The sequence below is a fragment of the Fundulus heteroclitus genome, chromosome 7 (assembly GCF_011125445.2).
Source record: "Fundulus heteroclitus isolate FHET01 chromosome 7, MU-UCD_Fhet_4.1, whole genome shotgun sequence".
NCBI classification, from domain to species: Eukaryota; Metazoa; Chordata; class Actinopteri; order Cyprinodontiformes; family Fundulidae; genus Fundulus; species Fundulus heteroclitus.
In genome coordinates this window covers 33,650,880-33,795,058 of record NC_046367.1, presented here as the reverse complement: position 1 = coordinate 33,795,058, position 144,179 = coordinate 33,650,880, and the positions used below count along the sequence as shown (strand labels likewise).

Genomic DNA, 144,179 nt, shown 5'->3' with positions numbered 1-144,179 from the left:
ACCGAATTCATTCAGATATTTGAAATATGTAATACATTTATATTGTATATGAGTTTTCACTTGAGTCAAGGGAACTTGAATAGACTAGAAATAGCCTTCATTGTTCCTTAGTTTCTGGTGCATGCATTGGGTCTTTCTGGGTGCTGCGGTTTCCTCCAACAACCTAAAACATGACTGATTATCTTCATATTAGCCTAAGCTGCGAGTGTGTGTAGTTTGTTCTGTGTGTCTCTAGCTTTTTCTGTGATGGGTGTACCCTGCTTCTCATCCACTGACCCCTGGAGATAGTAGCAGGCCCCCCGCACTCATAAATATACGTATGCACAATGGATGGATGCTCCTAAGGGGGGAAATTCAGGTGTATCAGCAGCAAAGTGACAGGCAAATGAAAACATGCAGATAAAATTATAATTGCTGAATTATTTTATGTATTTATTTAATAAGATATCATAATCTTTTGAGTTGCACGCATGCCTCCAAAACCTTTTTTGAACCAAAAACAGCCTTATTATTTATTTCAAAGGGCAGCTTTCACGTTTCTGACTGGTGTGGTATCTTGGATGGACTATTCTGTACCTGAAATATGTTTTGTGGACAAACTAGTCCAACAGTAGGAGCATCAGACTGTTTTTATTCAATATACTTTAGCAAGAGTCCCATGTTGAATGTAGTGTTAATACAGAAAATAATAATGACACTTTACAGCAAAAATTTTTCCAAGCATGCTCCCTCTTTTCTGAGCATGACAACTTTAGAAGACAAGGGGACAGTACAGTTCCGGGTTGTTTCTAATGTGATCTGCTTAAAATTGATAGTGAAAAAACTGTTACAATAAATGTTAAAAATGATAAGCTTTTGATTGTGTTTTAGGTATTTTTATTAACAAATCTGCATTTTATTTCTGTTACACTTTTTTTGTTTTCATCAGTTGTTTTGTGCCAGTTTTACTATTTAACCCAACATCAGATAAAAACAGTAAGGTGAAAATATTTTACCTGTCATCATCTTATAGCTTTCCAGTAATATGAAATTTTTTTCATAATTTAAAGGGGTAAGATTTGACCTATTGGTGCTCTGTAGCGCCAACCTGAAGGTAAATGCCTGAATAACAAGTGACCAGGATAAGCACACAACTACTTCAACAGACCTTTTACTGGCCCTAAACCTGTGCAGGTCATGAATAGATGAAAGGTCAGACGTGATGATCCTCTATGCAGCTGTAATTGTTTGCTGCAGTTTGGACCTGTCAAGTTTTGTGGACGAGCAGAACCGCACACAAGATGAGCACAAGACAGACAAACATGATTCTGCACATACAAATGGTTTTAAAAATACTCACCTGTACACTGTGACTTCTCCTGCATTGTCTACATTTAAATTGTTTACTTATAAATCACTGCTGCAGCTTATACTGTAATTTAATTTTTACTGCAATTTACAAGCTGTATGCAACGAAATTTCGTTCTGTACGCATTCTGTACATACAAAATGACAAATAAAGTTGTCTAAGTCTAAGTCATGATGTTGTGGTCGGCCTCTGATCCAGCGGTCTGCTAAAGGGACAAACTTTGAACCGCTTCATATCCAACACTCAGAGCTCTAGATTTGGACTAAACTATCTGACACTAAAAACTGATTTATTTAATTTATTTTTGTTCTGATTATACAAGTCCAAAAATCAGCAGTACCCATGCTTTACTATCTAAACCAGAACCAGTGTAAGTACCATGGATCCAGTTTAAAACCCTGATCTAAGTGTGTCAAATAAATAAATAAATAAATAAAATGTAAGTTTTTTCAAACGTGGGCTTTAGATAAGACAAAACTGAGCACTACATTTAACAACAATTCAAGTTATAATGTGACAAATCAAAAAAAATATATATTTTTTTTACTTATCAAAAAAACAATTCTTAAACCTAATTTCAAAAAATACAATTGGGAAACCTTTTCAATTTGGAAACAATTTCAAGTCATTTTATTGATAGAGAACTGGTTCACAGAAAAAATGTTACAAAACACACTTTACCAGAAAAAAAAAGATCCAATTTATGCTGGATTTAAATACTCATTTCAATCTCGTCATTTAGACAGATTCAAAACAACACATTCCAATTCCATCCTCGTTGTTATTAGTTTTCAAAGTCGTTTGACTTTTTTATAAATGTATCCAGATCTGGAAAATTATGAAGACAAGTTCTACACTTCCTAAACCTTGTCTGCAGAACCTTTCGCACTGTAGGTTCAGAATATATGTTTCAGACAGTGCTTCTAAGTTTGAATTCTCGATACGCCGCCGCACACAAATGTATCAACGTTCTTCTAATCTTTGTCAGGATCAGTCCGTAAATAACTGGGTTCAGAATTGGTGGGAATATGAGAAACTGCACGGCCATGAAGTTCCTTAAACTCTGCGGCACAGATGATGATCCGTACCTCGTGTACATGAGATCAAAAAGCAAAGCAGTTGTGACGTTAAACAGACACATGAGATGTGGCACGCACGTCTGCATAAACTTTCCTCTTCCTTCTTTGGAGTTCAGCGCTGACTTTATCAGCTGGACGTACGAGCAGGCGATGTAAAGAACGTGAACAAAATAAAAGGCAATGACGATGAGTCCAACTATGTCGTTTGCTTTTGTTGAACCACAAGACAGTTTAACAATGGACCAGTTCTCACAGTACAGTTTGTCTATGTGGGAACCGCATAACGTAAGAGCTGATGTTAGGCCTACGACCAGCAGCATACACCAAAGAGGAACCAGCCAGCACAAACAAACCAAAGCTAAAGTCCTTTGCACAGTCATGACAGAGTGGTAGGCCAGTGGTCTGCAAATAGCCACATATCTATCATAAGCCATTAGCACTAAAATAGAGTAGTCAATCATTGCATAAGAATAAATAATATAGATTTGTAAAAGGCATCCTGCATAGGGTATGACGTGACTGTTAGATAACAAATCATAAATGAATTTAGGGTAAAAGCCTCCAGTCCCATAAAGCGCATTTATACACAGGTTACACAGAATAATATACATGGGTTCATGCAGGCTCTGATGCAAAATAATTGTTAAAATGAGAGCAACATTTACTAGTAAAATCAGACAATAACATAGTAGAGTAAGAGAGAATATTGTGTCTCTGAAGCTGGCCGTTGTGTTGAAGCCTGACAGTGAAAAAAGGACAACAGCAGACGTAGTATTCATTTGGCTGCTAAATTGGGTGAAGACTACCTCATTGTCTGCACACCTGTTGAAGGAAGATAAGCGCTTAAAGCTGAATCGGTGAGGACCTCCCTCTTGCTCCACCTTGTTCTCAGGTGGGCTTGGCAATTTGAAATTTGAATAAAAAAAAACTGTCACAAGTTTGTGCTTTGATCATTTTCTGATGGAGAAAAAAAGAGTATTTAACCTTTTTTAAAAGCTTCTTTTCCCTATTGCGTTTGAGTGAGCGCTGTGATTTATTATTTTTTATTTGTTTACTATTTTATGTAGATTTTAGAACCTAACAACTAAAAGTGGTAAGATTTAAAAAAAAAAAAAACTTTCTCTTTCAGCAACATTGGTCCAATTTTAACACAAAAGTTAACATTGGCTTCTAAAAGAAATTTTCCCTAAAGCCAGGAATACACTGTACGGGTTTCCAAATCCAACAAAAAAACTACCCACCCAGGGTGGGTGGAGGGAGGCACTGGACGGTGGGCAATAGTCCAAAAAACAAAAGATACAAAAACACAAATGTACCCCAATGGAGCGAACAAAGGACAGCCTGGTTAGGCACTAGATGCACAGGAGGAAGGACCTCTGGTGGGCGACCTCAGCGGCGGAGCAGCACCAGATGAGGGCATTGTGGTGGGCGACCCAGACGAGGCAGAGTCAGAAGCAGGCGTCGCGGTGGGCGACCCCGACGAGGCAGAGTCAGACGCGGGCGTCGCAGTGGGTGACCCCGACAAGACTGAACTAGACATGGGCGTTGCGGTGGGCGACCACGACGTGGCAGAGCCAGACGTGGCAGAGCCAGACGTGGGCGTCGCGGAGGGCAACCCCGACGAGACTGAGCTAGACATGGCCGTTGCGGTGGGCGACCCCGACGAAGCGTCAGGGTCTGGCATGGCCAGCGGGGGAAGAGTACCCTGGAGGAGAGGCGGCTACCAACTAAGGGCGGCGTAGGGCCACAGGCTACGGAGGTCGCAGGACTACAGACTACAGCAGTCGCAAGACTACAGGCTACAGAGGTCGCAAGACTACAGGCTATAGAGGTCACAAGGCTACAGGCTACGGAGGTCACAAGGCTACAGGCTACGGAGATCACAAGGCTACAGGCTACGGAGATCACAAGGCTACAGGCTATGGCGATCACAAGGCTACAAGCTACAGAGTCCACAGGGCTACAAGCTACAGAGGCCACAGGGCTTCAAGCTACAGAGGCCACAGGGCTACAAGCTACAGAGGGCGCCGGGCTACAGGCTTCAGGAGGCCCCGCGCTACAGGCTTCAGGAGGCCCCGTGCTACAGGCTTCAGGAGGCCCCGCGCTACAGGCTTCAGGAGGCCCCGCGCTACAGGCTTCAGGAGGCCCCGGGCTACAGGCTTCAGGAGGCCCCGGGCTACAGGCTTCAGGAGGCCCCGGGCTACAGGCTTCAGGAGGCCCCGGGCTGCAGGCTTCAGGAGGCCCTGGGCTGCAGGCTTCAGGAGGCCCCGGGCTACAGGCTTCAGGAGACCCCGGGCTACAGGCTTCAGGAGGCCCCGGGCTGCAGGCTTCAGGAGGCCCCGGGCTACAGGCTTCAGGAGGCCCCGGGCTACAGGCTACAGGAAACACTGGGCTACAGGCTAAAGGAACCGCCTGGCTACAGGCTAAAGGAACCGCCTGGCTACAGGTTACAGGAGGCAGTGGACCCCCCAGGGTCCCAGCGTCTCTGACGGGCGGTGGACCCTCTTGGGTACCAGCGTGTCTGGCGGGCAGTGGACCCTCTTGGGTACCAGCGTGTCTGGCGGGCAGTGGACCCTCCTGGGTCCCCGCATCGATGGCAGGCGGTGGACCCTCCTGGGTCCGAGCGTCAACGGTGGACAGTGGACCCCCCTGGGTCCCCGCGTCAACGGAGGACCCGCCTGGGTCTCCGCGTCGATGATGGGCGATGGACCCCCCTGGGTCCCTGCGTCAACGGCGGGCGGCGGACCCTCCTGGGTCCCCGCGATGGACACCGGAATGGCGTGCTCATCCTCCGCGTCGGACGCCGGAATGGCGTGCTCTGCACCTATGTCGGACGCCGGGCTGGCGTGCTCTGTACTCACGTCGGGCGCCGGGCTGGCGTACTCTGAAACCACAGCAACAGGGACTCCCAAGACGGACAGCGGTGCCAAAACCCCTGATGTAGTTGGCGCAGCTGGAGCAGAGTCTTCTGTGGCCGGCTGGGTAGAAACTGGGTCCTGGGCTGCAGGCCGGGCAGGAACTGGGTCTTTTGCTGCGGGCTGAGCAGGGACAGAGTCTTTTGCTGCAGGCTGAGAAGGATCTGGGTCTTTGGCTGCGCGCTGAGCAGAATCTGGGTCTTTGGCTGCGAGCTGAGCAGGATCTGGGTCTTTGGCTGCGAGCTGAGCAGGATCTGGGTCTTTGGCTGCAAGCTGAGCAGGATCTGGGTCTTTGACTGCGAGCTGAGCAGGATCTGGGTCTTTGGCTGAGAGCTGAGCAAGAAACAGGTCCTCCCTATCCCCGTAAAAGAAATCCCATAACTGGGTCTCATGGATCCGGGGTGCTCTAGCTGGACTATCCTGAGTAGCGGCAGCAACTGTATCCGGCTGACTCACCAGGGGAAGAGAGGTGACGTCAGCTCCAGTTGGTGCGGCAGCCGTGGCAGTGTCTGGCTGGACATGGAGGGAGGTCCTTTGCCGGCGGCCTCGGCTTCTGTGCCGGGAGGGACCGGGCGGCGGGGTTGAGGTTTCCGCCGACGATGAGGCAACGGGAGCTGAGGCAGAGACTATGGCGGGCTTAGCAGCAGCAGCGGTCGGATCAGCAGATGCAGCAGGAGCAACTGACGTGGAGGAGACAGAGGCAGCAGCGCTGGGAGCAGCAGCTAAAGGCTTCACCCGAGGAGCCAGCTGAGTGTCGTGGAGGTGGTGACAGAGACGACGGGGAACGAAACGGCTTCTGCTCTGGCTCGCTGGGGCAGCCGCAACGCCGTCAAACTGACTCACCAGGGACGTGGAGGTGACGTCAGCTCCAAGTGGAGGGATCACAGTTGTGCCAACCAGCTTAGCCTCAGGTTGAGCAGTGGGTGTGTTCTGGCATCGACGAGCCTGGCGTCTCCGCCGAGAGGAGCCGGGCGGCGAGAGAGTGGCTGCTGCTAGTGATGAGGTAGTGGGGGCAGCATCGGCAGGAGCTACAGCAGCGGCAGGAACCGTAGCAGCGGCAGGAGCGAGATGAGCTGAGGCTGGATCCATGGCGGGAGCTGAGGCGGACTCGGCAGCAGCAGCGGTGGAAGCGGCAGGAGTGGAGGGTCGGGGAGGAGGCGTTCTGCCGAAGAGCTGAGCAAAAGCAGCCTTGTGTATCCACTCCAGCTCCTCCATCAGCCCCGTAGTTTCGAAGAGGGGAAGGAGCTCACCCTGACTCTTCCACAGCTTCCGAACCTGAGCCACCGCGCCCAGCTGCCTCGAAGGTAGACTGCGCGAGGCGAGGATCTCCAAACAATCCCGGGACTGGGCTATGAGCTGTTCCGCTGCGCTGTTTCCCGAGAGGGGAGCAAGATCTCTCCCACCAGCTCCTGCATGGAGGCTCTGTGTGGGTGTCGGGTTCATGGGGTTGGTTCGTTCTGTCATGATTTGTTTACTGAACCCGAACACAACCACAGCAGAGTTTAGTTTAACAGTTTATTGAAGTTTTGTGGATAGTGAAGGAAGGAACCAAGAGTCTGTGCTGAGCTGAAGCAGGAGGATGGTGAAGGCAGGAACTGGCAAGCGGGATGGAGCCAGGGCACGGAGGCAGCAGAACCAGAAGCACAGCAGAATGGAGAATACTTGCAGAACCGGTGTGGAAACAGAACCAGATCCACAGCAGGCAGGCGGAGATGACGGGCCTTCAAGCTGGACAAGACTAGATGAGGCGACCACCGGTGACCAGAGTTGGCAGAGGTAGCAGGAATAAGCAGAAGTAATCAGAACCAACAGAACCAACAGACAGAAGAGGACTGAATGCAGGGAGCTTAAATAGGGAGGCTGACAGGTGTGCTGAGTGCTGGCTGATTAGTGACTGACAGGTGTAGATGATTACTGAGGTGGAGAGGAGAACAAGGTGTGGAGGGTGAAAGGTGCCCTGAAATGTGCATGGTGCAGCAGACAAAGCTGTACCATGACATCTCCTCGCTTACTTACTCTCCTACAGCACCTTGTTAATTATTTCACTTCACTGGCCTGTGAGCTCCGTCCCGCTGTATGATCAAATTCACAGCCTGCACCTGTTCACCTGTCTTTATATACTGGGTTCCCACAGCCTCATGCTGCCAGATTATTGAAAGCCCTTGGTGAGTAGATGTCCAGCTAAGATCTCAAGTTTTTTATTGTTCTTGGATTTCCTTTTTTTTGTCCCTGGATTGCTGTATCTCGTCTTGCCCATCGGACTTCTTATTGTCTTCAGTTATATGGACCTCGACCAAGTGCCTGTCTCCTGGAAGCCTTATTCATAGATTTGCTTGCCCTGGCCCGTCTCTCTGTGTATGACCATGTCTAGAATACAGATTTACTTCATGTCTTTGCCCCTGAAACCTCTACTGAGTTAGAGACTGAGATTAGCACTCTTACCTGTGGTGATGTCTCTCCGGTCTCCCCTGTCAAAATCTGAATCAAGCCACAAAAACAGCTAATCAGGGACAATGTTGCCTCTCAGTCTGTGGATAAAATAAATTTGTTTCTTTAAGTCCCTTTTGAATATCTATCTTATTATAAAACATAAAAAGCAAACACATTTGTGTGGGCTGGGCATAGCTGGAGGCAGAAAGATTCCCCGGATCACTTCAACAACGGTAGCTAGCAAGTTTTGTTAGCTTGTTTTTTAAACAATGGCTGTAGAAAATCTGAATCTATCTGAAAATGTAAGGTTACTCACTTTCTGAGATTGTTATTTAAAAAGTTAACTATAAGAGAAGGAATCAGATTGGTTGACCCAAACAGATTCACTAAATGGATGAACAATCTGACAAGATTACCTCCAGTTGAGTGGCCTGACATCTACACCTACTTAAAGAGAAACCTTGTGTGTATAGTATAGTAAAGAGAAACTGAGGTCATATAAATCCTTAACTACGTACTGAATGGTTTTACACTGCACTTGCTCTAATTCGCCCGTCCGTCTCTGCTCGGTTTGGGTTCTCTCTATTCCACTCATGCTGGTTTTCAACAGACCTGGTAAGGCTCAAGGTTGGTGAGCAACTCCTGGGGGTGGCTTTAGCTCCACATCCAGCAGTCAGTGTTGTGCGCTCTGCCGCTAATCTGCACAGCAAAGACGAGTAACGGTAAGAGTAAAAATATAAGTAAATCATTATAAATAAAACCTAGTGAACGTTGGAGATAAAATTAAAAATTTCTAAAAATTTCTTCTAAAAATTAAAAATGTTTAGTTTAACTCAGACATTTCACTATATAGAAAAAAGTATACAAGTAGAGGTAATTTAAAATAACTGCTTACATAATGAAGCCATAAGACCAAAACCCCACAGAGCCAATGCAATCAAGCTGAAGCCCATTATCAAAGCAACCTGGGGTCCCATTACACCTCAGCAAAGCCACAGGCTGGTTGCCTCCATTCCAGGGTGCACTGAGGGAATATTTCATGCAAAAGGATCTCTGACCAATTATGGAGTACTGTCCTGAATATACAGCGCATGCTTTTCAGTTTGCCAACTTTTCTGTATCAAAAATAGACATGGACTTTGCCAAGTCTATCATATCAAATCAAATTTATTTATATAGCACATTTAAGAACAACAGGCTTTGGCCAACGTTCTGTACACAGAAATATCCTGTCTATGTAAAAGTCTATGTTACAATGACTTGCTGTGGCAACACTTGAATACGTGAGCATTCAAATAATTGAAATATGTAATACATTTATTTTATATATGAGTTTTCACTTGAGTCAAGTGAATTTGAATGGACTAGAAATAGCCTTCATTGTTCCTTAGCTCCTTTGTATGTTCTCCTGGTGCATGCATTGGGTCTTTCTGGGTGCTCCTGTTTCCTCCAACAACCTAAAACATGACTGATTATCTCCATATTAACCTAAGCTCCGAGTGTGTGTGTGCATGATAGTTTGTCCTGTGTGTCCCTGTGATGGGTGTACCCTACTTCTCATCCACTGACCCCTGGAGATAGTAGCAGGCCCCCCGCACTCATAAGTATACGTATGCACAATGGATGGATGGATGGATGGATGGATGGGTGCTCCTAAAGGGGAAATTCAGGTGTATCAGCAGCAAAGTGACAGGCAAATGGAAGCATGCAGATAAAATTATAATCACTGAATTATTTAATGTGTAAAGATATCATAATTTTTGAGTTGCATGCATGCCTCCAAAACCTTTTTTGAACCAAAAACGGCCTTGTTATTTATTTCAATGGGCAGCTTTCAGTTTTCTGACTGGTGTGGTATCTTGGATGGACTATTCAGTACCTGAAATATGTTTTGTGATCAAACTAGTCCAACAGTAAGAGCATCAGTCTGTTTTTATTCAATATACCTTAGCAAGAGTCTGATGTTGAATGTAGTGTTAATACAGAAAATAATAATGATACTTTACAGCAACATTTTTTCCAAGTATGCTCCCTCTTTTCTGAGCTTGACAACTTTAGAAGACAAGGGGACAGTACAGTTCCGGGTTGTTTCTAATGTTAACAATGTTAAATACTCCATGGCAAATTAGCTATCATGAGTGGCATGTGGGCTTGAAATGAAGGAATTAATTTGTTTATTAACCCAAGAATATAACACTGAAGAAAAAAAGCATGTGATCTGCTTGAAATTGGTAGTGAAAAAACTGTTACATTAAATGTTAAACATTATAAGCTTTCAATTGTGTTTTAGGTATTTTTATTAACAAATCTGCATTTTTTTCCTGTTACACTTTTTTTGTTTTCATCAGTTTTTTGTGCCAGTTTTACTATTTAATCCAACATCAGATAAAAACAGTAAGGTGAAAATATTTTACCTATCTGTCATTATCGTATAGCTGTCCAGTAATATGACATTTCTTTCATCATTTAAAGGGGTAGGATTTGACCTATACCCCCCCCCCCCCCCCCCCCCCCCCCCCCCCAAAAAAAAAAACAAAAAAACAACAACAACAACAAAAGAACCTCTGTAGACTGAAAGAGCTCTAGCACGAATTTTGGTTAAATCTTCTTTGATTTTTTCGATTTTCTATATGCATTTTTCAAACAAGATTAGAATAGGAAAAAATTTAAAATTAACAAAAATTGTGAGAAAAAAAAACTAAATATATACCTCATAATAAATATTTTCATCTCTGTAGACAATTGCTGCTGTTTCCAGAAAAAACAAATACATGATGTGCAAATGCACTGACAAACATCATTTCAAACACACTCAGTGAAGAAAGAACTACTCCAAACAGTGAAGGCACATATACATATTATGCATGTGGAAATTGCATCACCTCTGCATTTTTGGTTTCTCAAACATTTTCATACATATTTTCTCTCAAAGGGGAGGCTATTATCCTGCTCCTCCCATCTGCTTTTTGCACTTACATATTCTCAAGCAACTGTTGCGAACTTGAGTTAAATTCAGACCATAAAGGATCGGGTTAAGCATTGGGGGGATTATCAGGAACTGAATTGCCATGAAGTTCTTTAAACTCTGCGGCATTGATTCGGATCCGTACCGAGCGTACATGAGGTCGAAAAGAAGAGTAACCGAGACGTTGATCAGACAAATTAAATGAGGTAGGCATGTCTGCAAGAACTTCCTCCTGCGTTGTGGATACTTTAAAAAAAACTTCACCAACTGTATGTAGGAACACAAAACAAACAGAGCATTGCCAGTATACACAAGTATGAAAATAAATCCAACAATATTATTTAATGTTATTGAATAACATGAAAGCTTAAGGATGGACCAGTTATCACAGTATAGTTTGTCTATCTGGAAACCACATAAAGTCAGTTTGGAGGTCATAATCATCACAACAGCTTGACTGATCAATGGCACCAGTCTGGAGAAACACACCAGTAAAATTACTCTTTGTTTAGTCATGATGGAATGATACTCCAGAGGGTGGCAAATGGCCAAATATCGATCATACGACATCACAGCGAGAATGGAGAAGTCCGTTGCTGCATATGAGTAGATGAAAAAGACCTGCAGCAGGCAACCAGCGTAAGAAATGACTTGAGTGCCGGATAACAGATCAAAGAGAAATTTAGGGTGAAAAGCAGCCGTCCCATAAAGACTGTTAAAACACAGATTACACAGGAAGATGTACATGGGTTTATGAAGTTTTTCCTCTAATATGATAGTAGCAATAAGAGCCACATTCACAAGTATTATCACAGTGTAACACAGCAAGGTCAGAGCAAAAAGCATCAGGCGGTACTTTGCTGTAGTGTCCTTCAATCCCAACAAGGTGAATGAACCTATCATGGTTGCATTGATCATCATTCACCTGTTTCTCAACAAACCTTCAGAGCACTTCTTTCTGTCAATCCTTGATTCTGCTCTTTCCATGAATGTGCGATGCAGAGTCAAACTGATGAGATGTGGAGCCTGCAACAAATGACTCCCTGTCCGGAAAAAAGTCTGCGTGAGTCCCCTTTTAACCCTTGTTGAGTCCTTCAGTGTCACCAATCACAGTTCAGTTTATCTCCAGAGTCTAAGTACAGGAAACAAATGCAGGAAAATAGTGTAGCAGGTTTTAAACTATTTATGTACAAACACATTTGAAACTCAGTTTTTAAATACATTGTATAAAAAGACACAAAACTTACCTTAACTTGTGCTAAAAATGGTAAGAAAATAAAAATCTGCCTTATTATAACAAAAGCTTTATTATTCCGGGGCTACCGTTGTGAAACGATTAGGACACTACCGATATACCTATTGGGGTGATAGCGGTGCAGGAGCTGGGTAGTTTGTCCCCACTTAATTACCCACTCTGACTGTCTGTCATTGTGTCCTTGGGCAAGACACTTGTTGTGCCATCTAGCCATGGACAAAAATCAAATTGATTTGGGAACAACATGTAACATGAGGACAAATCAAAATGAGTTGTAAGCAAAGGAATTTCACACATCCACGCAGAGACAGCCTCTCTCAGCAGGGTGTCTGCTATGAAGCCAGACTTCACCTCACTCTCTTCACTTCTTGTCTGGGACTCTCAGGGAGAGCGTCCACGCTGGCTGGGGAGACCAGCCAGCCATGTGGGCCGCATGGGGCTTAAGGCTCACAAGCTGAGTAAAATCTGCTTTCTGTGAAACTCATTTGCCACCGCTTCAATGAAGCGACAAGAGGGGGAAATTTGTCCTCTGTGGAGCAGAGGGCCTGACTGGCACCGGAGTACTGCCAGCCAAATCAGAGTTAAGTCTGCAGTCTTAACTTCTGCGTCAGACACCGGAGTAATGAATCCGTCCATGGCAAAACCTGCTTTGTTTTGCTTCCTCATTTGTTGCAGGAAACGGACTCCAGACGGAGCCAAAACAGCCAGCTCAGAACGAAGTTACCCAAGCTGAGAGCAGAATCTGGGCTGAGTTTTGCATGCCGGGGACCTGACTACGACCCAGATCCGCGTACTCCGACCGCGTTTTGGCAAGCCGCAGAGCTGCATGCCCGCTGCTTTTCCTGGAGTACTGCTATCCCTTGGATGCCCAAAGTGAACCTAACTGGCACAGATAGGTTTGGCAGAGAAATAAACATGGAAAGTTAAATGGGTTAATTAGAAGTTTATTTAATGCGTTTTCACAATGTTTTTGAAACACGTGGAGCTTACAGGGTAGCTCCAGTTAGCATTCTTCAAAATATGTCATTGCCAATGTAAAACGAGTGTGTTTTATGGTTATAACAAAAGTTATCTCCACAAGGGTTTTATACATTGTTGGGAAATTGGTGTTTGTGTTATCCAGTCCACACATTACGCCTAAAATAAAGCAGAAGCTTTTTAAAGTTAGCGCTGTCCGCTAGCATAAATGCTACTAGCTACCCGATAACTTCCGCTCTTCCCGGATGCACAACTACAATTTCAAACACAAGGTTTGTTTTGCTTCACTCCACTATTGTTAATGGGATTAATGCTATGAGCACTATTGCCGCATTAATATGGAATATTACTGTCGATTTAAAGGTGTTTTGTATAACTTTAGTCGATTTTAGCGACCGATTGCTACAGTGACCCCTAGCCTCCCGGAGGTGTAATCGCATAATAAATCAAGCGTTCAAGAAGTTTACTGATGATTACCGAGAAAATCATTCTTTAAAATGTTATTTCATCAAATAATGTTTTGTTTAACTCAGGATTTGCATTGTGAATGGGTTAAAACAAATACCAAATGTTGTTCTGAATTAGTTAAGCTAATTTAGCCTCATTCCACATTGTTTAAGATGAACATTGGGTCTTTAACTCAGATCTGCAGTGAACCAGGATTCACTGAATTATTCTGATGATGCTGATGATGACGATCAACCACTTTATTTTGTCTTTTGTTTCTTTTGTGTGTAAAAAGTTTCTTAGCTTCTTTTTATCTTCATTTGGCTTGGTAATTTTAGTTAAGTTTCACTAGCCTCGTAGAGAGGATTTGTTGATTGAAATATATTGTTAATTCAGATAAACAGCACTATACAGTGATGTTCTCTAGATGTTAATTTTATTTATGTTAAGTTTGCTGTTAATAGAATGCCAGGCTCGAATCATCCCTTTTAACTATTGACCTGATATCAGCTCTAGAGGGGATATTCACCGGGCAATATCTAACAGACAGAGAGTTATTTATTAAACATTAAATAAATTTAAACAGTGTGTAATTGCACAACACATTTCACCCGAATTGCCTGTTGACGGTAGTCAGAGGGCCCGATGGTGCTGATGTATATCAGCCTCGCTTCCCCCGAAATGTTTGTGATGTATGTGATGAATGGTATTACTGGAACTGTAATTTCCCTCTGGGATTATTAAAGTATTTCTGATTCTGATTCTGATTCTGAAGCTGCCTGCCGCTTTGACTGCCGGTACATATTAGCTGCTTCCGGAGTCCCACAGGGCAATAAAGCCCGATAAGACTCCTTCTTCAGTTTGACAGCTTCCCTCACCGCTGGTGTCCACCAGCGTGTTCAAGGGTTGCTGCTGTGACATACGCTGACAACCTTGTGGCCACAGCTCCGACTAGCCGGCTCAACAATAGAGGCGTGGAACAAGGTCCACTCATGCTTAATGTGCCCCGCCTCGCTTAGGACATGTTCAAAGCTCTCCCGGCATTGGTAGTTAAAGCTCCGTCTCACGGGGGACTCTGCCAGACATTCCCAGCAAAACCTCACAATAAGTTTGGGCCTGCCAGGTCACACCGGCTTCCTCCCCCACCGTTGGAACCAATTTACCACCAGGTAGTGGTCGATGGAGTGGTCCACCCCTCTCTTCACCCAAGTGTCCAAGACATGCGGTCGCAGATCAGATGAAACGACAACAAAGTTGATCATTGAACTACGGCCTAGGGTGTCCTCGTGCCAAGAGCACATATGGACTTCTGGTGCATGCATGGATTATTTCCCTGGCTTCCTCCATCAGTCCAAATAATATGACCTGGGGATCTCCAAATTTCCCTTAGCTGTGTGTGTGCATGATAGTTTGTCCTGTGTGTCTCTATATGTCCCTGTGATGGACTGGTGACCGTTCCAGGGCGTACCCCGCCTCTTGCCCATTGTGGGCTGGAGATAGGCATCATCATGTGTTTTGCGATTAAACAAGTCCAACAGAAAGAGCACCAGACTGTTTTCAGCAAAAAAGCAGTCTTTATTCAACATATCTTAGCAAGAATCCCATTTTGAATGTAGCATTAATACAGAAAACAATGGAGAGACTTTAGAGCAACATCTTTCCCCTGGATGCTCACTCATTTCTGAGCATGATAACTTCAGTAGCAACATTGAGCAGAAATTACAATGGCATTCATGCAGAAGTCAAGGGTATAGTACAGGACTGGGCTGTTTCTGATGTTAAAAGTGTTAAATGCTCCACAGCAAATAAGTTGTCATGAGTGTCGTGTGGGCTTGAAATAAAGGAATTAATTTGTTTCTTAACTAAGAATATAAATATGAAGAAGAAAAACATACAAATGTGATCAGTTTGACGTCCATAGTGAAAAATAGTCACTATAAATGCTTAAGAGTTTTCTGCTGTGTTTTAGGCATTTATATTAACAAACCAGCCTTTTTTCCAGTTACACTTTTTTGTTTTCATTTGATATTTTTCATACCAGTTTTACTATTTAACACAACACCAAGTAAAAACACAAAAGTTTAAAAATTTTTACTCATCCCTCATGATTTTATAGCTATTCAGTAATATCCCAGTTTATTTCTGTTATTTAGAGGGGTAACATTTGACCCACATTTCCTGTTTAATATGTTGGAATATTGTGAACAAATACCAGAAAACCCTCTTTTGAAAAAAATCAAATTTGTGGTGTGAAAAAGCAGGGCTCTACAACACCATTTAACAACTTAATGAAAAAAGAGCTACTGCAAACACTTAAGGCATGAAGAAATTGCATCAGCTTTACAGTTTTGGTTTCTCAGACAAATATTTTCATACATATTTTCTCTCAAATGGAAAGCCAACCTTATCATGATCCCCCCATCTGCTTTTTGCACTTACATATTCTCAAGCAACTGTTGCGAACTTGAGTTAAATTCAGCCCATAAAGGATCGGGTTAAGCATTGGGGGGATTATCAGGAACTGAATTGCCATGAAGTTCTTTAAACTCTGCGGCATTGATTCGGATCCGTACCGAGCGTACATGACGTCGAAAAGAAGAGTGACTAAGACGTTGATCAGACAAATTAAATGAGGTACGCATGTCTGCAAGAACTTCCTCCTACGTTGTGGATACTTTAAAGAGAACTTCACCAACTGCACGTAGGAACACAAAACAAACAGAGCATGGCCAGTATACAGTAGTATGACAATATATCCAACAATATTATTTAACATTATTGAATAACATGAAAGCTTAAGGATGGACCAGTTATCGCAGTATAGTTTGTCTATCTGGAAACCACATAAAGTCAGTTTGGCTGTCATAATCATCGCAACAGCTTGACAGATCATTGGCACCAGTCTGGAGAAACACACCAGTAAAATAACTCTTTGTTTGGTCATGATGGAATGATACTCCAGAGGGTGGCAAATGGCCAAATATCGATCATACGACATCACAGCGAGAATGGAGAAGTCCGTAGTTGCATAGGAGTAGATGAAATAGACCTGCAGCAGGCAACTAGCGTAAGAAATGACTTGAGTGCCGGATAACAGATCAAAGAGAAATTTAGGGTGAAAAGCAGCCGTCCCATAAAGACTGTTAAAACACAGATTACACAGGAAGATGTACATGGGTTTATGAAGTTTTTCCTCTAATATGATAGTAGCAATAAGAGCCACATTCACAAGTATTATCACAGTGTAACACAGCAGGGTCAGAGCAAAAAGCATCAGGCGGTACTTTGCTGTAGTGTCCTTCAATCCCAACAAGGTGAATGAACCTATCATGGTTGCATTGATCATCATTCACCAGTCTCTCAACAAACCTTCAGAGCACTTTTCTCTGTCAATCCTTGATTCTGCTCTTTCCATGAATGTGTGATGCAGAGTCAAACTGATGAGATGTGGAGTCTGCAACAAATCACTCCCTGTCCGGAAAAAAGTCTGCGTGAGTCCCCTTTTAACCCTTGTTGAGTCCTTCAGTGTCACCAATCACAGTTCAGTTTATCTCCAGAGCCTAAGTACAGGAAATTAATGCAGAAAAATAGTGCAGCAGGTGGTAAACTATTTGTGTACAAACACATTTGAAACTCAGTTTTTAAATGCATTAAATAAAAAGACACAAAACGTACCTTAACTTGTGCTAAAAATGGTAAGAAAATAATAATCTGCCTTATTATAACTAAGGCTTTATTATTCCGGGGCTACCGTTGTGAAACGATTAGGACACTTCTGATATACCTATTGGGGTGATAGTGGCACAGGAGCTGGGTAGTTTGTCCCTACTCAATTACCCGCTCTGAACAGAACAGCCAGCTCAGAACGAAGTTACCCAAGCTGAGAGCAGAATCTGGGCTGAGTTTCGCATGCCGGGGACCTGACTATGACCCGGATCTGCGTACTCCGACCGTGTTTTGGCAAGCCGCAGAGCTGCATGCCCGCTGCTTTTCCTGGAGTACTGCTATCCCTTGGATGCCCAAAGTGAACCTAAGTGGCACAGAGGCACCGATAGGTTTGGCAGAGAAATAAACATGGAAAGTTAAATGGGTTAATTAGAAGTTTATTTAATGCGTTTTCACAATGTTTTTGAAACACGTGGAGCTTACAGGGTAGCTCCCGTTAGCATTCTTCAAAATATGTCATTGCCAATGTAATGCGAGTGTGTTTTATGGTTATAACAAACGTTATCTCCACAAGGGTTTTATACATTGTTGGGATATTGGTGTTTGTCTTATCCGGTCCACACATTACGCCTAAAATAAAGCAGAAGCTTTTTAAAGTTAGCGCTGTCCACTAGCATAAATGCTACTAGCTACCCGATAACTTCCGCTCTTCCCGGATGCACGACTACGATTTCAAACACAAGGTTTGTTTTGCTTCACTCCACTATCATTACTGCGATTAATGCTGTGAGCATTATTGCCGCATTAATATGGAATATTAATGTCGATTTAAAGGTGTTTTGCATAACTTTAGTCGATTTTAGCGACCGATTGCTACAGTGACCCCTAGCCTCCCGGAGGTATAATCGCATAATAAAATCGAGCGTTCCAGAAGTTTACTGATGATTACCGAGAAAATCATTGTTTAAAATGTTATTTCATCAAATAATGTTTTGTTTAACTCAGGATTTGCATTGTGAATGGGTTAAAACAAATACCAAATGTTATTCTGAATTAGTTAAGCTAATTTAGCCTAATTCCACATTGTTTAAGATGAACATTTGGTCTTTAACTCAGATCTGCAGTGAACCAGGATTCATTGAATTATTCTGATGATGACAATCAACCACTTTATTTTTCCCTTTGTTTCTTTTGTATGTAAAAAGTTCATTAGCTCCTTTTTATCTTCATTTGGCTTGGTAATTGTAGTTAAGTTTCACAAGCCTCGTAGAGAGGATTTGCTGATTGAAATATAGTGTTAGTTCAGATAAACAGCACTATACAGTGATGTTCTCTGGATGTTAATTTTATTTATGTTAATAAATTCTTGAACTTGAAGAGAAGTTGTCACTCTTATTCTATATGTGTGCGGAGCATGCTGTTAATAGAATGCCAGTGCTCGAATCATCCCTTTTAACTATTTACCTGATATCAGCTCTAAAGCTGATATTCACCGGACAATATCTAACAGACAGAGAGTTATTTATTAAACATTAATAAATTTAAACAGTGTGTAATTGCACAACACACTTCACCCGAATTACCTGCTAACGATGGTCAGAGGGCTCGATAGGGCTGATGTATATCAGCCTCGCTTCTGTCAGTCTGCCCCAGGGCAGCTGTGGCTACAATGTAGCTTATCACATCAGGGTGTGCGTGAATGGGTGAATGACTGAATGTAGTGTAAATTATTAGATTATTATAAATTATATTATGTTTTATATCAAGTTTTTTTACATAGTTGAGTGTTTAGCTTAGTCATTTTATTTAATGTTATCTGTTATCTAATGTATTTCTTAATGTTCAGCACTTTTTTCACCTCCGACTAGGTGTTAAAGTCCTCTTTAAATAATGATGACGATAATGATCATCATGAATAGGATAAAGTGTGAAATATGTCTTTTTTTCCCCCTCTCCCTCCCCAAATGTTGCTCCTACCTTTCCACATAGTTAAACGAAGCGCCCTATGGAAATCGCGTCAGACGGGGTCCTCGGCAGCAAGACCTCAGTCAATCGTTCCCCCAAAATGTTTGTGATGTATGTGATGAATGGTATTACTGGAACTGTAATTTCCCTCTGGGATTATTAAAGTATTTCTGATTCTGATTCTGGTTCTGAAGCTGCCTGCCGCTTTGACTGCCGGTACATATCAGCTGCTTCCGGAGTCCCACAGGGCAATAAAACCCGATAAGACTCCTTCTTCAGTTTGACAGCTTCCCTCACCGCTGGTGTCCACCAGCGTGTTCGGGGGTTGCTGCTGTGACATACGCTGACAACCTTGATGCCACAGCTCCGACTAATCGGCTTAACAATAGAGGCGCGGAACATGGTCCACTCAGACTCAATGTCCCCCGCCTCGCTTAGGACATGTTCAAAGCTCTCCCGGCATTGGGAGTTAAAGCTCCGTCTCACGGGGGACTCTGCCAGACGTTCCCAGCAAAACCTCACAATAAGTTTGGGCCTTCCAGGTCTGACCGGCTTCCTCCCCCACCGTGGGAGCCAATTTACCACCTGGTAGTGGTCGATGGAGAGCTCCGTCCCTCTCTTCACCTGCGTGTCCAAGACATGCGGTCGCAGATCAGATGAAACGACAACAAAGTCGATCATTGAACTACGGCCTAGAGTGTCCTGGTGCCAAGAGCACATATGGACTTTTGGTGCATGGATGGATTATTTCCGGGTACCCTGGCTTCCGCCATCAGTCCAAATAATATGACTGGGGATCTCCAAATTTCCCTTAGCTGTGTGTGTGCATGATAGTTTGTCCTGTGTGTCTCTATATGTCCCTGTGATGGACTGGTGACCGTTCCAGGGCGTACCCCACCTCTTGCCCATTGTTGGCTGCAGATAGGCATCATCATGTGTTTTGTGATTAAACAAGTCAACAAAGAGCATCAGACTGTTTTCAGCAAAAAAGGAGTCTTTATTCAACATCTTAGCAAGAGTCCCATTTTGAATGTAGCATTAATACAGAAAACAATGGAGAGACTTTAGAGTAACATCTTTTCCCTGGATGCTCACTCATTTCTGAGCATGATAACTTCAGCAGCAACATTGAGCAGAAATTACAATGGCATTCATGCAGAAGTCAAGGGTATAGTACAGGACTGGGCCGTTTCTGATGTTAAAAGTGTTAAATGCTCCACGGCAAATAAGTTGTCATGAGTGTCGCGTGGGCTTGAAATGAAGGAATTAATTTGTTTCTTAACTAAGAATATAAATCTGAAGAAGCAAAACATACAAATGTTTTCTGTTTGACATCCATAGTGAAAAATAGTCACTATAAATGCTTAAAAGAGTTTTCTGCTGTGTTTTAGGTATTTGTATTAACACACCAGCCTTTTTTCCAGTTACACTTTTTTGTTTTCATTTGATATTTTTCATACCAGTTTTATTATTTAACACAACGGCAAGTAAAAACACTAAAGTTTAAAATGTTTTACTCATCCCTCATGATTTTATAGCTATTCAGTAATATCCTAGTTTATTTCTGTTGTTATTTAGAGGGGTAACATTTCACCGACATTTCCTGTTTAATATGTTGGAATATTGACTTATTGTGTGAACAAATACCAGAAAACCCTCTTTTGAAAAAAAACCTCAAATTTGTGGCGTGAAAAAGCAGGGCTCTACAACACCATTTAACAACTTAATGAAAAAAGAGCTACTGCAAACACTTAAGGCATGAAGAAATTGCATCACCTTCGCACTTTTGGGATCTCAGACAAATATTTTCACACATTTTCTCTCAAAGGGGAGGCCATTATCCTGATCCCTCCATCTGCTTTTTGCACTTACATATTCTTAAGCAACTGTTGCGAACTTGAGTTAAATTCAGACCATAAAGAATCGGGTTAAGCATTGGGGGAATTATCAGGAACTGAATTGCCATGAAGTTCTTTAAACTCTGCGGCATTGATTCGGATCCGTACCGAGCATACATGACATCGAAAAGAAGAGTGACTAAGACGTTGATCAGACAAATTAAATGAGGTGCACATGTCTGCAAAAACTTCCTCCTACGTTGTGGATACTTTAAAGAAAACTTCACCAACTGTATGTAGGAACACAAAACAAACAGTCCATGGCCAGTATACAGTAGTATGACAATATATCCAACAATATTATTTAATATTATTGAATAACATGAAAGCTTAAGGATGGACCAATTATCACAGTACAGTTTTTCTATCTGGAAACCACATAAAGTCAGTTTGGCGGTCATAATCATCACAACAGCTTGACAGATCATTGGCACCAGTCTGGAGAAACACACCAGTAAAATAACTCTTTGCTTGGTCATGATGGAATGATACTCCAGAGGGCGGCAAATGGCCAAATATCGATCATACGACATCACAGCGAGAATGGAGAAGTCCGTAGTTGCATAGGAGTAGATGAAATAGACCTGCAGCAGGCAACCAGCGTAAGAAATGACTTGAGTGCCGGATAACAGATCAAAGAGAAATTTAGGGTGAAAAGCAGCCGTCCCATAAAGACTGTTAAAACACAGGTTACACAGGAAGATGTACATGGGTTTATGAAGTTTTTCCTCTAATATGATAGTAGCAATAAGAGCCACATTCACAAGTATTATCACAGTGTAACACAGCAGGGTCAGAGCAAAAAGCATCAGGCGGTACTTTGCTGTAGTGTCCTTCAATCCCAACAAGGTGAATGAACCTATCATGCTTGCATTGATCATCATTCACCAGTCTCTCAACAAACCTTCAGAGCACTTCTTTCTGTCAATCCTTGATTCTGCTCTTTCCATGAATGTGTGATGCAGAGTCAAACTGATGAGATGTGGAGCCTGCAACAAATGACTCCCTGTCCGGAAGAAAAGTCTGCGTGAGTCCCCTTTTAACCCTTGTTGAGTCCTTCAGTGTCACCAATCACAGTTCAGTTTATCTCCAGAGCCTAAGTACAGGAAATTAATGCAGGTGTTTAACTATTTATGTACAAACACATTTGAAACTCAGTTTTTAAATACATTGAATAAAAACACACAACAGTTTTTTCTTCGTGGCTAATTGACACCAAATTAGACTAAGCTTTTCATATTTTTGGTCAGCAATGAACACCAGAATGATTTTTCTTAATGCCATAATACAAAGACAGTTGCTCTCTTCATTACTTACTATAAGCTCCGAAGATTATTCATAGTAAAGTATAGTATTTGTTAAAATTGCCTTTAAACTGTTTGACTTGAATGAAACATATCCTTCCTCGATCGTCTCATAATAGTTTGCTGAACATTTGGTTTGTTCCTCCTGACAGAACGGTCTGGCTGTTGCCATGTGATTGTCAGTATGAGGGATTGCTGCAAAGTCAGCGATTTGCCATAACTGACTGGATTTCCTGAGACAGAAAACCTTTTTAACAGTTGTTATAATTAATTAAACTTGACTGTATTTGTAAATAAAGTTGAAACAGAAGATATATATTTGACTTTGAATCTTTCCATATGATCAGACTGAATTTATGTTTTCTATGTTTATATAGAAGTTGTATCTTTTTGTCTTGTCAAGTACCTTCAGACAACATTGTTTGTGAGTCTATGGTATATATATAAACTGAACTGAAGTGAATTGAATGGTAGTGGGTCGATTTAAAATGTAGATGATACATAGATCTTGTCGTCACTTTGTGACTAGGTTTGTAGAATACTTAAGAGCAGGGTGAAAGTAGACTGAACATCTTGCTGGTACTATCACTAATCCCAAATATGCAAATATTTGTGCAAATTTTTTGTTATTATTTTGTGTGTCCCAAAGGTGGAAATTGTATTAGCACTGCCCACAAATGGCAGGTTTAATCATTATGAAGAAGACACAATGAGAAGGAGGACGTACCTTCTCTGTTCATGTCAACATCTTTAAATTCAAAGAAGAGCAAAATATTAATTAGAACCTTTTTCCCTCTAATATATCTTAGAACCACCACCAGCACGACGGAGGACCTTGTGGATCACTCCAGTAAGCCATGGCAGCGTGACAAAGTCATCCTTTGTCAGACAGCCAGGACGCACCAATCCGTAGTTTTTTTAAGAGTAGAGAACTGCTTTTTTTTTATTATTAAAGAGCCCGAGTCATGTGGTGTGACTCAAGGCTTCATTCTTGGTCCCTTCCTATTCTCTCTTTACCCCGTCCCACTGGGGTAAGTTATAAGAAAGAAGTGTTTAGCCTTCTTTTTTTGGGAAGAAGACAGTCAGACTTTTATTACACTCAAAAAGAAAATAGTTGCTCTGCAAATAAACTTCTCGAATGCATTGCAGAATCATAGATATCTACAAACTTCTTACACCAGAAGCAATAAAGAGACTGAGTTGTTTGGGCCCACTGACATCTCTGACATCACCTGTGACCTTTAAGTCAGTATCTGACACATGCTGCTACAGACCGATAGAGAGTAAGATTTGAGAATAATCTTAACTTTGATGCTCAGTTAAAATCTTTAATCTGGTCCAGTTTTTTCAAACATAGAAAACTGATTAAAGATTTTATTCTATGCTCATTACAACTTGCTTAGATTACTGCACTGTACTTTACTCTGGGCTTCATAAAACTCTAGTGACTTGACTGCAGCTGGTCCAAAGCACTGCTGCTCCTCTTTTAACTGATACCAGAAATTGAGAGCACATTTCTCCAGTTTTATTAACAATTCATTGGTTACTGGTTCACATTCGGATTTATTTTAAAATTATTTTATTTGCTTTTAAATTTCTTCATGGCCTTGCTTTCTGTCAGACCTGCTTCATATGCAGGCTCCCTCTCATTTGTTCAGGTTAGTAGATCAGATTTTATTAGTCATTCGAAAAACAAAGAGAGTAGAAAGAGGTAACCTCACTTTTTCTTCCATTGCACCAAAACTCTGGAATGAAGTAGCTTTACATATCAGACACTTTCTGTTTTGAAAAATTCTCTTAAAATACATCTTTTCTTTTTGGCTTTTAACCCAGTTTGAAATGTTGGCTTTTGACGTTTTTAGTGTTTGTCTTTGTGTATCTGCATTTCATTGTACATTTTATCGTATTATCTGGCTTTAACTTTTTATTCTGTTTTGAATCACACGTTTTAGAGTTTATAAAGCACTCACTTCAACTGTGTTGTGTTTTAATGTGCTATGTGAATAATGCTGAGTTGAGAATTTTCTTTTTTTTTAAAAAGAAATGTGGTTGTTTTGCAAGCAGAACTTCTTCAAAAACAGAACAAAGTTTTTTTTCCCTGACTTTAATAAGAAAATATTGTAGTGCCTGATTATAAAAAGAGCAATCTGAATTATCAGATTCACATCCAGGGAATAAAAACAACCTTTATTATCATTAATCTACGGGTTTGTTCATCAATCAAAGCCTATAACATCATTTGTGACTGTGGCTGAATTTCATCAAGCCTCCCTGTGGCCCGCATTTTCCCCTCAGCTGTAGCTTCTGATTTTCCCTCTTTTAAGCTCCATGCACTTCTACCCTGTTACAGTTTAGAACCATTGTCGTCACCTTTCACAGCGACATGTTTCTCATCTCAGTGTTCGACCTGACCAGACATTATATCTCCTCTATTGCGCAGGGCGCCCTAGTGCGTAATTGCGCATGCTGAACGTTAAGTTTGAAGCTGTTCTCCGAGCACGTTTTGTGAACGGAGCGGACAGAATAATTACTTTCTGCTTCGCTTTCAGCCTATTAATAGTCTTAAAGACAGAAGCCTATAGGAAATTACGCTTTTATTTTTGTATTGCAATCCCAGATTCTATGAGTATTTGTGCAGCTTTTCAAGCTCTGTGTCTCACTGGTTCCCAGTGACAGTAGAAAAAACGCTATTTGGGAACGGATTGTCTGGTCACAGCATAATTTATTCTACCGTGTTGAGGCGGCGAGGTGGGCGGATTTTTTATTTATTTTCCATTGTGCGCTGCGCACCTGTTCACCTGTCTACATATACCTGCCTCTGCCAACTCATCCCGGCCAGAACGTCTCATCTCGTCTTGTTTTGTCTTTTGTGATGTGCCCTACCTCTACCAGTCCCTTTGTGCTCAGCCAGCTGGACTCTTCTATTGAAAATTGTCTGCGTGCTGCACAAGTCAGCCTGTTTCCTCGTGAGACTTCCAGTCCGAGGTGTTGCAGGTCCCAAACCAGACAGCGATGCAGCTGGTCAGTACGCTTTCTATTGTCCCTCGGTAAAAGGTGGAAAGGATGGGAGTAGCAGGGAGTGCAGATATAATGTATTACATTACATTGCACCAATATTAGCATTGGATATTGACATTGGCCCAAATGTTCACATCAGTGTATCCCTAGTTTCAAGAGTGTTGCACACTGCGTCCAAAGATGATCAAATTGGTTTCATGCTGAATAAAAATGCGAAAAGTTCAAACTCTACCAAGCTTTAATTTGTGAGGTTGTAGAAAGCTAGAGTTGCAGTATTTTGCTGATTTTGTATTACTTTAAAAAGATTATAAGAAACTTTGGCTCCCTAGACTCAAAGAATAATGGAAATTAAATGGGGATGACCTTTTTTATTTATTTTATTTTATTTTACTGCACGGTTATGTGACAAATTTTTAACAACAAAAAATTAGAATCTGAGTATGTTTAAGGGTTAGTAAGCATGGTGATCATTTCACCTAATTGTCTTTAAACTCTGTGAGTTTTTTTTCCCCTGAAAAAACAAAAAGCTATTTGTTTTTTATTTATTAGGGAAACTTTAAAACTGTAGCTGAATGCCACACACAGATCATCCTCTTAATAAATCATCTGTAAGACATTACAGATGAAGGACTTTAAATAAATTCCATACATGTAATGTATGAACAAATCTGCCTCGGAATAGCTTTCAAACAAAAAGTGTTTCATCATCCTGCCATCTAATTTCTTTTCTAATGTACAATTTATATCTTTGATCTTTGCAGGGGTTGTTTTTCCATCAGCTACCTCACAGAAGTGTAAGGGGAGTTTGGCACAGTTACATCTGCATGGAAAACAATCCCTGAGCATTACACTTAAATTAATTTCCAGGGGATATAGGCATACAGTGGACTAATGACCCAGAGGTTTAATCACTGTGTTTACATGCATGTCTGTGTTTTTATGACATTGCATCACGAGATGGAGCACCATTAGAAGATAATTTCCATAATTTTATAGTCTGGTATCATAAACATAAAAATCTCTTGTGTGCAGACTGACTGCATCAGGTTTTCCTACTGAAAATATGTTCAGTTTACAAGTTGGTCAAGTTAAAATGTTTATTTTAATTGTTTTCTTTTTTACTGAATTTCATTTAATCATCCCTCTTTTCTTTTTTTTAAAACGGCATATCCTAAGCAAATGTATTTTAAACAAGTCTTTGAGGTGGTGCATCAACTTCCAACTTGCAAAGAAAATTATTTAGACTAAATGCATATAAACATATTTTGCATATATGGAGTCTAGATCTTTTCAGAATGTATTGATAAGTCATTAGGTTCAGTTCTTTTGGGTTTTCTCCCAGACGCCGATAGCTCTCTCTCACAGCTGCTTACTATTAATAGCTTATCTGCTTGAGGGGAATTTTATGTGACTCATCCAAAAATTTTACAAATAGAAATATAAACCGTGTGAAATCCAGATGCACTCTTAGTCAACAGTTCACTGAAGAGACATTTGCTGCTGTTACAGCTGCAAGTCTTTTGGAGTATGTCTCTATTGTCTTTGAATATATACAGACTGATCTACACAAGTTTGATCTGAACCATTCATAATTAGGATCATTGTCTTGCTGAAAGGTGAACCTCCATCACAGGCTCACGTCATCTTTTTTTTAAGCTTCTAACTGGTTTTACTTTCACGATTTCCCTGTATTTAATCCATTCAGTCCAGTTTAACTAGCTTCTGGGCCCCTGCTGAAGAAAAGCACTCCCACAGCCTGATTCTTCCACCATCCTGTTTCATTGTGGAGATGGAGTGCTCAGAGCTATGTCCAGTTTTTATTTCCCCAACGTTTGTTTTTTGCATGTTGATCAAAAAGATACATTTTGGTCTCATCTGGCCAGCACACCTTCCATGTAGTGTTTGTTTTTTTTGTTTGTTTTTTTTTTTTGGGGGGGGGGGTATTATTTTGTCCACTAAATAGTTTATAGCAAACTTTAAATATGATTTCCAATGATTTTCTACCAACAGTGGCCTCCTTCCTACTGCTGATGCATGTAGGCCAAATCCGGACAGTAAATCTTGCCACCTGAGCCGTGACTCTCTGCAGCTCCTCCAGAGTTAGCATGGTGGATGTGCAGTTGAGCCATACTGTTTTAATTTTTATATCATGAACTAAAAAGTGCTCCAAGAGATTTTCAAAGCCTCAGCTACTGTTCTGTAACTTCACCTTGTTTTAACTTCTCCCCGCCATTATCCCGCACTGGTCTCCTGTGTTTGTTGGTCTTTATGCTGTGTTTTTTTTTTTCTTTTTTTTTCTAAAGTTCTCTAACAAAAGCCTTGACAGAAAAGCTGCATTTAGACAAATTAAATTACACCCATATGAACTTTATTTACTTATTAGGCAACTTCTTGAAGTAAACTGTCTAACTGTCCTTTATTCAAAAATATTGGGGTGGAGGGGACTGAATATAAATGCATTGAATTAGCTTTGTATTTGTAATAAATATTGAAAACTACTTCGTCTTCATGATTATTTGTTACTTTGTGTTGGTTCATCTCGTAGCAGCGAACACTGATAGTTGTGATTGTAAGGTGAAATGTGAAAATGTTTGGGGGGTTTAAATACTTTTGTTTCAGGCTGACCAGCTTATCATTACTTACAAATGAGAGTCTTTAGAAACTAACTAAACTGTTCATGATGTAAACCTTAGTTCTTTATTCTGTGTTTGAACAGAGCTGCTCTATAACTTAAATGCATCAGTTTTATTAGTAGTTTCTAGTTGGGTTTCAAAGACTATGACTAATGTTGAATAAAACTTTGTATGACTTGAGAAAATTACGCACTTTGCCTGTTGCAGAGTTTAATTTCTGATTGAGCCCATTATATTTCACCCTGCTGGGACTCGGGGAGGGGTTCAGAAGTTGCCAGGAGGTGCCTGATATAGATAAGGACTGAGACTTACCCCTAGGTTCACGGTTTAGTCTTTGGTGTTCACATTCTTTCTGTAAGAGTTACTGTAGGGCTCATCTGAGCCAAAGACGACCTGTGACATACTGTGGTGTGACATTTCTCACTACTATAAAGGAAGTGAGGAAGTGATTCCCTTTCTCTAGACAGAACAGATGCTAAGAGCTTTGTGACACTCAGGCTACGTTAACACAGCAGGGAAATACGACCCAAATCCGATCTTTTTGTCCACACAAAAAAATCCAATTTGTGTCACTTCCATATGTGGTATTAATCCGGACATGTATCAGATATTTTTCAAATCATCTAAACAGTTGGGTCACATTTTATCCACTGTTTACGTCACAGTCCTGGCTTTCATTACACATATACACACAGTAGCAGCTCTTACCGCTTCATAAAATACCTTTCTTATTACCTTTCTTCGTCTTGCTATGATGTGGTCTTAATATTGTTGGCTCCCATTGCTTAGCAGCTTTCTGATAATAACAAGGAGAGACCAGTATCTTTGTTTTGTTTTTAATTTTAATTTTCACAAAACTTTATTGAAAACTTCAAGAAACATTTAAATCCTCAATTACTTCCGTAAACAGTGCGCTGCTGTGTGACGTCTCCTTCTGTTATCTGTGCATGCAGGTCGCTTTGTGATCTTGAACCATTGAACCAGTCTGACGGCGGTGGCACTTAATAGTATGTACAACCACCTCAAAATATCTTATTTCAGCAAAAAAAAAAAAATTGGAATTGAGCATCAAGACGTGCAGTGTGAACGTTGCCTTATTTCTGTTCTCATTATTGCAACAATTAAAAAAGTGCTGGTTGAGCGAAAATCACTGATCTCCTGCTTTTTAACTAGGAGTATGATAGTTTCCCTACCATTAAAACCAGCTCTTTCTGTCCTTTAATTTTCTGTTTTTCTTTTTGCTTCTGCTGTTGTACTTCCCAGCCTCAGAAACTATGTTTCTAGGCCACAAGGAAGACGTGTGAGTGTTGATTTACACATTAGCTGCTGGTTTATTGTTTCCCCATCTGCTAAAAATTAGCTGTTTGTTCGGATGTGTGTCATATTCAACACAGCTGCACATCTACATTTCTAATGTTACATCAAGGTACGGTCTCTAACTTGTGTGACTTATACCAGCTATAAACCTAACATCCGAGGGATCATGGGGCATTTATCATTGGGCTACCTTCAGATGTGGATCTTAACTTCTACTTATTTGTTAATCAGACTGTCCCTTCCAATTCCAACTTGCAGGATCTTCGTTATTCTTCATTGGAAAACACTTGAAGGCAGAATCATGGTGATTGACATGGTGCGGTTTCCACGTGTTTTATGAAAGGACAGATGCGGCTAGTAGGGTAGAAGTCAGCCTATCTCTGTTACTTCAGACTCATTATGATTTAGTCACAGGCCTGCATATCGACTGACTTGTAGAGGGGCAGCCTGGCTTCATGGCTCGATGGAGTGATGACGTATTGCTAGTTCGGACCAGGCAGCAGCAGAATATGTTGCCTGCTCGTAATTATGTCTACAGAGAGGATCATTGGGACTGACCTTCACTCCCTCCAGAACTTGTACAGATGTAGAGTCAGAAAAATAGCAGCTAATATCTTTGCAGAGCCCACACATCCTGGTCACACACTGTCTAGATTTTTACCTTCAGGTCATTGCTACAGCATGCTATTTACTAAAAACCAGTCATCACAAAGACAGTGTCTTTCCCCAGGCTGGTAATCTGATGTCTGGCTTTCCCTCCTGGACCTGTAGCCCCCGTGACTCAATCTCAGATAAGCAGAAGACAATGGATGGTTGAATGGAAGGACAAAACTGAAGTTTTTATAATTGGTAACACGCTTCAGAAAGAGAGAGAAACCTAAAGTTATATTTAATTCTAGTTTGAGTTTTTAATCTCACATTAAAAACGTTATCATGTCAAGAGAGATGCCAGCAATCGACTATATTTATCTCTTAGTCCAGTACATCGACTTTAATACATGCTTTTAATGTATTAAAAGCATGTAGAATAAGTAAGTGCAATGCGCTGCTTTCTGCTCTGTCCTAAAATATGTTTCCCCTCTACAACTAGTGCAAAAATTCTGCTGCACAAATCCTGATGGAGAGCAGAAAGAAAGGTCATATTGATCCAATTTTGACATCTCTGTGTTGAGTAGCTGCACCTTTTACATTTGATTTTATGGGCATTTTAAAGTTAGTAAAAGTTTTAATACCACATATTTATTTGCTTTCATTCCTCAAAAAAGGTAATATGATAATTGAGAAAAAACATTAACCCACAGAGAAGCATCTTTATTATTATTATTATTATTATTATTATTATTATTATTATTATTATTATTATTATTATTATTATTATTATTATTAAATAATAATAATAATAATAATACCTATAATAATACCTACAATAATACCTACAGTATTATTGTGCTTTAAGTCAATGGATTTACATTGACATTAAATATTGCTATAGACCATACGCTACTCTTTTTATTGTTGTGATTAATAAATTCTAGTGCCAGGTGTTTGAATAAAAAGTAGATTTTGCTAAGCTAATATTACATTTTAATTAAAACAGCTGTATTTAGGTAGCCTATTTATTTGTTTTGTCTACATTTTTATTCCACTTTTTATTGTTGTAGTCTTAGTCATAAGACTAAGATTTTTCCTCTCTCTGTTACATATTGTCCCATTATTATCATTGTGATGTACTTTGCGTGGGCACTCGGAGTTCTGCCATGATGCCAATCAGGACGATCAATGTGGAATTATTCATGTCTGTTGCAGTGAGCTGAGCGTAAAGTAGACATAGTTGAAGAAGCACTGACTCCGGTGTCTTTGTCAGTATTAAATAATATAAACTACTGAACCACCTTCAGGTGTCAGACAGCCATATGTTCTAGAGAGACTGTGTCAAACAGATTCCTTTTTTTCCCCTCTTAGCCTTAGTTATTTCATTATTTATTTCTGTCTATTTCCTCTTTACTGTTCATTTCTTATTGTCTCATGTTTTATCCCATGTAAAGCACTTTGTGCTGCCCAGGTTATGCATGAAAAATGCTCTGTAGACAAATGAATGGATGAAGATTTAATTCTAATATGTGTTTTGAAAAGAAAACTGTTTTACTTTACATATAGTATGCAAATATGAAACTGTTATGCAAAAAGAAATGCCGAAGAATTCAACTTGTACTCAGCATGTATCAACTACTGCCCTCAGATGCCAAACTTTTAGTTTCTAAATGTATTTTTGCACAAATGCCTTTTTGCACCATCATTTCTGCACATACAAATGGTTTAAATATTCCCCTGTACACTGTGATAGCACACTGTTTCTTTCTCCTGCATTGTTTACATTTCAAGTGTTTACTTTTAATCACTGCTGCACTTTATACTGTAATTTACAAGCTGTATGCAACGAAATGTCGTTCTGTATACACTCTGTACATACAAAATGACAAATAAAGTTGTCTAAGTCTAAATCTAAGATATATGACGCTCCATCCCACTGTAGACTTGCCCTTACAAGTAGGTGTCTAGAGCCCCCTGCTGGACATTATGAAAATAGTTACAGGGAAGGGGGGGGGAAATCATTGTATTTTAATCAGGCCTTGTCCTGTGCCACCTAGAAAAATACCACGAGTATAAGTGGAGGTTTCAGTATTTATACAGAGAGCACAGAGGATTAGAGGGCAGGTATAAATTAGAATCAATTACTGTGAAGTGTGAGGGTTGTTTTAAGTCGTGGATTTAGGAATTCAGATATGTTTTTGTTTAGATTATCTCAGCCTTTTAAGAATCAATAAAAGAACAGATGAAGTGCAAATTAAAGAAATAGCAAAAAGCTTAGCCTCAACAGTGACAACATGTGGAGGCTCTATTATCCTATGTCAACTTTTATTGTCAATTACCTAAAACCATATTCGTCCTAGTTGCTTGAGTTTTTCTGTCCAAGTTGTAGTTTTCTTCCAGAGGAACCCCACTTAAGTATGGGGTTCCTCAAGGCTCCATTTTAGGCTCCATTTTAGGCTCCATTGTATCTTCTCTTTACTTGCTTCTACTGGGGTCCATTATTTAAAACATACAAAATGTTGTTTAATTTGAACGGAGCTGAAATCCAGACTTATTTGCTGTGGAGGATTAGCAAAACAGTTAACTGGATGTTAAAACATAGATGAAGATGAACTTCCTCTGCTTAAAGGAAAATAGAAAAGAGGATAGTGTGTTAGGGAAAACTGACCTGACAGGATGCAGCAGTACTGCTTGTCCTTTTCTTGGGAATCTTGGTGTGACTTCGACAATAAATTCAACTTGACAGGTCCAGTGTAGTTTTTCCCATGTGAGGCTAATTAGCAAAGCCAAGCCTTATCTTCATTATGCTCTTGAAAGGGTCATCCATCCATCCATCCATCCATCCATCCATTATTTTACACACTTGTCCCTTGTGGGGTCGTGAGGGGTGCTGGTGTCTATCTCCAGCTGGGCGTGAGGCGGGGTACACCCAGGACAGGTCGCCAGTCTGTCGCAGGGCAACACAGAGACAAACAGGACAAACAACCATCCACGCACTCACTCACATCTAAGGACAATTTAGAGAAGCCAATTAACCTAACAGTCATGTTTTTGGACTGTGGGAGGAAGCCGGAGTACCTGAAGAGAACCCACGCATGCACAGGGAGAACATGCAAACTCCTACCCAGGGTAGGAAGGGTAATTCATACATTTATCCTTTCTAGACTGGACTACTGCAACTCCCTTTATAGTGGGATTGACCAGTCCTCCTCCGCGCAAGTCCAGCCAGTCCAAAATCCAGCCGCCTGCCTGTCAACAGACACAAAATGGTGTGAGAACATTAGCCTAACATGGCATTCTTCACTGGCTCCCTGTTTCTTTCAGCACTGGTATCAAAATGTTGCTCTTGGTTTTTAAATATTTAAATGGTCTGGCACCTCCTTTTCTTTTTGAGCTGGTTATTGTCCTTGTAGAGCTCTGTGATCTGAAGATCAAATGCTCTTGGTATTTCCGAGGATCTAACTTTTAACCAGGGGAGACAAAGCCTTTTTAATCTGTCCTACTTTAAATATGTATTGAGTACCTGGAACGTGTATTTGAAGGAACTGAGTTTATCACGTTTGATAGATTAAATATATAATATGGCATTGACAAAAATAAATTCTTAGAATATCAACAAATTAAATCTATGATAAAAAAATAAATTCAAGCTCATCAAAGGTGGTTTACAAATGCCATTAAATGTATTAGAGTTCCTTGATCTAAACGCCCCAAAATTGTTGTCTAAATTATATGGGGCGCTGTCTAAACTAGATGATTCAATATCTATTTCCCGTTTTATATATATTGTGAAATGGGAGGTGGATTTCTCAGTCAGCTCTGAACAAATCTCCTGGTCTCAGATATGTTTAAGAAGTTTCAAAATGACAAGAAACCCGAATTTACAATTAATACAATACAACATCCTTCACAGAGTACACTATACAGGTCAAGGATTATTCAGGGTAGGTTTTGCACAATCTAATATCTGCTCACAGCGGCACAGGCAACAATGCTGACAATTATATATATGCACTATAGTTATGTACACTTGTTCAGAGGTGCTGGGGCCAGATATGTAAGGACTTGTCAAAGTGCCTGAGATGTAAAATTTCACCTTCTCCCTCAGTTTGCCTGCTGGGTAACTTGGATGATAGCACTATGGGGAAAAAAATCAGTTTGCATGGCTTTCACTGCCCTATGTATCACTAAGAAAACTATCCTCATGAATTGGAAACGCAAAAAAAAAAAAAAATTCTCAGTATCAATCAGTATAGAGATCTTTTGTTGGACCTTATTAGTCTTGAGTCAGCATCAGATTGATCTCTCTGGGCTCCTTTGATCGGCTCCTTCACCTAGTGGGAGTGGAGGTCCGTTGGATGTGTCCTGTAGGGCGTTGTGGCTGATTTAGGGGGTGCCTGGGTGTTGGGGGGTCTGGTTGATGCCTGGAATGGGGTGCACCAGGGTTTGAGACCACTGCTGAGGCTATTTGCGATGTTGGGTGGGGGGGCGGGGGGGGGGGGGGGCTGTGCCAGCGGATGTTGGTTACTGGCCTGGTAGTTGTGCTGCTCCCGGGTGGGTCTGGGGCTCGGGGTTCCTGGGGTGTGCCACCCTTGGGCAGGTGTCCTGGCAGGGCCTTGGGTCCTGTGGAGTATGTTGCTGGGGGTTTAGGCCGGTGCATGCCCGGGTGTCTGGCCCTACGCGGGGCCTCTGGTGCGCTGTCAGGTCTTAGGGCCTCTCAAGCTGGATGGGAGTATGGACAATAACACGTCATGGCAGAATGCTCTCCACTTCATGGAGAAGTGGAGCCCATCGTGCTCCCCTCCGTTGGCTGGCGTATTGACCCACTGGTGCTTTGGTGGTCCTCGGTGTCCAGGGCTGGGTGCTCGTATGTGCTGACTAATTTTGGGGTCTCGTGGCTCTGTCTGGGCCCCACCAGTGGGCAGGGTGCCCCAGACCCTACGATGTCTCTACACCCATGGCTGGATCCGCTCTGGCGTAGCTAGCTGCCAGCGGAGCCCACAGGCTCATCACCGCAGCTTCCAGGGGCTTCAGCACTGTGGCTGTTGGGTAGTTTCCTGGGGATCCTCTATGCTCTTCCCTGGGACAGGGGAGGAAACTATGCATGTGTTGGCCCTTCTTGGGCCACTTTGCTTTGGGGGCCCTTTTTCAGCATCCGGGGTTCTGGTTTCCCTGGTGTCTGCCTCGGCGCTCTATCCTCACAAGCACTATTGAGCATTTTTGGACAAACCAGACATACTCAAGCACACTCTCACAATCACCTACAGGTGCTTGGATCAAGGTCCTTACAGATTCGCTTCTATCCAAAAAAACACTATTATGAGCTTTAGCTGTCACTTTATACATCCGTATTAAATAATACTGTGTATTATTCAGTGATTGCATCAAGACATTGTTTTTTTTTTTTTTTGTACCTGTAATACTTTATCGGTTGGTTTTGCTGTTTTTTTATATCTCTCTATGCATGTGTAGAAGCAGACTCAGAGGAGGTTATCTTGTTCTCTCCTTTTCCTCTCCTCTATTTTTGTCAACTTTTCTCCCATTTCGCATTTTGTCTCATATTTTTCTCTTCTGTTTTTTTTCTCTTCTACCTTCCCGTTGCTGTGTCCATTGAATGTGAAATAGACCCAGAATAAAATCTAATACAGCTTTTTGCATATATATAAATACAGCAGAGCACTATAGCAAAGGCAGGAAGGCTCCACTTGTGAAAGTAAATCTGTTGGGCTCTCTTTGGCATTAAGACAGCAATTCTTACCACTGACACTAACACTGCCAGACAGAACACGTAAAAAAAAATAAAAAAAAATCACTTTTAAAAGCTAATCTTTTGGCTATCAACTACAGAGAGGGCCAATAGACCAGCATTTGCCCTGTGTTTTGCCTTTTATTGTTTATTTTGTTTTTATTGTATTATTGCTTACCACTTTTATTATATATGCTGTATTTTTATTCACCCCTCCTGCACTTAAAGTGCTTCATAAATAAAGTTTTGATTAACTAACCAGGTCCAGCCATATTAGTGATCTTTGTGACCGCTTTGGGTCCCCGATAGCCTCGAGTCATCATAGAGAAATTAAAAACAAGACAGGCTGGCAAATGGACTAGCTGTAGGGATACAAAAGAAAACCTTCACAGTTTAAAAGTTATATTAACGTAGTCATGTTTTAAAGCTTATTTAATTTCTGCTACTTTTATCCAAGCTAGGAAAATATGTCATCTACACTGCCAGGGACTGTAAATAAATCCCTGAATCTAAATCTAATTTTCTTGGTTGCGCTCCAGTTTAACAGCAAAAGCCCATGTTGTTGTCCTATTTTATTTTAATGTTAAAAACATTATCTTTTGTTAACACAATAATATTTGACATGAGGCAGACACCGTGTCTACTTTTAAGACTAATCTTAAAATTTTCCTTTTTGACAAAGTTTATAGTTAGATGGGCTCATGTTATCCTGAGCTACCTCTATAGTTATGCTGCTATAGGCTTAGGCTGCTGGAGAACATCAGGGACATTTTTCTCACTTTACTGAGTTCCACTGTTCTCCAGTTCTGCATTGCTTGTCGTCATTTCAGCTTATAACTTTTTGTTCTCTCTCTTTTTTCTTCATAGTAGGTACACCTGGTCTGGCGTTCTGTTAACTGTGACATCATCCAGAGAAGACAGATCACCCGCTACTACCATCTAATGTAGAACAGATTACTAGATCAATGTGTGCTTCTGTGCTTTTTTGTTTCTCTTGTTGTGTCTGTTCTGTCTTCTGTAACCCCAGTCGGTCGAAGCAGATGACCGTTCATATTGAGCCCGATTCTGCCGGAGGTTTTCCTTTCATTAATGGGGAGTTTTTCTTCCCACTGTCGCTCCATGCTTGCTCAGTATGAGGGATTGCTGCAAAGCCATGGACAATGCAGACAACTCTCCCTGTGGCTCTACGGTTCTCCAGGAGTGAATGATGCTTGTCAAGACTTGATGCAATCAACTGGTTCCCTTATATAGGAAATTTTTGACCAATCTGTAAAATCTAATTGAATTTGACTTTGTAAAGTGCCTTGAGATGAAATGTTTCATGAATTGGCCCTATATAAATAAATTAAAATGCTCGGTGCATTTAGGCTTCCAATTCTGGAAAAAAGGTAATCTAACACATCTTGTATTTTATCTTTTATGCATTTTTTTCTGCAAGCTTAACTTTTAAAGGTTTGACAAACTTCTCCAAACTCTTAGCAGCTGAAAAGAAGTTGATGCCATACTGAAAAAAGGGATGAAAAAAGTTTTTATTCCGAATTTGTTTTAATGGAACTATACCTGAATTTATCTTTTGTCTGTTTAAGATGCTTTTTCCATCCATCCATCCATTTTCTGTCACGCTTGTCCCTTGTGGGGTCATGAGGGGTGCTGCTGCCTTTTTCCAGCTGTCTAAGATGCTTTTTGCGCAATGTATTATAAGTTAAAAGATGTAAATTGAGTATAACAATTGATTAATTGATTGCTCAATAAAATGAGTCCAGGCTTGGTAGGAATAAGTAGTGAAATGGGGACAACCCGGGACAACTTTCTCAGCCAATGACACAACAAGGTGCAGAGCCTTGCTAAGCGGCAGCTCCTCCAGTGCTTGAATGACTGGGCGTGTAAACGGAACAACATGCCGTGCGTGTAATTGTTGACCACCATGAAAAAATATAATTTACCTGAGACGTAGCAATTTCTGGCAAAATAAACAAATAAAAGTCCCTCGATGACGCCTTGTTTCCTCTGGAGGATTGTGTAGGAGCTATAGACAAGTGTTTAGTCTTGTGAAGTCGAGGGTTTCTCATTGGAGGAAAAAACTGCTGGGGTGGGGCTTACAGTTCGAATTAAACAGTTCTCCTCACTCATGGTTGAACAGGTATGGGCTCCATCTGAAAACATATAATTGTAGCTCCTAGCTCCTGTTTCTTGACCTTTCATGGAGTCAGCAGTAAGAACTCTATCGTGGGGAGGAAAGGAGCTTTGGACTGTTGTTCTGATTTCAGACACCCTTTAACTCCGACGTCATTACATGACGGAAACACACATGGATGATGCAGACCTGCAGCCTTCTGAAAATGAACTATGAAGTGCTCTTCTCTCTGAACATTTTCATCACGCTGCTGGGTTTTTTTTCCATTCCTTGGTGTAGAAACTGCTTTGAAATTACAGATTAACAAATTGAAATAAAAATAAAAATCGGAAGATCCATTGCACATTTTCTATGTATTGTGATGACTGAAGAAAGCCTCCATAAAAATGTTGGAAAAGATATATTGATACATAGTATTTTAGGCATCTAAATGACTCAGAGTAATTTATTTATAAACGTTGAGCAAAGTTGTAGAATTGATCTTTTTGGACACTCAGAGTTGGAAATACCCCCTACCCAATTTCCTGAAAAAAAAAATCCAGTTTGCTTATAGGAAAAATATGGTAAATTGTTTTGTTTTTTTTCAATAAAATAAATACTTTCTTTGCTAGAACTGTCATTTACTGGGTTAAAATGACAGAAAATTAAGGACTACTTGCCTAAAGTAAAGCTTACTATGCCATTCATCTATAAACTTTAAACCACTTTGATGATACATAATTTTGGCATTCCTTAAAATAGCAATTTTATCTCAAAAGAATCAGGGTGGAGAACAAGATCAAAGGACCTCTCAAAGATTAAGACTTTAATTTTACTCCAAGCAGTCATGGTTTTAGATCAAATTTACCAGGAGGGCCAGAGTGGGGCCCTTTATTTTTCATGGGAGAAAAAAAGATAAAAAAGATAATGGAACATAAATAAAAGGGGAATATTGTTTAATATATTAGCTGAGCCACAGAGCCCCTTGCAGCTGTAGGTGGCGGACCCCTCATCTAGCAGCTGAAAACGGTGAGCCTAAAAAGTGGATGAGACAGCTGCAGCTGATCCAGAACGCTGCTGCCTGCGTCCTCACTAAGAATAAGAAAGTAGAGAACATCACCCCAGTTCTAAAGTCCTTACACTGGCTCCCTGTATCTCAGAGAATAGACTTTAAAATCCTCCTGTTAGTCTATAAATCACTGCATGGCTTAGCACCTAAATACATCACAGACTTATCAGTGTCATTGACTTGTAGTCCAACTGTTTTTAATATTTGCGTTTAGTTTCCATTTCCCACGTTTTATTTTATTCCAACTTCTTTTTATTTTCCTTTGTTTTAATCGTGTAAAGCTTTGTCCTTGTACTGAAATGTGCTATTCAGATAACTTTGCCTTTGTCTATCTCAATACAGCTGAAGCTAAAAGTGCAACACCTTAGTTAAATCACAGTTAAAGTAAGTCAACAAAGGTAAAATGTGAAGTTACTATTTCTGTGTCAGTAAATATAAGAAACTGATTTAGTTTAAGAGGTCATAACAGGGCCAGGACCAGTTCTACAGGGCCCCGTTGGCCCGTCTAGAAACGCCCATTATAAAGTACTATTTAGTTAAAAACAAATTTCCTGTGACGATTGTCAAATACTGTCCCTTTAATTAATTAACTTACTATCTCACGTCTGAACAAGTTGGGAGTAATGTAATTACGCATTGTAATGCAAAAATTATCAACAGATCAGATAAAAGCCAGGATACAGGCTCGAGTGGAAAATGAAACCGCTAAAGACCTCCTACACCCTTAAACTGTCACAAATCAATTAAAAAAAAAGACTAAGCACTTATATTTAAGCGAAGAGGCTCACATGTAACACGAGTTTGTCATCTGACCTGAACTTGGTGTGATGCTTATAGGTCTCAGAAACGCTTTTAGGGAGAATGTGTTACAAATCCGTAAAAAAAAAAAAGTGAACCAGGGCAGATGTTCAGTTTATGTTATTTCCAGTTAACACGTAAAAAAACTTGTTAGGTTAAAAACAATTAGTATGTTTACTTGAAAAAAAACACACATTTAACCCAACATCTTTTTGTGTTAACTGGTAATAAAATGTTGAGATACTGAATGACTGAGTGAGACATCCTTTCCGTCCTGGCTTACAGACGATCCGTCAACAATCGTCTATTTAAACTACATCTACGTTAAAAAGGCTTACAGGATTAGCTCTGTTGCTTTTTTTATTCTTCCTTTGCAGCGTTTGCTGAAAGTGAACGTGGGGGCTGGACTTGTGCAAACGAAGAGCACACTGGGGACTATTAAACCTGACTCATCCGTCAAGCGCTGCCTCCGAATAAACGCTGCTGCTCAGTGAAGTTGCTCCAAACAAACACTTAAGTTAGGTTTTCCAGAACCTCTGTGAGGAAAAAGGTTGCCAAGGGCGGTGCTCTTCCCAAAGCTGCGATTATCTGCAGTCAAACTTGTATTTTAAGGCTAACTTATCAGTGATTTTACTACAAACGCCACTCATGTTGACTAAACAAGCACAACTCGAGCTCCACTTGCTCTAAAGCTGTTTTGTCAACCACCTCCGCTCATCTCGCTCCACAAAAGATCATCACCGCATTACAAACTTTAGCACTTTTATTCAAACTGTACATGTAAAATGGGCTTATCTCATTGCTTTAAAAATACAAGTAAAAAAAAAAAAAAAGGAAAGACATGTATTTTTCCGTCCTTAAATACAAAATGCATTTAAAAAGTCAGAGTCTCTGTTTTGCTGGCTGGGTTTGCATATGTTCTGGTTAGAAACTGAAAACACACACACACACAAAAAAAAAAAAAAAAAGTCGTACTCCTTCTGGAAACAGGACAAAAAAAATAAACACGTCAGTCTGGAAACGGCGACACAATCACTTTGCCTTGTTTGGTTAAAAACATAACGACTGAACCATGTGACATTTTTTTTTTTTCCTTTCTTTTACGTTGAGCAGAACCTAACCAGGGCTTGAGGTATGTAGTACATCCATGTAAGGAAAGGGAGTAAAAAAGAAAAACAAACAGCATGGTTATATACAAACTGCCTTTAAATACAGGATGAAGTATAACGCACAGTTTTAAACGTTAATATGTGCAGAGACAGGGTACCTTGAGGAATCTGAGTACCCATGATGCCGGGGCCTGAAGGTCATAATAATGCTGCGACTTGTCCCTCAGCGCCACGCCGCGCCGCAGACTGCTCCCATTCATCGTCTGCGAGCGAGGCGTGTGGAGAAAATGTGCTAAGAGACGAGAAACAGACGCTTTCTGGCAGCCGTACGCCGGCTCGCAGCTGACTCCCCACCGAAATCCGCCCGTTTCTTTGTTTAGTCTGAGCGATGAAGTCACTCGTTTTTTTTAAAACGCTGCCAGCGTCGAGTCGACCCCGGTAATTACTGCGCCTGGCGATGGCGTCAAGGTCGGATGGAGACAAGTCTCGCTTTGATTAATAAATTTGTGTTGTTTCTGTCAAATGCCGCACCAACGGACTAAAAGTTACCTTTGATTCCTTCTCTTACAATCCGATAAACCAGCGCAGGACATTTTCATCTGTAAAACACCCTAACCTGTTCTATTATTATCATTATTATTAACCCTCTCCTCAGTAACAATCTGGTTTTCTTTCTAACACAGAACAACAAACGTTAAGAGTCCTGGATCAGAGAAAACAACATGCAACTTATTTGATGTTAAGGCATCTGTTTAAAAATGGAAAAAAAAAGTAAAATAAAAACAGCCCAGATATTCAAAAAAAAAAAAACAAGTAAATAAAACATCTAAAAATGTTCAGTCGGCTTGCAAGAACGTTAACACTTCATGTGAAATCAAAACAAAGACAAAAAACAAAAAGAATAAAAATCTTAATCTCTTTTTTTTTGTCCTCTTTTGTTGCGTACAGTCAATTTTAGCCCGGATGAGATAGCGTTACAGCTCCAGAACAACCGTTTGCTGCTCCGGCGGATTAAACCTGGTGCGCTGAAACGGTGCTTTGGGTGTCTTAAAGGCTTTAAAGCAGGGAGAGAGGGGAAAAAAGTTTTTTTTTTTTGATGGGTAATCCAAAAAGTAGAGAGACCACACACAGAGACTAACAATGAGCCGTTGTGTCTCGAGGTTCTGTACTCGTATGTGTGTGTGTGGGCCCTCTTTTAAAAAAAAAAAAAAAATGCTAGATCTAGGTCAAGCTGTGCTGTAACACTCTCTTATTTCTTTCTTTCTTACATTTAGGATCAGTGTGCAAACCAGTACATAACTTCATTCAACTTCGGAGTGAACATTCAGAACAGAAGTGAATATTCATCAGTCGGATCATTCCAAAAAAAAACAAAAAACAAAAAAAAAAGAAAGTTTGTTCGTTTTTTCTCTAAAAAAAAGGGGGGAATTTGAGGCACATATCAACAGACGACAAAACGAAGACGAGCTGTTCCTCCCATCTGAAACGGACAAGGTTGTCCTCCGAAAAACTCTTGACGGGCGTTAAAGCTTTGCAGCAACTCGTGTATAATCCGAGCATTCCTAACGAAGAAACTGGGATTTATCACATTAGTCTTTGTGTACATTAGTCCATTGACAAAACTCAAAGGGAGTACATTCAAACTGTAACATAAGAATATATGCGTGTATACATATACATATATATATATGGGAATAAGTCTTTGCATGGCCACTTTATATCAGTTTATGGTCCAAGAATATAAAAACCATGGCTTCATGATGCTTTGATGACAAAATAAGAGGAGGGAGGGGTTATATTGGAAGTCCGTCCAACTTCCTGAAGTGTTGCTGTGTGCCACAAAAGGTTAAAAACACCAGAATTTAGTTGTTTTTTTAAAAAAAAAAAATAGGATTAACTCAAAGGAAAGCTTTTAGACCTAATTTTCACGGGAGGATGGGGTTTCACACCATCGTCTCCCCGTGGTTCCCGTTGCTCAGACGCTTGTAGAAGCTCCGCCAGGACTGCAGGGTCTTCCCGGACCAGACCCAGAAGCCGGAGGTGATGCCCACGATCATGGTCATGAGGTACTTGATCATGAACACGGTGAAGTCCGGCGTCATGTGGAAGTCGTTGCGCGGACACGGCACGGCGAAGCCCTTGCAGTTCTGCTTGTGCCAGGTGCGCTCCCACTGCTCGCGGAAGGCCTGCTCGTAGAAGTAGCAGGCGATGACGATGGTGGCCGGCACCGTGTAGAGCACGCTGAACACGCCGATGCGCACCATCAGCTTCTCCAGCTTCTCCGTCTTGGTGCCGTCGTGCTTCATGATGGTGCGGATGCGGAACAGCGAGACGAAGCCGGCCAGCAGGAAGGACGTGCCGATGAACAGGTAGACGAAGAGCGGCGCCAGCACGAAGCCGCGCAGCGCGTCCACGTTGAAGATGCCCACGAAGCACACGCCGGTCAGCACGTCGCCGTCCACCTGGCCCATGGCGAGGATGGTGATGGTCTTGATGGCCGGGACGGCCCACGCCGCCAGGTGGAAGTACTGCGAGTTGGCCTCGATGGCCTCGTGGCCCCACTTCATGCCGGCGGAGAGGAACCAGGTGAGGGAGAGGATGACCCACCAGATGGAGCTGGCCATGCCGAAGAAGTAGAGCACCATGAAGAGGATGGTGCAGCCCTCCTTCTTGGTGCCCTGCACCACGGTCCTGTAGCCTTCGCCCTTGTGGCGGTCCACGCACACCACCTTGTCCTCCAGGAAGAAGCCGGCGGCGTAGGCCACGGCCACCATGAAGTAGCAGCCGGACAGGAAGATGATGGGCCGCTCCGGGTAGCGGAACCTCCGCATGTCCACCAGGTAGGTGAGCACCGTGAACAGGGTGCTGACGCAGCACAGTATGGACCAGGTGCCGACCCACAGCCGGCCGAACTTCACCTCGTTCTTCTGGAAGTACATGATGCCGCCGTCCATGCTGGGCTCGCAGGGCGCGCCGCAGTCTTTCACCCCCATGAACTTGTAGCCCAGGTAGGGGGACACCACCAGGTGCTGCGGGCAGTGGAAGTCCCCGTCGGGGCTCGGCCCCGGGCCCGCGGGCGGCAGGGTCACGGGGTGCGGCGAGTTGGGGGAGGACGACGACACGGGGCTGTTGGGGTCCGACATGTTCTGGCCCACGCAGATCTCCCCGGCGCCGTGGACGGGGAACGCCTCGCAGCGCAGGCGCTCCGGCCACTGGAAGCCGAACTTGTTCATCAGGGCTTCGCATCCCTGCCGCGCCCGCTCACACAGCGAGCGACACGGCGGGATGGCCTGCTCCAGCACGGTGCAGACCGGCGCGTACATGGAGCAGAGGAAGAACTTCAGGTCCGCGGAGCACTGGACCTTGACGAGCGGGTAGAACTGGTGCACCTCCAGCCCGGCGTCCTCCTGGGTGGTGTGGCCCAGGAGGTTCGGCATGATGGTCTGGTTGTAGGCGATGTCGGTGCACAGCGGGATCGAGATGGGCTGGCAGAAGCCGTGGTCCGGGATGGATATGCCGCTTTCGCTGTTGAAGTGCTGGGCGGACGACAGGGAGAGCCCGCACAGCAGCCACATGATCCGCGGCAGCGCGGAGCCAGCGGTGAACCTGGCCGCCGCCATAGCTGCAGAGAGGCAGGAGGAGGAGGAGGTGGTGGAGGAGGAGGGGGGGGGGGGGGAGAAAAACTTTGATCCAAGTGGGGAGACTTAAAAACGTCCGAAAACGGCGAAAAAACACAATAATCCTCCAAGCATCCAACTTTTTAGTCCACTTCGTTTGACTTTAAGCGGCTTGCGTCGACTTTCCACCCGTAGTTCATGAAGATGAATCCAAGTAAAACGTTCGTCGTGTCATGACTTCTTAATGTTCTTTGTAAGTGACTCCAAGCAGTCCACTCTTCGCTCGCGCTCGGTGGAAAACGGCGCATCAACTCGCGTTTACGAGAGGGGGGAAAAACGAAAAAAATGTAAACCAAAACGACCCCCGGTTCCTTCGGTTATCGCTAAGTCCCAAAAGAGAAAAAAACTAAATCCGAAACGGGGGATATTTCCAGGGCTTTTCGGCTAAACTCCACGCCGAGCGTCGGCTCACACGCTGGGCGGTTGGACGTCCAGAGGCTCGATCCCCTCTCTCCGCAAGGATTCCGCCGGTTTCCAGGCGCCCATTCCATTCACCAGACACCCCCCTCCCCTCGTGCCGGGAGGGGGACGCCTTGAAACCGACTCCGTGTTTCAGCCAATCGGAGGGTTTGTTTTCCTACAGGACTCGATGTTGATTGGTCTTCATTTCCCCACCGCAGGAAAGTATGTTACAGTAATTACATTACACTGGAGACTTTTTTTAGCGAAACAATAGACCCTTTTCACAGTGACGTCATGCAACTTCCGTTCTGCGGTGAAGCAGGGTATCTTTACTTCCGCTTTCTCCGCGAGCAGTGTTTTTACATAGGGAATTCACACAGTCCCTCACCAATTTACCCAAATTTCGTTTGGGAGACGTGCACAGACTGGCACAAAAGCTTCCGGCCACACCAGCCTCCAAACTCCACAAAGATGACAAGTTCTTTGTGGAACAGTACCTTTTCGATTATGAAGGTAAGAGCTTTGTCTTCTTAGCTCTGTTGTTAGCATAGATGCTAGGATCATGGTAGCTATGCTACCAACAGGACTTTTGACATTTATTAGTTTTCTATTTCTCCATTATATTGCTACGCTAGCTTTATTGCTATATCAGCTATTCTGTTTCACAGCTTTTAGCCAATGAGTCACACCAGGGATATAGTTGATGTATAATGTTGAGCCTTTTCATACTTTGTTTTGGAACAGTGTCAATGCTGTTGGCCACTTGGTCACAGCTCTATGAATAAAAATGAGGAGCCTCATTCCCTCCCGTTTTTTTTTTTTTTTTTGTGTAGTATTTTACTGAGGTTGCAGACTTTTGCAGTATCCCTCAAAATTCCTCTGTGGGTTCAGTGTGTTTCTCAGTCTCGTCAGTAGATCTGGAGCCTCAATTAATAAAATAATTCTGCCCATTCCTGTTAAAACTGTGATAGTTTAGGACATCATAGACTGAGAAAGACGCTGTCAATAATGTTGCAAGCACACTGCATGCACACTAATAATCAGTTCACTATAGTATTTATGGATTATGCTGCTGTCGGGGCAAACCCCTTGTGTCCTATACTGTTATTTTTCAGGAACTGACCAAAAAAACATGGATTTAAAAAAACTTCAGACATCACACTTCATATATTTTAGTTATTTATTACATAGATACTTCATAGCTGTCCATTTTACCTTTTACCTGTCCTGTTTATCCTGCTGCCTTGCTCCGGTTCCCCTCTGCCTTACAGAAGAGCCTGCTGCCGAGCTCTGGTGGGTTCTCCCTCCAAGAAGTCTCTCTCCGGGCCGTCAGCTCCTGCCAACACCAACACCCTGTTCCCGTGCAGTTCTACCTCGCTGGTTACATCACCCTCCATCCCATCAAACCTTCAATAAAGACTTTCATTTTAAGTCCCTTGTGTGTGGTTCTGGGTTCATCCATGGACAAATTAGATTTAGACAACTTTATTTGTCATTATGTATGCACAGAGTGCGTACAGAACGAAATTCCGTTTGCATACAGCTTGAGAATTACAGTAAATTACAGGATAAAGTGCAGCAGTGATTTAACAGTAAACAATTGAAATGTAAACAATGCAGGAGAAAGAGACAGTGTGCGATCACAGTGTACAGGTGAGTATTTTTAAAAACCATTTGTATGTGCAGAAATTAATTAATTTCTCAGATTAATTTCCATTCATTAACAAATTGATTTTGACAGCTCTAATAAAATTTTACGTGGTGAGCCACTGAAATTATCTTGGGAATAGCTAAATAAACTTATAACTCAATTATCTTTAAGAAAGAAAGATGGAGTTTAATTTGTTAAAGACCACTTGCAGAAACATAGGTGTCCTCGGAAGAGAAGTGCTGACTGCAGGCGTAAGTGCTGCCACGAAGGATTTTAAAATTTGGCCCCTCGTCTCTTCTTATTGCCGTCACCCAATAGGCTCCAGTCTCAGCATCAGCCGGGAAGTCATGAACACTGAGATATGGAAAGTTTTTTTTGTTGTTCGAACACTGTGGGACACTGCAGTAGCGGTTTCTCTGTGATTGTGCCATGCTTGGTGGATATGATGCTGCTGAGAGATGGACACAAGGGGAGAAAAAATAGATTAACTATAATACTTTTTAAAACCTTTATTTAACCAGATAAACTCCCATTGAGATTAAGATCTCTTTTTTAAAGGCTGATCTGACTAAGAGGTCAGCAGCACATGTCATTACTAATACAGTATAATAAAAACAATTTCAGGCTTCTACTTAAAATATACAGTATTTTGCACAAAAACTAAAAAAAAGTGCATTAATATAAGTGCAAATAATATTATGAAGAAAATTCATTATAATACACAGAAAATTCAGAAACAGAAGTACTGTCCAATAGACCCACGGTAATTTTTTTTAGGAATGAACAAAAAGATTCAAATGTAATAAGATCTTTTTAATTCAGTGACTGCAATTATATATAACACCTCACCATAATCAAGTAAAGGGAACAATGTAGCAGATAAATGTCTCTTTTTTCACTCAGTGAACAAAATTTATTTCTATAATAGCAAAGCTACAGTAATCATTTTATAACATCTACATCAGATTAATGATAGGTAAAGTAAGCTAACAAGCTGCTCCATGTTAGCTTTGATCTTCATGTTACTGTCCCAATCAAAGCATCTATATAACAGCAATGATCGCTACAAATACTAAGGAAAATAAAGATAGTCAATAAGACACGTTTAATATTGTGCTCTCAGTCTTACCTAATGAAATCACGCTGATTACTGATAGGTAAAAGTTTGGTAAGGTAAGCTAACAAGCTGCTGCATGTTAGCTTTGATCTTCATGTTACTGTCCCGATCAAAGCATCTATATAACAGCAATGATCGCTACAAATACTAAGGAAAATAAAGATAGTCAATGCGACACATTGTGGTCTCAGTCTTACCTTATGAAATCGCGCTGATTATCAGTGAAACACCTCTTCACCTCCCGAATTTTCTATGTAAAAGCATGTAGCCGGAAGTAAAGATACCCTGCTCCGCTTCAAAACGGAAGTTGAGTGACGTCATGTGAAAAGGGTCTATTAAGTTTTCTTGTGGGATCTTTGCTCGTTTTAATTACGTCTTCTTCCTGCTCCTAATACACGAAGCGTGTGACTCTTGTGGTGTTTAAACACTGAAAAAAGGGGGTCATTTTGTATTTGTAATTATGAAAAGAAAAGAAAAATGAAAACAAATTCAAAATTTCTGGTCGTCCGTTTTTTTTAATAAAGAAAATAGTTAATTTCATATTTGTATTATAAAATAAAAATGAATTGTAACCACTTGTTTGTTTTGAATTTCCAATGAGAACATCCACTTACCTCAAGTACTACTTCTCCAAAAGTAAATCTTGGGATACTTACAGTTTTGTTTTAATTTTATTTCGTTCATTTAATTTTTATTGATTTCATTTTTAGTTACATTAGTGTTTTTAACTCCAACTGTTTCAGAAGAATCAGTGTTTGGTTTGTTGAATTGTAGATGTTTTAAATTTAACTACGCTTCTTAAGACATGGCAGATTTTGTTGTGTTTTCACATATTTAAAGTTTGGCAAATAACTTATATGGTCCTGGTGCAGATGTTTCCAGTCCAGTCCACTACCAGTTAGTGTCATTTCAGACATTCAGATAAAGAAGTTTCAGTTGTTCACTTTTTGTCTCTTTCTCCACTGGTTGCTTAACTGTATTTAAATATAAACTGAATACCATAACGGGATATTCCAACCTTTCAGCTAAAAACCCCTTAGGACTTCTTGATCTCAAACTGTTGTCTTGGCATTTGTCGCTCATGCAACAGACAAATTCTTTATTCACTTATTAAATATGGTTAAATGTTTAATACTATTTTGTTCTTTCATGTTTTTATGTATTTTTAAAAAACCCAAAGCTTCTTCTTTTTCTGCTTGAATGATTGAATTGTTTATTTTAACCAAAATGTCCAAAGAAAAAGGTGAAGAGTTTCTAAAACCACGATGAATCTATTCCTAAAGATGAATTTTGAATTGAGTAGAAAATCTGACTCTTTTCAATCACATTCCAAAGGCAAGGCTTGTGTTTTTGCATTTGTTACCCAAAACCTTAATTCCCCGGCCATGTTCTCTGACCATTAAAGACACTTTGGACTGTTTCAGTTTGCCGCTGCAAAGCTGACCGCTCTTTATGCCCACAGCCGGTGCACAGAGCCTCTCACTGTGTCAGGGACATGTAAACACAGCTACACAGTGAGTAAACCATAGCAGAAAAAAAGAAACCCAAATACATTCTAGCATCTTAAGCTGCAAATATGAACAGGTACCTCATGCGGTCGTGTGCTTAAGTGTTTCATTGCAAACAATCAAGCGCAGCTCTCTAACCGTTTCATCATTGTGGGAATTGAGAGCAACAACAGCCAAAAGCAGCTGTAATTTACTGTGGCACCGTGATCAATCAGACCAAAGGCCGACCCAATGTGGGAGGGGAAAGGGGGTGGGGGATTGCATGGTGGCCCCTGCTGCATTTGGTGCATTTCTGCCCTGAGTGGGATAAAAGGAGGTGGGGGTTTGGGCTGCTGAGGGGGGAAGGGACAGGAAGAAGAGAAAGGTCAAAGAGGGCAGGGGGAGAAGGAAAAGGAGTAGGAGGAGAGGTTCAGCCAAAAGGACAAGTCAGGAGATTTTCTGCTCTCAATTTGGCCAAAATACCGTCCATGTATAAAAGTTATTCAGATATTTTCCTGTGTTACAGCTTATGAAACCAAGAAAATTAGGTCTAATTTTCATCCATTTTCTGCAAGGAGTAGTTTTTTCCCCCCGCAATGTAACATATTTAACAAATCACAGCTGAAGAGGGCTTCTCATTGTGCCCTACCCACAGCTCAAAAGATGACAGCATTAACATTTTAACATAAAATGCAACAAAATACAGTCCTCCTGTTTTGTCAGCATTGATTTATCATTGTATTTTCACTGAGCCTTAAAAAAATGGGGGATTGATCCGCTCCATTCATTTGAATTTCGCATCTACAATCGCAGCGTTGTGTTGTGTAAGAACCGTGCTTCTAATCTTATCACACCCAGCAGTACATCTTAATTTTCTGCTCAGCGCTTCTGTTTGCTGAGCTGATCACGGCTGTATAACAATTAAGGGCTTGCCGTTGGAGAGGGTATTGAGCTGAAGGGTCCCTGTTCCAATGGGATTTCTCAGCAGAGGATTTCTCAAACATCTTCTGATGTGTACCAGCTTTCCCACAGCATGATACTGCCACCACTTTTTTCTAACCATGAGGACAGCGTTTTCAGCGTGATGTGCAATGGTAGTTTTTCACCACATATAGGACTTTGCATGTAGGCTAAAAAGTTACATTTTCTATCTTTTCTTTTCATATTTCTGTGGTGCTTTGTGTTGGTCTATTCCACAAAATCTAAATAAATACAGCAAAGCCCGTGCAAGATCACAAAATGTGAAAAAAGTCCAAGATGTATGAATATTGTATCTGTGAGAGAATAACAGGCACCCAGCAGCACTTCATAATTTCTTATGTTAAGAAGATTTAATACGTGTAGGCGCATGCATTAACCTTCATGCTATAAGACTGGATGGAACAAAGGAAAACTTGGTGAAGTTACAGTGGATAGGGATTTGTGTTTTTTCAGATGTATGCTGCATGATTTGCCAGTTAATAATTAGTAACAGAGTTGAAGATTTTGAATTTCTTGAAGCAATGCTCCAGTCGATGAGTTTTGAGATGATCTCTAGCAATTCATTTCAAAGTATATTCATTGCAAAAAATATATTATGAATGCAGTTATTATGAGAACTAGAAATAAGAGTCATTCAACCTTTAAGTCCTTGTGATGGACCTGGTGCCTAGTGTCCTTAACAAAGCTTGAATGAACGCATGAAACAAATGAAATATACATCTATTTCAACTATAGATGTATATTTACTATTCAGTTATGAAGAATCTGTTGTTTTATATTTAAAATAGGAAGTGACTTAATTGCACTTAACAATTAACATTGTTTACTGAGCTGCCATTCATCCTTCACCTGGTTTCTATGTCACGATTTCATCTCTGCAGTATTAAGGCTCCTTGGTTTCGTTCCCTCTTTGCTGGTTTCTGCTGTTACTCCTGCTCTGGTTCCTGTTTTTTTCCCCTTACTCTGTAAGTTTATCAGTTCCTTTTATTAAATTCTTCCTCCGTCATTTGTCTGCCGATGTGCTGTTGGCCTAACAGGACATCGGGTCATCGTGAACAAACTACACGCATGACAAATTCAGCATTTGGAAGGAAGTTAAACCCCAAACTGGTTGTCTGGCGAGCCTCTTTCATACTAGTACATTTGTGTGTTATTTTAGCAATTTTAGGTGAGAATAAAAGTGGAGGTGTTAAAGTTTGTTCTTCTTGAATTAATTGTTAAAATTCATAAACTTCTATGTCCAAATAGATTAACACAAAGATCGCTGCAGGGTGACCTAATTTTTTCCATACGCTTGAGGTTTATGTCATTACTATTCCCTCCTATCAATTTCCCTATCGATAAGGTTCCCATGTTGTAACCATACAGCAAATATGGAGGTCCTAAATCTCCTGCAGGAAAGTCTGGGAACCCTTAACATAAACTAGACTGCAGCTGCAGCTTGAACATTGTCCAACTTGAAATGCATCAATTTCCTGGATATTATAAACAGTTGCTTTAAGCTGTGGTATTTATTAAGAGCATACAATGTAAACCTATGTCAAACCAAAACCATGTTCCCAATCATCTTAACCATTAAAGCTTTTCTGTGAAAAACTATGTTTATGCAGGGCACAAATGTTTTGCTTTAGGAATCGGCCGCTGTCTTTTACAGCAATTGGTTATAATTTAAGTCCGTAATGCGATGATTTGTTGGAGCTCGGTGATAAATGAAGACAAATCGGCCGCTTTAAGCGCCATTCTACATGCAGAGACATGAGCTTTGTCCAAACACAGACTTTTGGCCACCAAGCGAGCAGTTGCAGCAGAGATTGTTGAGCTTCTGTCCTTGCCTCTTTCTCCCTTTCTGCGGCGCGAAACCCAGCAGTTAGCAGCCACACGGGTCATATGGGACGCACTCCATCACGTCTAACTATAGCTGTTTGTTTGTGTCCGCGCATATGTTTGTGGATAGTGTCTACAGCGGTCAAGCAGCTGTGGGTCTCCAGACAGTCGGTCACTGTTTGCTCTCAAGTCTGCAGCAGCGGGAAGAGAGAGCTAGAGAGAGAAAAGGAAAAGGGGGAAAACTAAATTGGTTAGGCCAACAAGTACGTTTGAAGCTGAGCACAACGACATGCACAAAGCCAAAAAGGATTTTGATGGTTTGGACTGTGCTTTTGCTGCACTGGAGTGTGACCACGATGTGAAGTATTTGAGCTGCCATGTGAAACCCAACACTGAACAACTATTTAAATGTTGAGCTGATGTGGAAAAACACAGTTTTGTTTGGTTAGGGAGATTTTCAGCTTACAGGACATGTTGGCTCACCAAGTTGGTCTAACCAGAGTCTTAAGTGTTTCTGACAAACACTCTCACCGTTGATGATTCAGGAGTAAAATGTGTGATTATGACTGCAACGGCGCAGCTAACGTTTCGGATCCCGGTGCTTTGTGGAGCTGCAGTTATAGTTGTTATATGAAAAGAGTAAATTGTGTTTAAGGGGTTCATTGCTGTAAACATGAAGTCATACAGTGCATGTGTGTGTGTGTGTGTGTGTGTGTGAAGTCTGTGGGTGTGGTACAAAAACATCATTCTGGGGAAGTTTATACATTTTTGGCTCTATAAAACTGCTAGCCCCTCTGGCTTTCTTATCAGATGTAAGACTTTGCTTGGGAAATTTTAATGCTCACTATGCACATTTTGGCACTTATCTCGGCCAACTGTTGAACTGAAGCTAAAATAAATAACGATCTTAGTGATCATGAGCTATTGTGCATTACAACATCCCTTTACCACTTTTTGCCACATTACAACCACAATATTCAACGCATTTTCTTAAGATTTTAGGTGATAAACGTATTAAGTAGCACATAATAGTGAACTAGAAGAAAACCCAAAACCCTGACACATGGCTTCAAATTGCATTAGAGAAACACATCTGTGCCATAACTGCGGTGTGCGCCTGCTTTCAGAAGACACCTGAATAGACAATTTGTCTGACATTTACTTGCAGGGTAAATGCAACTGTTTTTGTGAAGGCTTCAGAGATTTCTTATGAAAAATACATGAACGAACATCATTAATAAGATGCCTTTGTATATTCTCATTCATCCGAGGAATGGCAACTACAACAGGCTTAAATCCAAGGGAACTGGACTGTGAATATGTTTCAACACCTATCCTGGAGGCTCACAGTTGAGCAACCTGGAGTTTGGGAGCTGCTGTTTTTAAGCACATGGAGGCCCATCCTCCTAGGAATCTTCCAAGTCAGATGCAAATACACGACCTGGCTGTCCCTCCCCCATGTCATTAGAGTCTATTGTTTGGTGTGAGTTGCTTGTTCACCTAAATCCTGATTATATCAGTCTATGTTTAGGCATAGTGTTTTTTTTAGTTCTTTTGTTTTAAAACACAAAGTTTTTAAAAACATACCTGACATGTTTTGACGGCATACTTCCGTCTTCATCAGAGGTGTCATCAGCTTCTTTGGAATGTGCCTTAATGCCGGGTTATAGATCTTGGAAAGCTGAAACCACAACCCTCCCCCTCGGTTCAGTGTTGGTTTCTCTCTTTTGACAAAGATGACTTTCTTTACCCCTCTTTTGAACCATCTGTCTTCCCTGTCTAAAATCTGAACATCATTGTCATAAAAAGTGTGTCTTTTGCTTTTGTGGTGCAAGAGGACTGCAGATTCTTGCCCAAGCTGCTTAAGTTTTCCGGTGCTGCACCATGCCGTTTTTTATTAAATGTTCTGCAGTCGTTTTGTTTCTCCAATCGTAGAGGTCAGACCAGTCCTCACTGCAATGGACAGCATAGAGAACACTGCTCAACTTTTGTTTGGGTCTTTGGTTCTTAGGATGAACCAATCTTTTTCTGTGAACGTCATGTTCGAATTTCACCGGTAATTTGTATTTTGAGGAGATTATCTCAGAGACTCCTGCCTGAAATGGAATGACAGTGTTTTTATGACTCTCCACCTTCTCCTCTGTGTTAGAAGCTGTGCTGTTTTCTCTGCAGGTTTTTTTGGCCGACTTTGCAAAGGCTCAGTTTAGATAACCACATGCTGATGAAGACCAAGGAACACAGCACACAGGTCAGGGATGAAGACGTGGACAGATTTAAAACAAGCTTAGGCTATGAAACTGTATGTAGCCATAAAAATGATAATTTAAAGTTGGCCACAAGTGAAATAGTAGACACATGAATTTTGGAAGGAACGCAGTCCCAAAGGCATGGTTATAATTCAATTGAATTAAATGTTATTTATGTGGCGCCAATTCACAACACATGTCATCTCAAGACGCTTTACAACGTGAAATTCAATCAAATCATCTAGGCAGATTGGTCAAAAAGTTCTCTATCTAAGGAAACCCAGTAGATGGCATCAAGTCTTGACAAGCAGCATTCCCTCCTCCTGAAAGAGCGTAGAGCCACAGGGGACAATCGTCTGCATTGTCCATGGCTTTGCAGCAATCCCTCATACTGAGCATGCATGAAGCGACAGTGGAGAGGAAAACTCCCCTTTAACAGGGAGGGAAACCTTCAGCAGAACCAGGCTGAGTATAAACGGTCATCTGCCTCGACCGACGGGGGGTTAGAGACACAGAAGCACACATTGATCCAGGAATCTTTTCTGTTATATGGTAATAGTGGATGATCTGTCTCCCCTGGATGATATCACAGCTAACAGAATGCCAGTCAAGGTGTACCTACTATGAAGAGAAAAATGACAGAGAACTAAAAGTTAAAAGTTGAAATAACAACAAAAAATGCAAAACAGTAGGAGAACTCAGCAGAGAGAGAAAAATAGACCCTGATGTCCTCCAGCAGCCTAAGCCTATAGCAGCATAACTATAAAGATAGCTCAGAGTAACGTGAGCCACTCTAATTATAAGCTTTATCAAAAAGGAAAGTTTTAACATTAGTCTTAAAAGTAGACAGGGTGTCTGCCTCACGGACCAAAACTGGGAGTTGGTTCCACAGGAGAGGAGCCTGATAGCTAAAGGATCTGCCTCCCATTCTACTTTTAGAGACTCTAGGAACCACCAGCAGACCTGCAGTCTGAGAACAAAGTGCTCTGTTAGGAACATACGGGGTAATCAGAGCTCTGATATATGATGGAGCTTGATTAGGGCTTTAAATGTGAGAAGGAGCATTTTAAATTATATTCTTGTTGATTTTCATCAGGACTCTTGCTGCAGCATTTTTGGATCAACTGAAGACTTCAAACTGTAAGTAATAAATGCACAGACTAGTTTTTCAGCATCATTCCTGGACAGAATATTTGTAATTTTGGCAATATTACAGAGGTAAAAAAAAATGAAACCTGTATAATATGGGATTTAAGTGGCATGTCCTGGTCAAAAATAACATCAAAGTTTTGTTTTTTTACTTTATTACCAGAGGCCAATTTAATCCCATCCAGATTAAGTGATTAATTAAGAAGTTTCTTTAAAGACTCTGGTCCAAAGATTACAACTTCTGTCTTATCAGAATTTAAAAGCAGGGAATTTAAAATTATCCAGGTTTTGATGTCATCCAGACATGCCTGTAGTCGAAGTAACTGATTGGTTTCATCAAGATTTATGGATAAATACAGCTGAGTGTCATCAGCATAACAGTAGAAATTAATCTCATGCTGTCTGATAATTTTACCAATCAGAATCATATATGTATGTATATATATATATATATATATATATATATATATATATATATATATATATATATATATATATATATATATATATAGTAAAGAGAATTGGTCCAAGGACTGAACCCTGTGGTACTCGAAAGCTGACCCTAGAGTTTGAACAAGATTTATCATTAACATGAACAAACTGGAATCTGTCAGAAAGATAAGATTTAAGACAACCTAATGCTTTCCCCTTAATCCCTACAGTGTGTTCAAGTCTTTCTAGGAGGATATTGTGATCAACTGTATCAAATGCAGCACTGAGATCTAACAGGACAAGTACAGACACAAGTCCATTATCTGAGGCCATGAGAATATCATTAGTGACCTTCACCAGAGCTGTTTTGTTGCTATGATGAGCTCTGAAGCCTGACTGAAACTCTTCAAATAGGTCATTACTTTGTAAATCTTCACATACTTGATTAACATTAGGATAATGTAGTTGGGAGGAGAGTATCAGTTGATGGGAAGATGGGTGGAGCTAAATAATAAGTCATCCTACAAAAAAACTGTTTGAGGCTGCAAGAGATTTGCAATTAACAGATAATTTTACCTTCCAGCAGAGAAATGACTAAGAATGTAGCCAGTCGGGCACCGCACATGAAATGCAGCGTGCAGCTGGAAGATTGTAGCTTAAATAAACCACCCACATCATTATTGTATCCTCAATATATCCCACAGAGTATTGGAAAGATCCCATAAGAAGCAGCAGCAGCCCTCAAGTTGACTGAACTAGCTTTCATGCATTGCTTCATTCATGCGTACAAATGGCCAATTGGACGTCCAGGCATTAAGAATCAGTGGCAAGCCTTTAAAAAATTGCCTCAGAAATGCTCCATTCATAATAAGGGAGATTGAGCAAATTTGGCAAAAACAATGACCGAAAATGTCAGTATTTGGATTTGCAAAGCTGGTAGAAACATCCCACAGAAAACTTTGACTTTGGTTGTAACAAAACATGGTTCCACAAAGTATTGACCAAGCAGGTTAAATACAAATGTACACCAAACTAATAACTAATTACATGACTTTTAAAGACAGTTGGTGGCACTAGATTTTATTTAGGGGTGTCGTATTAAAAAAGAGTGTAAATACTGTGTACTCTGTGTTGATCTATGAAAAAAACAAATACAGTGAAGTTTGTGGCTGTGACAAAATGTAAAAAAAAAAAAAACGTTCACAGGGCATGAATACTTTGCAAGAAGATATGCAATATCTGAATCCACATTTTCACACATGGCTTTCACCACATCTGCAGAAAAGAGCCAAAAGTCCATATAAGTGCAAATGTTGCAGTGTGACATTTCAATGTGTAACTAAATTAAAAGCTTTTCCATTTTCTGAAACACTCAAAACGGTTAAAAACATATGTTGCAGTTACAGCTCCAGGCGAAAAACTCTGGCTATAAAGATGAACCACATTGAAGCAGCAGTCATGGTAACTATATGGTACGAAACAGAAATAGATCACACAGCTGAAGGGGTTCTTCTGCGCTATAACATGGTGGAAACAGACATGTTTGCATGTGAAGTTTGAAAGCCCGGTCCAAAAGGTGTAACGTTCAAAACTATTTGACTTTGAATTTGATTCCACATTTTGAGTTGTCTCTGGCCTATAGCTTCCTTGTGTGGCTGTGAATGTGTTACGGGTAGATATGTGTATAAATGGCAAGCCAGAGGTATGTGTGGGACATGCTGTTGAGCCGTGGGGGGAGGGGAGTTCCCTGTAAGAAGTCAGCAGAGACGGCAAGAGAGAGAGGAATGTGGGCAGCTGGTTTGTGTCTGTCATTGCAACACAGAGAGCCTACAGTACTGAACTACATACACACACACGGTGATGAAAGAGCGATTTATTTGGACCTACAGAGTGTGCGTTTGGTCTGGTAGGGCAGGCTACAGGAAATTCAGAGGCCGATATCTCAACCACTTGGAAAAGAAGCCCAGATTGCATGGATATACTTTATATTAGATAAAGAAATACAATGTTTGCAATAAGGAAATAAGACGCAGTCCAGTTAAATGTAGTCAGTTAGGAGGACGAAGGGATAGATGAGCCATTGTTATGCAAATTAGCTTTGGTCATCCCAAATCTTACAGCTATAGTACCTAAACTTTAAAAACAAGACACTGGTGGTGACTTGCAACCCTGACTATTGATTATTAAAGTACAAATATTCTGATAAGTCAAACAGGTGTGTGTCATTTTACCCCTTTGTCATGTTGTGCTTCCACAGGTTTGTTCCTTTTATATAGCCAAAAATGACAAAGGAGCGGTCTGCCACAGGCCTTTGTGTACAGACCAAGTCATACTTGCCTTGGAGTCACTAAGAGCTGGTGCCCATCTCGGGCATTCATTAAAGGAGTGATGAGCAATAATTTATTATTTTAGATACAAAGAGCTAAAAATAGTTTTGTGAAGAACTTCTCCCGTCTCTTGGTTACAAATCTGGACCGGCTGCGCATGCGCGTACAGTAGGTCCATAAGAACAGCTGCCACTCAGGGCTTATAATAATGCCCATAAAATGCCACCGCCAGAGCAGCATAGGAGCAAAATGGCGGAGAGTGCGTCCACCGGATCGAAACGTTCATGTGAAGACAATCAGGATCCATTATTACCACAAAGAAACAACGGTCTTTGGCAAAGAAGTTGTCAGATAGGAAAAGAGACAAAATGAGGATTAACATTGGCCTTGCATTTCCAAGGTGGAGAGCACTACTAGAACAAAAGCAGCTCCAGTTTGACCCGGAGCTTGTCACACATCTTGTTTTGGTCTACAGACAGTGCTCAACAGCTCACTAGTGGTGAAATTTTGCTTATAGTTCCTCCGAGAGGTGGGATACACCCTGGACAGGTCACCAGTCCTTCACAGAGGAACCCAGAGACACGCAACCACACATACTCCCATGTAAGGGCGATTTGGAAAGATTGATCAAGCTAATAATCATGTGTTGGGACTGTGGGAGCAGGAGTACTTGGAGAGAACCCACACATAGATGGGGAAAACATGAAAACACCATATAGAAAAACCACAAGCCAGGATTCAAATCCAGGACACTCTTGCAGCTCAGAGCATGGCGCACAGTTAATTTAAATTATACATAATATGTAAACGATAATGCATCAAGACATTTGACTATCAGCAGAAATAAACTGATACACAATGGTCAAAGACAAAACATTTTTTATAGGTTTGAAATGGAAGGAAGTTGAGACAAGACATTGATTTGGATCCCAAATAAACACGCAAAAACTGACAAAACAAAGAGCCTAAACGACTGTGTCATTTTGGGTGCTTGTCATGTCACCACTTCACAATTTTGGTTTATTTGTACCCGCCTTAAGGTCTGGTTATTTTGATCATTTTCTACAATCTACTTAAATAGTAGTATTTTAATTTAAATGGACACCAAAATATAAACGAGAAAGAAAGGAAGAGACAAAAATGAGGCAAAACATTAAAAGGGAAGAAAGAGGACAAGATAACGTCCTCGGAGTCTGCTTCTACAACTGCAGAAATAGATATAAAAAGAACAGCAAGACTAACCAAAAAAAGGTATCACAGGTACGAAGAATCGACATCTTTGATAACATCACTGAAAAACATGCAGTATTGTTTAATACAAGATGAATTTAATGACATGCAGATCTAACTATAAGGCTTATTTGTAAAGTGTATCTGTAAGCACCCGAATCCAAGCACCTGTGGGTGTTTGTGAGAGTGCACTTGTGTATATATAAGATTTATCCATAAGAAAAATGCTCAGTAGTGAGGAGCCAAAGCCCTTTCCCCCAGAGCGCCGAGGCAAACACAGGGAAGACCAGAACCCCAGACTTCCTATGATCTTTAAAAATCTATTTTCTTTTCAAATTTGGCCTTCATCCATTTGCAAATATGCTAAAGAAACTGACGTCCAATGGTTAACATACATGGGGGAATAATGGTTTGTTTGCAGGTATGAAATGGAAGAAGGCTGATGGTAGTTAAATATGGGCCACGATCTTTACAGTATTTTAATTCATTCATCATTACCAGTTTTATTTGTTGGAACAATAATGGTTGGTCAAATGATGACCTGTGAACCATTTGTCTTTGATGCACCAGGCATCAAAGACAAAGGATGGATAGATGGGAATATTGCTTCCGTCTTCCCATAGATTGTTTATATTAAAAAAAACTATTTAAAAAACAAAAAACATGTAATCATATTCTTTTTATGCTTGAACAACCCAACCCAAAGCATGGGGATAATTTCCTGAAATAAACCCCCTAACTTCTTACCTGACTCCGCCAGATAGATTTGCTCCGCATATCCATCTGGAAACCTTCCGTTGAAGTAATTTTGGGAAGGGGCGAAAATACTGGTTAGCTGATTGGCCTATGTTGGTGATAGACGGGCCAAATAAACCAATCAGATTCGTCGTCGCTCTGTTACGAGCGACGACGAAAACACAACCACAAGCCAAGCTACTCTTGCTGTTGCAGGTAAAGGCTCGTTAGCTCAGCAAAGAAATACTCTGTAATTCCGATAAAACTTGCTCGATAGCCACGCTAACGCTAGTTTCATCGGCTGAAGCCGCCATGTTCTTTAGACTGAACTGTCGCGCTTCTCGTTGCGTCACACCTCAACCCGCCTCAAAGCCAACGCTGATTGGACGTTCGTTTGGTGAACGGCTCCAAATTTTCTTCAACGGAGAGTAGCCAGACTGATCTGCGAGTGAAACCTTGAAAGCTCGCGAGATCAGGATGGTCTCACGAGGCTACCTAACTTCATCCTTAACAAAATTTCTCTTTTAATGAAGTTATTGGTAAATGGAGATGTACAACACATTATTACATCAAAAAATAGTAGTAATTCTCCTAAATAAATGAAGAAAAGCCTCAAAACCCATTGTTTCCTGCTCTTTTAAACAATAGTATCCATGTGCAAGCTGGATGATTTGTTCTGATCCCAACTTTGGTCCAGTTATTCTGTTCTCTGATATTTGAACCACCACCGCTGTTAATAAAGTACTCTAATATCGCTGGCCCTTTCTGTCTCGTCCTGCTTGCACACAGGTGTTACACTTCTGACAGCTGTTTATAATTTCACATTATTATGTACAGCTGCTCCCATTAGGATCTCGTGAAAGCTTCCAGTTGGCAGCAAATGGCTCCGCGTTCTCAGACTTGGATGGATCCATTTTGTAAACCTATTCCTTTTTCACACCATGCGTTTTTTGTTTTGAACAATGCTTTTGTGACATATGTAACACGACTTAAACAAGGCAAATAAATCCTTTCCCATTGTTTGCAGACATGTATTTACTTTACAATGTATACAAAGAGCTGAGGTCTCGCCTACTAACTCCCTGCCTCCCGGGGGGGGGGGGGCGTCCCTTTAAAATATGACTGTGAAACCGGATGGCATTACCTTCAGGCTGTAATCTGGGGGGGAAAATGATAATTAAGACTTCTGGGAAATTTTCTTCAATTTTGACTTTACAAAAGGAGTCAGGCTGACACAACAAGGCAGAAAAAGTGGATTTCAGATGTCTTTTTAAGGGCCTTAATGTTAGACGTACACAGCATTTATATATAGCTATTTCTAGATATATTGATATATGAAAATTTTTATTTTTATTTTTAAATGTTGTGGGGGTAAAGGGCTTTCTAGTAAAGGCCTAAACCCATGAATACCTCATACTCTGTCTCTTGTATTAAGAACGCAGACGTTAACAAGCCTTTCTATCCCGTGTATTTGTTTAGATTCAAATTTTGGAAAACCTGAATTGCTTTTCACATCAGTGAGGTGCTGCCCTACCCAACGCTGGTAAGCTGCAGCACCTTGAACAACATCAGCTCAGGAATTTTTACAATGCTTTCCCCCCAACATTTGCTGGGAAACATTCCTCAAAGCGCAAATGCCAGCTTCATGGTAATGCTGTGGAGACGCAAAGACAGCCATAAAATCCACATCCAAAACTATTTTATCTTTCAGCCATGAGAATATATGCAGTATCCATCTTCTGGATGTTAAAATATTTTTGCCTTTGACCTTAAGTTAGCTGGCCATCAAACTAAACTGCGACGAAATAGACTTTTTGGCTGCTTACATGGCTAAACATCATGCTGACAACGTGTCGAAGCACATTCATCAGATTGAGGTGATTACTTGGTCCACTAGTGCAGGTCCTAAAGTTAACCTGCTTTTAGGCTTGAGAGCAGAAACTTGTCATTGATCCTGCAGCACAGAGCTCTGATATTGATACCGTCTGCCAGATGGCAAGGAGGCAAACAGTTTGTGCTCTGGGTAGCATAGATCACTTTGGACCTTCCACACTGACAACATGTGTGGCAGGAAGTTGACAACTATCTGTCTTCTGGTTGTGGACAGAGCTGTAAAACCAGTTGCGTGTTTTTCTTAGAATATCCCTTGAAGCTTTTTTGTTTTTTTGTCCTGTTTAAACCACAAATGTATCTTAGTTGAATTTAATATAATTAACCAACCCAAAGGAGTGCATATGTAAAGTGGAAGAGAAATGGTTTTGATAATATCTAAGAAGTACAAAAATATATACTTGATTGATCCTTTAATTAAAATTACTGCTGCCTCCTTGAAGTATGTTTCTACCACCTTTGCACAGATAGAGACTGAAACGTTTTGCTTAATCCTTTTTCCAAAGCAGATATTCTCAGTCACTCTGAATGGAGTCTTTTTCTTTTAATATTGCTGTTATGTGCTTGGTTTTATGTGATTGGTATCTGCACAACAAATTGTCCCTTGGGGATAGTAAAGTTTACCTTTAGAACAGCAGTTTTCAACCATTGCCTTTAGATTTAGAACTGAATTAGGAGGACTGGGCTTTGACTAGGCCATCTAAACCTTTCTATTTGCCTGTGCAAGTTCTCCATTACCCGGGTCATTGCAACAGCAAACAGGCTTAAGTTGGAGGAAACCGGACCTTCGTTCAGTTCTTTCAGAAAACGTTTCGACACCCATCCAGGAGTCTTTGTCAGCTCTGGTGAGTCGCACCTGAGCAACCCTTCTATTGTATCTCTTTGTATTCTATTCTATTCTTCAAACCCTTCTATTGTATCTCTGGCTGTATGGATAGGGTCGTCTTCCTGCTTTGAAGGTGACTATCCACCCCAGTCACACGTTTTATCTTTATCTGTTATTTTAGTTGTCACTGCAACATACATACCGGTGAAGTTTCTCTTCTTCGTTTACCAACGCGTGGCATTCGGAGCGGTCTGGGATTCAAACCGGGGAACTTGTGCCCTTACCAGGACGCAGGCGCCCCTCCTCTAACCAGTTGTCCTCCACTCTGTTTTTAATGCTTTCGTCGTTTTTAAATCGATGTAAATACAAGTCTGATTAAAAAGGAAGAGCACTTTATATGCAGCTCACTGGAGGACTGTGCTACTTTTTTGAAACAGGCTTGAGGGCACCACATATGGTCCTGGGGGGGCTACCTGGTGCCCATGCACCATGTTTGGTGACCCCCTGCTCTAGAGTTACCACATGCCTCTTGGCTGCTTCTCTGCTCAATGCTTTTCCTGTCAGGTTTACTTGGACGGTCGTGTTTATGCAGCAGCCTCTGGAAGATTTCAACCAGTATCGCGCTATATTTAGCTCCATCTATCTCCCTCTCACCTCGGACCACTTTCTCTGAAGCAAAGTGTCCCACACAGCACGAGGGCGTGTTCCATGGTGATGTGCAGTTCGAAGTGCATCTCAATACCATGAATCATTTTCCCCCTCCATTTTACAACCGTGCACTATTTAAGTGTTTGTCTGAAGTCTGCAGTTTTAACGAGACAAAATGTGCAACGGTTTAACTGGGCTCTTATGAAAGGCCCTGTGAGGTTTCTTAGAGCAGAAAAAAAACAATGCATGGCAACATATTTTACAGTGTTTTTGTTAATGAGGCAGCAAAGATCATCGGTAATGTGCATGCTAAAGTTGAAACTGCTGAGACTCTCAGCGGGGATCTGGTGACTCCTGCGGCTTCCTGTTGTCCGCCCTCATCCCTTTGGTCTTCCTGATGTTACGGTGGGGGTAGTTGCACTCACTCACTCGAACTTCGACAGCAGTTTCAGACCACTTCACTCACCGTCGGCGAGAAGCAGGTGGGGTCCGGTTCTCACCACTCACTCCCTATTTTTTTTTTTTTTTTTTTGTCAGGAAGTCAACAGCCCAGATCAAGAGCGAGGTGTCAAGTCACAGGACTGCAGAACTGTTGGCAGTTAGCATGATGTGACTTCCTACAAATCTGTCAGCATGCACTGCCGAGGAGTCTTAGAGAGAGAGGCGACGCGACACGCTGGGTTGTGTTCAACTGGTTTATCTGGTTTAAGCAGCATAATGGAGAAGTGTCTTCCCAGAGGCAAGGAAGGAGAGACTTGCACCGCAGCAGTGTGTAAGCATGAAAGCTGCCTGAGCATGCAACTTCTCTTAACAACTGATAGCATCTCAAAAGTTCATATTTCTGCTTGTGGTGGAATGCAAATCCCAAACAGAAGAAAGGGTGAACTCTGAAAGGAGGTGGAAGACTATTAGATTTCAGTCGATAAGACATTTCTACCTCCTATAGAAGAGGTTATATTGCTAAATAGGAACTCCATCTTGAGGGTTTTGAATAACACAAAGAGTCGTAGCAGTTAATAACCGCTACAAAAAAAACTTAATATTAACATTTTAATCAACCATGTTAGTTTGTAAATGTAATGTTCAGCACTTTTGGACAACATTGATTGTTTTATCTTTCATATTATAATTACAGTAGAACTATAGGAACTTTTGGTTCAGTCAACAATTATTCTCATTCATCTTGTCCAGCAGGGAGCGGTGATATTGATACTTTTAAATGGTGCGTATTATGAATAACTAAAGCACTACGGGGAAAAAGCTACACCCTCACATATTTCTTTTGTGTTTTGCTTCTTTTTGTCACACTGGAATGTTTCAGATCAACCAACAAACTTTAATAAAAGACAAAAAATAACAAACTGTGAAAATGCAGATTATGAATAAATGTATTAAGGGGAAAAAACTTTTCAATTATCCAGGCACTAGGTGAAGAAGTAATTCCCCCCTAATCCCAATAACTGGTTGCACAACAATTGTTGGCAACAACTTGAATAACATGTTTGCAATAACCGGCAACAATACATACATAATCCCGCTCTTCTTGGCAGAACCGTTCTGATGCCTCCACATTGGAGGGTATTCAAGCATGAACGGCTGTTTAAGGACATGGTGTATTATCTCAATGTGCCCAGATGTGCTTAAAGTCAAGGTCCCATGCTAATGGCTTGACATTTTCCTACATGATTTTCTGGCCACACCTGGTGTACCACTGTTTCTTGTTTTCCCCATATCTGGATAATAGCGCCTTTGTTAGACCCAAAAGCCATAGAAATGGCGTTGTAACCCTTTTCCAAACTGATGGATGCTGCTGACTTTGTTTCTTATCTGCTCTTGAATATCTTTAGATCAGGGTGCGGTGTGTTGCTTTTAGCCTACTTCCTGTTGTCAGATAGGTTACTTTTTAATTGATTTCTTGATTCTATGGGTCTGGCAGCGATTAGGCCCCGGTATGGCTGGTGAAATTGAACTCAGCTTTACAAAAAATGTGGTTAATCACAGTTAGTTAGTGATTTACAAAGGGGGACGATAATGGACAGTAATTCACACGGTCAGGTTGATTTGAATAGCTTATTTCTATTAATACATTTAATCATAATTTTTACCTGATTATATTTGTCTTTTATTACGATTATCTTGATAATCTGAAACATTTAATTGTGATCAAAAAGCAAAAACACTTTTACTGGCTAGGAAGCGGAGCTTCTTGACCACTCATTGCCCATCAACTTAGCTAACCGTCAAGGAATCTTGAATCCATTTTAAGAGTATTGATAGTTTAGTTAAGTCTAATGTTTCAATCACAAAGCAACTCTTTTTTTTTTATTTCTGGAAAAAAGTAGTTGCCTTTAACATCTTGGATAAATGTCAGTGTAGTTTTCATAAAGCTAATTTAGCTATTCTCAGAGTCTCTAGTGACTTGTTGTTGTACAGGGATGCAGGATTTGGCTGTATCTGACAAACATTTTACTCAGACAGGGTGTCTCGTCCAGGCGAAGCGGCCGCAAAACCGAGAATATTTGAAACCAGAGTGGAAACATTTTAAGCCAGCTACAAAGTTGGGACACCCCTATCTACATAACTGGCTACATACTGACTTATCTCAGACGCTTCACAAATTTAGGGTTGGTTTTACTCAAACACGTGTTGTTCCTTTTCTGCGTCTGTGTGGACTGCCTTGGTGTCAGTACACACGATGCAATAAAATTGACTTTTTTGATATTTTTACTCTTTTTTTTCTGCATGCAAGGACAAACCATCCATCCAACCATCCATTATCTATACTCGCTTATCCGTAAAGCATCGCAGGGAGGGGGTTGGTGCATGTCTCCAGCGAGAGGTGGGGTACACCCTGGACAGGTTGCCGTTTGACCCAGTTTTTGGGTCAAATTACACTTTTTTTTTTTTTACTTTTCAAGACTACGTTAGATTCATGTTTGTAAACTGTTAGATGCAGGAGTATGAGATGTAAGGCCAGGATTTAGTATGTTCAACATGCCAAAGTGAAGGAATGGCTAGCATAACCACGTGAGATTAATTCATAAGAAAGCAATTAAAAAATATCCCCAAAAACTTAACTTGGAGCTTTCATTCTTAGAGCTCTCATCAGCTGGAAGGAAAATCCTGAAAACTACAAAACGTGGCTGCAGAGGGGGGTTAAAGTGAGTTAAACAGTGGGGCGAATCTGTTATTTTCCTCCAGTATACACAGTGTCCTGGTGTTTTACTTACCCTCCCCCACAGAACACACAAAAGTCTTTGAGGTGACGTGCTAATTGATGCAAAGTAATGGAGGAGGTGAACTCACAATGGCTGCCTCACTAAGCTTTTCATAAACTTTTTTTCTTTCATGGCAACAAAATGCAATGGGTTCTACGTGTCAGAAAGTATGTTTGTCTATTTTTATTTATTTTTTTATTCTGTTTTTCTGTTTTAGTTGGGAAGATTTAACTAAGTCAAACTCAGAGGGAAACAAATGGAGGAAAAGTCTGAAGATCGGGGGAAGGAGGGGGAAGAGGGCAAGCAGAAGTGGGAGATGAAGAAGGGGTTGACCTCCCGCGGATCTGGGGTCCCCAACACCCAGCTGTGGTCATCACCTCACTCCGCAGGACACACACTCACACACACGCGCGCGCACACTCACCACCGTGATTGTCACTCTGTGGGAGTCTGACCTGAGCCAGATGGCCACCACTCTCCACTTTTTACGACTCTCCTTTTTTTCCTGTCATGTTATCTCACTAAACTAAAATATTTCACACCTGCGAAAGAACCAAGATTTCAGAATACAGTTTTCTGGGGTGGATCCATTTCACGACGACACTAGTCTTTCATTGCAGTGTGAACGAGGTGAACAATACTAAATCAATGATCTATCAGTTAACATGCTGCTTTTATGGACGACTGTGATTAACAGAGAGCAAATAAATCAAATATGTCAACCCTATTGGCCAGCAGAATGTGGTGACTGATAGGGTTTTTCCTCTAAAGCCGTTGCCAACTTACTTATGTTGCATTGCTCTAGAGGAGGGGTGTCAAACATACAGCCCGCGGGCCGTTTCCGGCCCGCCGAACAATTTAGTCCGGCCCGGTGGCTAAATGCATTATCATTATTAATTATTTTTTTTTTTGTCCAGTGTCCTGTCTGGCAATGTGGCAATAAGAATTGTTGTCTTAATGCCAAAAAGAGCTCATCAGATTTGACTTTCACAAGTGGAGCAGTACTGCTTTTGCCATAGTGCTCCGCTTGATTTATGAATGTGAATAGTTTTATTATGATTCATGCGGGGAATATCTCAGATGATATGGACACTACAATGGGGAAGTAGGAGAGGAAATGAAGAACAAGAAGATCAAAAGAAAAGGTGACAGAAAGAGGAGATAAAAAGAAGAAAATGATAAAACAATTATTGAAAAAAAAACATGTACTGCGTTTAATTGAAAATCTGCAGTTCATATGTTGTCCACGAGGGGCGCTGTGTTTTAATCAGCAGATGGTAGCACTGAGCTTCAGATGTAGAAAATTGATTTTAAATCATTTCTTAATTTTTATCTGTTTGATGTATTTTGTCATGCAGGAGAGTGTTGTTAAGTTCCAAAAAATGTGAATAAATGTTTTTCAACATTGTGCAATCACTGTGATCAGTTCTTATGCATAATGCACAAGTAAATTTTTAACTGAGTAAAAGTCTTGTTGAAATTGCACATACTTTTCTTAAAAACACTGAGGTTATTCATAATATATTGTGTAAAAGTGAAATTCATTTAATATCAAAATCAACAACAAGTCCACTTTTATTTGTCCTATTTAATCTTACAATGAGTTTACTTGTGTGGCCCTCTTGAGATCAGATTAAGCTGCATGCGGCCCCTAAACCAAAACGAGTTTGACACCCCTGCTCTAGAGTCTAGACACAAGTGAGAGCAAAGAACAGATTTCATTTCTGCACAGCTCGGCAGCCACCTCCATTCTTCATCATTATGCTTCATAAAACTCCTCTTCTACTAAAAGTTTGATCTCCTCTGTGTTGCATTCTGAGTTTCTGCAGATCTTTGTTGTGCAGAACAACAACTTCACACAACTAGTCTCAACCTTAACACAATTAACTGATCTGAAAAGGGGGGAAAATGCGTGTGCTAATTTTCTAATCCATTGTTAGTAAATGCTGGTCTTTAGAGTTAACTCTAGCTGAGTTCACGGTTTGAATGCCTGAGAAAAGAATATAGTCTGGCTTTGCTATTAAATGCTTCTGGCAGTTCAGCACCAACTTTAGAATTTAAATTAAACTCCTGATTTTCTGATGACAAAGACATATAAAAGCTGCAACGATAAACTCATGTTTGATTACAGTAGCATGGGCTGACATTAAACAACCTTAAACAGACCTTTTTTTTTATTTTGGGACCATTTATTCAGTTGTTTGGTTCTACATTATGAAACATTTGTTTTCTTTTCTATTAAAGAAAAAAAAAACAGGTGACAAAATTATTGGGGCATAATTCCAGTAAGGTAATTGTAACCGACACATTAGTTAAGTTTAAGCACTGCTTTTTAAAGTCAATCAGAGTTTGTAGAAACGTTAACTATTAAGAAGGCTAATATATAGTTTTCTGGTTTTCGCAGGGTGGAAAAACAACTTGTCACTGTATACCTTTTCTCTCAGTTATGTAGCACATGTTTGGATGAGGATCCATATTTATCTTGTCACTACATACAGGTTAAGTATTGAAGCAGGTGAAAACTGATAGAGAACTCGAGGAAATATCTGATATTTCTGTCCCAGACTTTCCCATAACAGCCATAGACAGAATCTGAATGCATGCTGTTTTTTTTTTTTTGTTTTTTTTGTTTTTTTGTGGTCATGCCAGAAAATACCCTTTTCTACTCCATCATCACAAATCCAAACATGTGGAGTTCGCTAAACTTTACTAGTACTTAGTACCACTTCATTTTAGTCAGATGAGAGTAAAACTCTAGGTGAGCTACATGTTCTTTTATTCAAAAAACAACTAAAAGGTCCTGACACAGAATTGGTGATTAAAGTCAACCTACCCGACCAATATTATAGCCCTGAGGTTTGAACAAACCTGTAACCACCATGTAAGATGTAAGCGGTACTGAGGGATTCCAGAAGAAATGTGATGTAGTAATCTTGCTAAAGCAAAGGCAGCCGCTCTAGCAGCAGAGTCCATGTGTGTGCACATATCAGAACTACCAGATGATCCTTCAGTGTCTGTCTGAGCTGAAACATACTTTGATCAGCAGGATCTCATGCAGATTTGGTCAACAAGTTTTACACATCTCGTATTTAAAGTACTAAATACATTTGGACAACTTACTTCAGGATTACAACAGATTCCTCAGCCAAGTAAAGAAGACATCCCTGACAACTATCATATAGATATTACTCAATAAATCCTGTGGGTTGTTATTCCTATATTAGTTCAGCAATCCCAGTTGCATGACCTAAAAAGACATGTAATATCGCCGACTTGAATGGTGTAAAAGGACAAAACGATTTGTATTGTGAAACTTGAAAAATGATCTACATTGATCTTTTTTCCAACAAAAAAAAACCTCAAATGAATTTGCCATAAAACAAATCATGAGCAGGTGGAAAAGCACCTCCGGTTTGTTAAATGTGGTGGAAAAACTGTAATCCTGTCTGCCTGTTCCTCATGAACAATTTGACAGCCTGTGCCAGTACACTGAAAATGGGTCAAAGTTGGATCTTACAGCAGGATAATGATCTCAACCATCTAGCAAAATTACCACATAAATGGCTCGCTGGGCACAAAATCAATATTCTTTTAATCAACATCCCTGTCTTCAGACCTAAATCTAATATAAAACAGACCTTAGATGATCAGGATTTTCACATCCCGTTACCTCAGGTGCCTATAAATATTAAATGAAGAGCGGGCAGTAAATGAAACTCCAAATGAATCAAACTTTTGATTCCCGTAGCTGTTTTGACAGCTTGACATGCAAATCTATTGTCTTTATTATAGGTTTTTTTTCACTTACTATATCTAATTGTGTTTAAATATAAACTATCCCTCAAACCCCCATCCATAATGCTGGAACAGCTTCAGCTTTCCATCAAAAAGTCATTTTGCCAGCTCCAAGAGCCTGAACACTGGGAGATGCAGTAATTTAACGTCTCCAGATTTTCTATTTGTTAAACAACAACTCTAAAGAATTACATATTTGAAGCAGATATTTGTTTGGTTCAATAAAGCACTGGAAAGCCGCCCATCAAAGCAATTTACAGCTCTTTAACACACTAATTTCACTAACCCAAAGGTATCCCTGAGCCAGGAATTGAGCATAAACAGATTTACTCTATAGAACTGCTGCATATAAATTGGTTTCTTCAAACCATAAAAGTTAACTTGAACTATTTTGTAACAAAGCTCTTCAACAAGTCTATATTATACATATTTTATTAATATATGTTGTTTTTCCACAAACCTCCTCCATGAAAGGAAGCTTTTTTTGTGCTTTCTGGTGAGTGCGATCATGCCAAATTACCCAGTGCCTAAAATATTCTTTATCAAGCTCCAGACATGTGTTTTCAATGTTCTTTAAATTTACTGCCTTTGCACACACATATGCACACACACTGATACACACACACACACAACGTCTGATTCGAGATGGTTGAAAGAAAACGCCTCCCTTTTACTCTCTGAGTGAGAATTCAGTCAATCTTCATTGTACTTCCCAGTATTAGGTGTCAGTAACAGGCTATTTGTGATTCATTTCTTCACAGACACTTGCTCTGTAAAAATAACTCTTTGTAAGAACTTTTTTGTGAAGAAATCTAAAAGTCTCCAATATTTCCTGGATCACAACATTCGTGGAAACCATTTTGGGCCACTGACGAAATCCACGAGTTGCATGAAGACAGATGATGAGCATAATTTGTCCAAGAAGCATGAATGAAATATCTGAATTTCCCCTGAAGCGACAAGTGTTCTCAGAGAGCTTCGTGTGAACTCAAAATCCCTGTGGTCAGTAAGCCACTCTTGCTGTGTCTCTGTGGCCTGGCTGCAACCCTGCCTGGGTTTACCCACCCACACATTCACACACACGCAGCCTCTGCAGTCTTGTAAACCCGGGTTGTGTTGTTTCCAGCAGCAGTAATATTTTACGAGGGCTTGGTAAGAGAAATACAGGCTGCTCAGGTCACGACATGAGGTTACCAAGTGTGTCTGCGTCTGAGAGCTTGGTCAAATTTGTCTTTTCTTCTTCAAATGCCAAGTTACAAAAATGAAAACGTTTAAAATCAGTGGCATTCTCTGGGTATGATGTTTTTTTTTTGTTGTTTTTTAAGAATGAGAGACTTATTTGTAATCCTTTAACGTTGTCTTGAAAAGTTGTTCAGGCTTTGTGGAGGTGAATGGTTCATATTATCAGTATATTAAAGTTGTCTTCATAATCTTTTTTTCCTCCACAGTGCTATCAGCATGAAAAATCAATGTCAATTTTATTTGTTTGTGTACACAAAATTTGCCAATAAATTTGTTTCTAGAGCAACTTGTTAACTTGTGATACATAAGGCATGTTAGCTATTAACCTAAATTAGCAACAAACTTGAACATAACTAACCATATAAGCACTTAGACAAGTTATCTAAGCTAATAGCTAAATCACCAAACATTAGGCTTGTTAGCTGTTAGCTGATTTAACAAAAAGCTCATAGCTAACTTACAATACAGTTATACTGTTAGCTATTAATTCTTAGCCAAGTTGACTGAGAGCTCATGGTCCAATCTTTTTTAACTCAAATTTGGATTTTCCGAGTTCCCAGTTGGAAAAAGCTCACTAAAGTTTGGAATTCTGAATGGGTAACTTGGAGCAACACTGCATTTAGAATCCAATTTGGCTCCGCACACATAAAATGGGGTGACAGTAGCCAATATAATATTAATATTAACTTTAACTTTAAGGCATGCAACTGGAATGCTCCCAATTCAGCTATGGTGTCATTGCCACCTTGTGAGACATATTCAGCACAACATATTAGCTTAAATAGTAGCTAATAACTCACAGACAAGCTAGCTAATCACTTATAGATAACTTACCATACTTAAAAATGTTAGCTATGAGCTAATAAATTACTAATAGCCTACTTAACATCCATTAGACATTTTAGCTGCTATGCCATAGCAAAGACAGCTAAAACACATCAGACATTAGCAACATCGTAGGTCAACAACAGATCTGTAACTTAACATCTATTGGCGATGTTATCTGTCAAGTTAGCTGTAGGTCACCCATCATACAGTAGACATGTTATCTATTAGGTCTTAGTCAGTTCTTTGGAAAATTGCATTGTTGGTGCCAAAATACCTTTTCATATGATGTTTCAAACAATGTTATCTTTGGTGTTTGTCAACATGTAGAAATGAAATGTGAACAAATTCTGTCTTTATTACTTTGAGGCTGCAAACAAATTACTTTAAAAGTGGTTATTAGCTAAACCTTCTGTTTTGTGTTGACACTACAGTTCAATTTTGGAGCCTTTTTAAGCCTGAATGGTTCAACTTGGTGGAAAAAAGCATCACCATAGGTCAACTATAGACCTGTAACTTACCATCTATTAGCAATGTTACCAGTCAGGTTAGCTGTAATAAGTGACCTATTAATCCATTAGACGTGTTATCTATTAGGTCTCAGGCAACCCACGAAGCCTGAGTGGTTCAACTTAGAAAAAAATAAGTATTGTTTGAAAATGGTCAGGTACTGGTCCGAAATTGAGCAAAACTGCAGTTAAAGTCCAAAGAGAAGTTAAGGCTCTTACTTTGTCTTGGAGCTCTCAGTTTAGTTTGAACAGTTTGAACAGTCACTGTTAAAACCTGTTCCTGCTTTGTCATCAACATATTTCTTTCCATTCTTCTCAACTTAAGCGTATCAGTGATTGCAACATTTATGAACTCAGATTCTGCCAAGCTGTATGGTTGAAAGCACTCTTTGGTTTCTGAAGTCTGCTGATCTGATTCATATTTTCATGGTAAGTCTTATCAGCTCGAAAAGGGAGGCTCTTGACGACAAGGATTTAGTTTACACAAAAACCTAAAAACAATCTTCCATTTGATATTACCACACCCATCACATTTGAAAACATTTGAGCTGAGATTGGATATCATATTACATGGAAAAAAAAACTGAAATAAGAGCCTACTAGTAGCTATATTGCCAGCAGCTGTGCTCTTTTAATGTCTGAAGTTCGGCTCCAAGACGAGCAAAATATTAAATGTTCCCTGTCTGAATTGCCAGCAGTTGCTCGTTTCTTGCTTTCTTTCTTTTCCTCTCTGTTTTAAGACTTGTTGTAAAAGTAAGAGCCAAAACCTGCTGGATGCTTTTATGCAGAAAGCACTAAAATTGCAAATAAGAGGGAATCACGAACATGGGTAAATATAAAAAGAATGGGGCAAAGAAAGGGGAGTGTGTGTGTGTGTGTGTGTGTGTGTGTGTGTGTGTGTGTGTGTGTGTGTGTACTTGTACGTGCAGCTGTGAGAGAACATTTTTTGCATTTTACTAGTAAAGTGAGCATACTTTGATGTAAAGTGAAGACCTTTTCTTGGTCGTTACTTTTTTAAAGCTAGGGGTTGAGTTTAGGACTAAGACATCAGTTAGATTTAGGTTAGGGTTAAGTATATAATGGTAAAGGCTAGGTTTAGGGTTGGGGTCAGGGTTAGGCCATAGAAAGGGTTAAAAATGAATGGAAGCCAATGGATGTCAAGGCACTGTCCTCACTTTGTATTTAAAACAAGTGTGTATGTGTGTCATTGAAGAATAAAAAAAGATGAAAAATGTCTGCATGAAAGCAGTTTGACCATTTGTAGTAAATTGGCAGTCTATAGGCAAACCTCAAGAGTCAAAGAAAAAAAGTCACTGATGATATAATGATTTATTACTTTTTGACATATAGAAGATTTTCATGACAAATTCTCATTTTCCACAGTGCCGTTTGTTGGTCAGGGCATTACATCAGAGGATCACAATCTGAGGCATGCATCTAACCATGAAATATTTTTCCAGTGCTTGGCGGAGGCAGCTATTGCTTTATCTTTAGATGTTTCACAATCACAACACCTTTTCAATATCACCCTCATGCATCTTAGTTTGGAAAAATATTTAGTTTGAATATTGCTTATAATATTTGTTGCATGTAAGCAGAAACTGCATTATTTATTCACCTAAAAATCCCTTTTTGGCTTGTCATTAAATGCCATTTCTTATCCTTTTACTACTATCCTAGCCTTTCTGAACATTGTTGTTCATGTCTAATCATTCACTGAATTTGAAAAAAAGCAAGGAACATCCAATTGTTCCACGGAGTTTACTTTCCGCTTCAAAATATAAATTATCTTGAACCAAAATTCACAAAGAGGTCCGTAGGGTGAGTATGAGTGTCAGTTCTTGACAGTTGAGTACTACTTTGTTGTATTTTCCAACATTGTTCAGTCCTGTGTGGCAGCTGCCTTTGCAGCTCAAATGAGTGAGACCTCTGCTGTTCAGATGCACACATTTCTAGTCGACTGTTAAGCAAACATTGCAGGTAAGTAGCCATGATGGATAATTACTTAATTTACTGGTATTCTCATATGTAATGCACTTTACAATAATGATTAAATATTCAAAACCCTTTTGGTAATTTACTGTTGGTAAGAAATGTGTCAACAGGGTAAATTTCTACATAAAGTTTAGTGTTTTATGTTGATCAACTTCCAGATTCAAAATCCTCATTTCTGTAGTAATATGTCAAAGCTTAAATGTTTGTTTCTTTTTTTTTATTCAGAAAAAATAAAAATAATAATATATATGTATAGTAAAGATTTTTTTTCCTGTCACATCTGAAAAAAAACACAGTATATGTTCACATCGCCTCTAAACAATCATTCAGAAAACAGTAAGGTGTAAAAGAGTAAATTCAGATTTGTGATACTAAAATCAAACGATCTGCCTTGAGGGACAAAAATTGTGAAAATGTATTATTATTATTATTACTATTATTATTATTGTTATATAATAACTCTTAATTTTTGCAGATATTTTTTTGTAAAGCAAAATTGCAGTATCTTGGTTTTTACTTTATCTTAGCCTTGTCAAATTAAAGATGCCCGCCAGAGGCAGACCACGGCTCTTTAAATCGAATCAGAGTTGGACCTCTAACCCCAATAGAATATCCCTACAGTCTGACTCCAGCTAAAATCGCATCCGAGTGAGACCTCCCTTCAAACACTTTCGCCTCTCTGTCAGACGCTCAGCAATGGCAGCCACAGGTGTGTCGCCGTCGTGAAGTTTGTCCCTGCTCGGATTCCATCGCGCAGCTTTCCTCCCAATAACATCCAGTCTACTTCTGCTTTCTGAACTCCTGCACTGATTTGAATATATTAAAATTCATTAGCTCGTCTTGTCGCATCAGCCGTGCCAGTCACGCTCGGATTATCCGGGGTTTACAGAGAGGCTCCTTCACTTTCAACCGAGTTTGATGGAGTCGTTGGTAAGTTTAATTAGCCTGTTTAGCTTCGGTAGCTCCGCTAGCCAACTTCAGACAAGTCGTTAATCGATGACCGAATATATTAGTAGGAACCATTAAGGTTATCATTCAAGGGTGACGGGAAGGGTACAAGAAATGTTTTCTGGTACAAAAACAAACAGACTATAGTACGCATGTCTCAGTCGGCAAGTTCAAAGCGTGAACGTGAACTGTTTTAAGACAAATAAACCGAGCTGATGAAACAGCGCAGCGTTTAAATGAGAGAGGCTGATCATAAATCTGTTCCTGGCTCTGTAATTGGTTCTCCCCGCAGAGTTTTTGAGCAAGATTGGAGCAGTGGCGCCTCCAGAAATGTTTCATAAGGGGTGGCATTTAAACTGTTGGGGTGGCACACTGAAATTAAAAGCCATAATTTCAGGATTTTATTCTACTGTTGTGGCAAAACTGCCTGTAGAAAACTATCTTAAAGACTTAAGTAAATGCCCACTAATATCTTTTGGTTTGTTGTTTAATGTTATTAATGATCTAATGTGCATAGACCAATAACATTTTGAGTTGAACAATTACTTTTTGTGTAATTATATTAGAAATAAGGTGTACATTTATGCATTTATTTAAAAACAGAACAATTACCAGAGGAAAGTAGATACTGGCATATACAAATAAAAGCGTGATTGGTCAAGAAGAGCGGCTGCTGTGCATAATGGGATGAAATGCTAAACTGATGCTACTATAATTTACACTGGCGAGTTTGGTGGTCACCCCCTGGTGGCGCCATTGAGATGGAAGGGAAAACTAATGTGAATTCGGCAATAATGCGTGGAGCTGGGGTGTCCAAACTTTTCGGCACGTGGACCAAAATTCTCAAGTCAAAGATACTTGAGGGCCAAAAAATGGACAATAACGATAAAAAATAACCCAAAAATAATGTTTTTTTTTTTGTTTTTTTTTACTTGCTTTACAATATATGATAGAAATTTTTCTGATTTTCTGAAGGAATGAGATGTTAAATCCCCGTAGATCCAAAGTTAAAAACGTTTTTTGCACATTTGCTTTACTAAAAGATGGTCACCCAGTTTCCAAATTATGTTAGACTGGATTGAAAAACAAAAGACTTAACTTTTTTTTTTTTGTTCTAGCAATATGAGAACAGGATTTGGGTCGGTATTTCTTTGAAAACACTTGCTGTATTTAGCCAATTTTAATTAATGGTTTGGAAAAATACAGCTTTTAATGCATAAAAGTTTACATCTGAGTTAAAGTCCTCAGACAGATGTGGTCCAGGGGCCACAAATGGCCCCCGGGCTGCACTTTGGACATGCCTGGTGTAGTGCCTTGAAAAAGTATTAATACATTTTATTAGGCTGTTTTTACAAGGGCAGATTTTATTAAAAAAAAAAAAAAAAAGTGGAGCAAATTAAGTATCTCAAAAATATGGCTTTTTTTTTTTTTTGGCCCATTCTTTTTTAAATTAAATTCAGTGCAAACCGTGATATCCGCACATCAACCTCAGCTTCAGGCCACTGAACAAACCACACAATTGCCCCGATTACACTACCCCCTTTTTTTAACCGTGCCAAGACCAGTCCGAGCTCGGTAACTGAGATAAGACCAAATCATCACAGTTCCACTTTATACAGACGTCTGAATGATTTCAATGTGAAAGGAAGAACTGAAAAGGATCAGAAATAGTTCTATGAGTGTAAATAGAACGAAAACTGAACTGTGCCAGACACAACCGAACCGCGCTAAATCTAGACCAGTTCGATGGGCGGGCTCGGCCCTGTTTTTCAGTGACACGGTACTCTGATAACAAAAGCCCCATTTAAAGGGGAAGTCCGGTCAACAAGGAAAAATCAGGGTATCATTAGCTATAACTAAAACTAATACGTTTTTGGTTATTTAATGAACTTATCTTTAATCAATAAGAAAATAAAAACATAAATTGTCGTCTAAATCACTGTGTATGGGGGCTGACATTACTGCCCATATTTGGGCAGTAAGAGGCGTTTGACATCACATCCTGGGGCGTGGAAAAGCGGAAGCGGCGACAGCATTTCTCCGCTCTTTCCAAGCAAAGTCAATAGGAGCCGTTCTGCATAGCTGCGATCATCAATAATTTTTTCGGATTTCCAGAGGACTTCACCGCTGACATTCCCAAGAGCTTTTGCTGAAGCAACAATGCCCACGTGCATGGCCATCGGATGTTCCAACACAACTGGTAAAAGTGGAAAAAACATTGCTTATTTCAACTTCCCGATTCATGAGCCACCGGGCTCGTTGCTGGATTGCCAACTTGAACAGAGCGGATTTGCCATCTAACTTCTGGCCAGAGAGAAAACACGTCATATGCAGCAACCATTTTGAAGAAGAATGTTTTGAACATGACATGAGAGCGAGGATTTTCTGTAAGTTATTTTTTATTTTAGAATTTTTTATTTAGAATTTGCGGGGATGGTCACCGAGCAGAGGGGCGGAGGGATACCACATGTGATGTGGTATCCCTCCGCCCCAGCATGTGCTGGAACGCTCTTATATTTTAATATTTATACAATAATGACCACCTGCCCTTTTTACTAGAGGGCAAATATATAACTTAAGTCACTTCAGCGCGATCTCTCCTCCACTGTGTGTGTGTGTGTGTGTGCGCTCCGCTGCAAAGCCGTCCTGCGGCGGAGCGCGCGCACACACACACACACACACACACACACACACGCGTGTATACATATATACTGTAGGACCCGACTGAGTTTGCACTGGAAATAGGTAAGCTGGATTCCGTCAAAAGTCCGGTTTCTGTCAAGAAACTCTTCTAAAAAAATCCATATCGCTATCAGATGATGATAGCTCCACGGAACTCTCATCACTGTCACTAAGTACTTCATCACTCTCTGCTTCGTACAGAACACCAGTCATCGCCATCTTGGAAAATAGTGCGCCGTGATAAACAGAGCGTTGAAACTTGCTCAACTGCGGGTCCGCCGAGTGACGTCAAAAAATGGGAGGTGACAGTACTATTCTTGACCAAGATGGGTTCCTCCACATAAACATGATTAAATGAAAATTATTCATTATTAAAAAAACTTATAATTTTTTGCACAGTATGTAGTAGTTTTTTATTTAAAGTACTTTCAGCAGTTTGAATTCTGATTTTGACCGGACTTCTCCTTTAAACTACCCTTGTTAAACCGATCCATGCCGAGCTCGGATCGAACTTGGATCAGTTAACCAAGTTGTATTCATAAAAATACTAGCCTCCCTACTGTGCCACACGATTTCCAGTAATGATTCTGCCTAGCAGCGTGATGAACCTCAACGTCTGTCGTTGTTTCCTGCGTCTGTAAGCCCTGATTAGACTTTCGTTTGTCTTATCCACGTCCCAAAAGCCGACTCCGTCAAGTAAATTCACCAAAGGTTGCTTTCTTTGCCTGACTTTCCGCAAACAACAAAATATCACAATTATAACCAAACACAACTTCCTGAATGTTACGGGCGCCGCCACTTTTATTTGCTTGATTCCCTCCTTCAAACCCAGAGAGCAGTAGTACCGTAGATTGTCACTAGGAGGCGAGGAACCGTGCTAGCGTGGTGTGTAAACGGTCGTAAGAACCAAGCTCGGCACGGTTAACTGATCCAAGCCCGGCATGGATTGGTTAAAAATTGGTAGTGTAAATGGGGCTAATGAAACATGGCTTTGACAACCTGATGCTGTTGGGAAGCTTTTGATTTAGTGGGGATAAGAGAAGCTGGCAGAGAAAGCTCTAGAAAGATCTAGAGAAAGCGTGTGAATGAGGGAAAGAAAGGAGCTGAGGTTTTTCCATGAGAAAGTCTGGGTTAAGAGAAAAATTTGTTATCATGGTGCAGGACACCTATGTGAGCTGTAAGACAGTGGTGAGGTGTGCTGTAGGTGTTCAAGGTCGAAGTGGGACTCTGAGCCCTTTCTTGTTCGCTGCACTGCAAAAACAGATCTAAAAATAAGTAAAAATGTTCTTAAAATTATTTTTTTTGTCCTAGATTTGAGCAGGTAAATAATATTATCTGCCAATAGAATGACTAGTTTGACCCCTAAAATAAGATAATTAGTCATTCTGCACTTGAAATAAGACGATGGAGATGAATTGTTCCTATTATAAGTGCAAAAGTCTTATTCCATTGGCAGATCATCTTATTTACCTGCTCAAATCAAAGACAGATACACTCATTTTAAGAAAATATTACTTATTTTTAGTGTTGTTCTTGCAGTGTGTAGTGATGGAAAGGTTGACAGATTAGGTTAGACAAAAATCTCCGTAGATTATGATGTTTGCCGATGACGTTGCGATGTGTGGTGAGAGCAGGGAACAGGTGAATCAACGTCTATAGAGATGGAGGTTTGCCCTGGAAAGGAAGAGGAATGAAGCTTAGCCATATGTTCAATCCTAAATTGAGTTAATTGGGGTCAAGCAGTCCAGAGTGACGCCGAGTGGGGAGAAGATGTGAAGAAATGTATCTACTCCAGCATTTTTTCAACCGGAGTCCTCAAGGCACTGTCTTCATCTATCTTATCTGTTAAGCAGGTGTTCAACAGACGAGAACCTGGAGCCAAATGAACAAAAGAGGCATCGAGGCGACAGAGGAATCTCCTCTCTTTATGTCGGTCGGATTTATTCTGAGGAGACAACAAGTCCAGCTTGGAAAGAAATGCGTATAAAGGGACCTTTGCTGTGCTGCAGCTCTGAGAGCATGAAGTGATGGAGAAGCAAGAAGGAAGGTGAGCATAAAAGGACCCCGATAGCACGCCATGATAATCCGTTTCCACTCGATAAGTGTTTCTACCTCCGTAGAGATCAGACGGCTTACCTTTTATTACCTTTTATAGAGTTACTTTTAATTAAGTTTGTGTATTTTTGTCAGTTCACAACAAAAGCCCGTCTCTTGCTTCTTTGTATTTTGACCTGATGATGTGAAATAGTTTGGATAGTTTTGTGCGAAAGCTGCAAGCGCAGGTTAGATTACATCATGTAACCTATAGCAGAGTTTTAGTTATACAAGCTTGAAAAGTCAGTGTTTGATCTAATCTGGCCAACTTTTTGGTAAACTTTGAACTCTTGCAAGGAAGATTTCAACACCGTTATAAAACTAGTGGTTAGTGAGGAAAGTGCTAGTCATCTCTCTCCTTCACTATTTTATTAAAGTTCTTGTCGTTTCATATCCACTTTATCTGCAGTGAAAATCAGCTGGTTGCCATGAGATGTTTTGGACAAACTATGTTATAATTCATGCTTTTCTTGGGGATTAATTCATTTTCTATAATCTACCAATTGTCTGGTGTAGGGAAATGTTTATTTGACTTCAGTCTGAGGCTTCATCAGAGCCGCCGTGAGGCAGACCACCACAGGAGATCCTTCCTTCCTACTGCCATCAGCATCTAGAGAAACCTGCAGAATATGAGTTATGTTTAAATTCCCTTTGGGATTAATAAAGTATTTTTAATCTGAGTTAATGCAATCATCCCTGATAAACAGTGAGTAGTTTTACCATTTATTTTTGCAAACATGCACAGAAATACAATATTTTCTAATGCAGCTAGTATAACATCTGACATTTATTTGAAGTAGTCTTCTTGTTACATTTTATTTTTAGACATAAGTTTATTCCTTAAGTGTAGGAGCTTCTTAATTAGGGTAAAAAACGGGTAAAAATCCTTCCCAGTTTGGCGAATTTTGGAGACTAGTTTAAAAAAAAAAGTCCAACAAAAAGTCCGGCTTCTTTTAAGCATTAGACAACAGTGACACCTCCATGCTCTTTTACTATGCTGTATAGTAGAAGGATGATTTATAAAGTTGTCTGTCGTGTAATCGTGTCTAATGTTTACTGTGATTCACACAGGAACTGTCGTTGTTTGAGTTTTCTGTGTGAGTGCATGTCTGGGCAGGCAGATCCTGATTAAGCCTTTCACTAACCTGACAGATGAATGAGATAGGATGTTAACCCTTTTACCTGAGCAACCCTTCACATTAAGATGCATTTTTTTTTTCCTATTCAAATTCCCTATTTTTTCCTTTTTTTTGTTATTTAGGAATCGGTTCCTGTTCCCAACTCTTGCTGCAGTTTGGTTTCCTGCAGTATGGAAACTCGATTAAAGGCTGAAATCAGCGATTTGTCTTTTCTGTGCCTGCAGGCCTGCGGATGAGCGAGTCCTCCAGGCTCCAGACAGAGGACTCGTGCATGTCTGGCCTTCAGGGGGAGGAACCGAGCAGCTCTTCCCAGACAAAGTGTTGCTGTCCAGGCCTGTAGTGCAGGTTTCCCTGGGAGAACATCATGGCGTTCTCCTGGCACAGGGTGTGTTTTCAAAGGACGGTTAACTGATAGTTGCAACTGAGTGACTCATCCTATGGAGCTGGCAAGAGTCCATTGTTTTAATTTCTAATCAACTTTTGGTGCAGTGTTTCATAAGTATCATGCTCTGCGATTTTATTTCTGATCCTTTTCAGTTCTTCCTTTCACGTTGAAATCATTCAGACGTCTGTATAAAGTGGAACTGTGATGATTTGGTCTGAATTCCTTGCTAATTTACTCCTACTTTCCCCATTTTTAAACCTGTTCTGAGGGTTAAAACCTCAGTTAGAGCAACTGGTTTTGGTGCAGTTTCCTTAAATCTAAAGGTGCTTCACACCCTTGCCACCCTCCAGGTTGCAGAGCGTTCCACTTCATCCCGATGGGTGATTTTTGTAGCATTCTGGGGGACGGTGTAGTGAACAACCAATGACTTATTCACTTGCAGCTTTAGCGTCCTTTAGCTTGGACTACAAAATCCCTCTGAAATTAAATCACGAGACGGGTAAACTGGACGTCCATGACCTTGTTTAGCTGTCCGGCAGCAAATACTGGGACGTAATTGTTCAAAAAACACAATAGAAAACGGGGAAAACTGAACGGCTTGAAAAATATGACCCAAAAAGAATTTAAAGATCTACGCAGCAGCATCTTTACAGACTAGATTTACATTTCTGCATTCCTAGAGACTCTCAAGTACACAACAAAATGTATTTAAGGGGAAAAAAGCAGAATTTGCATAATATGTCCCCTTTAAATTAGGTTGCTGAGAATAAATCCTTTGAAGATAGTCAGGTATTGGACTGAATAAGAGTGACAATGCAGCCAGTAAAGAGAAACTTTGAATGATCTTCAGAAAAGCTTAATGAAATGTTAATGCCGACCACTTTAAGAGATTATCTGAAAGCTTGGCTGATATAAAATAGAGAAATGAGAGCGTGTGTATTATCTAAAAAGTCTCAAACATTCTGCCCGTCAAGAATAAAGCAGGTCATACAAATTGTGCCTCGTGTTGCAGTGGTTGTTCATATATGTTGTTACTGTGAAATGACTCCACCCTGTTGATGTTGTTTTCTCAGGGGGTCAGGTATTTTCATTCGGGGAGCTTTCATGGAGGGGTCTGAGCGTCCCAGTGTCTGCTCCCGTGCTGGAGGCCTCACTGCTGGGGAGAACAGTAGTCCATGTGGCTGCTGGTGGCTTCCACTGCGGAGCGATAAGCGAGCAGGGCAGCGTTTACATGTGGGGGGAGAACACTGCAGGACAGTGCGGGCAGAACGACAGGGCCTCTGTCACAAATATCACAGGTTTGTTTCTTTTAACATCTCTTGTCTTTAATTCCCCTGTCGGATACGTTGCTTTAAGTAAATACCGTTTCACCTTTCTACGCCTCGTTACCGTACGATATATATATAATTGGCTAAAACAATACATGGTATGAGCCAACATATACCACACATAAGCATCACTGCTGTGGAATTTACACCAGACACAAATGTCACAGCAATAATCCCATATTAATGTTATTTATTCTTTTCTTACGCTATGCAGACACTCGGTCTGCACTGACTAAGATTCACTCACTTCAGCATGCTGAATGCTTGAAGTGACTGAGATGGCAGGGGACCTGGCCTTACCATCTGATAAATTACGCTAAAAATGATTTGACCAACTCAACGCGCTGATAGACTGGCCATTGAACCTTCAGCCCAAGATGGTCAGTTGATCATTTAAGTATTGTGGGAGAAAATGCAGTGACTTCACGGCGAATGTAACCTGATCAGTAACACACTGTAAATTTTAACCAACACCGGCCTAGTTGTATGCAGCATATGTACTTCATTTACAGGGCAGGACTTTATGTTTCACAAAATGTGCTTCTTCACGTCGCATGTGGCAAGATAGGAAATGGTGTGGCAGCAACTTAATGTGTTACTAACAATCGGATAAGTTTGCATGCAATAACGCTCATGAATGTTGTTTATTAAGATTAGCATTAAGTGGATGATTTGCACCGACAGTTTCTGAGCCCTGCCCTGTTGCCATGGTGGACAGTGAGGTTGTCCCTCCTGTGGTTGTGCGCGTCGTGGGCCTCGCCTGTGGACGGGAGCACAGCCTGGCTCTGTCCGACCACAACGAGCTGTGGGCCTGGGGAAGCGGGTGCCAGCTTGGCCTGGTCACCAACATCTTCCCTGTGTGGAAACCTCAGAAGGTATGATCTGCTGCACATTGGTATCTCACATATTTGATTTAATTCACCAGATTATTTATTGTTTATTATCTTTGTGGAAGGTTGAACATCTGGCAGGGAGACATGTGATTCAGGTAGTTTGTCAGATGCATTTGTTATCTTTGTGCTATAGAAAAGAGCTTTCCTGTCTTTCCGTGTCGTGATTTTGTTTCCTCCTTTACAGGTGGCGTGTGGTGCGTACCACAGCCTGGCTCTCGTTCGCAGTTTGCCTGCTCAGGACTTTAGCGCTCAGAGCACGCCGAAAACTAGGGAACGAGGCCGATCCCCTCAGTGTCCGGTGGCAGACAGGGAAGAACTGGTTACAACCGATGACGCTCACTACTGTCCGCTCGGAGTGGAGCTCTCAGAAGTCATGAGAAGTGAGGTAAGAACTCCATGATTGTTTAAGAAAAACATGTAAAACTGCTGTTTTGCTTCACACCAATTGGGTAAAAAATTGCAAACACTGAAAGATATAGACGGTGGACCTATAACAGTGACTTATTTTGAATATTTTAGACTTTAAAGGGTGACTCACCCCCAAAGTAACTTTTTTTTGCTAATAAACTGTTAACATGGTCGTATAATAATACTGTCTACATATGCTGGTCACTATTTTTGACAAATTACTGCGTAATTGTTGAAATCCTGCGTTTGTGTCTAAAACCGTCAGCGTGAGCCCTCCTAAGGTTTAACGGGGGCTAAACGGGTAGCTCTGCCACTATGGGGTATAGAAGCGGCCCCTTCTTGTACGTGCCTCCACAGTGGGTGTTGACTTTTCAGACTCCTCTAGCGATTTTTTTTTTTCTTTTCTTTTTTTTCATTTCAGAAAAGCCACTAGCAACTAATCCAGTAACCTTTTCTGTGTTTTTAGCTAGTTTACGTGAAAGCACCAATCATTTTACAATTACTGTCTTCAGGCAGCAGAAAGTGCTGCTGTGCACCTCTTCCTACTTCCCCAAGCGCTGTCTCACAGGCAGACAGCTCGTCTGCCTGGTCCTGAAACCCGCCTGCAGTCAGAGCAAGGAGAGTAGAGAGGAGACCCACTCCGTTTCTACATGGCAAACGAATCATGTATTTGTCCGTTCACAAACACACAAGAATCCATCTTGTACCACGCCAGCTTTATCCATTTGTATTCAAACCGATAACGGTTCTGGTCAATCACGTTGCAGTATTGCAATATTTAAGGCGGGACGTGCCAGTGAGCTGCTGAGCCCACAGCCGAACCAACGTAAACATGGCAGCGCAGGAGGACGCACGCGTAGCTCCTGCTATCAAATTTGGGTCATAAGAATCCACGATTTCATCTTTTATTAGATTAGATTAGATTCAACTTTATTGTCATTACACAGATACAGGTACAAGGCAACGAAATGCAGTTTAGGTCTAACCAGAAGTGCAATAGCAGCAAGTGTACCTATGAGTATAATATATAAATAACTAGTATTGTGAACTAGATTTACAGCTGGATATATACCGAATATAGTATACAAATGTATATGTAAACAATTGTGAATAAACAGTCAGCTGTGCAAATCAGTATTCAGTCAAGGTGAGTAGTGCAAGATGCATGTAAACAGTTGTTACAATAGTAACAGTCAGGAGCGCAGGTGAACATTACAGTCTAGTAAATAACAATAATAAAATGGAGGTAGGTGTGAGGAGGGAGAGGAGAGTCTATCAGTGAGGGTTACAGTACAATAAAGAGACAGCTCTGGGGAAAAAGCTAATTATCTTTTATAGTAGATCAGCAAGACGTTCCTTGACTAGCTTACCTTCTTGTGGTTTCACACGACGTCTGCTGCTTACGTTTTAATTTCATACCGTGATTGGCTAAAACCAACCTTTGGTAGGCGGGCACTAGGTGTCGCTTCTGCTGAAAGTCCCTCCTTTCCCCAAATAGATTCAAATGGAGCAGTCCCAGATTGATAATGTGCAGAATGTAGAGTGCTACGCATTATCAATTTGGTGATCCCGCCCTTGATTACAAAGCAAGAAATAAATATGATAATATATAACTGGACCCATCCTGTCCTCCGCTTCCTTGACATCACCAGCTTCAGGCATCGCTGAGTCAGCACCTTGAGCCAGCGGCTGAGAAATAAAGTCTGCAAAGTGTCAAAGTCAGCTCAGGAAATGTGGGAGAATAAATCTTCCCATCAACAATTAAGCTGCCTTACTGCGCCAGTCAGCCTCTTGTGCCGTGGCTCCAGCGTCTAACTGGACGTAATGGATCAGCTGTCGGATATGTCGCGGTCTTCATGCTTTAGCAGATTTCAGCTCATTTTGCTTCCATTCAAAGACCAGCAGCACGTCAGGCTGAGTTGGTTTACAATAAACGGGTGTGACCCTTATCTTTCTGTTTTGCAGGAACTCTGGTTTATCTTTTATTCAAAGGAGTAATTTTAAGATCTGCTGTCATAGTTCCTATCTTTTTTCCCCCCCCACCCTGTGCTTTTCCTCTTTGATCTGCATTCCAGACTCCTTCCAGAAGACGGGTTTCCAGACAGCGGCTCCATCCCGCTGGAATGTCATCTGGCAGCAGCCCCGGCTCCGGAGCCAGTTTATCCTCATTTTCTGATGACAGCAGATCTAACCCTAAACAGTACTGTGTCTTCTAAATGTTTTCCATCACCCAGTTAAACAAAAAGGTTTCCTCTGAATCTGAAACTTTTTTTTCCCTCATACTTTTCTGTTCTTCAAACCTTTTAGGAGGAATCTCCCCGCTTGCAGCCGGCTTGAGCCTGGGGAAAACAGGACAGAGTGCGTGTCGCAGACCGACGGCAGCCCAAAAGCGAACCCAGCGGCGGACTGGGCCGCCACCAAGGACTCTGCGTTTTCTGACGACCTGGAGCTTCAGAGTATACTTGAAAAGCTTTCTGGTCAGACGTCGGAGTCGCAGGACGTCACGGCGACAGGAGATACCGACTCAATGAGCAGCCACACTGGATCTGGTTCGCTTTAAATGTCTTATTTTTTTATCTGCGTCTTATTTTCTTTACCCCCTGTTCCCCTTCTAACGTTCGTTTCTGTTTGACCAGACGACAGCTACATTTCCTCGACCCCTTCCTCGGACCTGTTGACTTCCAGTTACAAAGACGACTCGGCTTGTAAGAGACAGACAAACAAGTGAGATGAACTTCAGATAAACATTCAGACACTTCTGACTTGAATAGATGGAGCCGGTGTGGCAGCACCCTTCATACCTATATGCAACAATAAGCTGCTTTTATACGTGTTATTGTGTATGTTTATTGACCGTGCAAAAGTCTAAAATATTTATCAGCGAATGTCCGCTGAAAACCGTCCTTTGACCTTCTGTTCTGCAGCGGCAGGGCGTCTGGACCGCTCTCGTCCTCGCCAGTGTGCCTGGAAGAAATTCGTCTTTGTCTGGAGAAGGAGAAGCAGGCGCTGCTCAGCTCCAGCCTCACAAATATACACCAGAAGGGGAACGCAGCAGCAGGCAGGAGACTCTCGCTTCCTGGAACCCCCACCCACGGTAGGATGGGACGGGTGTGAACGGATGGGCTGTTTATTTGGGAAATTTGCTTATTTTCCTTCATGGAAGAATTTAGATGGAGGGAATAATGCCACAAGCTCCCAGTATTGAGCCAGGAAGCTGCGAACAGTTTCAACTCTTTATCTTTTTGTTTTTAGAACTGTGAACGCCGTATAAGATATATATATATATATATATATATATATATATATATATATATATATATATATATATATATATATATATATATATATATATATATCTATATATATATATATATATATATATATATATGTATGTATATATATATGTATATCTATGTATGTATATATATATGTATATCTATGTATCTATCTATGTATCTCTCTCTCTCTCTATCTATATATATATATATATATATATATATATATATATATATATATATATATATATATATATATATATATATATATATATATATATATATATATATATATATATATATATAATACATTTCAGATTGTGGTAGAACTTTGTTTGATCTCTTTGACGGGACGCAATTATGATTTCTATCTCTCCCATTTCCGTATTTATGACATTGTGTCAACAGAGGTGCAGAAGTGTGCTTTTTTTTTGTGCTTTATCTGCAACTGGAGGAGAAAGTTTGCTCCTGTAGGAGATTTTCAAACTGCCTTCTTGAAGACGATTGTGGGGAAACCCGCTAAAGAGCAGAACAACATTTGGCCTGAAATTAGTCTTTTCAACGAGTGCCCAGAAGTCAGGCCCAAGTTTAAAGTGTCTTTAGCTCACATACCTGCTGGAAAACAAGCAGGATAGTTTAATTAGAAAAAGTAACCAGGATTAGCAGAAACAGCGAGCTAACTTCCCGTTTTCTTGGGTTTTTAAAGAAGTTTCAGTATGCTAAAAATAAAACTCTACCAATAGCCTCACTTCACCTCTCTCAGCCGCAACTTCGGGCTCTTCTAGAATTAAATGCTGGTTTCTGATCAGCTCACAAATTCTCATCAGGGTGGATCCGTACCACATCACCTTGTTAGGTGGTGTTTTCCTGTGTGCTCGCTGCACTGCAAAGAGGGAGCTAAAAGTAAGCAAAATTTTCTTAAAGTCATTGTAATTTTCCTTGATTAGAGTAGGTAAATAAGACTATTTGCCAATGAAATAAGATTTTTGCACTTAAAATAGGAACAATTCATCTCCATCGTCTTATTTCAAGTGCAGGATATCTAATTATCTTATTTTAGAGATGCTTGGATGTGGGATTGATGTGATTGTCAACTTTAACCAGGAGAGAGAGAGGCTGATGGCATACTGTCTCTGTTGGGCTTCCTGTATGCTAATACTGTATACAACCTATTTTTTCCAATAGGACATCCCTTAATCCTGTACTATACATTTAGGAAAATCGGATCATACAGAAAACCATTTTTCTTTTTAAATGTCCTGGATCACAGGTTCAAACTCCGGCCCTCGAGGACCCTGAAACTTTCACATTTTTCTCTGCTTCATCACACCCGAATCAACCATGCCCTTAGAGGGGCTCTGGAGAACTGAGGAGGTATTTTAGGAATTTGGTTCAGGTGTGTTGAACCCGACACGCTTGTAAAGGTCACAGGGACACTAACCCTGGAGGACTGGAGTTTGAAACCGCTGTTCTGCGTAGTCCAGGGTCGTCTCTTATGCTCTGTCCTCTTCATCTCAGTGTTGTCCCCCAGAGTTTCTAGGTCTAATGGTCAATGAGCAGCCCTGACTTTTTCCTTTCTCCGAGAACCAATTTCTGTAGAGATTTCATCAAATATTTTATCACAAAAAAGAAATCCCTTAACTTTTCTGAGTTTCCTCTGCCCACCATGCTTAACTGTGTCCATAAGGTCCGTTTAAATCCTAAACTCTGTTATTGGGTGCTGTTTTTTTTTTTCTTTAAATGCATTTTTATGAGGTCTTGTGCATTTTTTTTTGTCATGCAGGGTCTCCTCGGAGACGACGCCCCTGTGCCTGCGGACCGGTCTCTGCCGGTCAGGCTCCGTCTGCAGGACCACTCGAGGCAGGAGACGAGCTGCCGTCTCTGGAGACAGAAGTCTGGAGCTGGGGCCGTGGATCTGAGGGCCAACTGGGACACGGAGACCAGCTCGCCAGGTTTGCGTTATGGACCTTAAGCCCTTGTAGCTTATCCTTCCTTTGCATTTATAAACAGTCGTTTTCTCACAGCTGCTGCTATGTTTGCGTATGTCCCGTGTGTCCAGGCTGCAGCCGCTGTGCATCAAGTCTTTGACAGGAAAGGAAGTGATCAAAGTTGCTGCGGGGTCCCACCATTCGCTGGCTCTCACAGCACAGTGTCAGGTAACGAGCCCAGCAGCACAGACACACGGACACGGTGCTGCAGATTTAAACAGGCCGCCCCCCTCTGTGGTGAAGAGCTCAACCAATCCCATGTTGCCTTATCTTTATCCAGAACATTGTTTGAGTTAAAAAAAAAAATCTATATATCTTTATATCTATATATATTTTATATATTATATCGATCTATATATATTGTCTATCTATATATATTATGTATATCTATAAATATTATGTCTATCTATATATATTATATCTATCTATATATAATATATCTATATATAATATATCTATATATGTTATATCTATATATGTATCTATCTATCTTGTATCTATCTATCTATCTTGTATCTATCTATCTTGTATCTATCTATCTTGTATCTATCTATCTTATATCTATCTATCTTATATCTATCTATCTATGTATCTATCTATCTATGATTTGAACACAGAAATCAATCTTGTGTTGCAGGTCTATTCATGGGGAAGTAACATGTGTGGGCAGCTTGGTCACCTCAACAGCCCCGTGACTCTACCTCAACATGCAAAGGTTTGGTCGTCTTTTTCTTCTTTAAAATCTCATTGATTTTTTTAATTTAATTTTGATTAAATCCTTTCGTTTATTTTTCTGAGGGAAGTAATCCATTTTATCAATCATTTGGGATAAATGCCCCTTAGGAAGTCGCAGAGGAACCACATAGTTTTTGTTGCACACAGGCATCTGCCGTGAGTGTGGCTGCATATTAGACTCTTTTTGGCGCAGCTACTAGAGTTTTTTTTTTTTTTTTTTTTTTATTATTTTTTTTTTTTAACCAGTTTGGTTTCCTGACATGGACCTGTTTTAAAGCATAGTTCCCAGATTTTTAACAGGGTTTAGTTTGTGGTCACTCCAGACGTTTAAGGTTGTTTTTTCTCTCTTAACGTAGATGGCTTCCTTCACCCCCATTTCAAACCATCTGTCTTCTTTGTCCAAAATGTGAGCATTTTGGTCCTCAAAAGAGTGTCCTTTGTCCTTAAGGTGTAAGTGGACAGCAGAGTCTTGTCCTGAGGAGGCAGCTCTCCTGTGTTGAGCCATGCGTCTATGGAGAGGTTGTTTGGTTTCTCCAATATAAAGATCAGAACATTCCTCACAGACATTTTGAACTGAGAAAGCTTTCTGGATGGGAAGCGAAACGTCTTCAAACTTCGGAAAAAAGTTCAGTTGTTTTTCAACTTTTTTGGAATGAGCTGGATGACTGAGAATCTTCACCAGCATGGCTACAGAGACTTAGACTTAGACTTTCTTTATTGTCATTTTGTATGCACAGAGTGCATACAGAACGAAATTTCGTTTTCATACAGCTCATAAAAATTGCAGTAACTCTACAGGATACGTTGCTGTGAATTTACAGTACAGGATTAAAATGCAGTAATAAATTGCAGTAATTTACAGGATAAATTCCAATTGATTTCCGGATAAAGTGCAGCGGTGATTTAACAGTAGACCGTTGCAATGTAAACAAATATGCAGTAAGTTTCCGGATAAAGTGCAGCAGTGATATTGGAGACTAAGAGTTGGGCAGCATTTATAATGCTGGATAAGGATACGATTACAAGAGAGCATGTGGTCCTGGTGCCACTTGGTCCGGGGACATTAATCCCAGCATTAACCGGGGTGTATGTTTATATGTGAGCCTGTTTGTGTAATCGAGACAATTAGAGAAACGTTACGACAAATAAAACCATTTCACCTCACTCTTGTTTTTAACAAACACTAAAGTTTTTACTTATATGATAATTTTCACACCAAGAAACAAAAAAGAAAGTTTCAAATTTAAGTTGTGCTGTTCCTGCCGCTGATGACTGCATGTGAACCTGTGCACCGCCCTGGTTGATTCCCGCAGCTCTCCGACGGCCTCCGTGTTTGGGACGTGTCGGCCGGCCAGAGCCACTCCCTCCTCCTGGCAGACGGCGACTGCGTCCAGCCGGTCCTGCTGTACTGCGGCCAGCAGAGCGAGAAACCACAGAGCCGAAGCTCGGGTCACAGCTCCCCCAGCCGGGCGGAGAGTTACGCGGTCAGACCCTCGCTGCTGCCCTTCTGCATCGAGGTATTTCAACGCACAGCTCCAGAGCGAGGAAGAGGAGGAGGAGGAGGATGGATGGGTGGAGCATTTTTCCCACTGATTCACTGTGACATGAATGTAGCTCAGTATGGCAAAGGAATAAACTGGCTGAGAAAAAGAACCACTTTTTAGAAATGCACTACCGAAAAACATCCATTTACTTTTATCTGTATATAAATATGAATTTAAGAAGCTGTACTCTAATCCAATAAGTGCGAGCAAATTTATTTGTATAGCACGTTTCAGTACAAAGACAATGCAAAGTGCTTTGTATGATTAAAATGTAGGAAAATAAAACAGAATAAAAGCTAGAAAGACTAAAATGTAGAAACAAAATAAAACATGGAAGAATAGAGACTAAAAGCAAATATTAAAAATAGTTGGACTACAGAGTTTAACTAATGATGTTTCAGTAAAACAGTTTAACTAGAACAGTCAAAGATATTCCTAAACAAATGTGTTTTTAATCTTGATTTAAAGGAACTCAGGCTTTCAGCACTTTTACAGTTTTCTGGACGTTTGTTCCAGATAAGTGGAGCATAGGAACTAAATGCTGCTTCTCCGTGTTTAGTTCTGGTTCTGGGTATGCAGAGTACACTGCAAAAAGGGAACTAAAAGTAAGTAAGATTTTCTTGAAGTAAATGTATTTCTCCTTGATTTGAGCAGCTAAATAAGACTATTTGCCAATGGAATGAGTGTTTTTACGCCTGAAGTAAGATAATTAGATATCCTGCACTTGAAATAAGATGATGGAGACGAACTGTTTTTATTTTAAGTGCAAAAATCTTATTCCATTGGTAAATAATCTTATTTACCCACTCAAATTAAGGAAAAATGCACTCATTTCAAGAACATTTTACTTACTTTTAGCTGAATTTTGCAGTGTAGGACCTCTTTTTAAAGCATGGTCTGAGAAGGTTTAAACTTCTCAGACCATTTTTGGGGGGGGAAAAAGCCTCTTGGCTTAGTTTTTGTTTAATAAACAGCGATTAGTTTGACAAACTGGTATCAAAAAGGATTCTTTCCCTCCTTTTATTGTGTCTGCGTATTCCTTCAGCCGTCTGTATCTCCCAGCCTAATCGCCGGCGTTTGGTCTGTGCAGATGAATTACATCAGCAGCGTGTGCAGCGGCGGTCAGACGTGCGCGGCGCTGACGGACCAAAACGTGATGGGTTTTATCGCAGCCATCCACGAGCTGGCCTCCAGAGAGAGGCGGTTCTCCTGCTGGATGAGCGACGTCAGGAAGGTCCTCATCAGTCCGCTGCGTAAAAAGGGTGAGAGCCACATGGCCGCTCAAACCGGGGATCAACCCCCGAGAACCCGGCGAGGATGGATCTCTGCGCGCTCACCTGTGATTTCTCTCCTTCAGAGGCTGCGTGTCAGATGCTGGGTGAGCCGTGCACTCAGCTCTTCTTTGCACTTTGTGAGAGCTTTATCCACCTGAGCAAGCTGGTCGGTCGTCACGCCACGTCACTCAGCTACTTCCTGCAAAACGCCCAGAGCCGTGATGTCACTTCCTTTCCCCTGCTGACGCACACTGAGCTTTTCCTGGAGACGTACAAAAAGTAAGGGTTCTATCTCGGCGCTGCAATGCGGGGATTCCTGAAGAGTTGCCGTGCGCTTTACTCTTACTTTCGTTTTACTATTTAATGTTCATGAGGTCGCTGACCTCGCACAGATTAAAGAGTAAAACCAAGAGGATTTAGGGAAGATAAATTACCGTATTTTTCGGACTATAAGTCACACTTTTTCTCATAGTTTGGCCGATCCTGCAACTTACATTTAGGTGCGACTCATACACAGCAAAAAAGGAACTAAAAGTGAGTAAAATCTTCTTAAAATTAGTGTATTTTTCCTTGAATTGAGCAGCTAAATAAGACTATCTGCCAATGGAATAAGATTTTTGGACTTAAAATAAGAACAATTCTTCTCTATCGTCTTATTTCAAGTGCAGGATATCTAATTATCTTATTTTAGGGGTAAAAATACTGATTCTGTTGGCAAATAGCTGCTCAAATCAAGGAAAAATACACTAATTTCAAGAAAGTTTTACTTACTTTTAGTTCCCTTTTTGCAGTGTGTATATATATATATATATATATATATATATATATATATATATATATATATATATATATATATATATATATATATAATCTTAAACAGTAATTAATTTAGACCATCATGAACCAAGAAGTAAACATTGCCGTCTATAACCGTCAGAGGACTCACTAGGCTTGTGAAAACTACAAGCTGCTCTTGTACCACTTAACATTTAATTGAAACATTAACTTATAGACAACAAAGACTGAACTCGTGTTTGTTTTAGCTGTTTTAGTCTGGATTTATGCAGCAGAGGGTTGCATGGTGCTGCTCGAAGGAACCAGACCGAGACAGAACCCTGTCATTGGGCTTTCTGTGAAGCTAATAGCAGCTAGCGCTAGCTTACAGCTCTGTTGTCCACGCGGTTTACAACTTCACTGATGCTCCACGTGAGCTTTGTGTTGCTTTCAAGCATCTGTGTCGTACTCTTAGCTTAGCATGTAGCACCGTTACGCTCACTGTCTAAATTCAGCGTAATTTTTGACAACTTTACGCTGAAAGTTGAGAGAAATTCACTGGCAAAAACCCTGCCGGCTAATTTACTCCATTCATCCTCCCCAGGTATGTTTCATATTATTCAGCCAGTTTAGGATGCAGCTGTGTAATTTAAGTAATTTATAAAATTTCCTTACTAGATTAAATGTCAGTTTTTAGTCTTGGATTGTGTGAAATAAATGTCTAAATAAATGTGACTTATTTCCTCCTCCTTATGACAATTTTTTTTGACTGATGCAAGTTATAGTCCGAAAAATACATTATTTGGCATCAAACACTCAAAGTAGGTTCAGCATAAAACCAAAGAGGAGTATGGTGGAGGATGTCTGGTGCTGTGGGCCTGATTGTGATCCAAAAACCCTGGGGAACCTCGTTAGAGCACATGGCGTCATGAACCCTTCGGAAAACCAATATGTTTTACCAGAGAACTGATAATGGGTCGTCGGTGGGTCGTTCTGCAGAATATTGGTTCTGAATGAATCATCAGACACTCGGGCAACTTTTAAGGTTGTCTCAGTCTCCAAACCTGAGTCCTATAGAAAACCCTGTGGGATGAGCTGAGAAGCAGAGAAGCTCAAGGGCTCCTTAGATGTTTTTATTTTCTCATAATCGGTTAAGGAATATGAAAATCTGATGGCAAAGTGTTTAGAAAATGGTTTATAAGGCATTTGAGTTGGAGGAAAATGGGTGGAGATTTTGTTTTGCGGCTCTTTGCGATGCTGCTGGATTGTTATTTCTGGATTTTTCAAAGAAATAAAAAAAAAAAAATCCCTCTCTTTGTATGCCTCCATCATTGTGAATTCCTGTCCTTTTAGCAAAGTAATAACAGAAATCAAAAGTGTAAGCTATTTAAAAATCCCTTACACCTATCGGTACATCAAGACGAAGATTGATTGATGATTAATATTACCTTTAATTTGTGAGAAAGGATCAGAACGTGTCCCTGTTTTTGCTGTTTTCCTCCTGTTTAGGTCATCAACTTGAAATCTGTCTGTCTGTGTTTGTCTTTTAGGTTTTGTTCTGCAGTTGGCGACTTTGAAGTTATGGGTGGATTCCAGTCACTTCATAAACTCTCACTGTAGGCTCTCTTTTTATTTTATTATTTTTTTACTTGTATTTTAACTTTGCTCATGGGAGGAGTCCTGCCTCCTCTGCTTACCTTGCAGAAAACAACTCTCTGCTCTTTTGTACTGATAAGCACAGCAGGGACGTCTTATTCAACCAGACTTGGCTAAAAAAATATTTCCCATTACCGTTGCACTGCAAAAAGAGAACTAAAAATAAGCACAATTTTCTAGAAATGAATGTATTTGGACTTGATTTGAGCAGGTAAATAAGACTATTTGCCAATGGAATGAGTATTTTTACCCCTAAAATAAGATAATTAGACATCCTGCACTTGAAATAAGACAATGAAGATTAATTGCTCCTATTTTAAGTGCAAAAATCTTATTCCAATAGCAAATAGCCCTATTTACCTGCTCAAATAAAGGAAAAATAATTTAATTTCAAGACAAAATGCCTTATTTCTAGGTTTATTTATGCAGTGTGATTGTTCTTGACGCTATGAAAGCATGAAGTTCTGACTGTCGGTGTGTTTCTCCCTGCAGGGAGTGCCTGGGCAGCCGTCAGGCCGTGCTCTCCCAGCTGCGTGGATCCGACCAGCCTGTCGGCGGGGAGTTTGATCTGGTTTCAATGTTCTACCAGCCTCTGCAGCAGCTCCACCACTACAGCAGGCTGCTGCTCAAAATGTCGGCGTGCTATGACGTGGTGAGCACAAAACCTTCAGCTCAGTTCTCCCAGTCTTTACTCTTTCTCCGTTCCCCAACGATTCAGTAAGTGCAGCTGCTTAAAAGGACTTTGCCTCGTTCTTCCCGCAGCTAACTCTGGAGTATCAGTCTCTGCAGCAGGGGTGTAGTCACTACGAATCGCTCTCTTTGTCCCTCCTGAGGAAGAGGAAGCAGGCTGAAGCCACACAGCTTTTCTGGAAAACTCATTCTGGCAAAGCAACAGTAAGAGAGCGACGCCTTATCGCCGACCTCCCTTTTGTGTTTCCTGTTCAGGTTCACCGGGGGTGGATGTAACTCTGTGGAGACGCATTTCACTGCACACTGCAAAAACAGAACTAAAATTAGATAAAATTGTCTTGAAATGAGTGTATTTGTACTTTATTTGAGCGGCAAGTTTAAATTATCTGCCAGTGAAATAAGATTTTTGCAATTAAAATAGGAACAACTCATCTCCATCAACTTCTTTTAAGTGCATTATATCTAATTATCTTATTTTAGGGCTAAAATTACACTTTCCATTGGCAGATAATCTTGTTTACCTGCTCAAATCAAGGACAAATACACTCATTTCAATAAAATTTTACTTATTTTTAGTTCTGTTTTTGCAGTGCAGATATATTTCCAAAGCACTTTTTTTGGTCTTTTAAACTTCAACGTTCATCACGTTTAATCATCTTCTTCACTGTTCTTCAGGTTCGCCGCTGGGAAAAACACGAATCAGTTCACTTTATCATCTCTTTGGTTAATAAAAACAATATATAGCTATAAAGTATAAACAAACGGGTTAAAGGAGGTAAAACGCTGTTTAATAGAAGTGCAGTTCTTGACTTCATGCTCCTGTATCTTTTCCCTGATGGTATTAAAGCCGCTCTCTGTGTAGATAACCTGTAGATGGGACAGTGGGACAAAAAAAAAAAAGTTATTTAAAGCAACCTGGCCCTACACAGCAAAAAGGAAACTAAAAGTAGGTGAAATTGTCTTGAAATCAGTCCATTTTTCCTTGATTTGAGGAGCTAAATAAGACTATCTGCCAATGGATTAAGATTTTTGCACTTAAAATATGAACAACTCATCTCCATCATCATATTTCAAGTGCAGGATATCTAACTATCTTATTTTAGGGGTAAAAATACTCATTCCATTGGCAAATAGGGTTATTTAGCTGGAAAAATAAACTAATTTCAAGAAATTTTTACTTACTTTTAGTTCCCTTTTTGCAGTGTATGTGGGAAAAGTAATTTCCCCCTTAGTTAAATCCTGAATTAACTGTGATTAACCACAAGATGTGGCAATTTCGATCGCCACATCCAGATTAGATTTGCTCCCTGATCTGTAGATTTAAGAAATCACTTAAATAAAACCATTTTGACAGCAGGACGATCTATAAAAAGGCTGCTTGTTACCTCATGCTCTGTTCGGAAGAACTTTTTTGATGTCTATCCATCTTGAAAAGGAACTAAAAGTAAGTAAAATCTTGTTGAAATTTGTGTATTTGTCCTTGATTAGAGCGGCAAGTTTAAATTATCTGTCAATGAAATAAGAGTTTTGCTCTTAAAATAAGAACAGCTCATCTCATCATATTTTTTCAAGTGCAATACACTGCAAAAAGCAGCAACTGAAAATAAGTCAAATTTTCTTAAAATGAATGCATTTGCCCTTGATTTGAGCAGGTAAATAAGATTATTTGCCAATGGAATGAGTATTTTTACCCCTAAAGTAAGATTATTAGATATAATGCATTTGAAATAAGATGATGGAGATGAACTGTTCCTATTTTAAGTGCAAAAATCTTATTCCATTGGCAAATAGTCCTATTTACCTGCTCAAATCAAGGAAAAATACTTTAATTTCAAGAAGAATTTTCTTATTTTTTAGTTTTATTTTTGCAGTGTATATCCAATTTTCTTATTTTAAAGGTCAAAATACTCATTCCACTGACAGATAATCTTGTTTACCTGCTGAAATCAAGTACAAATACACTAATTTCAATAAAATTGTACTTACATAAAGCATTGACTACTTTTAGGATGAATATTACCAACTATAGCAGGGGTGGCGAACACGCGGCTCTTGAGCCGCATGCGGCTCTCGACCAATAAGAATGCGGCTCTTTGCCTGTTACCATATTTTCTATATACTGTGGCTCTTTCATCGTTTCATGTTTCTTTTCTTCTTTTTTTTTATATCTTAAACACACTTAAATCCATCAGGGGTTATTAAAAACAAATAATATTTTAAAATTAATAAATTAATTTGACAGATTGGGTGTTTTTTATGAGACGTAAGACGTAAGAGACGTAAGTGACCGCCAATCATATGCGCGGATTACGTCTCATGCCGGGAAATTAGGTAAACATTTTATATGCATGCAGACCGCAGACTTACCTTCTTGTACAGTAGGTGGCGGTATGCACCTTAAAGTTGCTTGTGATCCGCCATAATAGAAAAGAAGAAGAAGAAGAAGAAGAAGAAGAAGAAGAAGAAGACTTACCTTCTTTGTAAAAATGGCAAAATGCAAAGCTAAACGAAAATATGACGATGAACACAGGACATTTCTGGAAGAATGGGAAGATGCTTACTTTTTTTATTGAACGGAATGGCAAATCACTCTGTTTATTATGCGATACCACGATATCACATTACAAGGCTTCAAACCTTCAGCGTCATTTTAGCACACTCCATGCTAATATTGACAAGGATTTCCCCAAAGGTACTGAACTACGGAAGCAAAAATTGAGCACATTGAAAAGCCAGGTAAAAAGACAGTCTCAAATGTTTCAGCAATTGACCAAGCGTGGAGAAGCTGTGACACTTGCATCCTATAAAGTGGCATGGAATATTGCCCGTGCTAAAAAACCATACAACGAAGGCGAGTTTTTAAAACAGTGTTTTGGAGATTTAATTGACATTTTGGCTCCAGATAACAAACAACTCAAAGATTCCATCACTGATCTCCAGATGTCACGACACACAGTTGAAACCAGAATATCAGACATAAATAATGCGCTTGAATCTGATCTACATGCAGACCTGAACGCATGTGCTTATTTTAGTGTAGCATTAGACGAGTCATGCGACATACAGGACAAGCCACAGTTGGCAATATTTGTACGAATGATTTCTGAGGACTGCGTGGTGAAAGAAGAGCTTCTCGATATTGTCCCATTAAAAGACAGAACTCGCGGCACTGACGTAAAAGAAGCGATGATGGAAGTATTCAAAACAGCGAATATGTCTTTAGAAAAACTCACCGCAATAGCCACGGATGGAGCGCCATCGATGATTGGTTCTGTGAACGGCCTTGTGGGCCTTTGTAAGGGTGATGACCTCTTGCCCGATTTTTGGAATTTTCACTGCATCATCCACCGGGAGCAACTCGTGTCTAAAACACTGAATTTAGACCACGTCATGAAACCAGTGATGGAGATTGTGAACTACATCCGCACGCATGCCCTTACTCACCGACAGTTCAAAAATCTCATTGCTGACCTAGACGGAGACTTGCCAGGTGACTTGCCACTGCACTGCGCTGTAAGATGGCTCTCAAGAGGTAAAGTGGTGTCACGCTTTTTGGAGCTTTTGGAACCAGTAAAATTGTTTATGGCAGAAAAGAACAAAAGTTACCCTCAGCTCTCAGACCCCAAATGGCTTATGGATATGGCTTTCTTAGTGGACATGCTTTCACACTTGGACAAACTAAACCTGGACCTGCAGGGGAAATTAAAAACTCTTCCTGATCTGACACAAAGTGTATTCTCCTTTGTTAACAAGGTGAAGCTGTTCAAAGTGCACATTCAAAATGGCAATCTGTCCCATTTTCCTTCATTGCGCAGCGCCCAGCAGAAGGCTGGCATTAAAATGAATATGGGTCAGTACGTGAAAATGCTTGCGCATCGCTCTTCTCATCGACCCTTTTAATGCAGAGGCAGACTGCCTCAAATCCCCGCTTGTCACTGATGAGGCAGCGAGTGAACTGGAGATGATTGAGCTACGTGAGGATGACAGACTGAAATCTCTTTGGAAAGAAGGCCCTGTTGCGTTTTGGAGAGTTGTGCCAACTGAAAAATACCCGTGTGTAAAAAGAGCCGCCCTCAAACTGCTGTCGATGTTCTCCTCAACATATGTCTGCGAATCCCTGTTTTCTACCTTGAAACACGTGAAGTCCAAGCATCGGTCCGTTCTGACTGACACTCACGTAAAGGAACTGCTCCGAGTGGCTACAACTGAATACCAACCTGATTTGCAGAGGATTACTAGAAACAAGAGATGCCAGAAATCCCACTGAGATTATCACCCCATCACCTCCAGCAAGGTAAGAAACTCTGTGATGTAGTTTGAAAAAAATACCATCTGACTAAACATGCCTGTGTGAATATTTCAATATTGATCAATTTACATTATACAGACCCTATCTATGTATCTGAAGTGTGTTCATTAGTTGCGTGTGTCAGAGTGAGGGATAGAGACAGCAGTGCCTGTGTGTGTGTGTGGAGAGGGGGGTGTCTGACCTCCAGGGTAGTTGCTGTATTACCTCTGGCTAAGCTGCATTTGATGTGTGTGTTGAGGGTGGACACTTGAGGGTTATGTTGTAAGAAGAGGAGTGTGTTATTAGAAAAATATATGGTTTTAATTATGTGTGTTTGTGTTTGTGTGCGCGTGTGTGTGTGTCTGTCTTGGCAGGTCAGCGCGTGGTGTGGCTCTTGGACTTTCACAGTTAAAGATTTCGGCTCTTTGTGTCTAACTTGTTCGCCACCCCTGAACTATAGCTTTAAGGTCATTGTTCATAATTCAGCAATAAGAAACTGGGTAGAAAAATGACATCTTTGGATGGGAGAGCATTTGATTGGACACTGACCATCTGTTTGTGAGCTTAAGCTCAAGGGCACTTGGGTAACACAGCAGGACAACAATCCATTCCACAGCTCTGAAATAATAAATCCAGGGTTTGGAGTTGCCTGTTGAACGCTCGGACTTGCGTCAGCCGGACACTGAACCTCCTGAGCGAGCAGATACTTTTTCACATCACGGGGAAAAACAGCAGGCGATTCAACCGAAGGGCGCCGCGAACACGACTTGTAAACGTACCCAGCTCCTCGCCGCTTGTTTAACCGACGGATGATTGTTTGTTCTTCAGGAGAATCTGCGTCTCCCGCAGCGGCGTCTGCTCTGTGAGAGCAGCAACAGATCTCTGACGCCTCTGAGCGCCGGCCGGTTCTCCAACCACTGGTTCATACTGTTCAACGACGTGCTGGTGCACACACAGGTACGCACCTTAAACGCCTCTTAAGTCACTTCTGCAGATGCAAAATTAAAATGCATTCAATGCTGAAACGCTTTGGTTGTTCAGGGTTTTAAAAGCAGGAAGGAACAAAATATTATTTTCTATTGATTTGTACATACAGGACTGTCTCAGAAAATTAGAATATTGTGATAAAGTTCTTTATTTTCTGTAATGCAATTAAAAAACATGAAATGTCATACATTCTGGATTCATTACAAATCAACTGAAATATCGCAAGCCTTTTATTGTTTTAATATCGCTGATTATGGCGTACAGCTTAAGAAAACTCAAAAATCCTATCTCAAAATATTAGAATATTTCCTCAGACCAAGTAAAAAAAAAATATAACAGCAAAACAAAATCAAACATTTGAAAATGTCCATTAATGCACTCAGTACTTGGTTGGGAATCCTTTTGCACAGATTACTGCATCAATGCGGCGTGGCATGGAGGCAATCAGCCTGTGGCATTGCTGAGGTGTTATGGATGCCCAGGATGCTTCAATAGCGGCCTTTAGCTCATTTGCATTGTTGGCTCTGGTGTCTTTCAGCTTCTTCTTCACAATACCCCACAAATTCTCTATGGGGTTCAGGTCAGGGGAATTGGCAGGCCAATCAAGGACAGTAATGCCATGGTCAGTACACCAGTTACTGTGAGAATCTTATGTCGTCTCTTAACCACTACCATACTTGTGATTTAGTTTACTGAACCAAGCTGAGTGTTTTTCAAGGCTCAGGAAACCCTGCAGTGTTTCCAGTTAATTAGACGATTCAAGTGATTAGTTGAATAGCCTACTAGTATACTTTTTCACGATATTCTAATATTTTGAGATAGGATATTTGGGTTTCTTCAGCTGTAGGCCATAATCACCGACATTAAAACAATAAAAGGCTTGTGATATTTCAGTTGATTTGTAATGAATCCAGAATGTATGACATTTCATGTTTTTTTAATTACATTACAGAAAATAAAGAACTTTATCACAATATTGAAATTTTCTGAGACAGTCCTGTAAGCCGTTGTCTCTAACAGGTGTTCTGATGGATGCGTGTGTTTGTAGCTAACATTCCCAAACCTCCTCCTCCGTCGTCTTAAGATTATCTTTACATGTCTTCACTGTGTCTTTCGTTCCCTCAGGGAAGTCTTCCCTCTCAGAGCTTCGTAAGTATGACCCGGTCTGACGTCCCACCCACCAGATGTTGCTGAATACGGCTTAGCTGCTCTGTTCAGTGCTTCCTCTCTGGGAGCCACAGGGGGATTCATAAATGTGAACACGGCTTTTTTTTTTTTTTTTCTCTAAAGCTCGCCGACGTTTTTCTTTCTTTGTTTGAACGTGTCAGGTTCGCTTAATTTTAAACGGCTCCATCTGAGCTCAATCAGGGTCGGTGTCGGTAAAATGCCACACTGGAAACTCCCTCTCCTCTGCAGTTTTATTTGTTTTTCTTATGGAGCTAAAAAAAAAAAAGATACGCATTCGTTTTCCTTTTGAGTTACGGCGAGGTTCCGTGTTCACATTTATTTTCTGCACGCTTTTTTTGCACAGATTTGGGTTTTGAAGTCTTTGCAGCTTTACTGGATCAGGACTGCAGAAATGCTCCTGGGTGCTAAAGGGATCCTGGTGAAGGGTTGAAACTCACGCTGGTCTGAAAGCTTTCACAAGCATCCAAACTAACATCCACTCCAGACCAGGAGGTGTTACTGTAGCTTTGGTCCGTCTTCTTCTGTGTGTTTCCCTGACGCACTGTTTTTTGTCACGTGTTGTAGAAACTTATCTATCTAAATCTGCTGTTTGGTTTGCTGTGGTGTGTTGATAGAGAGAAAAAAGGGGAAGTTTGCTGTATCTAGGAAGATGTTCATAGAGGAACACCTCTAACCCCCAGTCAGTCGAGGCAGATGACCGTTCACAATGAGCCTGGTTCTGCTGGAGGTTTGTCCTTCCCGTTAAAGGGGAGTTTTTCCTTTCCACTGTCGCTTCATGCTTGCTCAGTATGAGGGATTGCTGCAAAGCCATGTACAATGCAGACGACTCTCCCTGTAGCTCTGTGCTTCTTCAGGAGGAGTGAATGCTGCTTGTCGGGACTTTGATGCAATGGGTTTCCTTATATAGGAAATTTTTGACCAATCTGTATAATCTGATTGAATTTGACTTTGGAAAGTGCCTTGAGATGACATGTTTCATGAATTGGCGCTACATAAATAGATTGGAATTGAAAAAATGTAATTGAATTCATTATGTTGCCTTGAAGCCTTCGCCCCCAAAGCTTAATTTGCCCAAATCTTTAGTGTTCCACCCTGGATTGTTTTTTCATTCATAATGGCTGCAGGAATGTTACTGCTTCTGCAAAAAAGTGATGAAGTTAGGAGTTTCACCACAACCATTATAGTTTCCTGATAACCCGTTACCTCAGTCTAGTTCCGGCTCCGCAGCAGCAATAGAAATTTTGTCTGTCATTCAGCTAAAGGCTGGGTCACACGGCAGGATTTTAAAGTAGTCGGCCCATTTTCAGAGCCTGAGAGTTAGGACACGTAATGATAAACAATAAAAATCCTAGATAAAACAGGTTTTGATTGTACAGTGACAGATTTCATTCAGGATCATTTAGATGTCAGACGGGAAATCTTGCAAAACCTCTCAATATCCAACGTGAGCTCAGAGTAAATAAACATGGACGAAGAAGAGGAATAATGGTGATTAGTTTGTGGAATAATGTAACAGAGGAAAAAATATGACAAAAAAAAGGTTTGTGGTTAAAGGAGTGGAGACTGAGGCTGTACCTTTGCTGCACTTTGATATGGAGGCAAGCATTCAACAGGCTCTGTGCTTTTTTTTCTCCCCGGGGGACACCACACACACTAGGATGTCGGGGCAAGACAATCCAACATGTTGACTGTCCCCGATTTGAAGTCAGGGCGGTACCGACGGTCCACTGAGTGGACCAGATCGCTCTTAACACACCACACAAGGCAGGGTATTCTCTTAAGATTATTTTAAGAGACCCAGCGATAGTTGGCGCCTCTCGGAAGGAGAAGATCGGGGGCTAAAAGTCCTGCCGTGTGAACCAGCCTTAAGGAGACGACACTACCTTCTGCTACGGCAGAGAAGGAAATATCAGGATAAGACCTTTTCATAGCTGTTATATTTAAAAAAAATCAGATGTTTATGTAAACATAAGATAAGAAACTCCTTTATTGTCCCTCAATGGGGAAATTCAGGCATGCCAGTGGCAAAAAACACAATTAAACACTAAATCAGTGATTAAAAAAAAGTCAGCTAATCTAAAGTTAGTTGTAAACACCTGAAACATCAGCACCCTTTAGTTTACTTATATACACTGCACAAAGGGAACTAAAAGTAAGCCAAGTTTTCTAGAAATGAGTGTAGTTGTCCTTGATTTGAGCAGGTAAATGAGATGATCTGCCAATGGAATAAGAGGTTTGCACTTAAAATAGGAACAACTCATTTCAGGGTTCTTATCACAACTGTTATTTTAGGGGTCAAAATACTCTTTATAGCAGTTATATTTAAAAAAAATCATATGTTTATGTAAACACAAGCTAAGAAACTCCTTTATTGTCCCTCGTTGGGGAAATTCAGGCATGACAGTGACAAAAAACACAATTAAACACTAAATCAGTGATAAAAAAAAATCAGCTAATCTAAAAATTCTAGTGGAACAGAAACTGATCTTGTCAAATTAAATAAAACAATAAAAATAAGATGAGCATCGCTTAAACCTCAGTATTCACTCATGCATGTATCAAAGGAGGGAAAGAAGTGCTGAAAGCCCAGTTGCTAAAGTGTGATCATTTAAAAGCGGTTATGCTCTGAAACTAAATAAAAATCTCTGCTTCCATACCAGAGGAACCCTTTAACATTAGCAGCAGCATATATGGGCTGTGGCTGTAGTTGTTTATTTTTGCTCTAAGCATGAATGCTTTAAAATGGCACACAGTCATTTATCTGACTGGAGGATTTACCCTTTTGACCAAAGAAACAGAAGTGTGATTTTAAAATGTATTGAGTTTAAATTAACAGGAAACATGAACTAGAGATGTTTAGGTGGAAAAAACTGATATCTACCACACTGGCACTTTTTTTTTTTTTTGGAGATAAATTTGAACCCTGGTAAACAAGTTGTGGAACCTGAGAGTGAAAGTTGTGGTTCCTGGATTCCTCAAGAGAAAAAAACCCTTTATGCCTTTAGGTTGTGGTGCAACGTTGCAAATTACAGTTAACTTTTACATCTATAGTTGGTTTTAAACGTATTTTGTCGTCATAAAGTTCCGTTTGTTCTAATTTACAGGTTTAAATAATGTTTTTTGTATTTTATTAGGAAGGTTTGAATGCAGTCACGTTACCAAAAAAAAATCTTCTTTAATACTCCTGTTATTACTACTACTGCAACTTGGCTGATAAATTAGGAAAACAAGTCAGATTTATTTTAAATAACTGTGAGAACAAGTACATTTTGTCCAGTCAAACCAAAAATTGATGCCTCTGGTGTAACTTCCCTAATGTTGTAGTTCTCAGAAAACCACCTTTTAGACAAGAACTGAGACGTCGCTGTCGGTCATTTGTCTGCCACGTACGATGTTGTAATCTCAGAACGAGTTACGTTTCTTCATTTGAGAATTTCAGAAGGTCTGTAATCTCCGTTGCTCTTATTTTCTCTGCAGTTCTCCACTCATCACGTCTATCCTCTCACCTGTTTGTGGGTGAAACCGATTACTGAGGACCGCACCGGACTGTGAGTTTCTTCAAGAAATTCAAGCCAGAAATGTTTGACCGATGCAGACGGGTTATTTTGTAACATAAATTTTGAGCCCCCAGTGTTCATTCAATCATTTAAATCATTAGGGAAGTTAAGAAAAGCCTTTATGTAGAGAATTTAAAAGCTGTGATGTAGTTTTAACCAGACGTGGAAATGGTGCAACCTCTGAGCCATCTTTCCAGATCCCGTACTTTTTCTTTTTTGCATCTTGCGATTTTGACTGATAATGAAAGTAAAAGTTGAAAAAAGTCATCTAACGTATTACTGGAATAAAAGGTGCAAACTAGACAGTTTTTTTCCACCCCTCAGAGACACTCATTGGAGGAAGATAAATGGGTTCCTAAAAACCAAACTTCCTTCCTGTAATTATTAATTACAATTCTTTTCTAACCACAATCTGCTGTCCTGTACATGAACTTCTCCACCATGTGACATGTAACACTGATTGATATCAGTGTTAAATTAACAGATAATTTGTGTCCTTTTTAATTCTCAAACTGCACAAAAAGGATGATCTGCTTCTAAAACGGAGCCACAGAACAACAAGTATCTCTGCGTAAATGGAGACTGGCCACATTTTTAAATAAAGGTGTTATGCATGCGTTTAGGGTGAAAAACCACTCATATTTTTATATATTTTATTGTAAATTTACAGCCGCGGAAAATGGCTCCGCTTTCTGAAACACAAATATCCTAGCAAGTAAAAGCTGTTTGCTGCGGCTTGCTGCACAGTTCAGGCTTTAGACTTAGACTTTAGACAACTTTATTTATCATTTTGTATGCACAAAGTGCGTACAGAACGAAATTTCATTTGCGTACAGCTTGAAAAATCACAGTAAATTGCAGTAAATTTCAGGATAAAGGTGCAGCAGTGATTTATGTAAACAATTGAAATGTAAACAATGCAGGGGAAATAGACAGTGTGCGATTCACGGTGTCCAGGTGAGTATTACTTTACAAAAAGCAGCTGCGGAGGTGAGGAGCGAGAGAGCCACATCCACATATAGCCGAATTAAGATACCCCCACGGAAAGGTTTGAGCATAATAATGAAACCACCTGAAGCTGAACAAGCCGTAATAGGCGTTGTAATACACCAATGGGTGGCGCGGCCCAGCGGGGAAGTGCTGTAGGAAGAAAGAGAAGAATGCCGACTGCTTTCTCTGCCGGAGTTTTTTTTCATAGCAAATTATCGCAAATCACATGAGTACACAGCTACACTGCAAAAACAGATCTAAAAATAAGCAAAACATTCTTAAAATTTGTGTTTTTGTCCTAGATTTGAGCAGGTAAATAAGATTATCTGCCAATGGAATGAGTATTTTGACCCCTAAAATAAGATAATTAGACATCCTGCACTTGAAATAAGATAATGGAGATGAATTGTTCCTATTTTAAACAGCAAAAATCTTATTCTATTGGCAGATGATGTTATTTACCTGCTCAAATCAAGGAAAAATACACACATTTTAAGAACATAATTATTTTTAGTTCCATTTTTGCTGTGTATATAGACACCATATAATAGTTTTCCAATTGGATAAAGTTTTTTTATTACTTCAGTCAATGTTTTTCTTTGTTCAATTTAGTTAAAGCAGATCAGGGTGTGCAGAATCTGTGCAAATGCTCAACTTTTTATATCCCCTGAGTGTTTTATAAGTAATCACTGGTATATATTTCAATGAACTCAAAATAAAATTGTTCACAGAATTAGATTATGTCATCTAGAATAAATTAATCATGACTCAGCTTGATTGGTTTTGCTGGTGACCTTTGTAAATGGGTAAATATAAGTTAATTAATGTCATTTTATTGCACTTTTTCAGCTACGCCATTAAAATAATATGTCCGGAGGAGAGTTTCACACTGGTGGCCTCAACACCAGAGGAAAAGGTACAAATGTAGTTTATCTTCTCGTTGCACACTTATTGTCACTCAGTATAAAAATGTTTCTGCCCAACCCTTATGCCGATTCTTTAATCCGAGCCGTCTTGTCGTCGTGCAGAACAAGTGGCTGCGGTCTCTGAACCAGGCGGTGGATCAGGTGCTGGGCGGCGCAGCTCAGGGGTCTTCCCCGGGGGTCACGGCGGCCGTGTGCCGCACGGCTTCGTACAAGTTCGTGGCAGATGAGCGATTCAAAGACGCTCAGTACGCGGGAGGCTGGCTGGCAGGACGGGTCCACGGCAGGTCAGAGACAAGCAGGTCACACTCAGGCCGTGAGGCTGCATGCAGTCGTCGTTAATCCATCGTTAAGTTTGTGTCATCGGCATAAAAACAAACAGTTTTATGAATTATAAATAAAGAGAATGATAGAAAGTGATAGTTAGATGCAGTGAGCTACAATAAACTTCAAGGGAAGCCTGTATTGGTAAGTCTGTTTCAGTAATGCCTTATTTATTTAGAGCAGGGGTGTCAAACATATGGCCCGCGGGCCGGATCCGGCCCGCCGAACAATTTAGTCCGGCCCTGTGGCTAAATGCATTATCATTATAAAAAAAAAAATGTGGCAATAAGAATTTTTGTCTTAATGCCAAAAAGAGCTCATCAGATTTGATTTTCACAAGTGGAGCAGTACTGCTTTTGCCATAGTGCTCCGCTTGATTTATGAATGTGAATAGTTTTATTATGATTCATGCGGGGAATATCTCAAATGATATGGATACTACAATGGGAAAGTAGGAGAGGAAAGGAAGAACAAGAAGAAAAAAAGAAAAGGTGAAAGAAAGAGGAGATAAAAGGAAGAGAATGATAAAACAATTATTGAAAAAAAAACATGTACTTCGTTTAATTGAAAATCTGCAGTTCCTATATTGTCCACGAGGGGCGCTGTGTTTTAATTAGCAGATTAAGCTTCAGGTGTGGAAAAATTTAAATCATTTCTTAATTTTTATCTGTTTGATGTATTTTGTCATGCAGGACAGTGTTTTTAAGTTCCAAAAAATGTGAATCAATGTTTTTCAACATTGTACAATCACTGTGATCAGTTCTTATGCATAATGCACAAGTAAATGTTTAACTGAGTAAAAGTATTGTTAAATTGCACATACTTTTTATAAAAACGCTGAGGTTATTCATAATATATTGTGTAAAAGTGAAATTAATATAAAAATCAACAATAAGTCCACTTTTATTAGTTCTATTTAATCTTGCAATGAGTTTACTCATGTGGCCCTCTTGAGATCAGATAAAGCTGTATGCGGCCCCTAAACCAAAATGAGTTTGACACCCCTGATTTAGAGTATCAAGAAATAGTGATAAATCAATGAAAAGATCATTTAATGCGATACAGAACAGAAACATTGTGTAACTTTGTTTAATCAAGCCGGTAAAGCTTGTCGTCTCCTTTAAAAGTGGTGAAAAGCTAAAGGTGTAATTTGCGGGTTTTCGTTTTCAGAGGAACCATGAAGTGGCCGGATGGGCGCCTGTACAAGGGAAACTTCAAGAACGGACTGGAGGACGGGTCTGTATGAATCCACGCGTTGGTTCTGTCCAACACGAGACATTTCTTTATCTTATAGAGACAAAGAACCACAGGAGAGAATTTGTAAAGTGCTTTGTACAGGAAATAGCAGCGTTTTCATCATTAACTGCAAATTTAGCATCTTCACCAGGAATAAAACTGTAACCACAGCTGTATTTATCGTTTTTCTTTTTTTTTTACCCCCCCCAGTTATGGAGAATGTGTAATACCAAACAAAGCGCAGGACAAACCCGACACTTACCAAGGACAGTGGAAGGAGGGAAGGATCCATGGTTTTGGCAAATACAAGTCAGTATGCTGTTTTATTGACACTTTTAGGTGAGCAGGGAGCTTTTGTACGGATAATTTTATGAACGTAAGCTGCCTGAAACATCAGCACCTTTTAGTTTACGTATATACACTGCAAAAAGGGAGCTAAAAGTAAGTCAAGTTTTATAGAAATGAGTGTATTTGTACTTGATTTGAGCAGGTAAATGAGATGATCTGCCAATGGAATAAGATGTTTGCACTTAAAATAGGAACAACTCATTTCAGGGTTCTCATCCCAACTCTTATTTTAGGGGTCAAAATACTCTTTATAGTAGTCATATTAAAAAAAAAATCATATGTTTATGTAAACATAAGCTAAGAAACTCCTTTATTGTCCCTCGTTGGGGAAATTCAGGCATGATTGTGGCAAAAAATACAATTAAACACTAAATCAGTGATTGAAAAATCAGCTAATCTAAAGTTAACTGTAGTGGAACAGAAACTGATTTTGTCAAATAAAATAAAACAAATATAAGATAAGCATTACTTAATCCTCAGTATCCACTCGTGTGTGTGTGTGTATCAAAGGAGGGAAGGAAGTGCTGAAAGCCCAGTTGCTAAAGTGTGATACTTTAAAAGCGGTTACGCTCTGAAACTAAATAAAAATCGCTGCTTTCCATCTCAGAGGAACCCTTTAACATTAGCAGCAGCCTATCTGGGCTGTTGTTTATTTTTGCTCTCAGCATGAATGCTTTAAAATGGCACACAGTCATATCTGACTGGAGGATTTAACCTTTTGACCAAAGAAACAGAAGTGTGATTTTAAAATGTATTGAGTTTAAATTAACAGGAAACATGAACTAGAGATGTTTACACTCAAAATAGGAACAACTCATCTCCATCGTCTTATTTCAAGTGCAGTATATCTAATGATCTTATTTTAGGGGTCAAAATACTCCTTCCATAGGCAGAGAATCTTATTTACTGGCCCAAATCAAGGACAAATACACCAATTTCAAGTAAATTTTACTTAATTTTAGTTCCCTTTTTGCAGTTTAGGCGTTACATTTTTTTTTTTTCTGGCCATGAGTGCCGCTTCATGTTAACTCAGAGCGCCCCCTCCTGTGTGTCGTGGCTCGGACTCAGGTACGGCAGCGGAGAGGTGTACGAGGGCTGCTTCTGTGACGGGCAGCGGCACGGCTACGGCATGCTGAGCTCCGGCAAACTGGCCCGGACCACTTCAAGCGTCTTCATCGGCCACTGGGTGCAAGACAAGAAGACCGGGTACGGCGTCCACGACGATATCATGAGGTACGAGACGCCGCCGCCTCTAGTTTTCTGCTCTGAGGAATGACGTGTGTTTGAATGCCGAAAAGTAACGTGGAGTGTTCCCTTCTTGGGTAAGACACAGGAGTAGTTTAAAAATAAACAAAAGAACAGTTTAGTCAAGTTTTGGCACCATGGCTGCTAAAAATATCTGCTTTAAAAGGGCAGGGAAATGAGGCCTCGATGCAGCCTGGGTGCCGGTTAATCAGTGAGAATGCTGTATAGCATTCTCACTGATTGTTTTCCTGTTTTTCTTTATTATTATTATTCCGTCGCAGTCTAACTACTCCCGCATACTTCAACTGATTACAACAATTTTGGTATCAGAACGTTAGGCTCGTTCCCGGCATGACTGCTATATCTCATGGTTATGCTAACTTTTAAATTTTTAAAATATTTCACTTTTTGTGCGATTTCTTTTTTTTTTTTGGCTGTTCCCATTGATATCAATGCTAATTTTTTCAAATTCTTCCATTTGTTTTCAAATTCTTCAAATTTTTAAAAATTCATTCAGATTTTTCAAATTCTTCAAATTCTTCAAATCCCTTCAAATTTTTTTCAAATTCTTCAAATTTTTCAAATTCAAATTCCTTCATATTCTTCACATTCTTCTATTTCTTCGAATTCAATTTTTCCAAATTCTTCACATTCTTCTATTTCTTCTAATTCAATTTTTCCAAATTATTCAAATATTTTCAAATTCCTTCAAATTTTTTAAATTCCTTCAAATTTTTCAAATTCTTCAAATTTTTTCAAATTCCTTCAAATTTTTTAAATTCCTTCAAATTCTTCACATTCTTCTATTTATTCTATTTCTTCTAATAAAATTTTTCCAAATTCTTCAAATTTTTCAAATTCTTCACATTCTTCTAATTCAATTTTTCCAATTTTTTAAAAAATTTTCAAATCCCTTCCAATTATGATTTCAATGTTTTTCAGCTACTTTTTCTCTTCTGCAGGGATCTTCTGCATCTTCTGCTCAAATCATTCTGCAGATTAGCATTCTCACTCGCTGTTACGCAGGAACAGCTTTTTCTAGTTTCAATAGTTTATTTTTTTTTTATTGCTTTATGTCCTTTTTGTTTCTCAGAGGAGAGAAGTACATGGGCTTCTGGCTGGATGACCAGCGCCACGGCAGCGGTGTGGTCGTCACCCAGTATGGAGTTTATTTTGAAGGGTCGTTCAAAGAAAACAAGATGAGCGTAAGCACAGCGGCCAGGAGCATAGTGAACATAATCTTTTTGGAATAGTTAATTTTATTTGGTTTTATTGTGTTAAGGTTGCTTTGTTCTAATTGTGTGGATATTAAACCCAGGCGTAGATGGAGACATAAATATTAGACAAAAAGTAAAAAGGCTGGCACATTGCACGGCTTCACCAGCGGTTTTTCAATCGTTTTACGTCGGTGATCTCTCTCCGGTCTGCCAGGGTTCAGGCCTGTTGGTGTCAGACGACAACACAGTTTTCCAAGGGGAGTTTAGTGACGACTGGACCATCAATGGGAAGGGAGTTTTGACGCTAGCGAATGGCGACTGTCTGGACGGCCTCTTCAGCGGAGAGTGGAGGACGGGTCTGAAGGTGGTGGGAACGTACGTCAAGCCAACCTTAGACGGATACGAGGGCAAGGAGAAAAATGACCTACCGTGAGTATTAAATATTAAAGTATTAGACGTTATTTTCTAAACTGTAGTCAGTACGATTTGATCTGCAGGCTTAGTTTCCATCTCCTTAAAGGTATACTATGCAACCGGGGTTGATTTTCCAGCGAGGCTCCTCCCAGAGGGCGAAAGTAAAAGTGCACTGTTGTAAAGATGCTCAGCTGTCCTGGTTTCTCAGTCAAACCAGGCGCAGTTGTTTTGAGTTTAACAGACAGGCGAACGCAACGAAAAGTGGAAAAATCGGCAATACAAACAATGACTATCACAGTGAAAGTATGAACATCAGGGTTTCCTGCAGCGCTATCTTGGCGAAGCGGCCGCCGCGGCAACATTAAAAAAATAAATAAATAAATAATAATAATAAAATAAAATAAAAACTTGATATGCGTGCATGTTTATTTGACGTTAACACGCAGTTCTTTGTTGTTGCTTTCCCGCGTGCATATAGTGAATGGCAGGGCAAAAACACATGGAGTTCTCGCCGTAAAGCAAGACCGACTCTCGCGGTCTTGCACCAGACTTCTGAGCCTGTGGGTGCGGGCCGAGGGCTCCTGCAATGGGGTACCGCGCACGTGACGTAACCGTCTCAAGAGCAACGCCCCTTTTGCCGCTTAGGTAGGGCATACAGGAGAGAAAGCACGGATAACCCAGCTATTACAAGCGCAACAGAACCAGCGATATGACCGACTTTACAGCCGTTAAACTTTCCCAAAACGATGTCCCAGGCACACGGTTTACTGGTCGCACTGTCGAAGAACACACCAACCTTCAGCTCAAACGATGGCTTGAGGTTCGATGGCTTAAAAAGACTGGAAAACTGGCTGAGTTGATGAACGGTAAGCTTTGTTTTTTTTTCCTGCGCGGCGGTCATGGCAGCGTCGGCCGTTTTTTTTTTTTGTTGTTTGCAATCACCGTCCAGGAATGGGTATATGTTTAATGTTTGTCTTATTTGAAATGTTTTTGAGTAAGCTATCCTGGTAGCAGGCTATCAAGTTAGCGCCTGCTACCATGACAGCCTATATGCTGTCATGGTAGCAGGCGCTTCAATATTAACATGTCGGCCACCAAAATACTCTTACCTTGACTTGATGTCGCTGGAATTGGGTCAGGATGTTCTTCGGTTGTGCCCTTTCCTCCGACAAAATGCTTGCTACATATGTACGTGAATTTGGTAACTTTTTCCGGGTTGAACTGTTGTGTAGGCCGACCGCACCGGTGTACCAAGCGCACACATTTCTCCTTGGCAGTCTTGAAGAAAACATCCTTCATATGCGGCCGATCAGCGTACCTCGAGTCGCTGTTGCACGTTCCATAGCAACAATGTTTAAAAACCATGGTCTTAGATTTGGAAAAAGCAGTCGTTTACCGAGTAAAACCTAGGCTAACGCACGTCTCTTTTACAGCAAAACAGCGGCGGGTTTCCGGAGTTTGCCCCACTGCGTACCACGTGATGTGACGTCATCGTGACGTTGTGTTTCTAAAAATAGCTCGCGCGCGGTACCCCATTGCAAGTGCGGTATTTCCCCCACAGACCCCCAGGGCGGCCGAGAAAACCTTTGTTCGACCTGAAATTACTAATTTAATCATCCAAAACGGTATGGAACACATTAATTAACTGAAAAATGTTGCATAGTATGCCTTTAAATTCTGATGTGCAGCTAATATGCGGATATGTCAGAGTGTCCTAAAGTCTGAAAGTGTCTGTCTGGTCGACAGCTTGGGTCAGCATGTGGTGCCGGCGGCTCAGAGGTGGATCTGTGCGTTTGACGAGTGCTGGAGTCGACTCGGCTGCGACGCCAACGGCGGCGGCGGAGGGGACAGGACCGCGGCCTGGGAGAACATCGCTGTTACCATAACAGCGGCTCGGCGACAGAGGTAGGCTGGGAGTTCGTGTGGAGGAAAAAGGGTGGTACAGGACAGATTTATGTGAGTAATATTACAGGGTGCCTGCAGAATCTGGGCTTTCAGGGTGCTTGCGCAAGTCTTGAAAGTCTTAATAAGTATGGAATTTTGAAACACTGTTTTCCAGACCTTGAAAAGTCTTGAATTTTGTGTGAAAGTCTTAATAAAGTATGGGAAAAAAATGTGTGGTAGAATTTTACAGTATGCTCAAAGGCATTGTGAAATGAGAAATAGGAAGGTAGGCTATAAAACTATAATTTTACTAACTGGTCACGTACTGTATTAGCCTAATGGAATCAAACACTTGTTTGATGTGAAATTCATGTACTTGTGATTTTCATGTTTTGAAACGTTTTCATCAGTAAAAGCATAATTTACTGTGAATAATGCATTTGTTCATTGAATACTAGCCTATAAAAATTAACATTTCTAATAAACAGTTTGTACAATCTCAACCAATGAAGTAGGCAGTAGGCACACAAGTATACAAGTACATAAACTTATGGTGTTTCTGTTTTTCCATCGTTCTTGGTTCTGTTGTCTAAATCAGGGGTTTCCAAACTAGGGGTCAACGAGACGATCCAAATGATGATGCAACATTTCTGAATTTACAATGTCAGACATATACTTGTTTTAATAGTAAATGTATGCCTTTATGCACTGGAAGAACTTATATGTACTTATTTTCAGCATACGAAAACTTGTAAATATGTGAAATTAATCTTCAAACTCCTGTTTTTTGTTGAAATTTACTCTTCCGTGGCAAATCATTTATTTTCTTTAATCTACAATAGTCATAATAAAAATGTTCAATTTTTTGGAAATTACGAGAATCAAGTCATATTAGAAAAAAAGAACATTATGAGAAAAAAGTCATATTATCAAAATAAAGTCGCACAATCGTTTCAATGTTCTCATAAAATTACTTCTTTATCCTCGCAATTCTACTTTAGTCTTATAATTTTCAGAAAGAAAAAAAAAAAAAATAGCCCTCCACCCGCCAAAAGGGGGTCGCTGGCGATATGGCTTAAAACTTTTTTTTTTTTTACCAAATCCGATTTCTAGATTTTCTTCTTCATTTCACAAAAAGAAATGAAAGAAATTATTTTTAAAAGTTTCGTCTGGGAGTTGATCTGAATTCAAAGTGCAACTAAATACATGCTGTGAAATATGCTGGTAAAGCAAGATGGCGGCCCTGCCGTTGTAAATGAAAACATAACATGTTTGCTGCTAGTGGTATTAAATAATGAGCTTATAACAGACTTCACTTGTGTAACTTCAAACTAACTTCAAAGTAAATGAGTAAATTAAAGTGCCTCGTGTTATGGGAAGAAAAAAAAGTTTCCTCTCCACAATAATTGACAAGATATTTTCCTAAACATATATTCAGCATTGCAGGATGTTCTCTTCATGTTCTCTTCCAATTCAAAAAATACTTTATTTATCCCAGAGGGAAATTAAATGTTGATGTAACTCATTTGGTAAAGGAGTTATTATAAGTGGTGATGGCTGTGGGCAGGATCCGATTTACAACCAATCTGAAGAATCCTTTCAATGAATGACTGCATTGGCAAAATAAAATCCTGATTTTCCAAAAATGAAATCTTACAAAAAATTATAAATTCAAATTAATCGATTAAATCGATTTATCGCCCAGCCCTATCAGGCTCTGCCGCTGTTATTGTGGGAGTCACAGATTGAGAAGTTTGGGAAACTCTGGTCTAAACGTTCCTCCCATCCATGCATGCTATGCTACATCATTAGTAAAACCCGATTTATTATTAGTTTTTATTAATAACAACAATCAATCTGGCTCTGAGCCGTGATTGGCTGGTCACCTCTGACTCTAAATCAGACTCCTTGTGCTTGCTGCAGGTATTTACTGTCTGTTATGATCCGTTTTAATGTGTGTGCTTGTAGCCCAGACCTCAGTAAATCCCACACCAAAGTACTGGAGAGTTTGGAGTTCATCCCTCAGTACGGGGAACCGGTCACCACCGCAAACTACGACAACATAAGACGATACCTCACTAAGGTACAAGCACGGGCAGCTACCACTACCACGCCCGTGTGCGTGCAGCCGAGTCGTCGCAGGCGTGTGGAGTAACTTGTGTTTGCGTGTGACGGCGTCAGGCGTGCGAGACCCCCCACCATCCTCTGGGCTGGCTGGTGGAGACGCTGGTGACGGCCTACAGGATGACGTACGTGGGAGTGGGATCGAACCGCAGGCTGCTCCCACAGGCTGTCCAGGAGCTCCAGGCCTACCTCACACACTTCTACAGCGTCATCAGGTACGTTTTAATGCACCTCGTTAATTCAATCAAAGTGTTTCTGACATTGGAAGATAAGCAGGAAAAGAAGAAGGGGTTGGGGTAAAATGTTTCAGCTTCAGCTAAACTCATATTATTCTTAAGGTATTCCAAAAAAAGGTAAAAAAAAACAAAGCAACTGGACTTGTTTTCCGTAGTTGAAGACGTTTCACTTCCTCTCCAGGAAGCTTTCTCAATTCAAAAAGTCTGGAGTAATGTGGAGTACCAAGCTTTATACTACTGCCTAACAAAGGCCTTTTAATGGCTTAGATAACATGCAAATTCAACCGAATGCTATCTAAACCATTACAAGGCCTTTGTTTGGGCAGTAGTATAAAGCTTGTTACTCCACATTACTCCAGACTTTTTGAATTGAGAAAGCTTCCTGGAGAGGAAGTGAAACGTCTTCAACTATGGAAAACAAGTCCAGTTGCTGTTTTTTTACTTTTTTTGGAATGACCATGACCTGGATGACTGAGAATCTTCACCAGGCTATTCTTAAGGTAAATTTGCCTGATCCGTTTAGTTTGCTGCCACTTGTTGCTTAAATTATTTATAACTCTGATTATAAATGTCTCGGCATTCCCAAGTGAAATAATGAATAAGTGATGCTATTAAGCTTAACAGCATAATAAAATAATGTCTCATTAAAAGCAGAATATAAACTAAAGGCCGGTGCTTTTTGGTGGCTGATGGATGAATGAATGATCCACTGTGTGTCTCTCTATCAACTTTGCACATCTACAAACGTAAAAGTTTTCCCCGTTCTTCTCTGGAAAATAGATCAAGCTCTGTCAGCTTGGATGGAGAGCATCAATTTTCACATTATGCCACAATTTTCAACTGGATGTAGCTCTGGACTTTGAGTATAAAGAGTTAATTATAAAGTAGGTTGGATGGATTTTATCTAGGATGAGCCGATTCCATACGATTCTCGTTACATAGCTCATGATACTATATATTTGACTCCAAAATTGGTATTTATTACTTTCAAATCAAGTCATTCAATCAACAAAACTCAATTTATTGAACCCTGATATATTAACAGGAAAATAAAGTTTGGTTCAATACATTTAACGTATCACAGAAACCAAAAATGTGCCCAAACGTCTGATTTTAGATTAATCTCTTCCTCGATTTAAACAGTAATGGCACGCTGTTATTACGCCCTCTAGGGGTTGAAGGTTATATTGATACTGAAAGCCAGAATATTGATATTAAATTGTTTTTAAATACATCAATATTAATCATCATATTGATTTTTAGGCACAGCCCGGTTATAAAGCATACATTATGATATTGATCCACCTTTTTATTGGTACATCACAATAAATCCCAATAAAAAGACAAACTAATGTTAGTCTTTATATTTACTGCAGTCAACCAGAGATTAAAGCTCTTCCTTATTTTTAAAATATATTTTTTTACATGTGGCTTCAGAGGTGAGTCAGTGGTAAATGTGTAAAGCTTCAAACTCCTAATCGAACTGTAAATGTTGAACTGGACAATAAAAACGGTGGCTCTGCCTGCAGATTTCTGTTTCCGGGTTTACCGGACGATGGCGGCGTCATCCCAGACGCTCCGGACCCCGGTCCCTTTAAAAGCCGACGCAGCTCCAGCAGAGCGGAGCAGGGGTGAGTGTCATTTCTGAAGAAACAAAGTGAATGTAGACGTTATGACGTGGTCCTAAATGTCGTTTGGTTTTCCTTTTTTTTTTAGCGTTTTGGTGGTGAGCTGCTCGTCTCTGCTCCTCCCTCTGCTGCTGCCCCGACTCTACCCTCCTCTCTTCACCCTGTACTGTCTGCAGCAGGAGCAAGAGGAGGCGCTGTACTGGGAGCGCGTCCTCCGACTCAACAAGCAGCCCGACCAGTCGCTCCTCAGCTTCCTGGGAGTGCAGGAGTCAGTGTGCAGACACACACACACCTGTGCATGTTTTCTCTCCTCATACGCCGCCTTACAGAGGTAGATGTTGGTTATGCTGACTGATCATCTGAGGCTCTTTCTTTGGTTTTTCACTCGTAGGAAGTTTTGGCCTCACTGGATGTCCATCCTGGGGGAGAAAAAACAGGTCAGACATGGTTTCTTTCAGCTTTCACACTCACAGAGCCTTTCAAAAGGGTTCATACACTTTAAATGTTTCCACATTTGTCGCGTAACAACAACAGACTTCAATGTGTTTTTATTATTTTACCAATAACGTAAAGTTAGAGGTGAGTTGTAAAGTGGGAGGAAAACGATAGATGGTTTTAATTCTTTTTGACAAAAGTGTGTTTAGCATTTATTTATTTTTTTAAGCCCATTTACTCTGATACCTCTAGAGAAAATCCAATAAACTTAGAAGTCAGCCAATCAGTAAACAGTGTCCACTGTGTGATTTAACCTCAGTATAAATCCAGCTGTTCTGCGAAGGTCTCAGAAGTCTGAGGGGTTCATAAACGTATCAAAATAACAGCGCTGGCGACCACCTGTAAGCAGAAAGGATTTCTTTTTCGTTATTGGGGGGTACTACCACTGAGCTCTATTATACACTGGAGTGCTATAGTCCGCTGTTAGAACGAGTCGCTTTGAAGCCACCAGCCGCCATATTGGTACTCCCTATTTTCACACAGTAACTAGGGAATATGTGCGCTACAGCATCGAATAACGAGGATTTTCTCATGTTCAGGGGGTGCTTAAAACTTTTAAAATGTCAAATGCCATATACTATTATGTTATGTACTAAAACTATCAAGTATTAAGAAAGTCATGTGCTGAAATATTTTGCATTTTATTTATTTATTTATATATATATATATATATATATATATATATATATATATATATATATATATATATATATATATATATATATATATATATATATATATATATATATATATATAAATAAAAATAAATAACAATATACAAAAACATATATTTCAGCACCTAATTTCCTAGTAGTTGATAGTGTTGGTACATCCACTGACTGTAGAATTACCTGTGAAACGTTTTCAAACTGCTTGTTGTTGCAACCAAATCCTATGGGATTCTGTGAGAGTAGGGAGTAGCAAGATGGCGGCCAGTGACTTCAGTTTTTCGGCAAAATCAGCAATCCAGTGTATAATATAGCTCAGTAGGATATTAAGAATCATCTCACGACTGTTAGCAGCATGAACTCAGCTGAGAGGCCAGGAGGGACGTAGTGGAGAAGTTTAGTGCAGAGATTGTTTATAAGAACCTACCAGCAGATGACCGTCCAGCTAAACGGACAGGTAAGGAGAACATCAGTCAGAGAAGCCAAGCACCAGTTGGTTAGTCTGGAGGAGCTGCAGAGATCCGCTGCTCAGGTGGGAGATTATTCGCTGTAACCTCTACAAATCTGGTCTTTTAAAAAACTGGCAAGAAGACTGCTATTGGCTGGGTTAAAGCCAGAGGAAGGCCCATTTTCAGTTTACAGCAGTCACGTATAGAGCAGTGGTTCCCCACCTTGGTCCTCAGGTACCCCTGTCCAGCATATTTTAGATGTCTCTGTTCCACCTCGGCTGATTCAAATGATTACAACACATGAATATGACCAAGGGCTGCAGAAGCCTCTTAATCATCCATTCGTTAAAGTCAGACGTATGGCAACAAGGAGACGCCCAAAACATGCAGGGCGTTGGGAACCACTCATGTAGAAGATATGTAGGATGCTCTGGTTTGATGACATCAGCATTGAATAAATGCAAAAACAGACAACAAAACATGCAATCCCCCAAACAGTGAAGCCTGGTGGAAGGGGAGCTTTTTTTTTGTCTTATTCTGGCCCGAGCAGGGAATAAAAAAGCATGCCACACTTTTCAGATTTCTATTAATAAAGAAGATTTAAATCCACAGTAACCCCATGAAATACGCTTAAGTCGTTGGTTTTGGTGTGAAAAGGTTCAGGGAGAGAGTAAAGACTTTTTGATAAAGTGGCAATCGGCCAAAGGCATCTGCAGCTTTTATTGAACCGTATTTAATTATCGCGTTTTCTCCTCTGCGCTCTTCACAGATTGTTTCCAGCAGTAAAGATGCCTGCTTCGTTTCTGCCGTCGAGACTCTCCAGCAAATCAGGTAAGCCTCCGTGTGAGAATAAACAAAGCATAATTAAAAGTGGTCAGATATAATGAACGGCGACGTGCCTGAATACACTGCAAAAACAGAACTAAAAATAAGTAACATTTTCTTAAAATGTGTGTCGTTTTCCTTGATTTGAGCACGTAAATAAGATGATCTGCCAATAGAATAAGATTTTTGCACTTAAAATAGGAACAATTTATCTCCATCATCTTATTTCAAGTGCAGTATATCTAATTATCTTATTTTAGGGGTCAAAATACTCATTCCATTGGCAGATAATCTTATCTACCTGCTCAAATCTAGGACAAAAACACAAATTTCAACAACATTTTACTTATTTTTAAATCAATTTTTGCAGTGTAGATGGACCGCTTGTCCAGAGATGTGGAGTTTATGGCGACACGTTTAGATCTACATGATGTTTAATACCATAGATTCAATTCAATTCAATTTTATTTATATAGCGCCAAATCATGAAACATGTCATCTCAAGGCACTTTACAAAGTCAAGTTCAATCATAGATGAGCTATGATGCGGACACGACATTGTTCAAATTAGTAACAAGCTGATCCTTTGCACGCAGCACCACGTTTACGCCGTCAGATAAACTGATGGTGATCCAGAGGACGTTTGAGGAGCTCACGCTGGAGGTGAAGCCCCTGCTGGCCGGGGACTTCCTGTGGTGCATGGACGACCTGTTCCCCCTCTTCCTCTACGTGGTGCTCCGAGCGAGGTGCACACACACGGCTCAGGATTCATAAGCACCACGGGTGTAGCTGGCTTTTATGTGCTTAGTAGTCTAGTTACCGTCGGATCTCAAACGCACACGGGTTATTTTTGACAGCTTGTTCCTCGTTTTTTTGCTGCTCGCTCCTCTCTCCAGGGTGAGGAACCTGGGAGCTGAAGTCTGCCTGATTGAAGATCTGATGGATCCCAACCTTCAGCATGGAGAGATGGGCTTGATGTTCACAACACTGAAGGTGAGCTCTTCCAGCACACATGCGCACTGAAAACACTTCGGCGATGAACCGTCGATAGATTTATCTGTCCGGTCCTCCCCTTTCTTACCCACTCTTGAGATAACAGCTGCATTTACAAGGAGGTTGTTGCTGTCCTGTGTGCCTTTCATAACAAACTATAAACCCTAAAATGCGGTACCGCGCGCGAGCTATTTTTAGAAACACAACGTCACGATGACGTCACATCACGTGGTACGCAGTGGGGCAAACTCCGGAAAGCCGCCGCTGTTTTGCTGTAAAAGAGACGTACGTTACCCTTGGTTTTACTCGGTAAACGACAACTTTTTCCAAATCTAAGACCATGGTTTTTAAACATTGTTGCTATGGAACGTGCAACAGCGACTCGAGGTACGCTGATCGGCCGCATATAAAGGATGTTTTCTTCAAGACTGCCAAGGAGAAATGTGTGCGCTGGGCACACCGGGGCGGTCGGCCTACACAACAGTTCAACCCGGAAAAAGTTACCAAATTCACGTACATATGTAGCAAGCATTTTGTCGGAGGAAAGGGCACAACCGAAGAACATCCTGACCCAATTCCAGCGACATCAAGTCAAGGTAAGAGTATTTTGGTGGCCGACATGTTAATAAAGAAGCGCCTGCTACCATGATAGCATATAGGCTATCATGGTAGCAGGCGCTAACATGATAGCCTGCTACCAGGATAGCTTACTCAAAAACATTTCAAATGAGACAAACATTAAACATATACCCATTCCTGGACGGTGATTGCAAACAACAACAAAAAAAAAAACGGCCGACGCTGCCATGATCGCCGCGCAGGAAAAAAAACACAAAGCTTACCGTTCATCAACTCGGCCAGTTTTCCAGTCTTTTTAAGTCGGTCATATCGCTGTTTCTGTTGCGCTTGTAATAGCTGGGTTATCCGTACGTTCTCTCCTGTATGCCCTACCTAAGCGGCAAAAGGGGCGTTGCTCTTGAGACGGTGACGTCACGTGCGCGGTATGCCATTAACAGCAATTTCAGTCCTGAGCTGTGTGTCGAGGTTTCTCATGAATTGTAGATTCTGCTGCATCCACTGGGCTAAGAGAGGAAGTCCTGTTATATTCTCCCATCAGGGTAACAAAACCTGAACGCCTGGGGAGCAACAGAAAAGCCATTCAGATTTTCTGGCTCTGAAATCTAAATATAATATATTTTGTACAGTTTATTTTTTTTCTGAGACGCCCAGATTAAAACTCTTGATGAGAAACAAGCCCACAGCATCACAAATTTCACCCCTGGGGTCTGGAAGGGAGGAAGCTCTAGTATTTAGTCTACACTTAGAGGCCATTTCCAGCCACTTAAGCTTTCAGTCCACTATTAAATAAGCAACTTAAGATACAATAGAAGGAAGATCTTCAGAAGGTCAAAGGAAATGTTGTTTATTGCAAACAATATGTACAAATACTAGTTGAAAGGTAAAATTTGCGAGTAAATGCATAATGTTTACCTTCATATGGCCCAGGGATCTGCAACCTGTGGCTCTTAATAACTTTGGCTACAAATTATATTTTTATTCTGGTGTTTAAATGTAATAATGATGATGATAAATGCCGGTTTTAGCATTTTTTTTTCTTGAAATAATTGCTTTTAATTTTCCACAACAGAATGATGCTGAATATACCAGGAATATTAAATTTTAAATCAATATTTTTTTCATTATGATTTCTTTTTTTTTTGTGTGTGTACATCATTATCCTCAAATATCAACATCCCATCCATCTTCTTTTTTTTTTTTTTTTTTAAACCTCATAATAGACATAAAAGGGCATTTCTTTAACGATGACAACATATTTCCGACAGTAGATCTTTATCAAAAATTACATCTTGTCTATTTTCATAAGGCCAGGCGACATTTGCGGCTCTGAACGAGTTTAATTCAAGTGGACTGTGGGCAAAAGTCGTTTACAAGATTCACCCGCGAAAACGGCTCTTTAAAGTTTTGCTTGCGGTCAAATTTCCACCAATAAGAGCGCTGAATTTGAACGCGTCAGAGAACAACCGACCAATGAGAAGCAAGTGTCACACTAAAATATCGTGAGATGACAATACTCCGAGATTTTGCAGGAAAACACAGAGGAATTTTGATAAATTTGAGGGAAATGATCGAGGAAAATAGGAAAGAAACACTGTAGATTTAAAAATCAGTACGCCGGCGCTGCACCCTTATTCATCCTCTGGGGAGGAACTGTGTGATATAAATGTTTGGCTGCAGCTGTTTTCACGTTTTTATGTGATTATTGTCCTGTTTGTAGATGTGAACGGGTTTAGGTGAGTGATTTTCCTGTAGTTATCCACAGAGTTTTGTAGATCAACACACGATTCCATGTTCTCTTGTCTTTCCCATTTTGAGCAGTGGCTAAGACAAATGGGCCCTCTGTGTCACCCTATTACCCCGTTTACACTACCCCTTTTTAACCGAGCCGAGACCAGTCTGAGCTCAGTAACCGAGATAACTATCGAGTGTAAATGGAACGCAAACTGAACTGAACTGAGCCAGACCCGCGCTAAATGCAGACCAGTTAAATTTTTTTCTGGCCCGGTTTTTAGAAAAACAAAAGCCCCATTTATACTACCCTTGTTAAACCGAGCCGAGACCAGTCTGAGCTCGGATCAGTTAACCAAGCCAAGACGACCGATTACAAACCACACTATCCCGGTTCCTTGGTTGCTCCTCGCCTCCTAGTGGCGATCTGCGGTACTGCTGCTCTCTGGGATTTAAGGCGGCACCGAGCAAATCAAAATGTCGGCGCCCGTAACATTCAGGATGTTATGGTTAGACAGAGTCGGCTTTTGGTACGTGGATAAGACAAACGAACGTCTAATAAGGATTTACAGACGCAGGAAACATCGACAGACACTGAGGTTCATCACACTGCTAAGCAGAATCATCACTGGAAACCGTGTGGCATGGTAGGGAAGCTAGTATTATTATTATTATTATTAAGCCGACTGCGTCAAGTAAATTCACCAAAGTTTGCCGTCTTCGCCTGACTCTCCACAAACAACGAAAAATAACCAAACATAACTGCCTGAATGTTATGGGCACCGACATATTTATTTGCTTGATTTCCTCCTTCAATCTCAGAGAGCAGTAGTACCGCAGATTGTCACTAGGAGGCGAGGAGGAGCCGAGGAACCAGGATAGCGTGAGGTGTGAACCACTGAGCTATATAATTCACTGGAGTGCTAATCACCGTCTGTTTGAACGAGTCGCTTTCAAGCCACCGGCCGCCATATTGGTACTCCCTATTTTCCTCCAGTAACTAGGGAATATGTGCGCTACAGCATCGAATAACGAGGATTTTCTCATGTTCAGGGGGGGCTTAAAACTTTTAAAATGTCAAATGCCATATAGTTTTATGTTATGTTCTAAAAATATCAAGTACTGAGAAAGTCATGTGCTGAAATATTTTGCATTTTATTCATTTAAATATATATGTTTAACATTTATAAATATATAAATAACAATATACAAGAACATATATTTACATGTGTATACATATATATACATATATACATATACACATACTTATATATACATATACATATATTTAATATGAATAACATGTAAAATATTTCAGCACCTAATTTCCTAGTAATTGATAGTCTTAGTACATCCACTGACTGTAGAATTACCTGTGAAAATTTTCACACAGCCAGAAAACTGCTTGTTGTTGGAACCAAATCCTATGGGGTTCTGTGAGAGTAGGGAGTAGCAAGATGGCGGCCAGTGACTTCAGTTTATCGGCAAAATCAGCACTCCAGTGTATTATATAGCTCAGTTGTGTAAACGGTCGTCAGAAACGAGCTTGGCATGGTTCGGTTTAACAAGGGTAGTGTAAATGGGGCTTATGTTTGTACCGCTAGGAAACAGGAGTGGATGTTTTTCTAATGAACAGTTCGCCACCGTTTGTGTTTCTCTAAATATATCAGTGTGGGATTCTGCTGCAGCAAGAAAGGATTTATTATTTTAACACTTTTTTTTTTTTTTTTACTCTCCTTTATCAGCGCTGTCATTAATTGTGGCAAATTAATATCGAAAGGAGTCGCCTTTCAAAACGTGTTTTGCTGTTAATCTGGTGGAAAACAGGTTTGAGTTATTGTGTTCGTCTCCTGCAGGCCTGCTTCATCCAGATCCAACAGGAGTCGACCACGTAGGCGGCGGTCCCAGTACGTTGGGAATAAAACTGGTTTCCTGCTGCTGGAAGCTGCTCCAACGCAGAGCAGAGAGAGGGCAGCGTTGTTACTCTACCTCTACGCCGGACGCCGCTGCCAGGCCACGCCCTCTCGCCGTGTTTGGCGCCGCAGATTGAAGCAGCACAGCGCCCCCTGCTGTTGGAAATGGTCGTACTGGTAACGCCTGTTCACGCGCATCGACGTCCGCGGCACTTTGGGTCAAAAAATGCTTGATTGTAATTGAAAGGTCAAAGCTCCTGTGTCATAATGATGGATCTTAACTTCCCCCCTGAAGAGAAATTAACCTGAGATGTTGTGATTTCTGTATTGTGTCGTTTAATCAATTTTTATATTTATATCCAAACGTGTGAGGGGGAAAAAAAAGGGAAACGACTGCATCACTTTAAAAAAAATTAGATATATTTATGCAATCACTAATGAAATAAATATAAATCAAAATAAATATTTTTATAGCACTGACATTTTCCTGAAAGCAACCTGCAGCATTTGAAATAGTAGATATAATGTCAAAGGCTACTTTATGGGTACAAACCAACCCCACATAGATTATTATTATTAGAGCAGTTACATGTACTGGAAAGGGAGTAAACTAATTTTTTTACCCCTAATTTCCTTTTTTATGACAGAAAATGTATTTAAAAATAACATTGATGCAGAAATGCAGCAGATTTTTTTTATTAAATGTAAGCATTTAAAATAACAAGCAACAAAGCAGTTCATAGATCTCATCGTCTTCTACTCAGAATACGTCAGCACTCAAATATGAACTAATATATATATGTATATATGTTACTGTTTGTGCCAGATCATGGAGATAACATGTGTTGTGAAATAAGTTTTGTATTAAAAAGGGATATCGTGTAACTGCAACCCCCCAGGAGACTGCTGCACTTAAAGGAAAATGTCAATTTATGCCCAGATTGTTTGTAAATGTTGATATTTTCACGCACACTGAACAGTCGGGGTCAGATGTTTGCTCCCGCTCATCATGGATGAAGACATCACGTATAATTAAAGGCTTCTAAAGACTCATTTTAAAAGCAATATTAGTGACCAAGTTTGAATTTAATGAACCGTTTCTCTAATCCATACAGGTTTAGTATTCAACGACCGGGCTCGAATAAATAGGTATGCCTCCACCAAGATGCTAATCAAGAATCAACTGATCAGCACATTTAAAGCAGCAAACAAAAGTAACTTTTATTTGTCACACGGGGCAAATATTGAGCTGTTGGCCACAGTTAGACAATTAGACTACAAATAGGTAAGGAAGGATGATGACCTCCAGATTCCTCATTAACTAAAGTCAGGCGCTCAGGCTGGAAAAATGGTTTCAAACACACAACAAAACTGGTTTTGGCAACGTCTAGAAACGCCAACATCAACCATTTTAAAAATTTAGGAACCAGGAAGTCAGCTTCCAGAAAAACTAATAATTTTTAATCAACTTTAATCAAATCAATACCAATTCTGATAAGAAAAACTCTCAAATATCCAGCAGGGATCATGACAGGACTCTTTTCAGCATTTGTGAGGTCTGGGTGAATGTGGAAGAAAAGAAAACTGAGTTAAAATGTCTGACTCTATATGTATATCCTTTTTTTCCCTAAATGATTAAAAAACTTCTGAATTACTAAAGAATTAACATTTTTCTTCCCTTCATTTATTCTTAATATGCATTCTTTATCGCCTGTTGTTAGATTTTCATTTTTCATTTAGTCAAACTGAGTGAGATAAAACCACAAATAAACTCATTAAAAAAAATAGAAATCACCCTTTTGCTGCTTTTTCAGCTTGCAGACCTTCCTAGATCCCAGAATTTGACTGGACCTGTCGGTCTAGTCTGTGTCAAAACGCTCAAACTCTAAACTTTTCACTTTTTATAGTAATGCAGATTTCTTGTATATTATAGATGATAAAGTTAAGCTGATTTATAACCCAGAGCCCCTAACTGTCATGCTGTTTCGTGATTTCAACCAAAACAACTAGATAAACTGTTTTTGCTCTCAGATGTCTGGAAAATCCTTTAATTTGAGTCAAGAAACATCTGAAAATCTCGTTAAGGGAGACAAACCTGTCTGGTGAAGGTGCAATCTGCTTATGGTCCTTCTACCAAGTATCAGTCAGGGGTGTATGTAAATATTTGAGCCTGTGTGGATCAGAGTAAATCTACATTAAATACAAACCTGTGCAGCCATTTTTCCACCTTTCACAATTTTTTTTTTTTTTATTGTTTAATTATTGCAGCCTGGCAGGAAAAGAAACGGCTCAATAAATCCTTAAGTTAAAACAAATGATCTTCATGTCCACGATGGTTGGGGGGTGTATGTAAACATCTGGCCTGGATAATCCGATCGTCTCTGGTTTTCTGCTGCATCAAAGGAGCTTGATGTGGTCGGTCACCATATTCTCACTGTTATTAAAGTTAAATCTTTTTTACGTTTTATACTAACACGATCAGAGCAAAGCCTCTATATCGTATAAATGATCAAATATTGGTTTCACACATCGATTAAATCATTATTTGATTCTGATTTTTTTCCCGGAGGACTGCTGTGGTGCTGCTGGCTCGGCCGCCGGGACTGAGACCGGCTTAAAAGTGATGAAATCTGAGATTAGCCCATTTTAAATCGTTTCTGCGCCGTCGTTAAGCATTTCGCCGTCGGTCGCTCTGATTGGCTGACGAGCTCGTCAGCCCGAAGCACCTTATACGCCGATACGTCGCCTGGAGGCTTCATACTTGAATGGTCCTGAGAGTGATTATGTTTTTTTCTAACCAAGGTTGTATTTTTTTAAACTTCATAACTTTATAGAAAGTTGATCAGCTGCACTGAATGTTTAGTTTGATGGTTGAATATTTGGATTTAAAGTGGAGATTTATTCATGGGAGCAAAAAAAAAAAAAAGGGAGGTAATAAATTTGTTTTGCTTCCTGGGATGTGCCCTGGTTGATTTTCTTTTTGTCTGTAATGTCGCTGGTTTCTGTGTGAACATAATCGTCCTGGCAAAAGTACTCACACCTCTTTAAATCTTCCACAATGTGTCCAAACGTTGTGTAATGAATGAAAAACGACTGTCAGGTTGGACGAGGACCATCTGTGAACATTATTTTTCAAATCTTGCCACAGAATCCCTAATGAATTAGACCTGGACTTTGACTAGGCCACTCTACCACAGGTTTATTGTTTTGATCTAAACCAGCAGTCTCAAACTCAGAGTCCTCCACCTGGCATGAATCAGATCGTTTTTACAGTAATTCCTTTCAAAAAGTGAAACTTGTGTATTATATTCATTCGTTACGCACAGACTGATATACTTCAAGTGTTTATTTCTTTTAATTTTGATGGTTATAACAGACAACTAATGAAAACACCCAATTCAGTATCTGAGAAAATTTGAATATTATGAAAAGGTCCATTAATGAAGACGCCTGGTGCCTCACACTAATCAGCTGATTACCTCCAAACGCCTGCAAAGGCCTTTAAATGGTCTGTCTAGTTCTGTAGGCGACGCAAACATGGCGAAGACTGCTGACTAGACAGTTGTCCAAAAAACGATTTTGACACCTTGGACAAGGAGGGCAAGACACAAATGTTCATTGCTAAAGAGGCAGACTGGTGTTGTTCTATCATTCTCTCCCTTTTATCTCCTCTTCCTTTCACCTTTTCTCCTTTTTCCCCTTTCTTTGTCTCTTCTACTTTCTTATTGTAGTGTCCATATAACATGAAATATTCCCTGCATAAATTCTAATAAAGCTATTTACATGCATAAATTAAGCGGAGCACTACACTGCAAAATGGGAACTAAAAATAAGTAAAAAATGTCTTGAAATTAGTGTATTTTTCCTTGATTTGAGCAGGTAGATAAGACTATTTGCCAATAGAATGAGATTTTTGCACTTAAAACAGGAACAATTCATCTCTAAAATAACATAATTAGACACCCTGCACTTGAAATAAGACGATAGAGATGAATTGTTCCTATTTTAAGTGCAAAAATCTTATTCCATTGGCAAATAGTCTTATTTACCTGCTCTAATCAAGGAAAAATACAATGATTTCAAGAAAATTTCACTTACTTTTAGTTCTGCTTTTGCAGTGTATGGCAAAAAGCAGTAAGGCTCCATTTGTGAAAGTAAAATCTGTTGGCCTGTTTTTGGCATTAAGACAACAATTCTTAGTGCCACATTGCTGTCAGACAGGACACTATTAAAAAAAAAAAAACAGCTGGCTTTTCACAGAGCTTTGTGTCCAAGCACGTTAATAGAGAGGTGAAAGAAAAGATGTGGTTGAGAAAAGTGTACAAGCAAGAGGGATGACCGCACCCTGGAGAAGATTTTGATATAATACCCTTTTAAAAATGCGGGGGAGATTCACAAAGAGTGGACTGCAGCTGGAGGCAGAGCTTCAAGAACCACCAGACACAGACCATATGTCAGGAAGTTTTAGACATACATAAAATCTCTGTTCTTAATTGGCCAGCAACCAGAGAACCCAGAGAAAATCTGTGGGTCATTGTAAAGAGGAAGCTGTGATACGCCAGAGCCAACAATGCAGAACAGCTGAAGGCCACAATCAGAGCAACCTGGGCTCTCATAACACCTGAGCAGCACCACACTGCAACAACTGAACTAAAAAATAAGTTAAATGTTCTTAAAATGAGTGTATTTGTCCTTGATTTGAGCAGGTAAATAAGATGATTTGCCAATGGAATAAGATTTTTGCACTTAAAATAGGAACAACTCATCTCCATCATCTCATTTCAAGTGCAGTATGTCTAATTATCTTATTTTAGGGGTTAAAATACTCATTCCATTGGCAGATAATCTTATTTACCTGCTCAAATCAAGGACAAATACACTAAGTTTAAGAACATTTTACTTATTTTTAGATCCAAAGGAGCCCCAGCTAAGTATTCAGTGCTGAACATGTTTTTACTTTTCATGTTTGTGATGTTCAGCTGGCCAACATTTCTGGAAATCCTTTCTTTGTATTGTTCTTAAGTAATATTCTTATTTTTCTGAGATACTGAATTTGGGGTTTTCATTAGTTGTCATTTGTAATCATCAAAATTAAAAGAAATAAGCACTTCATCTATAGTAGTCTGTGAGTAATGAATGAATACAATATACAAGTTCCACCTTTTCAATGGTATTAATGAAACGAAATCTACTTTTTTGTGTCATATTCTGATTATGTGACCAGCGCCTGTATGTCTTCGTCTGTCACATGAAATATCAGTAACAATACATTAAAGTATGTTTCTGTAATGACAGCATTACAACGGATCAAGAAGAATAAATACTTTGATAAGAAACTGTCATAAATCGGATCCTTTACCTTTTCTGTAATCAGCCGAAAAGATGGAATTTGTTTCCATTTCTTTAGCTGATTCTATGAAAAGGGTAAAATAAAACATTCCTGCACTAACAATATGTTGATGTAGACATGGCATGACGCTCCTAGGTCCTTCAGGAACTGGACTTCTCTTGATGTTGGGCCTCTTATCCTCTCCGGTTCTGAACACGGCTGGAAGTACCAGGTTTATAAACTGTTCAGATCAATGATGCTACTGGTCCATTAAAGGTCACTAATGGGCCAGATGGGTCAGATGTGGGTTGTTTGGGTCGCAAGTGTTGCTGTGAAAACTTCCTGGAGAGATGAATCCAGGCTGCAGAGGAATCTGAGTCCTCCTCCTTTCTAAAAAACACGTGTCTTTTGTCCAAACGAACAAAATTATTGAGTGAAAACTTTGTTGTGCAGCAGATAATCAACTGAAGGATGGTTCATCTCTCAAATACTCTCCTTGGTTTTTTTTTTCTCCCTCCTAAAGTTGTGACTGTGCTCTGATTGATCACTGATCAAAATGATGTCCGGGTGTGAGGACAAGGCAGAATATTAGTGAAAATCAGCGAAATGTACAACTAGTCATGCCACTTTAAAAATATTGTGTGCTTGGAGGAAAATTAATATAAAGATAAAAAGGTATTTTTAACTGAAAGGCGGATACCTCCATTAAGGGCCAGCAATTGACATTGAAGCTTTTAAAAAAAAAACACACCTGTAGTATAAGTATAAGCTCACATTTACAAATGGTAAATTACATTTATGACGGCTGGTTGCATATTTTTATACATTGCTCCACCATCTATGATTTCAATTATTCTATAAAGTGCAACCAAAGCAAAGGGCCGAAGCGTTCAGATTTACTTAATCCTATTTATTTTATTTATTGGTCAATATCTCTTCAATCTAAACCATTTAGCTACTCAGGCTGCAGGTTTTCTCCAACTTTTCGAGTAATGACGGCAAATGGACACCAGAGGGCGCCAGTGGCGCATCGCTGCGCTGCCATATAACATTTGTTTCTGCAGAAAGTGACCAGAGCAAGGTGAGGGTGAACTCACCTGCAGTGCAAACAGCGGAAGTCTGTGAGGAGGCCGGTGCTGACCGTGTCTACAAGCTGCACAGATGAATCCACATGAAGGGAGAGCTGCGAGTCTGCAGGGGTGTGTTATACTCCAGCTGGCTTTATGTTTGGTTTCTGCCCCCCAAATAAAACTGTAAAAATAAAGCTCTGCAGGTTTCCCACCATCATCACCCATTGTTTAATGAGCAGCAAATAATAGTTTGGCCTCAAGTCAGTAAAAAGGATTAAATGATGGATTAAGATCCTGACAATATTCCAGGATATGAACATAATTTCATAAGGAAAGTCAGATTATCAAAATGAGTTTTTTTTTTTTTTTACCAGATAATTTAGAAAAGACGCTGACTGATGGTTTGGTTGTTATTTAGGTCTCAAAGAGCTGCTTCTGCGAAGAAAAATCTATCTGATGCAGCGCCTTATGGTAAGGATTAATCTCTCGGGGTAAAAAAAAGGGGGAAATGTGTTTGTTTGTTTTTTGCAAACTGAGCACATTTATCCCACTTTACAATCACGCTTCACAATCCCTGTTTAACGGATGTCTCTGAAGCGTAGTTGTAATTAATATAGCTGGTCAGAGTGGTCGACAACTGATGATCTCTGTGACTTTGTGTCGGTAAACTTGACGTTAAGCAAAGGTCGTCTTTTCAAAATGGGAAAAACAAGAGAACATGCTGTTCGTGTAAGGCAGGAAATGGCTTCTTAAAGCGGCTACCCACCTCAACCTGCTGCCCGTATTTACAGTCAGAGCAATAATTAGTGCAACAGACGAGCCGCAGAGAGAGAAGTTTTGCCACTTTGCACAGTGAGCAGAAGGGAGACAATAAAAATATCTCCAAACAGGCCCGTATTAAGACAATGTGGTGCCCCTGGGCACTATACCTCAAATGCCCCCTCCCCCCCTTCCCCTTACCAGTGCTGTCCTCCGGTCAAAAACATCAGACATAATCAAGGGGATTTCTGTAATGTAATTTACTATTTACTAACTTACACAACTACATGTAGGCATATGAGCAGTGAGCAATATTCAAATATCTCATTTTTAAATGTTGAAATCAAAAAAATCTTGGTTTATTTATCATTTATTATTATTGTGACATCAGTGTTCACAAAACGAATAATGCATGGTCTTTCAACAATTTCAAGTAAATAATATAGCAATTTATGAAAAATATATTTTTAAAGCATGTGTCATGTCGTGCTACCACCCCCCCCCCCCCCCCCCCCCCCCCCCCCCCCCACACACACACACACACACACCCCCGCCCCATGGTTGGTGCCCACTGGCCCTTATGGATAATCCGGCCCTGTCTCCAAAGCTCATTTTGAGAGAACTGCGGCAAAAAGTGGCATTTTTGGTCAGCAAGTCTAACAAATGTTAGATGGTAGCTGGTTGTTGAGGAGGATGTCTGGAAAAGTGCTTTTCTATCTCTTGTTTTTTTTTTGTTTTTTTTTTGGGGGGGGGGGGGGGGGGTTGCTCAATTTTACTGGTGGATTAACCTGGAAAATGAGCTCTGTTCAGATTAGATTAATTCAATTAGAGCCAATTCATGAAACACTTCATCTCAAGGCATTTCCCAAAGTCAAATTCAATCAAATCCTCCAGAATGGTCAAAAAGTTTCCTATCTAAGGAAACCCAGCAGGTTGCATCAAGTCTCTCCAAGCAGCATTCACTCCTCTTGAAAGAGCGTAGAGCCACAGTGGACAGTCGTCTGAATTGTTGATGGCTTTGCAGCAATCCCTCATACTGAGCATGCATGAAGTGACAGTGGAAAGGAAAAACTTCCAATTAACGGGAAGGAAAACCTCCAGCAGAACCAGGCTCAGTGTGAACGCTCATCTGCCTCGACCAACTGGGGGTTAGAGAAGACAGAGCAGAGAGATAAACAAGCACAGAAGCTCACATTGATCCAGGAATCTTTTCTAGGATTGAGATTTTCAGAAACTAACACTCTGGGGGGATTTGGTGAGAATCAAAGGACGGAAATGTGTGGAAAGCATGTAATGTCTCCTGTTGGGCACGGTGGAGGAACTATGATGCTGTGGGGTTTTCCCTCCTCCAAAGGCCCTGGGAGCCTCTGATAAAGTTTTAAGCAGAAAGCTGAGAGTGAAGCATTGCTCAAGTCTTTCTATGTGAGATTGTGTTGCTGTGATGGAATATTAAACTCTCTAAAGCATTTTTCCAGCTCTTTGTTCCTGTAATTGTGGACTGAAAGTGTGTCTGAAAAGCATTTGGGGTCTAAACCTTTTCCTTGTAACGTTCTTACAGACCTGCAAGCTGTTCTTTGGAGAAGCGCAGCTTGATAAACTTTTCACAACCAGAGATTCTGCGACCTCAGAAACGCCGCCACAGCTGACGAGTGGTGGCACAACAAACACCAAAGGGCCGGTTCATTTGCTCTTTCCAAGGCTGCGTGCTGATTGGACGTCTGAAGCAGCCGTGGTTCATGGAAAGGCAGGAGGAAATCTGGGCTGTGTGGAAAAATAACCAGAGGCTGCCGGCTCCTGTTTTGGAAATATCTGAACTATAGAGACGTAAATAAAAAACCCTTGTTAAAAAAAAGAAATGAATGATGAAAAGGTATGAAAACAAAAAGCGGCGAGGTTTAGCACAGCTCAGATGTACGGCTTGTGATCTGCACCATTAACAGGACAGAGGAGGGACATTTTGTCTCTGCACACTGGGCAGAAACTATAAACCGGTCTCGTCCCTGTAGAGCAGGACAGTACAGAGGACTTCTGTTTTAAATGTTTTTATCTCTTTACAGCAGGGGTGTCAAACTCGCATACAGCTTAATCTGATCTCAAGAGGGCCACACGAGTAACTGTGGACTTTTTGTTGATTTTTATGTTAAATTAATTTCACTTTTACACAATATATTATGACTAACCTCAGCGTTTTTAAGCAAAGTATGTGCAATTTCAATAATACTTTTACTCAGTTAAGCATTTACTTGTGCATTATGCATAAGAACTGATCACAGTGATTGTACAATGTTGAAAAACATTTATTCACATTTTTTGGAACTTAAAAACACTGTCCTGCATGACAAAATACATCAAACAGATAAAAATTAAGAAATGATTGAAAATCAATTTTCCACATCTGAAGCTCAGTGCTTCCATCTGCTGATTAAAACACAGCGCCCCTCGTGGACAATACAGGAACTGCATATTTTCAATTAAAGGAAGTACATGTTTTTTTTCAATAATTGTTTTATCATTCTCTTCCTTTTATCTCCTCTTTCTTTCACCTTTTCTTTTGTTCTTCTTGTTCTTCCTTTCCTCTCCTACTTTACCATTGTAGTGTCCATATCATTTGAGATATTCCCCGCATGAATCATAATAAAACTATTCACATTCATAAATTTTTTGGTGAATTGTCTCAAGCTTTCTGGCAATGATTGTGCTGCAACGTCTTCCAATTAAATTGAAATGATGTATTTTCATCCGAGGGAAACAAAACTTGCTTTTTCCTGTTACACAGATCATAATTGATCCCCACATTAGTTATGGTTGCCTTGATCTCTCATTGTCTTCTCTTGCTGGTGGGAGTATGGGATGATTTATTATCTGAATCCCAATTCCTCCTTGATCAAAACAATTATGCTACACAAAATTATGTTTCTGAAGATCAGAGCAGGAGACGGCCTTAGTTCATTAGAGTAAAAAAAAATCCCTCCAGGTTAACTATCCCTCAGGTCTGCTTTGTTTTTGGGATACAGAGGAGCAGCTCTCACTGCACTTTCCATCTGGGTGGAAAACATTCTGTGCTTCAAGCACAGTTTGAACTGCAAATAAACGTATCAATAAAGCAAAAAAAAAAAAAAAAAAAAAAAAAAAAAAAATCAGGCTTTCTCTATAAACAGCCCACTCCCGGGTTCTTCTTAAGGTGTGCAGTTCTCACCTGGCTTTGACGGAGCCTGAGTTTATTAATGGAAATGATAATTACTATCAGGTGGAAATCAGAGTCACTCATTTAAACTGGCAGCAGAACAGGCCCAGAGCATGACACCGCCACCACCGTGTTTCTTTACACTTTAAATGAGCCTTCATGGCTTTAATGGGGTTATTACGTATAATTTTTTGACTCATCCTGCACTTTTAACATAAAGTTTTGTGCAGGGAAAACATTTTTATATCTGTGCATATAACAGAAAAAAACACTAGAAATAAGATATAAACAATCAGATTAGATTGAAACAATTTTTATCCTTTCTTTAAAATTTAAATGTCTATGTAACAACCAATAGCAACATATTCATCTATAGAGATTAGGACCCGTTTTTTTTTTTCCACCTGAAAAACTCCAGAATTAAGTGTGTTAGAAAAATACATAAACCAAAATCATTGTCATGAGCATAATGCACTGAAAAATGCAGAAATATCGTAGCTACTATCCAAAATGGGAAAGACAAGAGAACGTATCATTGAAGTGAGGCATGAGAACATTTGTTATAATAAAAATGTTTTAATAAAGGTTGTGTTTAAATAGTTAAAGCCACAGGGATGTGGACCTCCTAAAGATTGACTATTTATGAGAGCCACGCTCTGCAACCGTTTACATTTTATAATAAGAAATGATTGAAGGTTGGGCAGAAATGTGTTAAATGATAAACAATATTGTCCCTTATGTATATATTAAGTGTGAGTAATCTGCTGCTGGGTGTCGTTTTTTTTAATTTTTAGTTTTACTTTTACATTTTGTCGTATTCTGTGCATTGTTACCGGCTGTTTCTTGCCGCTGCCTGGGGAGGACAGAGGAAAATTAGCTTGCAGCTAAATCTGCTGGTGTCCTGCAGCTTTTAGACGTGTCTCTGGTCCAACACGCCTGAATTAAATGGCTGAATCAGCTCCTCAGCATGCAGTCAAGTTCTCCAGAGTCCTGCTGATGAGCTGATCATTTGACTCAGGAGTGTCGAAGCAGTGGCACGTCTAAAAGCTGCAGGACACCGGAACCCGAGGACAGGAATTGAAGATCCCTGGCCTTGTGGTCAGATGAAGGCGACTGCATCCTGGAAAAGCTGCAAGTTCCCGTGTTCAAATCCTATAAGATTGCCGCTCTGGGTCCTTGAGCAAGACCCTTAACCCCAGAATGCTCCCCTGGTGCCGAACAGTGGCAGCCCACTGCTCCTGAGGAATTTATGGAGCTGAAGCAGGGACAGTGAGTGGCGAAGGGATTTGGCACTGAAAAATTAAACATTACAAAATCACCTGCAATGACATCGACAAAGAGATTTGGCATTAAATATAAACTGAGATGGCAAATTTCTCGAGTTGTGTAAAAAGTTGCAATGACAAATAAAGACGAATATCCTTATTAATATGCATCTAGGTGCCATGTCGCTCTCATCGTATCTGACCTCCCTTAACATGACTCCCTGAACCGATATACATAGTATATGTTAATAAATTGTATTACAGTAATAGATCTTTAATTGGCACATGATCGCTTCAAGAATGGGATTTCAGAGCAGAAGTTTCTCACGGCAGCTTAACTCAGAGCCTCCTTTTTAAGGTTGAACGCGCTCTTCTTCAGATATTTGATCGCGTTCAGGATCTCCGGTATTTTTCTCCACGCAGCAGAAAGAAACACAAAAAGATTTGTTTGTTGAGCCAGCATTCGGTGTTGCTACAGTAAACGGCGTGTTTGTGTGCATTCATGCAACATCCGACTGCTTCACGCCCTCCTGAGTGCATAACTGGACGTCTGGTGCCCGTCTGTGGGGTTGACCTCTCCCACATTTCAGCCTTAACTCGTTCACCTGCATCGCGTTCTCCAAACAATCCTGTTTGGATTGTTTCTCTGTTGAATGAAACAATATGTTCATCCAGGACTAAAGTCGGTTAAAAACATGGAAACCAGCTAATTTGATCGGATTCTGAGCTTTTAAAAGACTTTAGAATCACGTGAGTAACTCATTTGACTGTCATCCTCGCCTCGTTTCTTTTGGAAGAAACTCAAAGACGTGAATTTGGATGAAAAACAGATCATCTGGGGCACATATAAGCTACCAGAGCATCTAAATAGGTTAGAAAAACATCAAAAACGTCAACTATGTCAGTGATTGTATACATTTTATCTATTTTAACTGATATTTCATTGATTTACTACACACAGAGTGATATAGCTATAGGGTATATTTCAGGTGATTTTGTTGATTATGTTTCTGTTTACACATTTGGCAGATGCTTTTCTTTTCATTATTAATATTTTACTATTGCGCCACTGGAAACTCAAAAAATTCAGCTACTCAAAAGATATGAACATTGCATCCACACAGAGCTGTACCCAAGCACAAACAGGGAAAGTTTAGTGGAAGGAAAAAAGTTTATTAGGATAAATGATTGCAGCGGTGATGAAAAAGTCGCCCAACCAAGTACCAGGTTAATATACTGTGTGGTACCTGAACATTTTTTTCAGTGGGTTGATATTTCTGTATTAAAAATAATTTTTCTTGGTCCTAAATACACATCAATGCCAAATTCAGATGTTTATGTGCAATTAAATAACTTTGCCTTTAAACGATCTGGAAAAAAGCTGAAACGACGCTCAGAAAAGACGAAGCCATTATCCCAAAAGCGACATAAAAAAGGTAGAGTACAGTTCTCTAATGCATTCGTGGACAAGGAGATTAATTTTAGGAGGCGCGGTCTGTTGTTTGCCCATCATGAGTAGCATTAACTATGGAGGAAAATGCAAAAAGCTGGAAAGTTTTGAAGGGACAGCATCATGTCGCATGGCTGGTTTGCTAAAGGAGGGACTGGTGGGCTTCACAAAACAAATGGCTTTATGGGGAAAACAGCATTATATGGGAATACTGAAGCAAAATCTGTAGACGTGGGCCAGGAAGTGAAAGCTTGGGCATTAATGGGTCGTCTGAATGCAGAATGGATTTAATTATACTGCTGAGCTTGTTACGAAATGGCTTAAAGAAAATAAAGTCAGTGTTCCAAACATGTGAATTAATGTTTAAAATTAACTTTTCTTTTCCCATATAGTGTTGAAACAATTTCCCCAAGAAAGATTAACATTCATAGATCTGTACCGACATGATCTATGGTTTGAAACACACACAACATGAGGATGAATAAAGATAGTTTTTATTATTGATGAATGAACAGAAAAAAAGATCTCAGACTCTGTGTTTCACAGCAGACCTGCTGTGAATGTTTCAGACGTTCCCCCTGAACATGCGAGGTGAGGCCTGACCCACCGCAGCATGACTTCATTTCTGTGAAAACCGTCAGCTGAGAACTTCCAGGGAGGACTCGGCTCAATAATTCATCCCACGTAGGACGTCTCTGACGACATCCGCCGAGGTAAAACAAGAGCCGGCAGGAGCGGGAAGTGGCATTCCTGCAGAGCCGACACGCTGTCACACCCCTGGTCTGGTGGAGGCTGTCCCAACATCCCGGTGAGGAATGTCTGATTCAGCCTTTGTCCACACAGACGCCCAAACTAATAAGCAGGATAAATACGACCTCAGAGGTGCTGATGGTGCCGGGCCGCCGTCGCTTTAAAGAACCTGAAACCTTCCCTGACTTACAGCAGCAGCTTCAAAGCACCAGGGAGTTGGTTCCTTAAGAACAATCTCATTACTTCCTGATGTTTCCTTGAAAGATTATTAACACCAACCTCTTCACGTTTTTCCCATTTTACAACCATGAACTTCTTTGTGTTTCCTTGGGATTTTGGAGACCAGGAGTCTATAAGTGGCTCTTTGTAACCTTGGCTGACCACAACGAAGAGCCAACGCATGTTTTTTTAGGTATAGATGTAATACCAGATGGAGATTTTAGCAGTTTTGCAGTATTTTCATCAAACTGAACATAGTACCGGTAATGTTTTCTTTTTAGATCTGGTTTTTCTTGTCACTGAGTTGAACTATATGATCCAGTTCTACACCGTTGCCCTCAAATATCAACATCCCATTGAAGAATAATGTCTCCATCCTCTTTTTTTGCAAACGTTTAAGTTTCTTCTTTGTTTTAAAACCTTAAGATAGAAATAAAAAGGTGGTTCTTTAAAAGTGGCAACACATTTTCTGAAGTAGATATAAGTGGATAATTATATGTAATGTAACATTTGTGGATCCTAAAGCGTTTTATTCAGCTGGACTGATTGTAAGAACAGCTGTTTGGATTGTAAAGGTTGCAGACCCCTGTTATTATAAACCAAGGTGCATACATTTGAAGTGGAATAACACAATATGCATTTCTTTATATATATATATATATATATATATATATATATATATATATATATATATATATATATATATATATATATATAGTCAAACATCTCCTGCATAGAATTTTGGGGTTCATCTCTAACAGATTTGTCCCTGAAGACACCGACATATTGAGCAATTCTTTACAAAATAGCTGAAGCTCTGTCAGATTGGATAAAGATAAAAAGAAAAATTACAAGCCTTGCCACAAATTTCTACTTTAATCATGGTGCATTCCCTTTGCACATAAAAACAAGTTAAATAACTTTTATTTTGGTCTCATCTAGCCTGAACGCCTTCTCCTACAGCTGGGTTTCTTCAGTATCAGACTTGATTTCAGAGGGTTTTAACCAAAACCAATTAAAAAAAGACTGAAGATTTATAATAAAAAATAAATAAATAAATAAAACATTCTCTGGACTTTGGCTGCTTTTCCTTTGTTTTAGATAATGTTAAAATGAAGTGTCAGGCCTTTAAAAGTTATGGTAGAACCACCAAGATTGATTATTTTTTATTTGACCCATAGCATTTAGCTACAAACTAGTAATTACACAGCTAATTGCTCGCTGAGATTGAGCATATTGGTGTAAAAACATTGTTTTCAGTCTCTCAAATTGTCTTCATTTGGTATTGATCATGGATTCAGCTACAAAAATTGGAAGGAAATCGCACACCTGTGAAATGCTGCTGAGAATAAAGTGTCTAAAGATACTATTTCCAATTTCTCTCATTTGATCTGTGTTATGTGAAGGAAAAAATGTGGTTTCTCTATTTAAGAGCCTTATTTATGCCTGAATTGGTCAGATTTAAGCAGTTTAGCACGTATGATTTCCATTTCTCTGAAAAAGGTTGGATACAAAAACACAAAGGGGTGGGAAAAAGCAGCAAAATTCCGCTTCCCAAAATAAAAAAAACACATTGAAAACATTCAAAAACTATTGAAAGAAACATGTTTAAAACTTTACAAGAAAATGTGGCGAGAGAAAATTAGAGGAAATGAGGAATGACTCAAGAATGTTGCACAAAGTTTTACCCCCTTGTTGTGTTTCTGCCGACAGATCTCGAGGTTAATCACAAATTCATTTTTTTCATTTTCTGCCTCGTGTATTCATTCGTGCTGAAGGAAGGTCATATCCGGAGTCCTGCCAGCACTCCCGCCACACTTCAATCATCCTGTTTACGAGTCCTTGTGGAGCGTAAATGAGTTTGAATGCCTTCATCTGTTTAAACAACAGGAGAAGAGTCTGTAAATGTCAACAGGATCCCCAAACAGCGAGGCAGAGAGACGACAACCTCATCAGGAAGAAGGTTTCCTGTACGCAAATGTAAACGAGGGGGCTGGAGCTCCCTGATAAATGTGCAAACTTCATGCAGACTACATCCGAGTTGCAAGTGGAGGCAGCAACAAGGCGAGTAATTACAGACAAAACGACTGCAGAAAACCCTGGAAACACGGCATTTTACACCGTGAACAGACAGCTTGATACTTGTTACTAACCATGCACAGAATAGCACGTGCAAAAAAAAAAACGCACCATATATACATAGTTTAATTGCCCGTCCACACAGAGGAAATTAGTTGACATATTTCTGGCAACAGCGCATTAGAAGAAATATGAAAGATTCAGTTCTTCATTTATACCAAAGGTACGGAGCCCTAGAGGGGTCATCGCAAAATGTTTTGCATGTTGAGAGATTGTGTGCTCGTTTTACTAAATCGTGTGCACAATTTACCATATTGTGCTCTCGTTTTACTATAATGTGAGCTCATTTTACTAAATTGAGCTCTTATTTTAAGCATAGTAAAACGAGCGCACAATTTATTAAACGAGGGCACAATTTAGTGAACATGGTTATAGAACATTGTGTGCGCGATCTACTTAAACGTGGCCACAATATGTAAAACGTGCACTCAACATTGTCTTGACACATGTAAACATTGCACGATATAGTATATTCGAGATCTCGATTTACCAAAACGCACCCACGAATAATTAAAACGTGTGCTCGAATAAGTTTTATTAATTCGAGGACTCAATTAAAAGAAAACGTGCTCACGTTTTATTAATTCGAGGGCTCAATTAAAAGAAAACGTGCTCACGTTTTATTAATTCGAGGGCTCAATTAAAGGAGACGTGCTCACAAATTATCACGACCTGAAAAAAAATATCACTTAAAGTGAGCTCTCCCGGGCTCCGTACAAAGGTGTTAATATGCCGCTCTGCAAAAAGAAGCCACCCCATACTCTGTGTTTCTTGTACATACGGCAGTTTTAATAATACATTGGGTTTGTAATGCACTTTATATTTATACAAATCCCAAAGTGCTACATTGTAAAACAGGTTAAGTGCTAAATAAAACACATGGAGAGCATGAAAAAAAAGATAAAATAAGTAAAAGGGCAAGAGTTAAATAAAAGGTTTTAGGCTCTGATATGCACGTTTATGGAGCTTTTGGTTTGTTCAACATAAACCAAACTACGGGGGCATTTCAGTAAATTTACATGTGTGGTAATGCACACGATGAATGGTTTAATGGAGAATAAATCACCTGTACTAGGATGAGTGAAGAACGGGCTAAAACTGAGCACAGCGGA

At 40.2% G+C, this 144,179-nt stretch overlaps 6 protein-coding genes and 1 long non-coding RNA gene across 10 annotated transcripts; 2 read left to right on the top strand and 5 right to left on the bottom strand.

Annotated features, from left to right (window-relative positions):
• Nucleotides 1–2,002: 2,002 nt before the first annotated feature.
• Nucleotides 2,003–3,228, bottom strand: LOC118563619 (olfactory receptor 6N2-like). The gene has a single exon (XM_036138703.1). The coding sequence runs from the start codon at nucleotides 3,204–3,206 to the stop codon at nucleotides 2,259–2,261; it is 948 nt and encodes a 315-aa protein (XP_035994596.1). The 5' UTR covers nucleotides 3,207–3,228; the 3' UTR covers nucleotides 2,003–2,258.
• Nucleotides 3,229–10,573: 7,345 nt separating this feature from the next.
• LOC105924451 (putative gustatory receptor clone PTE03) lies at nucleotides 10,574–12,042 on the bottom strand. Its single transcript, XM_012860282.3, has 2 exons — nucleotides 11,985–12,042; nucleotides 10,574–11,869 (listed from the first exon to the last, which is right to left on the bottom strand). Exon 2 carries the CDS (start codon nucleotides 11,656–11,658, stop codon nucleotides 10,714–10,716), a length of 945 nt encoding a protein of 314 aa, XP_012715736.2. The 5' UTR covers nucleotides 11,659–11,869; nucleotides 11,985–12,042; the 3' UTR covers nucleotides 10,574–10,713.
• Nucleotides 12,043–15,532: 3,490 nt separating this feature from the next.
• Nucleotides 15,533–16,885, bottom strand: LOC118563618 (olfactory receptor 1500-like). The gene has a single exon (XM_036138702.1). It carries the CDS (start codon nucleotides 16,764–16,766, stop codon nucleotides 15,825–15,827), a length of 942 nt encoding a protein of 313 aa, XP_035994595.1. The 5' UTR covers nucleotides 16,767–16,885; the 3' UTR covers nucleotides 15,533–15,824.
• Nucleotides 16,886–20,077: 3,192 nt separating this feature from the next.
• On the bottom strand, nucleotides 20,078–21,949 carry LOC105924450 (putative gustatory receptor clone PTE03). Its single transcript, XM_012860281.3, has one exon. The coding sequence runs from the start codon at nucleotides 21,828–21,830 to the stop codon at nucleotides 20,886–20,888; it is 945 nt and encodes a 314-aa protein (XP_012715735.2). The 5' UTR covers nucleotides 21,831–21,949; the 3' UTR covers nucleotides 20,078–20,885.
• A 19,778-nt stretch (nucleotides 21,950–41,727) lies between these two features.
• On the bottom strand, nucleotides 41,728–44,773 carry LOC105921929 (frizzled-7-A). Its single transcript, XM_012857803.3, has one exon. It carries the CDS (start codon nucleotides 44,262–44,264, stop codon nucleotides 42,588–42,590), a length of 1,677 nt encoding a protein of 558 aa, XP_012713257.1. The 5' UTR covers nucleotides 44,265–44,773; the 3' UTR covers nucleotides 41,728–42,587.
• An 18,823-nt stretch (nucleotides 44,774–63,596) lies between these two features.
• On the top strand, nucleotides 63,597–67,359 carry LOC118563617. Its single transcript, XR_004931307.1, has 3 exons — nucleotides 63,597–63,671; nucleotides 63,804–64,038; nucleotides 66,702–67,359. It is a non-coding gene; the product is annotated as an uncharacterized LOC118563617 (long non-coding RNA).
• An 8,162-nt stretch (nucleotides 67,360–75,521) lies between these two features.
• LOC105921930 (alsin-like) lies at nucleotides 75,522–127,811 on the top strand. Of its 4 annotated transcripts, none has more exons than XM_036139531.1 (40): nucleotides 75,522–75,780; nucleotides 80,334–80,527; nucleotides 81,938–82,098; nucleotides 83,172–83,396; nucleotides 84,111–84,301; nucleotides 84,382–84,414; nucleotides 84,504–84,704; nucleotides 86,803–86,927; nucleotides 87,035–87,276; nucleotides 87,364–87,451; nucleotides 87,652–87,821; nucleotides 89,786–89,954; nucleotides 90,062–90,158; nucleotides 90,628–90,705; nucleotides 92,039–92,242; nucleotides 93,360–93,531; nucleotides 93,627–93,822; nucleotides 95,868–95,933; nucleotides 96,466–96,625; nucleotides 96,736–96,867; nucleotides 101,780–101,908; nucleotides 103,064–103,087; nucleotides 106,604–106,674; nucleotides 108,523–108,589; nucleotides 108,702–108,883; nucleotides 110,091–110,156; nucleotides 110,367–110,465; nucleotides 111,573–111,737; nucleotides 112,843–112,954; nucleotides 113,181–113,395; nucleotides 115,127–115,285; nucleotides 117,233–117,347; nucleotides 117,446–117,603; nucleotides 119,154–119,255; nucleotides 119,341–119,520; nucleotides 119,644–119,689; nucleotides 121,634–121,695; nucleotides 122,286–122,435; nucleotides 122,586–122,682; nucleotides 126,846–127,811. In XM_036139531.1, the coding sequence occupies exons 2-40, from the start codon at nucleotides 80,508–80,510 to the stop codon at nucleotides 126,882–126,884; spliced, it is 4,968 nt and encodes a 1,655-aa protein (XP_035995424.1). In that variant the 5' UTR covers nucleotides 75,522–75,780; nucleotides 80,334–80,507; the 3' UTR covers nucleotides 126,885–127,811. The 4 variants fall into 4 exon arrangements, with proteins under 4 accessions (XP_035995424.1, XP_035995425.1, XP_035995426.1 ...); XM_036139532.1 differs by having other exon boundaries at nucleotides 80,331–80,527; XM_036139533.1 differs by lacking the exon at nucleotides 103,064–103,087.
• Nucleotides 127,812–144,179: the final 16,368 nt, after the last annotated feature.

Excerpts from the sequence above, each read along its gene's own strand:
- LOC118563619 (XM_036138703.1), bottom strand. The coding sequence starts at position 3,206 with ATGAATACTACGTCTGCTGTTGTCCTTTTTTCACTGTCAGGCTTCAAC.
- LOC105924451 (XM_012860282.3), bottom strand. The coding sequence starts at position 11,658 with ATGATGATCAATGCAACCATGATAGGTTCATTCACCTTGTTGGGATTG.
- LOC118563618 (XM_036138702.1), bottom strand. The coding sequence starts at position 16,766 with ATGATGATCAATGCAACCATGATAGGTTCATTCACCTTGTTGGGATTG.
- LOC105924450 (XM_012860281.3), bottom strand. The coding sequence starts at position 21,830 with ATGATGATCAATGCAAGCATGATAGGTTCATTCACCTTGTTGGGATTG.
- LOC105921929 (XM_012857803.3), bottom strand. The coding sequence starts at position 44,264 with ATGGCGGCGGCCAGGTTCACCGCTGGCTCCGCGCTGCCGCGGATCATG.
- LOC105921930 (XM_036139531.1), top strand. The coding sequence starts at position 80,508 with ATGGAGAAGCAAGAAGGAAG. Across the intron at positions 110,157-110,366 it reads AAGAACGGACTGGAGGACGG|TTATGGAGAATGTGTAATAC; the intron begins GTCTGTATGAAT and ends TACCCCCCCCAG. Across the intron at positions 117,604-119,153 it reads CACTTCTACAGCGTCATCAG|ATTTCTGTTTCCGGGTTTAC; the intron begins GTACGTTTTAAT and ends CTCTGCCTGCAG.